This window comes from Lutjanus erythropterus, chromosome 19 (genome assembly GCF_056507025.1).
Source record: "Lutjanus erythropterus isolate fLutEry1 chromosome 19, fLutEry1.hap2, whole genome shotgun sequence".
In the NCBI taxonomy this organism is placed as follows: Eukaryota; Metazoa; Chordata; class Actinopteri; order Lutjaniformes; family Lutjanidae; genus Lutjanus; species Lutjanus erythropterus.
Genome location: NC_139335.1, coordinates 25,330,706 through 25,461,207, shown reverse-complemented (window position 1 = coordinate 25,461,207; position 130,502 = coordinate 25,330,706). Strand labels below are relative to the sequence as shown.

Sequence of the window (130,502 nt, the reverse complement as noted above, 5' to 3'; positions counted from 1 at the left end):
GCCCTGCAGACATCGTTCTTGAAGGTGGCTCTCATGAAATGGTTTTGTACGACCATTGACAGCTGACTTTGCACTCTGTTCACACAAGCCTTCTTGTTCAAATATTGAATAAGCTTGACAGTTACCTGTACAGTAACAATCCAGCTGTTAAGTATAATGAAAATAAACTGTGATGTTTTTTTATTTAAAAATATACAGCATGAAAATTAAAGATAGGAAAAAATGCCTGCAATGGCAGTGCCTTCCTCCATTTCAGTCACGCTGATGCAAATTACAGTAAGCTTGTTGAATAGCAGAAGTTATTTACAGCGCTTGAAGAATGAGTTAACCTTGAAGAAGGTCTTCAGAGACACAACGCAGACCTGCAGGGCCTTCAAAACAATAGATGTGAGCTTACGTTATCTTGCACAGGGTAGAAGGTGCTTTGAGATGGAAAACAGACATCTATGTGGTCAATTCTAAGCAGGTGCCCATGAGATTTATTACTCAACTTTCCCTGAAGTAACAAGTTACATAAGTTGTGAATCGATGACTCTGGTGTGTCATTGACAATGACACACTTCAAAGCACACAGACTTTACAGGATCTTGAGCAGACAGATTAAATGTCTGTGTCGGATCATAAAAATGCCATCTCTAGTCTCCATGGCAATGATCAGCAGTGGGGAGGTAACCATGATAATATTTTTTTAAAACAGGTTTTTGTAGCAGGTGGCCACTATTTTTCCATTCAACAAAAAAGTCTAACTGGTTCAGAGCTTGAGTGGTAAACATAAGACAGGTTAATGAACAAAATATATGATTTTAAACCATTTTTAAGCATAACTTTTGAGATTCACTGTATTTTGAATCCAGTTTCTCATTGTAATATTGATCATACTAATTTAAAAGTTAAGGATTCATTAGTTTTAATATGCACCAAACTAAACAATCTAATTTAATTCTAGATATTTTATTTTTGACAAAACATTACATGTCAGTAGTGACTTTTTTCATAGTGATAGTGTATTTTAACTGGCATTCATTACATTACAGAATTTTAAATGGGATGGACTAAAATTGTATTTATTTCTCCCAAATAGAGGATTAAGTGTTCCCTTTCATTTAGTTTTCTGAAATAACAAACCAAAATCTTTAACTGATTGTGATGTTCCTAAAAAGTAAACCCTTATTTATCCATCTCCTCATCATGCAGCCAAAAGAGAGACAGACACAGGCATACTTCCAATCTTAATAAGATGATGGGCCCAAAAATGCAGACAGGGCAAAGCACAAGCAGTTTAACTGTGCTATAATAAAGAAAAAGAATGAACAAAAAGTTTACATACAAGGCAGGCCAACAAACAAAAACAAAACAAATCCAGATTACAGGAGGATGGCAAAAAAAAGGTGACAAACTGACACCGAAACAGAGAAACACAAGGACTAAATCAACAAAGAATTAATCAGAGACAGACAGAACCAATCAGATGCAAGTGAGCTGATTTTTTGGATGAAACCAACCACCATTCAAGAGCTTAAAAAAGAATGAATGAAACCAGAACAGAACATTTTTTGTGTCCGAAACGAGAAGATTTGTTCTTTCCTCTGATATATTCCATGTTAACATATGTATAGAACTGAATATTCTGTGGGTGTTGAAAAATCAGTGAATTTTGTCAAAAATGCTGATGTTGGCTTGCGACTTTATTAAAAAACACTGTCGGGGAAAGAGTTAATAGGAGGATGTTAGTGAACATCTAAGATTTGCACAATTTGCAGAGAAAAAACATCCAGGTCATTCTTCTCTCTGAGTATTGGTCTGACTGTACTCACCATAAAAAAAAAGGTTACTGTTTTGCTTCTCACTGAATATAGAGCAGATGGAAAATGTTTTTGTGTATGCAATGAAAATAACACCGATATGAGAAAATGACGCAAATGGCGAGAATCACATGACTTTGAGAGAGATGGCCTTGGCATCAAATTCTAACACGCTACATAAAGACGCTTTTAACTTTCGCAAGCATTAGTGTCAGGCAGCGACGCAGCACACTGATAATTACAGCCCTTTCTTTAACAAGTGGTGACCTATATTCAGTAGTCTACTGACCCAGGAAATTAACTTCTGTTATTGTGATTTTCCTGACACAGCTGAAGGTCAGGCGCTTCTTGGCGGATCTTCTTCAAACACCATCAGATCCCTCTGTCATGAGCAGACTGACTCGTGACAAGAATAACATGCATTACAGCTGCCCTACAGGGATATTTTTCTCCTAACAGGAGCGATGTAACTCCTGCGAGATCATATTTAATGCGTGGTTCAGACCTTGCATATCAAGTACTTACACCACTTAAAGCATCTGTATGTGTGACTGATCATATTAAAAAAGAATGCTTAATTAGTCGTGGATGTCAGGTGTAAAAATGTATGTGTGCTGTATGTCATTGATCACATGAATTAAAAAGTGGATGTCTTTCCCTTCTTACAGTTTTAGAAATAAGGGTTCTAAATGGTTCTTTCTGAATGGCTCAGATTCTACCCAGAATCAATTTCTTTTGAAGAACCCTTTTTTGAAGAAGGGGTTCATCGAGTTCTTGGTAAGACTAAGGGTTCAGTTAGAAAGCTTATTCATCAAAAGAACCCTTCCTGCAAGGATTGTTGAAGATATGGGTGTTAAAATGGCTGAGGTTCTACCCAGAACCATTTCCTTCTAAACAACCTTTTTTGATGAAGGATTCATCAATTGGTTCTTTGGGTTGTTAAAGGTATGAGTGTTAAAAGATCCTCATCCTTAAATTTTCACCCAAATGTTTTTTTAATGTAGATGTATGTGGAATACTCTTAATTCATCTTACTGTGTTCTCGTGTTTTTGCCTCATCTGCAGAATACAATATGGTTCTTTGTAGAGCTCTCAGAAGACAAGAGGGTTCTAGGTGAATCCCTGGGAATAAATAAGGGTTCTCAGACAAACCCCCTAGTTAGGTTCTTGTTGGCACCCTGAGAAGGTGGAAAGGATAGAACCTCCAGAGAAGGTTCTGGGTGGAAACACTATAGCATAATGAGCTCTCTGTAGAACTTCTTATTGGGAGGAACCCAAAAAAAAAAATCATCAGCTAATCAGCACTTTTTGTGTAGTGTCAAGCATTTCTGATAGTGTTATGAGCAACAAGGTGGAGGACCCAAAGTGCAGACAACACAGGAGAACCAGTTAAAAAAAAAAGGTTTAATGAAGTAAAACAAATGAAACAAAGGCTTACACTAACACAGGAGGGGAACATCCAGGGTACAAAGAAACAAAAGAATCCACGAGAGGCAAAACTCAAAAAAAAAAAAAAAAAAAAAAAAGGTCCAGGGAAAAATAATACGGTCCAAACACAGGAGATGCAGGATGACAGGCATGTGAAACAAACAAACTAACACAGAGACAGAGAAACACAGGGGCTAAATAGACAGAACTAATGAGACACAGGTGGACAAACAGGTGAAACTAATGACAATCAAAAAAGAGCGGGAAAAGAATAAAGACAGGAAGTAAAGACAAGACACATGAGGGAAGACCAGAACTACCAAAATAAAACAGGAAATTAACAACAAAAACCAAAACCATGACAGGTAGACTAAGAAAAAGAGATGACTGGTTGCTCTATATAGTCATCTGTAGGAGAAAAATGTGACAGGAGCTCTTGGAACACAGGGGAATAAAAAAAGGATAAATTTTATTTTATTTATTTAGTTAGTTTTTTGGGTTTTTTTTGAGTGCATTGATTGTTTACTTCTGGTATGCTGTCTGCAGATAGAACAATTGCAAAGGGCAACCAGTAATTATGGATTATTAAATCATTTATGAAGGTGTGCTTGATAATAGAGTTTTGTACCTGCATGTGTAAGCTTGTAAATTTGACTTTCATCTCTAATTTCAGTTTCAAATGTTTGTATATTCAGGTCATCTCTTGAGGGTATATCTTTTTATTAGCTCCACCAGGCGCATGAAATTGCTTTCATGTGTGTATGTGTAATTAACAGACCTTTAGCTTGTCTGCAGCTAATCTCAAATACTACTAGATCGATTGACCTGTATTTTTTTGTGTGTGTACATTTATGAGTGTACGCCAAAGGACCTCTGTGAATCACATTTTTGAAAAACTTTGAAAAACCTGTTTTATTCCTCGACACTGGCGACAGCCACACAGGTCACAGGTATTATGTTTTTTGGGTTATCCCATTCTGTTTGCAATCGTCTTTCAGCTCAGGATGACTAATGTGCGGGTCATGTTAATGTTTGTGGAACTTTGTGAAATCTCCGCTGGTTGCATTTGGCAGTTGTGGTGGCACTGCAGCAGGTGCTTCATCGTCTGTTGGCAGAGTTCTGCACTCTACTGAGTGCAGTCTTCCGGTTTGGTCTGAATTTTTACGATTTGGCCTGGAAACTGTGCTGTAAAAGTTTCTTCATTCAGATCCACACCTTAAAGCTTAATTCTACAAGCTGCAAGGTGAAAAAATATGCTCCACAAGATGCACACGCTCCATCTGTCTGTGCACACATTTCAGAGGTTATGCTTTGTGTTTTGTATAGAGTGTTGCAAAAGAATAGGATTAGTGAACAAAATGAATGGTGGTGAATTTTCCCAGACCTCCCCAACCATAGGTAAGTCAACAAAATCCATTAACTGCATCATTCTTGTGTCAGGTTTATGCATTTTAAAGAACACCTTTATGAATTATTTATAATTCTACAGTTCATCTATATGTTTTCCTGTTCATTGTTTCAGAGGAAGAAGCTCAGAGAGGAGTACAGGTGCAGAGCTGACATTCCTTTATCCTTGATCACAGTAAGATGAAACAGTAAAGCCATCACACTTATGAAAGGACAGTATCTCCATAGTGATGAGCTAATCGTGTCTGTGTGATATCTACAGTTCTTATTAAAGTGAAGGTTTGTCAGGTGTGTTTAAACATCAACAGCTAATGGGCCTTGCTTGTTAAAAAAAATGTCAATCACAAAAACATATTTTCATTGTGAGCCACATAGATGCTGCTAATCTCTCTTCACTACCTAATGGACATAATTTAATTTTAGTCTGGTGAAGAGTAAAATTTATATTTCTATTAAATTTTATCATAATAATTAACAAGGACATTATTGTTTTGACTGGTGGTGCAAAAAAGTCAGATAAATAAGTATTTGGTATGCCATGCAGCAGTGCTTCCTTTTCACATCATTTTACTTCAGCATAAATCAACATACAAAATAATATCACAAAACATCATGTCATTTTATTTAGTGATGTAGTATGTTGTAGAAGGACCGTGTTTGATAATCTATATCCCTGGGAAAGCCTAGCCCTCTTAGCAGCTGTAATATAAGTGCAGCAATTTTTGGATTATATGCCAAAGGTGTGTATGGGACTGTAGTCAGATCAACACATGGTATATGAAGAGTTTGGTTATTGGTGTAGTTTTCAATCACATTTCCAAAACTAAAAATGGCAACACAAAAGGGTAGGTACCAGATTAAACCATGTGTTTATCTGCTCTGTGTTGCAATGTTAGCAGGCAAGGCTAACTAAACCATCAGTGACCAAGTGTTAGTTGGCAAAGGGCATCAACTACTATCCTCTTATTTCAAGAAATCAGCCTTTTGTTATCTCCAGATAACCAAAAATAAACTTGTGATCTCAAGATAACAGCATTAATAATAAGAAGAATTGCAAGCCCACCATTCTCAGCTTCCATACTGATCCACTCGTGATCCGTCTGAGTCATTTGAGTCTCTGTAACCAGGGCATTGATGACGTTGAGTGACAAAAAACTTATCTGGCATTCTAGCTGATACTTCTCTGTTCAAATGTATGCAGTAGAGTAAGTAACAAATCATATCCCATACTGAATCTGTAAGGGACAGTGCATTTTATCTCTCCATATGCAACAATCCGGTATTATACAGAACAGCCCTGTATTAAACAGGCCGGGTGGACATACCATTAGCTCATGCTAGCTAGCTACAGTATAGCAAAATCTGGTAGCGACAGCCGTCATTTCAGCCAATAAAGTCCACAACTGTCGGCAGGTGTGAGAAGCCTGCTTTTTTTTAAAACTTCAGTGTGAAATTGTAGACTTTCAAAAATTACTGTGAATTTAGAGTGGTAAATCTGCCACCGTTGCCATGTGCTGTGTGGAGTGTTTGATAAGTGTGGCAACAGCCGCTGAGGGACGTCGTTTAGTGCATGGTCAATTTATCATCCCATCATTACCAAATGTGCAGAGGACTAGCTTTCATGCGGATGTTTGCCTGTTTTGTCACATATTAATCTGTCAAAGTGCGGTATATGGACAGTACCCAGAAACCAGGAACCACCAACTACAAAAAGCGTCACCTCACACAACCCCACAACAGTCTGTAGTGAGCACATACACACCAAACCAGCAGTACTGTTGAGCAGTATGAATAACTGGGGGGGGCAAAGAGTTCTGTGTAAACTTCGAGGTGAAAAATGTTGTGTAACAGTTTATGTAAAATTGGTCAGGGAAAAAAACAAAACAACCAATAATAAATATGAGTAGCAACAACTCAACTTCATGCTCCAGGAATGTAATTGCACATCTTCACCCTAGAGACACTCTGATATGGTATTCTGAAAACACAAGTACAATTTTGAGAAATCTAGTTATATTTGCTGCCCTCTGGTTCTCAGTCTCTATCACTCAATAACAGCTTAATAATGTCCACTGGAGGAGGCATAGGAGCGCTTTGCCATACAAGAATAACATTAATTGAAAAAGATAATGACTCAGGAGATGCAAGTGAGGTGCAGAGAAGTAGCCCTCGTCTCGTTTAAAGTTTCTGCATTTAATATAGCAACTCTTCAATACATAACACCTTTCACCAATGAAACGAGCACTGACTCATTGAGCCCGCAGACAGAAACCAGTACACCTGTTCAAATTAAAATGATGCTAGCTGCAGACTGCTCCCCGATGCTTTGGACAACAACTGAAAGCAGGCTTGGGGACTCTTAACTTCACTGTAATGAGCACAGAGGAGCACAGAACGTCTGCAGTGGTCTTTGAGGATTTGAAGGAAGCGCTCTTTTGACCTTTTCCACCAAATTAGCTCTAGTTATCAAACTGGTTTGGTAACTGGTCGTGTCCCCACCCCCACCCCCTCAGTGGCTTCATGTTTGAAAAAAGTGCCCTTTTGCTTGCCCCTAAGGTAGATAAAACATAAGTTCCATCTGGGGTGCCCTTCTACCGGGCAAAGCATGATAACATGCCCTTTAGAGTAACTTTCATTGGGCAAACTGCCCTCTAGAGCACTGATCCAGTTGGTAAAAGATGATAAAGTGCCATCCAATGTGCCTTTCAGTAGAAAAAAATGCTGTAAAGTACCTTCTAGAGTGTCCTTCACTGGACAAAATGTAGTAAACTGCCACCTATGAGCGCATTTCCAGGGGGTTAAAGGTGATAAAATGCATTATGACTTGTTATGACTGCTGGTGCCCCACCATACACAGCTGGTGCCCTTAGTTTTTTTGCCCCTGTAACTCAGACAGCCTTAGTTCACCACTGGATTCCATTCAAGATTATTGGAACCTTGGTGCTATCCAGCAAACCAGCCTGGATTTCCAGTTTTGAGCTAACAACCACCTGAACCAATTTATTTTTGTTGGAAATGCTCAGTTAAAGTTCAAAGTTAGGTGAGCACACTGACGTTCTTAAAGTTCTTTACTGAAAGAATTCTCCCTCCTCTTGGGCAAACCAAAGTGCTGATTGCTTATTTCATAAGATGCTTGCTTGTCCTTCGAGAACTAATTTCTGGAAGCAACAAGCGCTCAGAGAATAAACTGACCTGAAACAGAGTTTAGTTCAACAATGTTCTAAAGTTTAATGAAGTACATAGGAATATATATTCATATACACCTTACATAAAGCTTGAGACGAGAAAGAAATACATGGATACAAGGTTGTCATACAGTGTTAAGACTGGTTACAAAACAGATGAGATGAGTGGGGGCCACTTACAAAGACATAAATCAAGGTAATTCACAATTGCTGTACAACAAAAGCTCTCGATCTTAATGAGATGTGGTTTGTCCATTCTGGGCTACTGTATGGTCCTCTGTGGAAGAGGACCCACGCCTTCTGTAGATAAAAAACAGTTTATTCTAAGATGATGAGTTTGATTTTAAGGTGATTACACACTAATGAAAACATCTTACGCACTGGAACATTAAAGACAAAATGTCATGCTGAGGAGGGTGAACACCACCTAAATTTTTCACAACCTGGCAACCCAAACATTATTGTAATTTTTGAAAATGTCATTTCACTCAAACCAAAGTAAATACCTGCTGCTTTTCGATGATTGTTACCCAGCAGCCCTCCCCCTTCGAGGCCACGGATTGAAGTCCTTGTGCACCCAGTCTAAAATGTTTTTTTGATCTTTTTATGTGTTTTTTTGTGTCTCCCAACTTGCTGGGCTTTCAAGGACCTCTCTTCAATCATCATGAACCCTGACACAGACAACAAGCTGCCGGTGTTGTTTTGTTACACATCCGCTGACCCAGAAAAAGACAGATGAAGGAGGAAGCCTCTCCAGGCTCTATTGATTAGTGCTTACTCAATTCTTACAGCATGAGGAAATATGTCAGGTTAAAAATACATGAAAGGGAATAAAAACTTCAGACACTTCAAATCCGGACACAACGTTAGATAAAGGTGTTCCTAAAGGTTAATCTCCATTGAGAATAAGCTGCACGGATAGGTAGAACCTTTTAACACGTAACAAATAATTCTTCCTCGAACAGAACACCTTCTACTGAAGTGTAATGAGACCAGTCGCCACTAGCTAGCTGCTGCTGTTCCTGCCCCCACCTCCCCACCTCCACACCTCTCATTATCCAGGACGTGATGTTCCAGAGCCAAAGGAAAATATCAGAGGACCTGCAGCCAAAACTTAGGAGGGAGGAGGTTTCAGTACACAGCAGTGAGAGCGAGCGACCTGCATGTGCACTCGCAGTCTGTCCAAAGTCACAAAGCCACTGAATGAAAAGGACAGATTAAGAGAAAGGACAAGAAATTAGTTGACTGGTGTTAGTGGGTTCTGGTGTACTTCTTCTTGACATACATGTGAAGACAAGTCTGTAATAATAAGAAGGAAAATATGAGAATAAATTAAGGCATACACGTCTTTGTGACACTGACAAAACACATCACTATCACCTGTGTCTCGTGTGTGTTGTGGAGCTGTGATTTAAAGTCATTTAAAGCAATAATAAATATGTGTTCTGAGTTTAACACACCACAGACAAACACGCTATTAACCGCCCAGCCAAATTTTAATCATTAATAAAAATCACCAAACATATAAAATTAGTTTCAAAATTGTGAAATGCTGCTCTGACATGCTGGGGACGTGTCCATGCTGTCTCAACCATCAAACACCACTACGACCTGAGAGATGGATGCTTCATGTAGCAGCTTTATTGGACTTGAACAGACATGTTTGAGCCACCAGAGTCAGAGGACAGTGACCACCTGATAATCAACTTGTTTTTCTCAATCTGCAACACTGTAAAAATGAAAGAAAAAGAAAAATTTCAAGGCAAATTACTTCAAACTGATTTTTTTTTTTTTAGCCCAACTGAAACTCTTATCTTTTGACAAAGTTTTACCAACTAATAATATTTTTCAGACTTTTCTTCTTTAAGTAACGTTAAAACTTTAAGTTTTATTATATTGTTAAAAAAGTAATATTTTCAGCTGAAACCAGTGAATTGTCAAGCACCCAAATAATGACAAATAAGGTCCACAGCTCAAGAATTACTGAATTATTGAGGGGGTGGACCTAAAACTCAAAGATTCAGTTTTATCTTAAAAAACAAAAAGAAGTAAATCACCTCAACAAAAAAATTACAGGTCTGCAAAACTCGCTTCTGCCTTTGATTAATTTTTGAAGTCAGTTACCTTGAAAGAGTTGTTTAACCTTTTTTTTTTCAATGTACGGGTACGCTCAGAACTAATGAACATGTGAGTCAGTTTGCTTGTGGTGGGTTAAACCAGGTTAAACAAACGAGTCTTCTCATCAATTGCACTGCTAATACTAAATGCTAATGGCACCACTTTATTATTATATAACTACTATAATTTTTTAAATTTTAAAACATGTATTATATGTTTAGAAAAAATATCTGAATTCCACAGACTTTAAGGCCGAAATCCTGAAACAATGCCAAACCAATTTGTGTCCACGCTTGGCCAAAGCCCATCAACGGCAAACCAGTGGTGGTGAGCTCTGGCTCTTTTCATTTAAAATAAACCACAAAGCTACGGCCATCCACAGGGGGGAGAATCCATCCAAAAATGTGCTGTCAGATCGCTCCCTCGCCCACGCCGTTGTGTATGTGCCACGCTGTTCCTTGTGCGAGACGGATGACAGAGCAGTCCGCATATCCAGACATCTGTGTTACAACTATGTCAGGCAATGTTACTGTAACCGCTCACCCCCGCCAAAATAATGAGACAGTCCATCAAAGTCACAACAATAGAGCCTGAAACCCTCCTGTAGTTCATGGAGGAAACAGTTTGGGCTTCTAAAATGAAGATGTTAGACATGTAAATCTGCTGTGATAATCATCCAATGAAATTCTACTTTTTATTGTGTAAATAAGTAAGAACAAACTGTTCTCTCTTATTCTGCCCAATGCATACACATTTAATGGGATTAATAATGTACTGACTTTACCTTTACTGCATGAGCAAACAAAGTGTGCAGACTGGTAACTGTTCAGACTCAACTGGAGTCCTTAAATTGCCCACTTAGCACAGCTGTAAAGAGCAAATGACTTTACAACATGGTGCCATGTTTCTGGGTCATCCTGTATAACAGCTCATAGTACATCTGTGTTTATTTATGCCACAAGACAGTTCCACACTCATGTGGGACACACCCATATTAGCACTTATTAGGAACTGTTTGTTTTGCAGTCTAAGTCATTGCTGTGCAAACTTCCAAATTCCAAGTATAGACTCATGGCCTTTTCACCTACATATCGGCGGCACCGCAGCCACAAAGTGTGACAAGGCCAACTATTCTCCTCGCCACACATTATGAGCTATGGCATGACTGTTTGACTGACGGGCCGGGCTGCCGCTCAAATCAAACACACCCCACTGAACAAATACACAGAGAAACAAACCACAGTTACATAAAATATACACACACACTTATCCAGCTACTGCATGTCATTATCAGCACTGGACCAACTCTGTTATTGTGCCTGTATCCTGCCTTATCAAACACTGTTGTGTAACTTGAGTAAATGTCATCAGGTTTCATCTCCTGAAAGTGGATCCTTGCTTTTCCTTGGTGTGTTTTTAAGGACACTGGACAAACTCCGGTGGTACAGAACAAATACCCCTTCCTTCTTCAATAAGACGCTGGTAGGCAGTGTTTCACGCCTCTGTGTCCCAGTGAGACACCTCGCGCGCCGAGAACAGATTGTTCTTCCCATTACCACAGACAGTCGTCATCACAGACTGACACCTCCGAGCCTGCGAAGGTGACCAGCAGTTCAATACTGCAACACAGAACTCGCAGCGGATATAATTATACACACATTTCTATAAATAAAAAGTACTCGATGTACAGGAAACTATGACGAAACTCACAGTGATGCTGCACAGCGTTGTATCTTAGTTTGATGGGAGAGCATGATAACATTGGCTCAGGGGCAGATGGAAGTGTCACCAGTTTTGCAGGAATTTGTTCATGTAAGTGTTGGACACATTTAAATTTTGACCTGATGATGAAAAAGTGAAGGAACCACTGAAGGATTTGTCTGAGCTCTTCATGCAAATGCATGAGAAATACAGACGTTTTGGGCTGGTGAGGCATTTCACAAAAATGTTGAATATTATGCCTGTGGATTCTTTTAATCTTTTAATCTTTAACATCTTGTCTTTGTACTGTATTCAGTTGAATACAACTCAAAAGTATTTGCACATCATTGTATTCTGTTTTTATTTATGTTTTACACACATTTTGGGAATTGGGGTGTGTTTTAAAGGTGCTCTGATCAATATTTTCATATAAAATGAACCGATTGTGCAATGTGAAAGGAATAACTAGGTTTCTCTCATTGTTTTGGGTTTTATGGTCCACACATCTAATGTTTTGGTTGAGTCTCACAGCTCATGTCAAACTTGTTTTCAGCCACAGCAGGCAGCTGTCTTCTGGAAAAAAAGCTCTCTAAAAACAGACTGAACCACTCACAGCTGCCCGGCTATGTTCTCTATCTAATGGCCAAAACACATCGGTTATAGCCGCTTTTAAACTGATGTTTCTTTTACACCAAGTCCCACCCCTGCCCTCCTTGTATTTTCATTATATAAAGTTTACATTTTGCCCTTTTAAGCCGTCTTCAAATTTGTAAAACGTCCCGACCTGCAAAAAAACTACACCGACAAGAATGAACGGTTTGAGAAATATGAAATACATGGGCTCCCACATGGGCACTGGCCTGTTCCTGTGTTTAATGAAGTGATGAACCTGAGAGATGGAGTTAAATTGCTTAGGGGCCTTGAGCTTTAGTTTCAGACCAGTTTTTTCTCCAGAGAGTGAAGGAAGCAGAGGTCACAAAGTCCAGAGTCCCTCCCTGAGAGAAATACAGCACATAACAGCAACATTCAGAGATGTGCTAAAATTGTGATTCAAGCAACAGATACAGGCTCTGCTGCATTATTGCAAGAGGGAAAGTAAGATTTAAACACATCTGTAATAGAATAAGGAATACATGCATACACACACACACACACATGTGCATGTAATCATACAATCTTGGCACAGACATGGTCCAATCTAACCTTAATGAGCCAAGAGGGACTCAGGTGTACCTGAGGTATAAGAATAACTTTTGCAAGAGCAACAGCAAATGTGGCCATTATCCTAAATCACATACTCAGGGTGTTAGACCAGTAAAATGTGCACACGAAATGTGCTTTTAATTTGCTTAATTAGCCAATACACCCCATTACAAGCCATTACCAGTCTCCAGTGTGGACAGTTGGACTTAGTAATGAATGACACCACTAATAAGGTGCTCATTTCTACTCATAAATCTCTTTTAGCTCAGGTAATGGATTCGGTGGTATCATAGCAACAAGTGACAAAGTCTGGCCACACAGAACATGTGAGAGATCTGAGTATGATAACGATAACTGAAATATTATATTATTTTTTTCCTTATTCCTAATTGAATGCAGACCACAAAGCTTCCCACACAATTGACATCTGAATCCGAGCAGCGCTGCGAGGGCAATGATATTGAACACAACACTCCCCTTCTGAGTGAGGTTAGCCCATTCTAATGAAAACGCGTCAAACATATTAAAAAACTGTGACGTTCTTATTAAGAGTGCAGCAACAGAACATCTCTCCTCCTCAGCCTGACACGTGAGCAGATTTTCCAACAGCGACAATGAGACGAGTCCCTTTGTGATCATTTGTCATAAAGGCAATTAGGACGAGCAGAGAAACGTCCACGTAAACGACATCCGCTCTGAATTTAAAAAGCCTGCATGTATGCATTTATGAAATAAAGTGACAAATATATCAAATGAGAGGGCATTTACAATCATGCTTTACAGTGACTACACTGAGTCTGTGGAAAGTGAGATTGATTATATTTAATAACACATGCTCATATGGATCAAATGATCTTTCATTTTGGTCGACAATAATGATGACGGCCACAATGACTGCATTTGTGTAATTCAGACAAAATGACTGAACTCATTTGTAAAAGTTTTAAAAAGCAAAGAAACTGGAAAAATCAAAACTTCACCCAAAATTGCTGCACAGCATCTTTGAACATAATGAAGTACTAGTATTTCTATTAAATTTGTATACTGTGCTAATTTTTAGGGTGTTTTGATACCGGGGTGGTACAGTATTAAATTAAAAATCAAACAAGAGGAGTTTCAAGAGTCAAAAAGGAATGGCAGACTGAGCGATTTAGCTGTTACATCATACTTGATACCACACAAGACTTCTTTTTGAAGAATTTTAATATGTAAATGCCATTAGGCCATAAAACCAATCTGTTGATCTTTACAGCTCAAAATTCATTAGTCTAACAATGGCATAGCCATCAGGGCAAAATAAAAGTCTTTACATCGAATTGAATCATGATCTTAAAATTTAAAGTAATAACGAATGGTGGATTTGGAAAATTATGACACCCCTATCTGATACAAATAGCAATATCAGAAATGCGAGTGTATGCGAGTCTACAGTTTATGCACTTTATTAGCTCTGAAACAGGGCAACAGTGTACATACTGGTATCAGATCAGGTCCATTTGAGCTTAAAATTGCAAATGTGTCTGTGATTGTAGAATCAGCTGGACAGATTTCCTGTCATTTGACAAAACCCCACCCAAAAAAATCTATTTATTGTTAAAACTCTTCAAGGGCTTCACCTTCGTTAGCAGACAGATGAAGGTCACATCATGAAGATCATCAGAACAAATATAAATGAACCCAGAGCTGAGATTGTTTGGTTTACAGCTGCCTCCAAGATCAAGAGCTGAATTTCATTCATATGAAGGTAATATTTACCTCATTAATGTTGAATTTTGGCAAAATACTGAATTATGTATTTTATGTTACAAAAAAACAACAACTACTGATTATGTATTAGAATTAGGGATGGCTCGATACCACTTTTTCATGTCCGATACCAATCTGATTTCAACAACTAAACTGTTAATGATGTATTTGTATGGATGCACTTTGCTTAACCTAGCCCTTCAAATCATTATGCTAACACTGAAACAAATGTTCTTTTCACACAGAAAACTTAAAGCAGAGGTTTTAGATTGGTCAGCATCATTCAAACAATCAAAAGTTCACTCAGCTGTTCTGCTGTTTTCTTCCTTGAGCTTAAATTAACTCCACACAGCTGACACGGTGGCAGAGCTGCTAACAGGTCTCACTCACGTTCTGGCTTTACTGTCCACGTGACGCAACACGAATAACATCTTTGACACAATCCTGCTGCTGTTCAGTTCACAAAGTGACATTTCTGGTTATTTTCAGTGCTGACATGAAGATTTAACATTAAAAAAATATTGTGTTGCTTTTTTTTTCTTCTTTTATGATCTGAAAATCAATATTAAGGCATGTGTTGAAACATCTGTACACTGAATCTCAGCTATAACTCAACAGTAATTTGAAAGCAACATACATCATCAATAAAAAAGTGTGAAATGAAAGATTGATCGGTTTGTTGCACAGTCAGTATTGAACACAGACTTACCATGAACACTGTACAATAACATTTATTGTGGAGTTGATCCTCAATGGGAATGTTTTCTGCACACAGAGAACTTTGAGTACAACCATGTCTGTCACCCTCTTACTCTACTTTATTTGCAGGAGGACCTGTGATTGGCTGCTGTAAGTTCAGGGAGAGAGAGGGAAACACTGCCCTCTCCTGATTGGCTGGGAGCAGAAGAGGGTAGGTACTGTGTGTGAAAATAAATACAGAGTGCAGTCTGGCAGGCACACATTCATCTGCCATCACCATCCTCTGCAACACAACTACATCCTTCTCCATCACTGACATCCAGACCAGTTTTAAGACAAGACAAAGAAGAGGAGAATAAAGAAAAAGGACAGAAGAGAGATTCTTTCACAGAGACAGAGCAGCAGAAACACATCATGTCTTTTGAAGTGAAGGAGAAGAAGGAGGTGCGTCTGGTGTTTTTGGGAGCAGCTGGAGTGGGGAAGACAGCCCTCATCCAACGCTTCCTCAAAGACACTTTCGAGCCCAAGCACCGGCGCACGGTGGAGGAGCTGCACAGGAAGGAGTACGAGGTGGGCGGCGTCAAAGTCACCATCAGCATCATGGACACCAGCGGCAGCTACTCCTTCCCTGCCATGCGCAAGCTCTCCATCCAGAACAGCGACGCCTTCGCTCTGGTCTACGCCGTGGACGACCCCGAATCCCTGGAGGCGGTCAAGAGTCTGAGAGAGGAGATCCTGGAGGTCAAGGAGGACAAGTACACGCCTATCGTGGTGATAGGCAACAAGATAGACCGCCACAACGACCGGCAGGTGTCCAGCGAGGACGTGCTGTCCACGGTGGAGATGGACTGGAACCACAGCTTCGTGGAGTCCTCTGCCAAAGACAACGTCAACGTGCTGGAGGCTTTCATGGAGCTGCTCCAGCAGGCCAACCTGCCCAGCTGGCTCAGTCCGGCCCTGTGCCGGAGACGGGAAACTTTCCCCAAGGAGAGCAACAAACGACCCCCTATGAACAAGACCAACAGCTGCCTCATCTCATAATGATGAACACCAAAAGGAAACTAAGAGAAAACTGCCCAAAAGAGACTGAACGGGCTTCGATGGTGGAGAAAAAAAAACAAGAGACAGTGTGAGATGTGTTGAAACTCTAATCAAACCTTGAGGCGGTCGATTGTGTCTCCTCTTCAGATGTAACAGCACTACACAGCGGCACTGGAGACACAGAGATGCTGAAAACAATGATGAAAACAGACACCACTGTAAACACATGCAAGAATGTGGTTGAACAACAGTTTGAACAGCGAACAGACTTTCTGTCAACAGACTGTGAATTTCACAACAAGATGCCGCCGTTGTGACAGAAGCATCATGATGCATCATGAGCTCTGTTTTCACTCAGAATGTACATGTGACGTTTTGTTTTTGTGTTGCTGGTGTTAAAAAGTGCAATAACTGTGAAGTGATGGGTATTTGTATTAAAGTCTGTTTACATGAGATCGTTTAACAATAAAGTGAACAAGATCAGGAGAACTTAACTTAGAATCTGTATATATAAGTTGATAAAACATCAAACATTACGTTTTCTTCACTCTGAAATGCTGTTACAAAACTTCATGCCTTTAACATGTCAATCATTATTTCCCTTTCTCTCTCTTTGAGTAATAAATTCTTTTTTTCTCTGATCAGATAACAACCTTACTAATTAACTTGACAATTTCTTTTTGTCACAACAAAACAAAGACCTAGGTGATGTTCAATGTTTCAGTGTTCTGAGTCAATATAATAAAAACAGTTCTCCTATACATCCATTCCTTTCCTGTTGTGTTTGTATTGTGTTTGTGTTGAAAGCCATATCAACATTAGAAAGTTATGAAGCTATTCAGGTAAGATATCATGACCCAAACTGATATACAATCCAAGTAAAATAAAGCTTATCACTTTTTAAAGTGTCCCTAAATAAAATGTAACAATATTAGATGTGAATGTAATCTATAATGTATATAGCTGGGGAAACTTTGACTTTTTAAACTGTAAACACTTAGGTCATTGCACAAGGAGGCAGTTGTTATTTAAATGGTGTATTAAATTACTGTTCAATTGTGTTGACAAAATGTCAACTTCAGGGCCGGTCTAACCAGACATGTAAGTTTTAAAAAAAAACCAAAACCTCTGAGGCATTTACTGACCTGTTTGTTTTTAAAGTGACTGATTTTCATGTGTGCACAAAAAAAACAAACCCTGGAAAGCTGTATTAGTGGATTATCCTGGTGAAATAAAGTAAATGATGGTTGTACTGCATTGCTTCTAACATAAAATCTCTGTTCTGTGTTGTATTGCCCTCTAGTGGTCATTCTGAAACTCATTTGTTCTCTCTAGGTTACTATGAGGAAGCAAGTGATATCAAATACCATGCCAGGATATTAACAAAAACAAGATTACACATTTGTCTCCAATGACTGCTATACAATGCGTGAGAGAGGCCTAAAGTACAAAAGAAATACAGGCTCTGTAACTCTATACAACATAGTTATACAACAGTTGGTGTAAAAACATGAAGACAAAATGCAGTGATTTGCAAACGTTGTTTTTTGTAAATATACTTTCATTCTATTTTGATGCCAGCAACAAATTTTAAAAAAGTCAGGACCGAAGCAACAAAAGACTGGGAAAGTTGTGGATTCCTCAAAAACACCTGCAATCGGGTTAATGGGTAGGAGGTGGCAGTATGATTATTGGGTATTAAAGGGGCGTCTTGGAAAGGCTCAGTTGTTCATTGATGGGACGAGGTTCACCACTTTATGAAAAACTGTGTGGGCAAACAGTCCAACAATTTAAAAATGTTTCTCAACACACACACCTTCTACATTCGATGGTTTCATTAAAAGATTCAGAAAATCTGGAGAAATCTCTGCACAAAACAAGCAAGTCTGAAAAACAACACTGAAGGCCTGTGACCATTTAAATTGTCTCAGGCCGCACTGCATTAAAAATCCACATGATTGTATCAAGGATACTGTATGGGCTAAGGAATTCTTTGGAAAACCAAAGTGGAAAAGTGTCCTGTGGTCTGATGAGTCCACATTTCAGACAACCTCCTCAAGTATCAAGGGACAACCTCCTCAAGTATCAAGGGAAAAGACCATCCAGATTTTTACCAGCGCTAATGTCAAAAGTCAGCATCTGTGAGGGTATCGAGGTTTGTTAGTGTCCGTGTAACGGCCAACTGTCTTAATGCTGAAAAGTACACAGAGGTTTTGGAGCGACATGTGCTGCCATCCAGATGACGTCTTTTTCAGAGACCCCCCTGCTTATTTCAGCCAGACAATGTCGAGACACATTCTGCCCGTGTTACAACAGCGTGGCCTCATAGTCCAGACCTGTCTCGATAATTAGTGTTTCCAGTTACCGAACACTTACCGAGTGTTGTCAAAAGAATAGGTGACATATCACAGTGGTGCAAACGCCTGTCGCAATTTTTTTAGAAAATGTTTCAGACATCAAATTCAGAACAAGTGCGTTTTTTTATTTACAAAAACAATAAAGTTAATCAGTTGTGATAGTGTTTGTTTTGTACAATGTCCCAACTTTTTTGGAATTGGGGTTTGTTTTTTGTATTATTTACCTCAGATGTGCTTGTTTATTTCAGTGTGTTTCTGTGATGCATGCTGATGTGTGATAGTGCAGTTCCTTGAAAATACATAATTAAACCAGCTTTTCATAAAATGCATAATTTCCATCTGCCATGAAACAAGATGACTGGTTAAATGGATCACCTCATTTGTTCTAAACATTTCAATCTTCTTTAAAATCCTTTCATCTGTAAATTAAACACAATTTCCTGACTGTTAAAAAACCCACATGGGCCCAGAGAGGGAGAGAAAAAGGTATGCTTCCTCTTTACAGAAAAACATTCAATGACAAGGAGCATTGTTTCCCCAGAATCAGACAAGGAAGTGACCTATGCTTATCAGATCTCTGGTTCCTCTTTGTGTCCTGTTTAAACTCACAGCTGTCTTCTGCAGGTTCACACCAGCGCGACGCAAACTCGACTTTATCGGCGCATGGACGGACGCAGAGAATGCAGGATATCCTTTTTAAAGTTCAGGTGCGAACTCGTCTTTCCATTCAGGTTGTAGACAGAATTTAGAAAATGTAAATCATTCATACAAGTCTCTGCTACAACATCTAACATTATGTCCAGACTGAAGCCTTACTTGTCATTTTAAGTGCTTACACTTTCTGCCGTAAGTGAGGAGTGTTTCTGCGTGTGTCTCTGCTCCTAGACTTGGTCAAAGCTCCTCAGTGCTGTATAGATACCTGAGAAGTTATGAACAAGTATAGGATCTCTGACTGTCACTACACCACCATCAACTGCAAAACAATCAACACTTTAAAACAAGATTTACTGTCTGTACATCAAAGTTAAAGGTTAGCTTTCTCACACACCAATACAGTATAGAAATGTTCGTATTTCCCCTTAATGTTCTTATTACCAACTTTTCAGCTACATTCATCAAATATCTGCAGTATTAAAGATATCTTTTAAAAAAAAGAAGCTAATTAGCTGCATTACACAATCTTAATCTATATCTATAATGCAGACTCACTTTTCTGGAACATTTCAACTATGAATCTTTCTGAAATCTTTAAAATTCTGATCAAAAATCAGTGTTTCAATTAATCTATTTAACCAACAGATCTCTTTTACAAGGCTATCATTTTATTTCTCTGTTTTTAATGACTGAGGTAAGTGTCAATATAATGAAACGCAGTACAGGATATCCACTTAAGATGTACAGATGTACATTTCTCTTGTCAAGTTAAGGCAAAATTTCTACACTTAAAGGAAAAAGATCCCTTCTACAGGACAAAAACCTCATAAAATTTGACTTATATTTGACGTGCAAGTCCTTTACTTATAAAGTCATTCATCAAAGCACAATATGATTCTGTATTTGATAAAGACAAGTCAGGACAAGAGGCAAAGAGGCAGCGGCTTGATTTTAATACACATTGACAAATAATGGAGAGCTAGACAGAAGGGGTTTTGGTGTCTAAATTTTGTCCCCAACATCACAGACAAGTCAGGAAAGCAGTAAACACAGAGAAGACATCATGATATACACTAATGACATATACAATTTGAGCTGGTATGCCAAAAGCATTTTGGTACAGACAACTTCCAACTTTGTGCCACCACAGCACCGGCGCGTGCAACTAGCTGCCAAACAACCCATCCATTAGCATGAATAGAGTGTCTATAACACAACGTGACAAAAATGGTAAAAAGCAAAGCTGTATAGTACTGCTGTATGGAAGACTTTCTCAACAAACTTTTTTCAACGTGTGAAACAGAAACAAAGCATCAAGAAGACATTAGAGATACATACATATATATTTATCTACATATTAGGGCTGTACCTGACTCAGGATTTTTTTTAGTCAAGTCAGATTTTACCATAAAATATGAATATTCACCAATTAGTTCTTTTTTTTCAGTTCAGTGCGCCACATTTAATTCCTATATCAGCCTATAAGAGTATGTTTTTAAAGTAAAGCTTTTATTCTGACACGTTTCTAACTCATCTGGGACATGACAGTATCAGATTTTCAGGCAGCAAAAGTGAAAGTATGCATCTTTCTGTAGTTCAGCTATAAAATCAGTGCACCGCAGAGTACGTCATAGTCCAGCACCTGCGTACTCCATGCTCCTTCATGCTGTGAATTTAACCTATTGTTGACTTTATTTTGTTTCTATCGAATTTGAATGAAGTGACAACGATGTTAAAATGACAGTTTTGCAAAGGGAGTCTGGTAAGAGCAATAAAACAGCTGTTTCTGGTTGAACAAAATATATTTTACTCTGAATCTTGAAGTCTCACACTGTGATGATCCTTTCCATAAAGTTGTCAGACACTTGGAAAAATAATCTGAGCCTGTAAGTGGCAAAATCAAGCCCAAGCAAATGTCACCCCTCCTGCACGCTTCACGGTGTGCTGGAGTGAAGCGAATGACAGTGTGCCACCTGCACTCCTGCGGAAGAGTGTTTTTAATCACTCTTCCGCGCTTCAATCACAGTTATTTTTGTGGTCTCTCGTCTCGTTTGTACATTTACAGCCTGTGTGCAATGACGCAGCTAAAGACAGGCAGAAACATGTTTACCAACCACTCATTTCCCCATCTCTCATCAGTTCACTACCAACGCATGTTTTTTAAGTACACCAGCTAAAATAAAAATATATTTATGATTACCCTTACTCCCCTTGAAATGTTACTCCTGTGCATTTTTTAAGCTTCCATCAGTTTTATCCCATAATTGTAAAGGCACACTGACTGACAACTGGAAAAAAAAATGCCTGACTTGAAGAATCCCGGTCGACTGAGGGATCTCCGACTGATGATTTGAATCTTCGAGTTTTGGGGGCAGCCCTAATATATACAATTGTGCATCGGCTTATAAAGTATACTTCACTCAGCAAAGGGCTCAATCAGCATACCGAAATACACTACCAACGTATCACTTTGAAGACCAAAAAAAAAAAAGCATGAATGTTCAAATGATGAATTTTTAATGAGGAAACACCACAGAAATTTGTACACAAACATCAAGACCATACTGGTGTTTTGCATGTTTTTGCCAATTGACTAAACAAGCACATATTTCACATTACTGTTGACCATTTTCAGATTTATATATGAGCCGTACCGTCCCAAATTCAAACTCAAATTCATACTTTTTGTGTGTAAAACAAAATACACTACAGAATTATTTATTTTGGGTATATCATATCCTACTCTATTAATTATCTGTATATATGTTTTATGTGTGTGTATTATGAACGGACCAAACCCTCATTTTGTTGTGTAACCCTGTGTTGTATAATGACAAATAAAGAACCCTGATAAATTAATAGTCTGCTTTTGGAATTTTTTTTTTTTTTACTGAGAACTTGACTGCTGTTTGCATTGAAAAAGGTTGTAGGATTAGTGTTTATTAATGCTGCAACAACAGTTTTCCAGTGCACGTGTACAGCAGCACATGAGCCAACAGGCAACTCTCACTCATATCACCAAATAACAATACTGTGACTGACGACACGGAAAACCAGCAAGAGGTTATCGGTGAAGGCAGATTCTTGCAAGCTGATTTTCATAGCAAACCAAAATTCACAAAACCACTGACTGCTTACAAAACCACTACTCACACAAAATACATAAATGAAATCTTTGCTCTGTTTTGAAAACAGTCAGCAGTAACATTAATATTTGTGGTCTGCAGTTAATTCAATAAAAGAGTCCTTTTAGCTGTAAATGTAAATCATAAAGGGGGTTGCAGCAGTATACCTGTTCCACAGTTTACCATGGTATGAAAATATGACTATTACACTATTTACATTAGGTTTTCTACAGTATTGAACTCAACTGTATTAGCATAATTAAAAAAATATTGAATTCTACCATATTACATGTACACTGAGTCTCTCTGGGGCGACAAGCTGACGTCAGCTTGTTGATAGTAAGGAGCGAGACAGTTTTGTTTTCTTTCCCGACGAATGATACACTGACGTTAGCAGCACCAGTACTGTCACAACATCACACCAAACAGATAAAGATGGAACTTTACACACACACATAAAACATTTTATACATTTGGCAGTTATTTGACATTGTGACATTATATTTATTTAATCCTGTGAAAGAACAAGAAAAGAAATTAAGACCTTTGTAAAAAAAAAAAGGAGGGGGAGTGGAGGAGGGGCTCTGGGAAACAGCTCACTTCACCCTATTTATATATAATATCCCATCTATGGCTCCAGCTCACTATTTGGACTGCAGTATTCTTTTTTTTTTTAATGCAAAAGAGTTAAATATCTCACATGACATGTTTTTTTAACCATTTAAGACCCCACGTGCCCTGCTGATGATAATTGTGTAATACTGTGTACCATGAAACTGTGATCATTTTTGAGGTGGTTATTCAACGGCGAAAATCTCGTACCATTGTGACCCTATGTCACTGTCAGTTAAAGTCACAATCAGGCAGGTAAAATAAGCAAAATATTGGCCTAAGTATCATCAGTCTATTGCTAGAGAGATATAGTATATTAAAGGGTCAGTTCATCCAAATAACAAAATAAATAAATAAAACATTTCCCACTACTGTACATAACCATGCACACTGTTAAATGTCTGCTACAGGCGCAATACAATGGAAATAAATGGAATTTGATTTTTGGTGTTCAGATCTTTTGAATACAGACCTCACTGTGAACACTGTAGAGTTTCTCAAAGATCATCTTTTTTTTTTACCTCTGTGTCACTAAGTGCCATAAATGAAATTACATTAACCTCCAGTGTATTGAGAGAACAGCAGCATCTCTCAAAACCACATCAAACCATTTTGGCTAGATACTAAGGATAAATAGGAAAATATCTTATGCTATAATTTAGTTGAACTGACCTAATATATACAATATAAAATGAAAATCTGCTCAAACTTCTTGTCACATAGGACATTTTATCAAACATTCAAACATTCCCAAAAGTGGTGCAAAAAAGCTGCATAAAAATATAGTTCGGGCACCAATGAGCAGGAGTTTGTCAAGTCTGGTCTCTGTGCTTGTAAACAACACAGCTCATGAAATGCAAAGAAATCACAGTGCTGAGCAGCCGCGATCATGAGCGCCAGGAAGAGTGACTGGAAAATGGTTGGTAAAGCACAAAGTCCTGTTACTGGAGACATTTTTTCTCTTCTCTTTTTGCAATTGAAGCTCAGTCATTAGATATGAGGTACCGCAGTGTCTGACAAAATACATTTTTAAATACAAAGCATCTTTTGTTCAAGTTGGATCAAGTTGAAATCAACAAGAGCAGCAAGACAAGGAAAGGCTTCAAAATATGACTGAGTGCAACACAGCTCAAAGTCACTTGTTTGCTCCTTAATCATCCTTTTTTTCAGCAAGAACAAGATGCATTTCCCAACTTAATTAAAGAAATACATTTTTACAACCTCTGATAAGAAGTTAAATAACTTTGGCTAATTCTTAAAAGTTTAATTTCTTTAAATCAATAAGGATACAAGTAACCCTGGCAAACAGAATACATGGAACATGACATTAGCATGTTTTCTTTTTTCAGTACTGAGAACAAGTTCCCTCAGTCACTGTCAGACCCACCTCAGCTCTCACTCTCCGACTCTCTCTAGTCGTCCACGGTGATGTTGCGGAACAAGTAGGCCATGGACTCCCCGTTGTGGATGCGGCGGATGGCCTCAGCCAATATCATGCTTACGTCCACAGTCTTGATCTTGGGACACTGTAGCTTCTGTACTTCATGGGGGACTGTGTTGGTCACTACCACCTGAATGTCGACAAAGATTGTGATTTGACTTAATGAGATGATTTCATTTTAAATTAAAAACAGCTTACTGTCTTGATGATTTCATAAAAAGGCTTATGTGGATTGATGACAGCTGCAATTTAAGAGATCTGCACTCGAGACACTGCTGTTTTATTACAACTATAGGAACATATTTACAATATATATATATTCTATATCATCATGCATATTTTATACATAATTTCTTATTTCTTTATTTTCTATTTCTTCTACAAGGCACATTCTTTTTGCATTGTCCTTAGTGCATGTATTTTGTTATATTACTGCTGTTTTGAACCTGTTAGATATTGTAGTAGATTGTAAATATTTTCAGTACTTCTTATAATTGTTTTACGCTTACATATTTTTCTTTTCTTGAGTGGGAGCATCTATAACATGACCAGTATTCCCCTGGGGAGATTCTGATTCTTATTAACCCGCACACTCATTTGTGTAACAACAAAAAAGAGATTGATAGATGCTTACAGTAGTTTGAGAATGGTTGGCACATACAGTGTCAATAATGTCTTTGTTTTCTCACTAATGCAAGGATAGTTATGAGGAAGTGAAAACTGAAACTAACATTTTACAGAAATGCAACTGCTGGATATAATGATCATTTCTTTGTTCAAGTTACAACTAATTTCAGTTAAAAAACTTCCCATTTGGAGGAAGTATTGTATTTTACATTGTCTTAATAAAGAATAGTTCCAAATAACTTCTTCAATTTGTTATTTTTTTCTTCCCTTGATACTTCTCTTTCAGCTAACTTGTTAATATTTGACAGGTACGACACAGAAGGTCTTCATTCAAACTTAACAATCACTGATTAAATTTAAAAACAAGAAGAGACGCGCATTATTGACAACAGCATGTTCGGGTGTCCTCACCTCATCGATGGCGGATTCCTCTATGAGGCGTGGAGCATCAGCAGACAGTAAGCCATGTGTGGCCATGATATAAATTTTATAGGCTCCTCTCTCTTTCAGGATCTCTGCAGCTGCAACAAAGTCGCCTACATCATCTATAATGTCATCCTGGAAGAAGAAGGAAAAAAAAGAAAAGAAAAATATAATCTGTGGCTTTAGATTTCATCACAAGTCAAATCTCTTTGGTCATTTCTCTGTCATCGGTTGTCTGCTCTCACAGTATAAACGAGCTGAACATATGACTATGTGGCCACACTAATAATAGGATAACAACAAATTCCAAAACATAATGTACTTGTTATTAAGTCATTAAATTAACTCAATACTATAATCTGTAATCAAATCTAATAGTCTAGTTGCCCAAGTTGTATTTCTAAAATAACACTGTAAGTTAAAGCTACTCAACTTCAATAGCAACTGAGCCAAAGGGAAAACCTTTGAGGGTTTGTGGGTCACAGAATATTTTGCCAATTAATGGCTACAAATAACTCTTACAGTACAGTGTTAGTAGATATATTCCTTCGAGTCCTCACAAAACCTGGCAGAAAACTAGCCATGATTTGACTTGTAGTCCCGTTTCAGGCTGTATTCTTTCATCAGAGCAATGGATTTATTGCACAGTAAACACAAAGGTTTATTACTTGTTGGATTACAGCCATCATAACATGAGCGCTGACTGAGCGAATGCCAGGTGTGGAGCAGGTGTAATCCTGCTGCAGCCAATCACAGCTCACAGGTGTTTTAAAAAGACGTATCCAAAGCCATACTGGCTCAGATCACACAGTCTGTGGTTCAGGTATCTCAGAGTAGCTTGGAGATGTTTTATTGATCATATCATATATATGTCTTATTTGCAAGCAGCCTCTTGTGGGCCATAGAAAAATTCATAAGGACCGTATTTGGCCCGCGAATTCATAGCTGAACAGGCCAGCATACTAATTATAAAATGTCAGAGCTGGTGACAATGACAACTTAAGCATGTAGGCTACAGAGACTGAATTCATAACCTCTTACCACAATGATGGCAATCCTCCCTCCCACATCTCCAACTACAGTAATGGGAGGTTTCTCCTTGGCCATCATTACTGCAAAGGAAAGCAGAACTGGTTACCTGTGAGAGCACTTTACAGAGGCTATATGAATTTCACCTAATCAAAAGTAAGTTCAGTAGATTGGGTAAAATGGGTTGAGAAAATGTGATTTAGGCAAATTTGCACCCCGAATTATGGGGTTGTTCTTGGATTATGTAAATGATTAGCAGAAGTCCTGATAGAGTAATAACATGCTGTATTAAATTCAATATGGGAATTAAAAGTTAAAAAAAAAGTTCCCCCCATTGTACCCCACCTACCCCAAGGAGATTGAACTGAAATGCCAAACTTAGTCCAGCACATGCCATGCAAAATCAAATGACAGGGTTTTCTGCCCAGGATACCCAATCAGAAGGCAACGTATAACCGCCTGAACACACACAACCTCAGGCCCAGGCTGTGGCAGGCATATGGCAGCAGTCTGCATATGAGTCAATATGCACCAGACAATCTTATTTCACACAGGACGACATTGGCTGACAAGCACTGATGAGGGTTTCTTCATATACACTTGCCAATGATCTGGAGTCAGTCCTCAGTCGAACATCACTGCTGCCAGCGACAACTTTTACATGCACACAATAATCAGACCGCATCTTGCATGCCAATCACAGGAGATGCAACAGCTGCATTTTTTAACCAATGTCACACAAGAAACATTGTAGAATTGAATCATTTACATCTAGGCAGCTTCATTTGTGATAGTGAGTATATCTGACTCTGAGCCGTCTGTCATCACAATACACTGTCAGCTATTAATGCAATTCTGTTCACTTCACTGATTACTTTGCTCCTGAGTTCTTTAAACTGTCACACCAAACGTTAAATAGGAGCATTATAAAATACGATGTTGAAGACGAAATGAAAGTGCTCCAACTTTAGACAGACTAAAATAACCCGCTCTGCACAGCAACAGCTGTTAATTAAAAAACTAAAATTACACTGGGATTGGATTCAATGTAGCAATGAAACACAACCCCAACTCCAAAAAAATAAACTGTGATGTTGCATAAAACGTAAATAAAAACAAAATACTATGATATGCAAAAACCTTGACTTATACTCAATTGAATGCAGTACAAAACCATTATATTGAATGTTCAAACTGAGTAACCATAGCTCTTAATAAATATAGACTCATTCTGAATTTGATGCCTGCAGCACATTTCAAAAAGGTTGAGACAGGAGCATGTTTACCACTGTGTTACATCACCTTTTCTTTAAACAACACTGAGAAAGTGTTTGGGAACTTAAGAAACTAACTGTTGAAGTTTTTTCAGTTAAATTCTTGTCTGGACAACAAGAAGGTCAGATTCATCAAATTCAGAATGAGTGTCAAGTTTATCAGTCTGAACATTACATATCTTGTCTTAGTACTGTATTCAGTTGAATACAAGTCATAAAGTATTTGCAAATCATTGCATTCTGGTTTTATTTATGTTTTACACAATGTCCCAACTTTTTGGAAATTGGGGTTGCACATTTTTTTGATATATAACCCATTTTTTAAAAACACAGCTGCATTTTAAGTATTGTTGTGCATGTAAATGTAGTCAAAGGGTATAAGGAAACAATCAACAGGTAAACAATCAGCCAGCCAAGCCGATTGTGAAGGAAAAAGTACAAAGAAGCAGAGAGAGGAGGAGCATGCCTTGCAGAACACTTTGCTGAATACCATGAGTCCCACGGCATCAGAAAACCTGGCAGTGTCACATTCAGACTTTTATCGCTATCAACCAAAAACAGCAAAAGCCATGTTGTTAGCAGTACACACACTCTTCAAAAAATATGTTTTTACAGCTTGCTGAAATACTGCAACAAGCTACCTGAGAAATGTTTGGTCAGATAGCTTGAACTTATGTTGTCAATAAAACCCATTAATCAACATTATGCTCTGATAAATTTAAAGAAAATTTCAACACCAGGCTGGCATCTCATTCCAGAAACTACCATGGAGATAAAAGTGGAAAACTACACTAAATATTAATGTTGATTAAATAAGTTTGGCTTTTAAGCATTGTATTATTGGTGAAGTAGCAAACTAAAACTTTGATGTAGGCTGATTTTAATGCTTTTAACGTACCAACCATTCCTTTTGTAAAGTTTCTTCTTCCCATCATTAGATGTTAGGTTTCAAAAGCATGCTTAATTGTTGTCACATGCAGTTATGACCAAATGTTAATCAGGTTTTTACGAGCGGGTTCAATATGGGTGCACCATGTGTTGATTGGCAAGATGAGTCCAGATATTTAAGTAAAAAGTAAAACAAGAAAAATGTTTGGCATGGTTCTGGTTTGATTTGTGGATTTCAAAATAAAATCAAAACACAACAAAACAGAGAGGGTTTGGCCATCTTGTAGAACTAGCTGTCTGGAATCTTAGAAAGGTGCAGTAAATATGAGAGCTGCTTATTTCAAGTTAAACAGGTCATGCGAGTAGCATATAGTATGAGGCACTGTATGGAGCGGATTAGACTGAAAAGGTTAAATGCAAATTTTCTGTGCAGTAACAATCAAGACTGTTCATTTTTCACTAATTCCCCCTCCTGAATCCAGACTGTATTTTCACAAGATGCAACACAAACCCTTTATCTACACATGCACGAATTGAGGAACCATTTGAAGAGGAATCATTTTATAGTCAGATGTAAGTTAATGTTTACGGTCGTACTTGGGAGCTCTATGCCAGGGAACGGAGCTTGTTGTTTGCCTGCTATTACCAACAAATAAACACCACGTTAACACAAATGCACAAATATTTGACATGACAAACACATGATGCCAAGACTTGGAAAATCCTCTCGCTAGGTTGACAAAAATTTTTTGTTAGTTTCACATCAAGAAATCAGTCACATTGTGAAAATTTAAGTCTTCTTAAGGGTGAAGCAGTTTGTGAATTATTGTTCCTAATGAGGATTTTTTAAGTCAAGGGTGAGAATAGAAACACAAGTAAGAATAGAAATATTTTTACTAAATAATAAAGCAAATACTGGATGCAAATACTTCGGAGTCATTTGCCAATGACACAATCATTTGATATTATTATATAATGGCCTTACCAGGAATTAACACTGTAAATATGTTGAAAACTGTATGCCAGAGTCATGTTAGTATTTCTCACCAAAAATAAATAGTTAAAAATCAAAGTATGTGCCAAGAAACAGGCAGTGACTATGGGTCTATGATTATCAAGCATGTCAATCTTTGTAAGTTAAGAGTTGCAGTTTGCGGAGGATGCAGCATGAGTAGAAGTCATATATCTATGGATTTAAAACATGCAGTAACACAAAAATTTATTTCTTGGAGGTGGTTGATGGTATGAGTGAGAAACAGCAGAATCATCAGCTCAAAACAGGTTAGCACAAATAAGAGCTGTATTAGGTCGTCGGCAGGATTTACAGTGTGAATGAAGTGAAGTTGTTAAACTAGCAGAAATTATAAGCAATTTCTTGCTGAATTTGACCATGGCGTGACAAATAAAAGGCACCTAACTGTGAGAAACAATAAACAGGGACATGTTTTCTGTACAGGTAAATTCTATCAAGTATCGCACCTACAATTCTGCAAAGAAAACCTGAAAAACACACTCTACAAAGGTGAGTGTTCTTACAAGGGAGCTCCAGTCCTGTGTGTCCAGTGGTGTTGCGTACACATGGTGGGGAGTGTCTTCCATCAGCCATGTCAGACTCTGAGCACTGAGCCTCGCCGTGAATCACAGCCAGACCCAAACGCAGGCGTTCTGCGTAGGACTGAGCCCTAGAACACAAAAATGGAGAAAAGTCAGGATGTACCTTTATCATTTTTCCTTTCATGTGTACATGTCATCTCATCCATCTGAATAAACAGATCACAAACACTGACATAAATAACATTTGCTTTTTGGAACAAACCTAATTAAACTGCTCAGTTGTGCAATAGGAATGATGGGAAATGTGGGCTATTCCTGGATTCAATACAATATTTTAACCCGCATTACAAAGACAGCTTTCAGCAAACCTGATGTGAGGTGTCTAGGCTATTAATTGCTCTATATCATCACACTATTGTTAATATAAGTGGGTATAAGTATAAGCCGGTATTTGTATAAATCGAAACATGGTAACCACTGCAGGTGAATGTATAATTTGGGCCAGATGTGTGCTCCACAGAAGAGCCTTCATTAATATAAAATATTGCCCAACAATGAACTGCAATAACCATGAGCTGTGCTTTGATTATGTGCTATCAAATACCACTACCCTCTTTGATTTTATGATGCCTAGTCATTTGAATTACTGCTGTCATTTTGATGAAAGTAATGCAAATATAGTATAATCAGTAGTAATCTGTATTTTTAAAGTAACTTGCCCAGCACTGTTCTGGCATAATGTAGTGTTTTTTTTTATTTTTTGAGCATTAAAATCAATTTTTTTGTAGATAATAAAAATGTTGTTATTCATGTATCAGTTACCTCTTAGCTGCTGATGGGGACTTTGCCACAATGATGGCATTTCTGTAATCAGGAATCTGACAGGATGAATGAAAACAGACAAAATCAGATTGAATGCTTGATTGATTTGGTTTACAGGTGGAGTTACCGGCACCTATGCTCAAACACACACACAGAGCAGACATCAAATAGAATTATCACCTCTTCTTGGATGTACTGAATCAAGAAAGGGGAGGCACGCAAGTTGTCCACTGGAAAGCTGAAAAAGCCCTGGATCTCCTTTTGATGCAAGTCCATGGTGATGATGTGTGTTAATCCTTTGGTGTACAAAGACATGAGAGTAGCTTAACACTTAACAGGTATTTTACTGTTAACAATAAGATACATTTTTCTGTGTGAACATAATGGCGAGGGATCGAGAGACTTAACAAATCAGAGGCTGACATTCCTTACCTGCTTTGGCTAACATTGATGCTAACAGCTTGCTCACTATAGAGCCCCTCTTTCTCATCTTGCACTGTTTGCTGTAAGGAAAGTAAGGAATGACTCCAATGATGTTCTTTGCACAGGAGGTCTTGAGGGCGTAGGCCATAACCAGCAGCTCCATGATGGCTGTGTTGACATCTCTGGTTGCATAAAAAGAAGAGAATAAAAAGAAAAAAATATATTATTTCATTCCTTCATCACATTAAATCAGATGTTGTTGTGCTATAAACAACTACAATTATACTTTATGACAGCACTCTACAGAAGAGTGACAACTTAAAGGAAATACAACAAAGCTTCATGTTTAAAAAAGTGCCACATGTCTGTAAGTAGCCTTTATATCCTATGTAACCTGGCTGAGCCAATATAAAACAATTATTAGACAAATAAATTAAAACAAACTCTTTACTGCTTTACTACTACTACTACTGGCCTACACCAAAATGTGACTAGTAGACTAACAAAAAGATGTCACACATTCTGCTGGCTATGATCACACATTAAAAAAAAACGTGACAGATCACACTAAGCTCAGCCACACAAGCACACAAGAGCATGGCCGTCTTCATTTTGTGCAAACAGCAAAAGAACCTACTATAGTTTCAAGCACTTGTCACATCATCATAACGCCACATTATTCAAGGATTTTCAAGGATTTCCAGCACCCATACACCCTATTTTACTCACCGTGGTATAGTCTGGATGATGAAGATAGTTTGTCCACGAACTGACTCTTTCACATCCACTCTAGTTTCTATAGTGAAGAAAAAATGAGGACACAATCAGTTAATGCAGAAAAGCTGCATCTTCTAATGACTTTTCACACCTTGTTGGTAACTGTACGCCACCACAGTGCACACAGCACTCAGTCATCAACAAATACTGACATGCATAAACAATTCAGTACTTCCTCAAACCAATTATAGTGTTAAAACTCATAATCTCCAAAATATAGTGAAGTGATACGACTGAAGTAAAATAACCAGATTTTTTTGCAAGAGTTGAGTCCTGCTGTGTATAATGCAGTGCATATCTAAATTTTATGGCCTGATAGATTGTTTAATAAATGGACAATAAAAAAAATTCTTACTTCCTCAGATTCTGGGGGAAAATATCCCATTTTGTCACACCTTTATGTGCAACACAAAAGGGTCTCTACATTGCTGTAAATTGTGATGCAACCCAAATCAACCCCTAGTCTAACAAGGGGTGGATTTGGGTTGCATCGCAACCAAAGGGCAAGGTACAGAGTTAACTCAAAGTGAAGTGTTTTGGGTTTTTTTAGCACAAAAATCCTGTCAGTTCAAAGATTGTTGATCAAGTCACACGTGTAGAAATTCACAGATTTAGTTTTTAATTTGAAGACCTCCTCCAGTAAAAATCACATTTTAAACCATGTGGGGTATGGGGTATGTGGAGAGGGCGGGGACTATCTGCATATTCATAATCCTGAAATACTAAATGAAGGCAAGTTGTAGAGCTATAGGTAAGTCAATTTTAACGTGGTATTTGAACTTATTTTGCAAAAGGAACATATCAGGCCCAATTTATTACTTCATGCAGAGCATTTTATATCGTTTACAACGTGACTTGAGGAAGACTTTAAAAACGTTATTAGTCATGTATTAAGCCAGAAATAGACTATTAGCTAAAGATCTACTTAAGTTGATTGCATTAAGGTTAAATGGATCACAGATGGAAATTTAACTTGCATAACATTGTGCTCACCTCTGTTAGACTCTTGAAAGACCACAGACTTTCCCAGTTCGACTCCCAACCGCCTGTGAAACAAGAGTAGAGCTGCACTGATTAACTGATTAAACGATTAGTTGTCAACTATTAAAGTAACCACCAACAATTTTGATAACTGGTTAATCATATTGAGTCATTTTGTCAGAAAAACACATCCAAATGCTCGGATTTCAGCTTCTCAAAGTTGAATATTTTCAAATTTCTTTGTCCTCTAGGACAGTTAACTCAACAGACAAACATGACATTTGAAGACATCATCTTAGGCTTTGGTGAAACAGTGATCAACATGTTTCACAATTTTGTGGACCAGACATCTAATTGATTAATTGAGAAAATGATCGACAATTAATTTAATTATGAAAATACTAATTAACTGCAGTCCCAAACAACATTACACCTAAATGCAGTCAATTCTGAGATATAATGATAACACTATTCTGCCATACGTTGTCTCTCAGACACAAACCACCATGAGACATTTAACACATCATTCATTCATTCATTCATTCATTCATTATCATCATCAGAGAGTGTCTTGTTAGCAGAGACAGCTGGAAGCGTTCCTCTGTGCTCATTGTCATACAAAACACGATTATGTCCCATGTTGCACAATAACCAAAAATCCAATATGCTTTGTCGTAGGGGTCAATGCTACTAAACAAAAAGAGGTTGCTTATCATGGATGCACTGATATCACAACAAATGTACAGCTGGGTGTTATTCACAAGTGAATCTACGTGGCTTGGCCTAGTGTATGAGAACAACACGGCATTTTCCTCAACTGACTAGCAGTCTGGAAATTAAAGAAACTAAACACTGTGCTTACTCTGTTATCTTCTTGGCCAGTTCTGTGCATGCTGCTGAGGAGTTTGCGGAAAAGACACGATAACCACTTTTAGCGACATTCATTGCGGCACTCCTGGTGGGGTTTTTTTTCGCAGACAGACACTGACAGCCGCAGCTGCACCTTTTTTTATTAACGTTAACTCAACACCGTGTTTATTCTTGTGACGCTGTCGTTAGCTGACTAGCTAGCTAACGTTAGCTATCTGTCGCACACTAGCCTGCTGCCAATTGAGCTGACGAATTACACGGAATGACCTTCAGTGTGCTACGTTAGCTTAGCTACAGCATAGCTACAAAACAAACATTAACTACCGTCTTTATTCTACTTAGTTGTCGGACCGGTGACGGACATACGGCTGATACCTGTCACTTAGGTAAGTTAGCGCTGCAGCCTAACAATTGCTGTTTACACTCAGAACTACGGGGTCCGCTTTGGGTCAATCCTGCCGGCTACGCTTTGCGGAACAGGTGTGGGTTTTTTTTACTGAAACGGTTTTGTTCTAGGATACACCCATATCATTGGTGAAGTGTAATTATCTGAGATGGGCAATTGCTTTTGAGAATTTTAAAAATTGTATTTGGCTGGGCAGAAAAAAAATAAGATGTAGAGCCACATGTGGGTCTTTTTCTCCCTTCCAGTGGAGGTGGCATTTTAAGGTCTGTTATTTCTGTATAACAGACTTGCTATAGACACTGTTCTAATCTTAGACTCTAATTGAGCATTAAATTGATTTTTAAATCCATAAAATTATGTCATATAGTTGATTTTTTTTTTTTGTTTATTTGTTTTTTTGTTTGTTTTGGTACCAGGTAATAGGCAGGATAATGCACAGTGGACTGTGGTGGTCCTGTATCACTCTGTCATGGTTTATTTTGCAACAATGACCTGCTCACTGTACATTATGAAATACTTAATTTTCTACTTAATTTTTGTGAGCCTAAAGTGATTCTTACATCTATCAATTATAAAATCAGTCATATCCGGCACCTACGGCTAAGTGCCTCTTTGTAAATTTTACTGGTGGCTAGTCATAAGTCTCCGTAGGCTAGCTATGGATGCCGAACACCCAAAAAAAAAACAAAGTCTCTGAGCGAAATTGAGAATTTAAGAGTTGTGGCTCTTCCTTTTTTCTTTTGGCCAAAAATGTCTCTCGAGCTCAAAGGTCACTTGTGTATTTGAAATATGTAAAATACAGTATTTGATATGTCACTTTATTCTCAAATAAGACAATTTTCATCCCAAGATTTAAAGTATAGAAAAAAGCTCTATAACAATCAGACTACACACATGTAGCTACAGTCTTGTCTTTTGACCCTGTCAGGTCCAATAATGCTCTCATTGTGAACTACAGTATTTCCTTTGTGTTCCTCGTGATCAGTAGCTTGAGGAAAAAAGCTGCTTTAGTGTTTGGTGCAAATTTCCCCTCGAATAAAGATACTGTACGTAATCAGAATATGATCAGATACTGCAGCTAAGGCAAGCTTACTGAATGACACCAAAATACAACTGAAGAAAAGAGCCATTATACATTTGCTCCAGAAGGATTCAAAGGCTTTATTGTCATATGCAAAAATAAACAAGTTAGCAGAGTGAAAGTCTTGGTTCACTATGTCTCCTGGTGCGATTATTCTATTCTATTCTATTCAGAAACTGAAGTTTAAATAAAAGAAGAGAGAAATAAAAGAAGAAACAAGAATGAGATGACTGAGGTAGACAAGGTGATATCATGTGCAGCATAAACCACACAAAAAGGGGGTGTGTAGTATAAAACAGAATAAAATAAAATAAATAAAATAATATGTAGTATAAAAGCCTGTGCAAAAGGTGACTGAGGTACACAAAATGATAAGCAGTTGTGCTAAAGACAGTTAAAACGATGTGTGCGGTAATGAACAGTATGTGCTCATTAAAACAGTATAAATGTCTGTGCAAAGAGTGACTGAGGTTGTCAAAGACATAAGCACTGTATCAACTGTATGTGCAGTGTCAAAAACAGTATGTGCAGAATCAAAAACCATATGTGCAGTGTATGTGCGGTATAAAAACAGTGTGTGTGGTACAAAAAGCAGTATAGAACAGTATGACAATCTGCGCAAAAAGAAAGATAAGGAAGGTGTGTAGTTTCCAGAACTGGCAAATATATTGGGCAGAACACAGTACTTCCTGGTCTTCCACAGCCCTAGTCTGTTAGTTTGTTTGTATTATTGTGTGACTTCAGTGAATCTGAACTATCCTATAAAACAGGAGAACAGTAACTCCCATGTTCTGTGTGATTTGGTTGGTTTGGAGGGAGTAATATTTGGATTATATTATGGCAGTTTCCCATAAGATAAGGCTATCTGACGGCAATGTAAATGTAGTGAAAATATCTAAGCTAATACACTGACTATTGATAAGTACCTCATACGCCTCCACATCAAAAGAAATCAGAACTTTCCCTTTAATATGTGACTTTTTCTATGAATTATTAACATAAACTGCCCACATTTCATTTATCTGGAAATGCATTTGTACCAGCACCTGAAAAACAGTAGGTATTACTCCAACTGTCCACTAGATGTCATTACTCATTAGCCCTGGATCTACTGAGTGGCGTTGTGCCTTTAGATATAACATAATGAGATCATATGATCTTTGTTTGTCTGAGGAGAGTAGGTTAAAGGTGTGACGTGATTCATATGAACCACAGTCTGAATTTGCTTGTGTGGGTGGGCACAGCAGAAATAATCATCAAGCGTTGCAAAATGTATGTGGGTGCCTTTGTAGAAGCATAAGGCAGCAACGAGCAGAGCATGTTGATCTACAATCATTGACCAAGTCTCCTTGTTTGCCTGATGCACCACTACCTAATCTGATCCTATCTGACCAGTTTGATAATCATAAACCTGTGCAATGAGAAGCTTAATACGTTTAACTCTGCTCTTGTTTTTAACTGGGAGTGCATGAGATGAACTTTAATAGTTTCACCTTTAACCAAAGTTAGCAGTTGTGGTAATATAATATAAAGTAGAAACATAGTCAAATCTATGTATTGAGTATTGACTGAAAAGGCTCAAAGAGGAGCAGTTCCTTTAATTTGCCTGTCCAGTCAGTGTATGAGGTATAATTCATCTGCAGTTCACATTGTATCATGAAAAAAAATAAAAGTTTTGATCTGTTTTGAATCATGCTGGCTGCAGCGGTCAATGCAAGGAGAGCTAAAATAAATAAATAAATAAACAAATAGTCTTAATAATGAACATAATTCATAACATGCAGTCATATTTTTGCCCCTTTCCCACAACTGATAATGAATAAAATGCCAAAGGGTTTGAGGAGTGGTTCATGTGTGAGACCCCTGTGGTCATTAATTTTTCTTTAAATCCCCAGTGGGGATACATGTTATCCTGCTTCTGGTCAGACTGAATAAATTAAATGCATTTCCTGCACCCACCAGTAGATGCTGGAAGTTGATAAGTCATACTAGCTATTTTTAATACAAGTTATGGATCCTCCTAATTGGACCGAGTCATAATTGGATCAAACTATACTGAAAGTGAGCACTGCTATGAAACTGCAACAAAGAATTTTTAGTGCTTAAAAATGCACAGAAAGGTCACACAATATCCTTATGATTATATTATAACAATTCAAATTTTCTTCTTCTTCTCCTTCTTCTTCTTCTTCTTTTTGTTTTACAACAGTTGGCATCCAGCTTAATGGTGCATTACCAGGACTTTATTTTAGCCTTATGAATAATATGTATTGCTCGTTTTTGTACAACCAGTGAATTTAGAGTTGTTTAACATATTGTTAAACACCTAACATATTGAAATGTGATTAAAAACTGACTGTAACTGTTTGTGAGATGGCACAGATGCTTGCAAAGGTTATTTTTGTGACATATTTGAGACACAACAATCCCAGAAATGAAATGAAATGAAATGAAATGAGTCTACCAGAGGCCCAGCCTCATTGACAGGACTCTGTCAATGTTTAACATGGGTTTGTACATTGTTGACACTACTGTACATTGCACCTCTTCAGACGGGCAATAAATGTCACCTAAATCTTAACTTTGGCTCAATATCTGATGTCTTTTTATAGCTCCCATGTTTGCTCTCCTTTGTCAGCTTCCTGACTAATTGGCCCTGCTTGTCCTATCCTCTATGAAACTTGAGTGAGAACATTCTTAAGTTTTTAGGTGTGACAACATAAGCATGTACTGAGTGCCCTCTGATAACCTCTGCCACAACACTGTGTACTGTGTGTATATAATGAAAAGCAATGAGAAATGGATTAAAACACGCAGATATGATCTGTATCTTGTTAGATGCAGGTTGCCCTATTTCTGATGGACGTCACGCTGTTTAATTTTCAGTCAGCAAAGTGTTTTTACATTTACACCGGCAGGGCTTTGTGAGAAACTCAATATCATTACAGGTTAATCTCCTGGATGGTCTGGTGGTGGTGGTGGTGACGATGGAGGGAAAAGGTCAGAGTGTGTTCTTTTATCTTTTTTTTTTAACATCATAATCTTACATTGCATCCATGCAACGCCATCCACATATCTGACTCTCTTATTAAGGATTTGTTTCCTCATCTCATCATGTTTTCATCTCTAACACCACCTACAAAGGTGAGGTGAGAGGGAGAAAGAAACAGAGCGAGGGAGAGGGAGGGAAGGGAGAGTGTAAAAGAGAGAGTACAGAGGCTCCTCCTTGTTCGCTGCGTGTGTTTCTTGTGTTTTTTCAGCCTGTTCTTCACTCACACTCTCGCTCAGCGGAGATTCAGAGGTGGAGAGCAAAGATTCTCACTGGGAAAAAGAGGGGGGGAAGGGATTTTCTTCCTCTCTCAAGAAGATAGAGGCATAAACAAGAGGAAAAGGTAGTGTTTGTTTTGAGGGAGGGGGTACTGTCATCAGAGCCCTGCCTTCTGCACGTGCTCAGCTCTGCACAACTGTGTTCCCAGATGGAGAGGATGCAGGGAGACGGAGAGGTGGACCACCTGGAGCGACCGAGCCCCCTGACCGACAAGGAGAGGGTGATGATCCAGGACTCCTGGGCAAAAGTCTACCAGAACTGTGATGACGCTGGAGTGGCCATACTAGTCAGGTATTTCTGTTTCTTAGTTTTATTCTCCTGTTTGATGTTTGACATCGTTAAAGGGACAGTTCACCCTAAAATCAAAAACACATAGTTCTGCCCCTTTTGGAACCTTGGTCCTTTCCTGTTTCCCATATTTAAATATGCTATGCACTTGGCTCGTCTATGTTAAAAAGAAAAGAAAAGAAAGAAAAGAAAAACTTTTTTTTTTATTATGTTTTTTCGATTGGATTTTGCTAGGGGACCTGTAAAAGCAATATAGCGTATAGTCACATCTTAAGTTAGCTTATCCTAGCAAAACAGTAGTTGACTAGCTGGCTGATCAGTCATCAGCTCGCTAATAACATTTGATAGCTAATATTAGTAAAATCCTAGCTCACTAGTCCGAAAATCAACTGCAACCATTATCTGGCTGGTTAGCTAACATTTTGCCAACACTAACTTAATTATGACTTACGATGTGACTCTACTATTATTATATAGCATGCCTAAGTCACGCTCCTTCCAGTGTGCCCCATGGGACCTAAATTCAGGCAAAATTAACAGTAGTCTGTGACAAGAGACAAATTATTTCTTGGTTCCATTTGAACTGTGCCAGAAATTACACATATGCTATTTTATCACTTTAAAAGATGATTTAACCAGACAAGAAAGTTGCAGTTTTTGTTGTAGGTTTGTTATAGTAGCATTTAGTTCTGTGCAAAACTGCTCTGTGAACTACACGTCTTGCACAATACACACCATCAACACTAACATTTCTGTCCTTTGTAACATTGTCTTACCATAATTGTTTGATCCAGTGACTCCTGGTACATTTTTTCAGCCAGAACTTGAAAGAACAAATAAGACACGTTGCTCGTGTGACTTCACAAAAACACACAGGCATCGTAGTTTCTGCGCTAATGACACGACGTCACATATGCAACTTCTGGGTGTGCAGTCTCTCTAATTACGTTTCTTTACAGTCTTATATTTGAATAGTTTTACGACAAACTGCAACTTTCTTGACTTGTAAAATTATCTTTTAAATTCACAAACATCAATTCAAACAGCATAAAAAAAAAATGTCTCTCGCCATTTGATTACAGTTCACATTTTATTTCTGAAATTAGGTCCCATGAGTTGCAGAGTTTTAGAAATTATCTTGAATAACTGGGTCTTGATTTCTGGAAAGAGACTTCGCTGTTTACCTTTTGTTCAGTTATATTCAAGAGAAGGAAGACATCTGTATGGCCGATATCTCCAAAACTCGGCAATTGACCCTTCCTAAGTCTGAAGGGGGTGTGATTTACACATTCTGTTGGTTGACTGAGGTCCCACCAACCTTGTTCAACCGTTATTGGAGCACAGAGCAAAAAGGGTGGGACTTAGGAAGGGTCAATTGCCAAGTTTTGGAGATATCGGCCATACAGATGTCTTCCTTCTCTTGAATATAACTGAACAAAAGGTAAACAGCGAAGTCTCTTTCCAGAAATCAAGACCCAGTTATTCAAGATAATTTCTAAAACTCTGCAACTCACACAAAAACATTCTAGATTGTTAAATAGCGCTACAGCTAAGAGGAAAAATATGTGTTCTGGATTTGGGTGTGAACTGTCCCTTTAACACAGGTTGAGCACATAGTTAAGAATATATTTACATGATTCTGACAGAAAAACAGTGATAGAGGTGACAAATGCTTATGAAAGGAGAAGACGTATTTACTCATCAGCAGTTACATGTCAGACCAAACTCTGCATTGCATCTAAGTCATATTTTGGGACTTTTAATCAATTTTCTCTTAATTTCTGCAACATTAATGAGTTCACTACTGATATGGTCAGATTTGTGTGTTGTCTGATTTTGCCTCCATAACATACCTGCACCTGCTGGAGCCGCAAGGCCCACTGATGCTTCTTTGTGATAGAAAATGAAAAAAGATATCTAAACCAGTTTAAAGGCGAAATATGCAACATTTTCCAAAAACAAAAAAATGTATTGACTTATATGAGTATAATCTCTCTAACTCATCTTTAATGACCCACTAGGCGTGTGTGGTGGTGTTTGTACATGCACAGACCTCCATTATTTTGTTGTGCTTGGGATGCTTTACCAACTCAAACTGCTGGTATTTTTGACATCTGGAAATGAGATTCAACAATGAGCTGTCTTTGTGGTGCATTTACAAATAGCTCAGACAAATCCTACTTACAAATCCCACTACAAACAAACAAGAATATTCATAAAAAGTACCAAATGCAATAACCTTGCTAAACTCGTAAAGATGATTCAGACTGGAGCCATGCCTGTTATTGTTGTCTGCACTGTGCATGTTCTGTTATTATTGCGTGTATTGTAATTTAATGTGATGTATTTTTTTTAAAGCAACTTGTGTAGACGAAAGCAAATTTCCACATTTGTGGACAATAAAGATTATTATTGTTAAAAAAGACTTTGCTTTTGAGTTTTTTAAATGGATTTTTTGGCGCTTTGAGCACCATAAGCCAAGTGCCATTTGGTCCCATTATATTAGAGAGAATGTAAATAGTTCCACCCCTTTTCACTTTGTGCTCCAATAACAGTTGAGCAAGCTTGGTACATCGGTCAGCTTTCTCCTTTTCTGTTTCCTGTGCTTAGACATGCTATGTGCTAGGCTGAAAAGAAAACCACATTTTAAAAAAAAAGTTAAAAGATGTTGCAGGGGGATCTGTAAAAGACACAAATTCACAACTCGAGTTAGCTTTTGTTAGCAAAACACTCGCTAACCAGCAGCCTAATCTACATAAATCATTACTCAGCTAGTTAGGTAGTATTTTGCAAACCTTAGCTACCAAGATGTGAGTCTAAATGTCGCTTTTACATGAAAAGGGGAAAGTTGACTTAGTTGACTGAGTTTGCTCAGCTGTTACGAGAGCACAGAGTGAAAAGGGGTGGGACTAAAGAAGGGTCAGTTACCTACATTCCATAACCCCTCTTTGTTCTTGCACTTTTGTGGTGTTATTGTTTATTTTGTTTATTTATGTAATTTTATTTATGCCTACTTTGACTACTTGTATTATATGAAGTCATGCCAGTAAAGACAAACGATTGATTTGATTTTTTTTATTTAAGAAGGCAGATTTCTGTACAGCTCATACAAAAATAATCCAGATGAATGAATATGTAGTAATACAGACCAGAGAAAAAATATGTTTTATTGATTTTGCCATGAACTGTCCCTTTAAGTCAGAGTTGAGACTGTGAGTTTAACCTCTCTCAGGATGCAGTCGATGCTACATTGTTATTATCTCATTGTCTTTACAAGGTTGCAGTCTGTCCAAAGCAACACAGTCAGTCATATGTTTTTGCATGTGATATTCTCACCTCTCCTCCTTTTTCTTAATCCTATTTATCATAGTAGAAGCAAAGAATAAACACTATAATCCATCAATCAGACATCTTTGGCACTCAAAGGGCTCCCTCCCCTGGAGCAGGTCATGTTTTGAATGCTTGTATAGAGGGCCGGGCAACCTTCAGCAGCATGACTCCGTCACTGGCAGCCAGACCTTTGACAGCCTTTCAAGTGTGACGAGATTCACTGCCTGACACAACACGCCTGTAATCCTTTATGATTGCATGAATTGAAAGTTTAGAGGGAGGTTACTGAAAACTCAGAGCATAATATAATTGTACAGTATCGCTCGTAACATTATTTTATTTTATTTTTCAGATTACTAGCTCCTTCACTTTAACAAGATAATCTGTATCTCACTTCTTTTCTTTCTCCACTCTTATATATAAGGGTTCCAAAAGGGTTTTTCCTGATGGGCTGAGGTTCTACTTCTGAAGAACGCTATTTTTTTTTTTTTTGAAGAAAGGGTTTCTTAAGGGTTCTTTGTAAGACTCAGAGTTCCCTTAAGAATATTTTTTTTATCCAAAGAGCTCTTTTTGGATGACAAAGATTTTCAAAGATTTTTGAAATCCTTCAAAACTCTTTTTGCATTTTTTTTTACCATACAATGAAAGGTTCTCAGAAGAATCCCTAGGTGGGTTCTAGATAAAACCATTGGAATATAAAAAGGTTCTTTGTAGAACCCCCTGAGTGTGTTCTAGATAAAACCTTGAAATATAAAGAGGTTTCTTCGTAGAAACCCCCAGATAAAACCTTTGGAATATAAAAAGCTTCTTGGTAGAACCTCCCAGATGGGTTCGAGATAAAATCCTCTGAATATGAAAAGGTTCTCAGTGGAACACCTGAGTGGCACCCTAAGAAGATGGAGAGGTTATGGACCTCCTAGGAAGGGTTCTGGTTCAGACCGTTGCACCATGAAAGGGTGCTATGTAGAACCCCTGGATGATACCATTCACAGATGGTTCTAGGTATAACCCTTTATGTTTGGTTCTCAGTAGAACGCTCTGAGAGGGTTCCAAGTGGAACCTTTATATTGACTTCTAACAGGAACCAAAAAGAGTTCTCCTATGGGGACAAGCTAAAGAACCCTTGATAATTATTTTAAGAATCTTTATTTCTAAGAGTGTATGAAAAAACATAGACTGAATTTAACTGAATTTCCTCTTTTTGTCTTCCTGCACATTCCTTCACAAAGACCGTAGGACCTGGAGGAATTTGAGGAATGGGCTCTGATCGATAAGCATGACTGTGTGATGAATTCTCCCTTTAGCAGTAAGAGCAGACCCTGCCTCCCCACTGAACCTCAGCATCAACTTGAATCCTTCAGACTTACTGTCTTTAGGGTAACAGATAAGATCCAAAGTAGCAAATTATAGCTCTGAAATGAGAAACTTTCTCTGGATTCAGCTCTTCAGTTAGTCTTGAAGAATAGATAAGGGAGGATTAAGACTCCAATGACCATATAAAATACTAATGAGGCTATTTATATGCAACCACAGGTCATGCAATTACAAGAGAGAAAGATTAAACACCGCGGTTCCTCATTAGTTTGCGGAGAAACTAGGAATACTTTACTCCAGCACTTTCCAAAGCACTCCACCCAAAGCTGAGAGATTAAGATGCCACCGTCTATCCCTCTCCCTTTTCAGACATTTAAATTCACGGGTGAAACTCTAATATCCAGCCATATGCTTCAGAGCTAACAGAAAACTATTTGCTTCCTTTTTGTGTTAGTTAGACAGAGGGAGATGGGACACTGGGATTAGACAGCCAGCAACCAGATGCATTGGCCCTCTTCCCAGATTGTGGGTGGGGGGGGGGGTTTCTAGGTTCCTCTTTGCTAATTCTCTATGAAACCTCCAAGGGTCAAACAGGGATAGAAATCAAAGAAAATGTCTTTTTGTGACTAACTATTTGTTCTCAGAGAGAGAGCGCAGTCAGTGTGTAAAGAAATATGAGAATTGGAACTTAGCAAAAATGTGGATAATATAACATTTATGCCAAATGAAACATGAAATGTTAGCTGTCTTTGCAGTAATAATACTTGCAATTTCAACCATAAAGTAAAAGGTGTGCTCAGGGTAGTCTGAGTAGGCAGTGACTTTCCTTTTCTTCAACTCGTCGCCCTCTCTAATTAGCACATTTCACCTGTCTTAGAGATTGTGACACCGGATCCTGGGCTCCAGGCACGGCAGGAACTGCAGTACAAAACCAGTCAGACACCTGAGCCAGCGGGTTTTCTATTTTTGGTACGACATATTATTTATGCCATGAGTTCAACTCGGGGAGCGATAAAAAACAACAACTAATGGATAAGATTTCAAATTTGACAAAAAAATAGAAATAACGCGTTCTTTATTAGACAGTATTAGGATTTTTTATTAGGTACTTATTAGATTTTCCTAGTGGGCAATTAGGGGCACATCACAACAGAAATGTACTGTAAACTAAAGTGTATTATTTCCCACTGTAAGACCCTTTTTATACTTTGTTAGAGGGTAATTAGGTACACATTACTAACAAACTGTACTGTAAACTTAAGTGAATCATTTCCCACTGTTTTAGTTTACAGTACAGTTGTCATAATGGGTCCCCCATTAAGGGCCGAACAGTGGGAAACTGTTTACAGTGCCCTTCCAGCAGTCTAAAGGTTTAATACTAGAACATATTATGTATAATGTGATATAAATAACAGCTTGTTATGTCTTATTAGTGTACTGTTAGGTTTATGGTGTCTTATTAGGGTATAACTACTGTCTAATAAAGAACATATTTCAAGTGTTTGTCTAATTTGATACAAAGAACAGTTTGTTAAGTCTTATTTGTGTACTGTAAATGTGACCAGTGCTTCTTCACAACCCTAATTCAATCACACTGGGCTACAGGGAAGAATCAATTATAGAAATCCTGTGCTCAGAAGCATATTATTCTTCTATACCTGCTTTATTTACTGAAGGCTTTGACCAACATAAAAACATTGAAATTACACTGACCAAAGTAGTACATGCATTTTTGTAACAACACTTGAGAAATTAGTCCAAAGTATACTGGAGCACAGACGAAAGGCAACACACTTTATTTATAAATGGCCAACGTTTAAACACCAGGTGCATCTTGGGCATCAACACATTAATAATCTAATTGAGTTTGTCACCTTATTTAGTCTGTTTACTCCAGTAAATTTTGGAATCATTTCCCTAGTCTCTGCTGATCTACCCTTGAGAACACTGGAAAGGCCTGCAATTCCTTGTGAGTTGGTTGAAGCACATTTAACCTCTTCCTTCATCTAATACATGCATTTATCAGAATCAGCTTCATGTGTACACATACAAGGAATCTGAATCTGTTTTTTCCTTGTTCTCGATGTGCTTACACAGAAATAGACATAACAGCTAAGAACAAGGACAACAAAGCTGGACAAATAAAGAAATAGATGTATATATACTGTAAATATTTCAGCAAAAATGACCAACAACATAGAATAAATTGTCTATATACAAGTCAAGTGTTTCCCTAAGTTGCAAACAATACAAATAGCAGCATCATTACATAGTATATTAGCTAAAGCTGAAACAGTTATGAAACAGCGTTCCTACCATATATCATCAGAGCAACATCAACCTTAAGGAGAAACATCTGTTACAGACATAAAATGTCTGATTCTGCAAGAATTACGTCGACAGTGTGAAATGTTAAACGATTTAGTATATAAAAGGGAAAATGTGAATTCATTTTTGTCTTATGCAGAAAAATAGCAATACTTAAATATTATATTAAAGAATTAACATATCAGCACAGTGCTTAACATTCTTGCCCTTGCTACTGGATGATCACTTCATGAGCCAAAATATGCAGAAGTGCAGAGTTTATCAGTTCATGGGATGATCTGATAAACTTTTCACAGTTCTGATAAATATGTAGACAGCTTTGATGTCTTCGAGGCATAGTTATTCATCCATTTTCTGCCATGATATATCTGCAGCTGGATGTTTTTCCTTCACTTTTTAAAGTCTTTTCAAATATATGGGATACATACCACGCAGTACCTAGATAATGGTTTCAAGCAAACATTTAAAATATGCAGCACTTTCATGTCAGAGCTGATATTTACTTATGTTATCTTTCCAGCTCAAAAGGAGAAAAATTACTGTGGGTTTGCAGGATCGAGCTGGTTCGGGCTGAAGGGCGATGAGATTAGCGGAGGCTTGCAGCAGCTGCTCATATCTCTCATTTACTCTAACTCTCCTCCTTTGCAGGCTGTTTGTGAACTTTCCCTCATCCAAGCAGTACTTCAGAGACTTCAAGCACATCGAGGAGCCGGAGGAGCTTGAGAGGAGCGTCCAGCTCAGGAAGCATGCTCACAGAGTCATGAATGCCCTCAACACACTGGTGGAGAGCCTTGACAACTCAGAAAAGGTGGCCTCGGTGCTGAAGCTGGTGGGCAAGGCCCACGCACTCCGACACAAGGTGGAGCCTGTGTACTTTAAGGTAAAGTGTATGTGGATAAAAAAAAGACTAACTCTGAAGGTTAGGATGTTTGTGTTCAACAAATTGGCAAAAAAATTAAAACAAGCGTGATTGCAATGTATGTACGTGCATGTATCCATGTGTGCACACACACACAACCGCTTGACCTTGGCTAAAGTATAAGGAGTGGGACTAAGTCACACCAGTGGAAAAAGGAACTCTGCAATGACGCCTGCCACAGGGCTCTTTGAGTTATGAAAAAGGGCGAGTCTAAAGTGTAGACGGTGATTCAAGCTGTCAAGAGTCCCACGAGTGCATAAAACAAACAGTTTGGGGTATACAAAGTGGGTGTAGCTTAAATATATGGGGTGGGACTAACTTGCACTATTTAAATGGGAACTGTCTGCTGAGACCAGCGATGCCTCCAACAGGCGTCTGCAAGAAACGGTTAATGAGTTAGTAAAGCGGGCATGAGTAAAGCGTAGGGGACGAGGTATAAGTAACAAAAGTAAAAGGAATCCTGCTGAGTGCAATGAAGCTGCTCACAAAAGTCTATGGCAAACAGTTTATTAGTTTGGCCATAATACGTGAATCCATTTAGAAATGATGCAGCTTTTTCAGCGATCAGCGTTGTTTGATTACAGTGATGGAAACATGACACCCAGGTGGGCATGCTAATTTTTGCCTCTTCTCCAGCAAAAGCAATAAAGGTTTATTGCCTCCGTCAGTAACTTCTGTGACATGTTTGATCTTTTTTCATGAAAAAAACATGAAAAGGTAAAATAAAGCAGATAATTGCCACACAGCAGAGAAACTAAATTTAACTAAACATAGAGATTCAGTTGGAAGCTACAAAATTCCTGAGAAAGACTTTTTAACACCTTTCACTCTGCACATACATGGCTTTCTGCAACAGATTAGAAAAAAAAACAAGAAAGGCAAATGGGTTTACTGGCAAAGGGAAAGGAGTCAATTGCCTATTGTATCTCACTTGCTTTTTGGTTACTGGTTCCAGTGAGGAGGCCTGTGTGGAGCTGAGGTGAGGGAAACACACATGACACGTCAGGCAAGAAATAACTGGTTTTTGAGCCATAACATCACATTAATATAACAACAATTCTCAAAACTGTGAACCAATGAGATATATCATGTTGATTAGTGAGCTTTAGAGGTTCAGATAGGCAGATCTTGTTACATTTGAGCAGAGATGGACTAGCTGTTTTTCCTTATTTCCAGTTTTTATGCTAAACTAAGCTAACCAACTTCTGGCTATAACTTCATATCTACCACACAGACAAGAGAGTGGAGTCAATCTTCTCTTATCTCTAAGCATGAAAGCAACTTCAAGGTGTCTTAAATACTGCATTTTGTTGTGTCTTGTACAGATCCTTAGCGGTGTGATACTCGAAGTCCTAGGAGAAGCATTTTCAGAGGTTGTGACACCAGAGGTGGCTGCGGCGTGGACCAAACTCCTGGCTACTGTCTACTGTGGTATTACAGCTGTCTATGAGGAAGTGGGCTGGACTAAGCTGTCAACCTCAACTGGGTGAAGCTTGTAGTCTGGGTTTATTGGACCATGAGCACCCAGAGACTTTTCATGTTTGGGTCAGAGGCTCATAAAAGAGGGATGACTTGACTGTAGTGACCTTTAAAGAGAAGCAATGTATCTCTACAGAAATTAGCTGACAAATCAAGAGGAATACAGTTTCATGTAGTCTAAGATAATCATGAGCTATGGGCTTACACTCTAAATAAGAACAGGTATTCTGCCCTTTTCATGGCTAATTATGAGCATGTGACATAAAGTTAAAAATGAAAGCTCTCCTGTTTGTTCTTTATAGTCTTCTAAAGAACCATTTAAAGGAGAGAGCAAAGAGGACGAAAATGCAAACATGAGCCCAAAAGTGGACAAGAGGTCACATTTGACTTGGATGTGCCTTCTACTGAATGTGTATATCTAGAAACTGCCATGTAAATACCATTCTTTCTAAATATCATGTGATGTGTCCTTTTATCAGTCTGTGTCCTCTTGTGTCCCCTTCATGAGATATTAATAATACTTTTTTTTACATTTTTAACAGTTAATTGTGGTGATTTTACATTTTTTCATTATGACTCACCTTTGTATCTGTATTTAGCAAAGTTTGAAATAAAAAAAAATACAAAGAAAAGTCTGTGACATTACTGCCATGATGTCAAATCCTTTTAAACTTGCTCTAATCTCATTCCCATGTACTTCTGCTCACGACTGTGTTAACAAAATTAGACCTTTCCTCGCTCTCACTTGGCCTACTGCTCCCTTATTCTCTGCTTGAGTCAGCAGTGCTAAGTATAAGTGGCTCAGCTGCTGAGCTGCGATCCCCCATTTATCCCACTCAGCTCTCTTTTTTCATTATGAGGTGGGCAGTATTTCAATTGCATGTTTTAAAAATACTATTTAATGACCTTTGAGTATTTTGTAGTTCTCTATTTTGCAGAAAAAATACTTTCAGGACAAATAAATATGTAATTTTACTCTCAAATAAAACACATTCTCCTCCCTAGACTTAAAGAATAGAAAAAAAAACTGTACAGCAATTAGCCTAATCATAGTCTTTGGCTTTTACTGTAGTGTTTGGTGCAAATTTCCCATCAGATAAAGTTATATAATCAAAATATGGTCATTTATTGCAGCTAATAAATGGCTGGCTTATTTAATGACACTAAAATACAACAGAAGAAAAGAGTAATTACACATTTGATCTACTGACAAATACACTTATTAACCAGTAGTGTTAGCGCACCTTGTGAGTTTCTGCATTCTGTTGGTCAGACAGGAAAGACAATGGGACCTCTTTATGGTTGAACTCTGATGGTACTGTTTTTATTGGATGCTACAATGACTGACTCTTGCATCTTTAGGTATAAAGTGACAGGACAGGATGGGGCTAGCTGATTAGCATGCTAATTTCATTGACATTCCTGTAACACAATACACTGACATCTTTGACGCAACATCAAATTTGTTACTTCTGCATATTCTGTTGACAACTTTAGTTAAAGGAGAATAATATATCTTGTGATTTTTCATAAAAATGGCCATGATATGCCATCAGAGGTTAAGGAAACATGCCAAGTTGAAATACTCACTGCCCTGAAAACAATGAAATTACTATTCCAGGCTGGAATAAGTCTTTTACTTTGTCTGTTTCATGTTAATTAGAATTTAAATTAATTCTGCATATTCGCTAAATGGGTCGCCAAATGCACAGTTAAGATCAGACCTGTGTTGGGGCTACTAAATGCCTGAAATGTCATAATAACAGTCTGTAGGGAAGTATGTTTGTATTTTCAAATAACACATTATTTGTATTTTAATGAAATACAGTTATCCTCCCACTGTTTTGTTTTATTTTAGATACATTTGCAACAAGATACTTTTAAATATATTTATTCCCATCTCTGATTGTATGAACTCTGCTCTTGGCCATCGGTGACTTAGCTTTGTCCAGACATGGTCATTTGATTAGTGTGTTATACTGAGAGTAAGCTGACACTGTGAAGTGCCACTCAAAGCCAACTTCAACAGGCCTTCTTACAAAATGCAGTCCTTTCTTGGCAAAAAACAAAGACAATATCGAGGTCGATGTGGTTTGCCGTGTTGACAACATGGTGGCGAGGTGGGTTGCTTTCAGAATAGAAACAAACAGCATGCTCTGTTTACCGCCTAGTCCTATCGGCGAGATCCAGCCCCCTCCTTGATCCTAGCTAATCCTCTAAGCTAATCTCCCCAATCATGAGTGAGAGCCAAGAGGAAAGACAGGAATAGTCAAGATTGTTACAACACAAACTCTGCCTTTTACCATTCAAGCCTTTTCCATGGGAGGAGAAGCCCCAGTGCTCTAAACCACCATCAGTCCCAAAGGCAGGAGGTCCTTGAGGGGGGGTGGTAGGACCATGTGCACCACTATGGTGGTCCTCACCACCATCGCTCTCATCCTGCGGCAGAGATTCTCCAGCAAAATTAAGCCGTGAGTACTGATCATGAGCTCTTGTGACTTTTAGCAGTAGAAAGAAAATAAGAGACTCTTTTATAGTGAAGATTCAGGTTTTTTTTTTTTTTTTACATTTCTGCCTGACAAAAAAAGGACAAATTCAACAGCTTGAATCTTGTGAGAAAAGCTTTAAATACACATAAAACACTTCCACCCATACAACAAATATGAGCACACGTACAAACACAGGAGGTGCATGTGTGTTTCATGTGTGGGAGAGTGAGGGAGGTAGGGTGAGACTTATCTGCACCATTGATTTGAAATCACTCCGGTGATTATTTTAGGGTTTGCCTCAAGCAGCAGCGTGCGGATTAAGTGGCTCGATACATAACAACAGTGTATTCCAGGTTTTTAATGGAGAGATGAATGGAGGGGAGAGCATCAGAGCTCTTGAGTTCATGGCTGCTAATTGACGCAAAGTGCAATCTTCTCAGCCCCCCCAACCCTCCGGCCCTGCTCAGCCACTCACATAGCCACGGCAAACAATACCTTGTGGCTACAGCACCATGGAGCATGGCAACAGCTAGCTTACACAATTATGAGCTAATAAACAGCAAAAGCTCCATATCGTTCACATAACTGTGCCCAGTAAGAGACTGTGATGATTAATATGGAGCATTAACATCGAGTATTACGTTCTGTATCAACCGTCACAGGCAGAAAGAGGCTGTTGAGAAAGACGTGCCATACATGAAGAGCAATGGAGCAGCAGAGACACAAAAATGACAACAGTGAGCATCACAGGGTAAGGACACACAGTCAAGTCAATGAAAACAGACTGACAACATAAGCCTTAAAGGGGTATTCCTGTGATTTTGTGCTGCACTTCTGAGTAGCAGAGAATTAGATATCCTGCCTTGTAGTGCCAAAAGCTGTGCCAGTTTCCAGTTCCTCTGATGCAACTTTATGGCATGTTTCATTAGAGTTCCCTGCCAGGGAACTCACACGTCGGTGTAGGGTTGGGTAACACTTTTTTAAAAATTTCCCAGGAACTGATGTGTAGCTGTAAATTCAGGTCCCTTGAAAGGACGATGTAACTAAATGGGCCCAGTGTTCAACTGCTGCAGTTTCAGTTAATTAACTCCAGTTAGCTGCCATTAACTCAGAGATAATTATGTGCAAAACTGCTCAACCTAACATGCACAACATTGAAAGATATGTGAAGAACTAGAAGAGTGCATGTCCCTTTTTAATCATCTACATTGTGATTAGTAACTGTAATTTAATTACATGCAACTAGTTACATGTAAGTAGTTACCCTCCAGCATTGCTAGTATCCTATGAGAGATTTATGTGAAATCCTGTTTATAATTAGCTTATGAATTCTTGAGTTATGGCCAAAAGGTTTTTGTGAGGTCACAGTGACTGTAGACCACCAGTATCTAACCAGTTCATCTTTGAGTCCCAGTGGACGTCTGTACCAAATTTGAAGAAATTCCTGTCAAGCGTTCCTGAGATATCATGTTCATGAGAGTGGGATGGAAGTGATGTCACAGCGACCTTTGACCACCAAACTCTAACAAGTTCATTCTTGAGTTTCAAGTCGAAGTTGAAGTTTGAAAAATTTCCCTTGAGGCTTTTTTTAAATATTTAGTTCACAAGAATGGGATCACCCAAAAAAATGTGGCGATGGGTTTTCAAACGTTTTCAAAAATCATGAATCGCAGTGGTCTTTCAGCATATGGTGCACAAAAAGATAGGCTGATGGATCCAGGAGTAGCGAGACCCTTATGTCTGGCTGAGATAATAAAGTTTAAATTAATCATTTAATATAGACTTGGTTTTGAAATAAGCAGTTTTAAGGGAAATCAGCTGTTTTTAAACCAGCCCGTTTTCATTCCCAATTTGTCAAATACCAACATTTTTTCAGCAACTCATGCAGACGAGCATGGTACCTTTTCGTGGCTGTATGAGATGCATCAGGCTTTTGACATCACATTAAAGAGGAAGAAGTCTGTGCCTGGAGGAGATGGGATGGATGGATGACTCAAAGAAATACAGGATTTTTACCCAGGAGACTGGGGTTCATGTCTCAGAGTTAACCGCATATTAAACGAGGTTTTCATACAGCCACTAAGGGTACATGATGCGCCTGTATGAGATGCCGAGGGGCAGTAACAAAATGTTTTTGGGATGGGACAAGTTCAGATGAGAACAGGTTGTTTTTGTTGAATAAAACCATCAGATGGGCCAAGAGTCTTAAGGTCTTCCAAAAGATGTATTTCTTAAAGTTAAAAATCTTCTTTTGAAAAATCAAGAAATAACCAGCAGGATTCGGTCTGAAAATAGATTTACTGTCGTCTCAAAATATATAGAGCAAACCAAAGGCTGGTCTGTCCAGAGGGGACCCTAAACAGAACGTCTCAGGAGCCTTCTTTTATAATTAGGCTCCTCCTATTGTGAACCTTACAGTAACTCTCAGCAGTTTCCTTCGTAAATCCAGGAATTTTATACCATTAATTATAGAACATTTCATTCATATGGATTTTTTTCTACCATTATTTCTGTTGTCTAATATGCTGTAGCCTATGGGAATTCAATAATAGCTCCCTTGACCGGATACACTTTTACTATACATTTTGCTCCACCAATATTTCCAGGGTTCCCTTGATAATTGAACACACAATGCTTTTAATACCATATTGATCTTACCAGTGACAAGAAAAATATTACCGCATTGTTTAAACTCAACATAACTAATTCAAACAACAACAGAGTTTCGTCTTCATCTCCATTTTCACTATTTTTATTCACCAATTTCTATAGTTGTTTCCAGAAAACTATCTTTGGAATTATTAGGAAAAAAACTGCAAGCAATATTGGATGATTGTGCAAACCCCGAACTACTGTGGGTTCAGTGACTGTCTCTCCAAGGGGCACACTATTTCCAGCATTAGTTCTGACATTATTGACATTGGACATAAATCTTGGGGTGCAAAATTGTGTAAAATTACTGGGCTGACGTGAGATAACCCTGATGACTCCCAGTCCCGCGAAAGACATCATGCAACTGTTTTCACAGCCTGGTTGTTACGCATGATGACTAGTAAACTAACTAAAACATAAAATCAGTGGAGTACCCCTTTAACAAAACATATTTGAGGCTAGCAGTGTTCATATTTTTCTCAATATTTTAGATTTAATCAAACCAGTTCTCAATAGCATATGAAATGTAATTAAACTGAATATCACAGTGGGTGATAGAGACACAGGAAAATAACCAGAAAGACAAAGAGACGTTTGACAGTTATATGTGGAAGTGGTGTGTGCGCGTGCCTGTGTGTGCGTGTGTGTGAGCGTCAGTGTGTTAGGGAAGGTTTACAGAAGGGGCTCCAGACGAGGGGAGAAAGTGGAGCAGTGGAGCATGTTATCGAGGCACAGATGCATAAAGAGCTAAGATGCCTGCCCCACATTTAGCTTTTAAGTATTCCCTGCTACACGGCTAATGCTAAATGATTCAGAGGCAGAACAACAATCCATCATCTGTCTGGTGGGTTATGATAAATACATCACCTCTCTGCAACCACATACTTTAATGCAGCTGTTAAAGATCTAGATTTAAAGCAATAAACTGTCGTACCTGCAGGTCACAGCCCTTTGATGTGTTATCTTTCGGTTGTTATCTGAGTCATTTTATGGAGGCAAAGTGTGTTTAGTTGAGTCACAGTGATGCATTCTTTGATGAATGATTACTTCCCTATGTGATTCATGACTTTGCATGTTAGCTTTTGCTCCCCTTGTGCTCCTCTCCTGCAGACACGAGCTGAGACCAGAGCAGGCCATCATCTGGAGTCTGGTGAGCACCAGGTGAGTGCTGCCAGTTGCTATATTTCACTTAGAATGAACCAGAAAGCAAACTGTTAAAAAAAAAACCAAAAAAAAACAAACCCTGATTTATTTTGTCTTCTTCTTTCAGTGGCCTCTGCTATCAAGACTTACTGTCCCGGAGAGATTTCCTGTTATCTTTTCGTTGTTTTGATCAGATCCTGATTCATGTGTCACCTGACAGCTTACGCCAAGACTCCCATCAGGACTTTTTAAAAATAGTGGGCCTGAAATACAGTGAGGCCTATTTTGATCGTGGCTTCCCCCTGTCTGTCCTGCAGATGCTTTCATTACTGAGACAGGAAACAGAAACTGAGCGGATTCCAAGAAGATGAAATCTTATGACAAATGCTGTGTAGTATTCATTTTGAAAACGAAATTTACAGTCTTGTCTTCTATTTCAGAACAGATGTGATCAGGGTGATAAAACATGTTTTGTGCCTACACATAAAAACATTTCATGGATTTTATGTTTTGCGTGCTTAAAAAATATATAATTATTTGTGTTTAATGTATGTATGAAGACTGGATGAGAGAGTAGCTTCTCTTACAGGGACAGTTCACCCCAAAATCAAAAATACATGTTTTTCCTCTTAGTGCTATTTATCCCTCTAGATTAGGGCTTTTCAAGGTCTGAGACTTTACAAAGTACCAGCTGAGCTACAGGAGCGCTCCATCTTTGCTCTAAATTTGAAGAAATTCAATCCAAGTGTTCCTGAGATATTGTGAGAGTGGGATGGATGTGAGGTCACAGTAACCTTGATCTTTGACCACTATTTATAATTTAATCAGTTCATCCTTAAATTCAAGAGGAGATTTGTTTCACTTTTTTGGAAATTCCTTCAAGGCGTTCTTGACATGTTGCATTCACAAGACTGGGATGATGCATAAACATAACCATGATACCGTGGAGGCATAAAAAAAAAAAGTTTTTGAAGGTTTTTCAAAAAATTCAGAATCTCAGAGATCTTTCAGCATACAGTCATGAATGTACACAAAAACATTAGGCTGCTGGGGTCGAGTAGTGTGTAAGATCAGCTGTGGAAACCAATAACTGCTTTTAAACCAGCCACCGCCCTTGGTTTACTTGCTTAGTTTGGCTCAATTCCTGGATGTCTTTGGGATCACGATTGTGTTATTTGATCTCCTAGATGCTGAACAATTGAGCTGAGATTGCCCAGTATTGCCTAATATTTCAGATTGCAAGAAAATGATCGGTCCAAAGGTGTTTATTAGTTTCTGACTCTGGAAAAGTGGGAAACACAGTTCAAATTTCCCAATATTGTCCCTCTGAACCATCTCTTTAACCAAATCACACACATTTAGGCTGCTCTATGTGATCTTTTTTTTGATAACAAATGTCACTTCCACTCACTGAGCCTCACCTGAAACTGTTTGGCCTGCCTCCCACTTTGAAAACCTCTGATTTTGATTTTTAGAAAAAATCATTTGTAAAAAATCCTTTCCAGAAATCTTGACCAGGTTACTAAAGATAATCCACAGACCTTGTAGTGAGCAGTTTCATGTAGGAACTATTTTCTTTCCACCGAGCTTACACCCACCAACCCGTATCAACACGCTTTCTAGCTCAGTGTTGTTTTGATTATGGGTTGAACTGATAAGATCTCATAAGTGGCCTACGTTCTCCTTAAATAGGGGCTGAAATCAAGTATTGTCCTGTGTATGGCAGGTAGGGCATTCATTCTGTGAAAGCCCTGAAGGCTTGTTTTCACAGGGTAAACTGACTGATTAAATAAAGCAGTGAAATGGATTTGTGTGCTTCTTATTCTCAATGAAGATTGTATCTTATATGCTTTACGAAGAGCTGTTTTTGATTTGATGATGATTTTAAGGTGTATATTTATCCTCTAACCTACATGAAGTATTTATTTCCCACTTCACTACAGGACACTGTAGTTATAAATAGTCAGTTTAGTTGCTTACAGTTATTATCATCATCCTGTCCTGTTCGCCCCAAGGAGTAAATCGCACATGAAATGATCCACATCATGTAAATAGTGTTCCCCATCAAAGTGTGACGCATCAATTCAGCCTGCGCATTTTCCACAATCAGTTACCTAAAAACAACAATACCTAAAAACATTAATGTTTTCCAGCTATTTTTGCCTCATCAAGTAAGGGGATGAATTTCCTGTTTTACAGTCTGTGGTGCACTCTGGAAAAAAGCCTGAAATATTGATATAGAGCTTGAAACAACAAACCCTCAGTTATCTACAAAACCCCATGGAAAAGATGATCCCATGACATGCATAAGAAATTTTTTCCATGCATACTCCTGCTAAAAGTAGAATTACTACGAATTATGACTTGCATTAATGTTTTAACATCACTGAGCAGATGTAGTCCATCAGACATTGTTTTTGCGCTGTTTGATCCAGGCCCGGTGCGATGAGGGATCTTAAGGAGGTTTAGCCCCCTCAGTTGTATTTTTGCCCCCTCTAATTTAAGCTTAATGTATGTATGTTGCTGTTCCAGAACAATGGACAGTACCATTGCCATATAAACATGGACGCTGTGTGTCTATTTTCTCCCACTGAAGTGAAGCCAAAATATCCCTGATACAAGCGCTGGCATCTTGTGCTGGTGACACCATTTGGAATCAGAGTCTGTGCAGAAGAGATCGGGGTTCTGGCCACACACAATCATAGCTCAGCTGTCAATCATGACATGAAACCCCCTTTTTTATAGCGTCACATGAGATAAACAAACACTTGAACATACATCAGCGAGATAACAACTGTCTAAAATGTCAGAAACCATGTAAAAGAAAAAGTTATTTTGATGTGTACTTTGATGTTTAAGTTTGGCCCATGTCCTATCTGTTAACGTTAGGCCGGCAGGATTTATTGTGGCTGTACTATATTGTCCGTTTTTATATATACCAATGGACAGCGCTGAGAGAGACAAAGATAGTTCAGCTGCAAGCTGCAAACAGCTGTTTCCACAAGCCTCCCTTGCTGTTTTTGACAGAGAATCATTTATAAATTTAAAAAAAAATATTTAGCTCTCTGCTAGTGCTGCATTCTTATGTGAGTGCTCTGATTAATAAATGTATACATTTTGAAACAGCTGCCATACATTTCTGAGGCTATCGGATGGTCAAATCAACAAATTTTAAACAAAACATTTTAAAAAGATGTTGTTTGCTTGTTCACTAAGGGCATGTGAAAAATATCTGATGATAGGAAAAAAGATCAGGTGATGTTGGTATCCCCACTCTGAACCACCTGAAACACTGTGATGATGGAGTTGGAGGAGCAGATGAAGGATTGGAGTTACAAACCAAATTTTGAGCCTTGTGCTTACAGGAGTTACCAGTGATTAAGAGTGCAACATCAGGCCTAGACCTCACAGGATTAAACATAGGCTTCAGAGGGCAAATTATTCAGCTCTACAGTTTTGCTGTAACTGATTTCCTCTGGCGCCACCTGGTGGTACAGACATATTTCACAAAGATTTCATCAAACAAGCAAGCTGGTTAAGATGTCAAATGATGTCCAAAACAAGTAACTCCATAAATTAAAAGCGGTCACAAACAAACACATTTTCGAAAACGCGTCTCCTTAAAGTCCACGCTAAAAACTACTCTACCCACAATGCACCGCGGAATGTAAACAGGAAGTGTCTGTCTCGGGCACCGGTTGGTACGACTATGGTAATGCTACTGCTCCAGTAAATCTCCCAAACACAGATGTTTCTCAATTGCCCTATGCTTTATATGCAGCTCAAAGCTAAAATTCGTTATGAGAGTCATATCATTTGTTTTAGAAGACTGCATTAGAGGAAGTGGTCAGTCTGGCTAATGAACAGCCGTGTCCATGTATGTGTTGTAGTGTGTACCGTTAGCGGAGGTGTGATTTCGTTTCAGTGTTGATTTACCTCGATTAAACTGGCCAATTTTCAAAAGAAGAAGGTCTCGACTAAACAGAGCTGTGTTAAAGAATGAGGTGCTGCAATGTGCGACCATATTAATTAACTACAAGCGTGTTTTGTGCCCTTGAAATGCACGCTGACTGGTTTAACGGTGCGGTTACCAATGGAGACGGGAGACGCCTAATCAGATTTAGCTAGGCTAGCTAGGTAGCTACTCTCAAAGTTAACGCCACTGGGAGTGATCCAATATGGTGAGTCAAAGTTTATCAATATTTTCAAACGGTTTCAACGTGTTCGTGGTTTATCAGTGTAAATGGGATTCTTTAAAAAGTTAAACACGTGTTTTCAATCATTTTGTTTGCACCCAATACAATTGATTTGCTCTTTGCAGTGGACCCAGGAGTATTATGGATGTTAATCTATTCCAAAATAACTGAGTATGTTTCACTGTCACTTACAGGCTGCAAAACTGAAGACCAGATCAACCAAAAGTAAGTTCATAAGTGTTATGCTGTACCCCATAGTTTCACTGACTGTGTATTTTTTTTACCTTTGCAGGAATGAACTTTAAAGGGCTAGTTCACCCAAAAATAAAAAAAATGCACAGTTTGTGCCTCAACTAGTGATATGCAGGTTGCGGTTAAAGGGTCACTGTGCAAAGGAAATTGCACATCTACTAATCAGGCTTTTGCTTGTGATAGCATGGGGATGTAGACATTAATGCTAGCACCACTGAGCTAGCTAGCACAGTGGTACAGTTGTTGGGTGTAGTTCCTTAGAAAGTAAATAGTTCTGCATGAAACATCATGTATACATCCTTACATCAAGGTCTGTGGATTATCTTGAGTTACATGGTCATGATTTCAGGAAAGACACGTTGTTGAATTTTTCTTTTTTTTTTTTGTAGCACCACAACCTGAGTACCTTCTAGTTCCATTATGTTGGAGAGAAAGCATACATTTCTATGGCCGCTAACTCCAAAACTCAACAACTCGCATCAAAACAACAATCTTACAATTTCACTTAGCATATGCTTTTTATCCAAAGCAATATGCATCTGAAAGCTGATACAACACAAGCAAGCATCAGTCAGCAACAACACGAATAAGTGCCATGAAGCAAAGATCAAGTCTAATAGACAGTGCCGGTGGCAATGTTTGTAGAGACCATAAAATGCACTACAGGTAGGAGGCAAAAAATAGGGAGTATATAGCCAATCCATCTCATTGATCGTCTGTTCATAGATCTACAAGTCATCTGGAGGATCCCTCCACTAGAGCAGAGAGACAGTATAGCAGATTAACAGAAATAAAATGACAACCGAGAACTACGTACATACTATTAATACAGAATAACAGAAAAACAATAGCTTCTAAGCTTGAGTAACAGTGTGTCCCTTCATGGTTTTCCTCAGGTTTATTCGGAGATGATGATGTGCTTGACAGTTTATTTGATGATACAAGTAAGTAAGCACTTCTGCAGTTTTAAGCCATACAATATTATCATTATCATTGTGGTATTGTCGCTGTGAAAATTACAAGGAGATTTATTTACATGTGTTGCATAAAGTTATGTGTGTTCAAATATTTTCTCTTAACAATTTACTCACCAGAACACCCAGTAAGGGGGAAAGCAACTCGTGGTGGACCACTGAATCGGTGAGCTGGAGAAATTCAAGAGTTACAAACCATCGATTATAAATTATGACTCTTCCTGTTTGTGAGTTATATATTTTTTTCTTCTCCAGCTCTTCTGCCACTGATAACATCTTCAGTATGCTGGCAGAGGAGGTAAAGAGGGATGGTGGAGACACAGAGGTATGTAGACAGACATGTGAAAAGGTGCACATAGATACATGTATATTGGGCCTAGTCACTTAATTATACCCATCACAAAGTCCCAGTCCTTTTGGAACCTTCAACTTTTTCCTTTCCTGTTTCCTGTGCTTAGTGTTATGTGCTTTCTGTGTCTATGTTGTAAAGAAAATTTGAAGATGATTAAAACATGTTGCTGGGGGACCTATAAAGCTGGCTTATTTGTCACAGCTTTAGTTAGTACATGTCCAAAAATACCAGCTTTTCTCTTTGTTAATACTTTCTTTTCTGTCCAAGGACTCAGATGTCTCAGCAGCAGATCCCAATGACATACTGAAGAACATGAAGGTATGTCATTATAAACAGTGGAAAACCAGACACAAAGTTCAGCTGTACGTGGTCTCAGGTCCACTCACAGCGCATGTTGTTTTTGGGTTTGTCTTTATACAGGACATGGATGACATGGATGCTGACCTTTTTGCATCAAAGAAAAAGCCTAGTTCAGCTCCGGCACAAACAAAGCCATTTGGTAATGAAGGGCCAAAGAAAGCCTCTTCCACATTAGAAAGTGATGTAAAACCAGAGGGAGCAGGTAATTCTGTGCAGCGTGTTCTCGCATAATTTGTTTTCTCATTATTAGCATCATATTATTTCTGGCTTTGAAGTTTACATTCATAGCGGCAATCAGAGAGAGCTGTGTCTCCTCCTCTTCACTCAGATGAACCCACCACAAGAGGGAAGAAGCCAAACTCTGCACCTTCTTCTACTACACTCAACTACAAGAAGTTCACCTTCTCTGGTGAGAGAGTCTCCTTCTTCCATCCATCTCTGACGCTGAGCTGTGTACAACTCAACAGCTGCTTACTGATAGCTTTGCTTTGTGTTTCTCAAACTGCTGCATTGGTTTAGACAGTGGTGGTGATGATGATGAAGGTCTTGGTCAGACACCTCACACTAAAGGTACATAGAGTACAGATATGTGTTTGGCCTGTTTTTGTTTTACTTGTGTTTGAATAATATCAGTTTGTAGTTTCATGGTGTATGTGTGGAGTTTGGACAGGAGAGACGCACACAGTAAAAAGTTTCATATCCCACACAAATATATTGACCTTTCCTGAGTTAGCATCAGCTAATTTAGAGACAGTGAGGGAAGCACAATATATGGTACTCATGGATAGCAATAAGATAAATGATCATTTTAGGTTTTTTGTATTTTAAAAAGACATAGTTTATGCACACCTGAGGGTAAGAAAGGCTGAGAAAGAAATTAAGAAATTTTTAAAAAACTAAGAAATTTCTGCCATTTTGAAAAGACAGGAGATGCTCAGCTGGCTGCACACCCTTGTGTGTTTTACATCTCTGTTAACACCAGGCTGTACTTTTTATGGCAGTGTTCCCTAACTCTGGTCCTCAGGGATCACTGCCCTGCATGTTTTAGATGTTTCTCTGTTCCAACACACCTGATTCAAATGATCAGATCGTCATCAAGCCTCTGCAGAAGCCTGACAACAACCTGATCATTTGAATCAGGTGTGTTGGAGCAGGGAAAAATCAAAAACATGCAGGGCAGTGATCCCTGAGGACCAGGGTTGGGGAACGCTGTTTTATGGGACATCAGGACAAATAGGAAAATCAGAGATTTCATCATTGGAATAATAAAGTAAATTTCCCATTATCAGCCCAGAATTTATTTACGCTGATATTTATTGTGCATCCCTGGCCAACACCCCAAAATCCAGACAGTGTATTACCATACAGTGAGTTACTCACATGAGTTACAGTCTCTATGCTACACCTGTACAGTGTAATGAAACCAGTGCAACACTCCTCCAGCACCATTTGTTGAGCTCACTGCCATATAGTAGAATGTGTTTCTAATATTTTGTCCACCTGTGTTGTGGGAGGGGGACAATATATAAAAATACCTCTCAGTGACTGCAATCTAATGCAACACTACCACTAATTATTGTATTGTAGTGGAACAAACAGGTGTACCTAATTAAACTGGTAACTCAGCATACAAACATACAGTATATGTTCAGTTAAAACTCATAATAAATAATGTTCTTTTTAATTTTTACTGCTTTACAATCTGATGTTCAGAAACAGTATGAAAAGAATCTGTTTTCCGCTGCAGATCTCGATGACCCCCTGGCTGATCTACTTGATGACTTACCTCCAGAAGAAACCAAGCCTGAGTCTAAATCTAACATTCAGCGGGCCAAACCTGGAAAATCTGCACCATCTCCTGCAGCATCTCCTGTCCTAAAGACTGAAACATGTGAGCCTGAAATGATGCTTCTTTGTTTTAAAACTTCGGGCGAACAAACACTGAAGTAATATGTGTGCTAATTCTTTGTTCATCAGCTAAGGCAGCAAAGACCCGAGGTGATCTTACATTTGATGATGATAAGGATGACCTAATGGATGCACTCGGATTTGACAGCGATAAAAACAAACCCAAGAAAAAAGAGACTGCGCTCTGGTCCAACAAGGAAAGGTAGCAGCTTTGTTTTGTTGTCTTTATTTATAGTGCTCAAATGATAAATAATTACTGCGTCAGTGCTTTGGCGTGCAGCTAAAAGCTAAACTTTGACAATGTTTTACAAAGCAACATCTTTCAGCATCAGGGATGTTTGTTCTTTTCCACTTTGTTTTGCCTTCTCTTTCTTGTTTTTACAAAAATGGCTAACCTTCCCTGCCTTTCTTTGTATCTTAACATGGCACGTGGCATATTATGTCTCTGTCCCATATTTTTTTCAGGAGTGAGCCCCCTCAGAGAGCTCGCACAAGGCTAGATGAGATCCTGGAGAGTTTGACATCACCTCGTCTCCTGGAGCGACCTCCGACGGGTGAGAGGAAAGACCAGCCACAGTCTCAAGAGAAGCAGCAAGAGAAGACCTCGGATGTAAAAGGTAATTGAGCGCCGTGGCCTTCTGCTTAGTATGAGTTTTAAAAGAATGAAATATTTGAAAGCTAACTTTGTTTCCCTTCATCAGAATCACTTTTAGAAGATGACCTCACATTTGGCTCCTATCAGCCCACACTGGTATCCACGCCTGAAGGGCGCCAGTCTCGCAGACAATCTGTCAGGTGTGTGTGTGTGTAGTCAAATCTTAGTGCTTTCTGCTGGGTTTTTTTTGCCTTCCATGCTAAACAAAACACTATGCAAGACAAGGCAAGTTCATTTGTATAGCACATTTCAACAGCAAGGCAATTCATAAAACATAAAAGGCATCAAGACAAAATGTAGAGGATACATAAACAAATATAAAGAGACATTTCAGTACAATTAAAAGCATTAAATAAAAAATCAATAACAAAACATAGGAAAGTAAAAGATGTCTGGTAGGTTCATAATGTAGCAGAAGACAGGGCAGTATAAAGACCTCAAAACTGGAGTATTGTGATCCAGTTTTCTGGTCTTAGTGAGGACACGAGCAGCAGCACTCTGAATTAGCTGCAGCTGTCTTTTTTTTTTAGGAGACCTGTAAAGGCACAGTTACACCATTAGTCGAATTGACTGAAAATAAATATATGGACAAGGTTTTTCAAGTCCTGCTGAGACACAAGTTCTTGATGTATTCTTCAGGTTGGACTAGGTTGATCTTGTAATCTTGTGATCTTGTTGTCTTGAGTCCATGGCTGCAGCAAGATTTCCGGCTTGGTTTGTGATTTTAACATTACTGATTGAAGCTGAACCCAGACTTTTCATTCGCCCTTGGCTCCAAAAACAGTTATTTCAGTTTTATCGTTGTTTAACTGAAGAAAATTCTGCCACATCCAATCATTGATCTGTTCAATGCAACTACTGAGCGCTTGTATGGGATCATAGTCCCCTGGTGATATGGTTATGTAAATTTGTCTGTTGTCTAGATAATTATGGTTTATTTTGTTCCTTTTTGTTTGCCAAAATCTGAGCTAGTGCTGCTAGTGCATGTCACTCAAGACCTTAATGAGAGCAGTCTCAGTGCCATGGTGTGGTCACCAGATTTTTTTGCTTATCATCAGATTTTCCACAGAGGATGTCAGTTCCACTACACCAGAGAAGAAACCAAAACCCACCACTCCCAACTCCTCTCGGCACCGCAACTCCGCAGACTGGCTCGGCCTCAAGACAAACGACGACCAGACCTTTCTAGAGGGTGATATTACCGGGACCAAGACTTCAATAGAGTCCCCAAAAGTTCCGTCCTCTCCTTCGCTAGAGAGAAGACCATCCTTAACCGGCGGCCACGCCACATCTGCCGCAAAAACGGCAGCAGACACCCCAGCCCCATCGGACAATATCACCAAACAAACCAAGCTGGAGGTCGCTAAAAGCCAGATGAAAGAAGAGGAGGAGGATGACTGGTTATCAGGAGCACTGAGCAGGAAGAAGGCTTTGTCAGTGTCAAACTCTGAGGCCAAAAAGTCTAAGCAGGAAGACTTTTTAGGTCTGGGAGAAGACGTTGATCTGGAGTCGACTGTTAGGTACTGTGGAAACCACACGCCACAAAGAAAATACAATCACACAAGAAACACTGAATGATAATTCGCTCTTCTTTTCAGTAAACAAGGCACTTCACAAGCTCCCGGGGACAGAGGGGACATTCTTGCATCTGTCAGGGAAACTAGGTAAGATATTTGTTTCATAAATCCATTAAGCTCATGCACTGTCAGTGACAGCACATTGCTATTTTTTTCACCCTCCTGTTGTTTTGTGCAGCAACACTTTTCTTGGACAGCCCAGCCCCACTGCTCACTCCACTCCTGTCAGGGAGAAGGAAACCAAGCAAGGTATTAAGTCAGCTGCAGTGATCACATCCACACAACTGCTCTTCAGTTACATCCACTGATAAACTACTGTATGGCTTTGTTAAAGTACTAGATTCTGATTGGTTAAGGCCATTGCTGTGGATACAATTACGCATATCCTATAGCATGGTATGCACTTACAAGATCCACATCTAACACCTCTGTCTGCCTCAGAACACATCACGCTCACAATCTTAGCGAATCATTAACTCACATTCTACTCTTTCTCTCGTTCAGATATCATTCCCACTTGCCCCTCAGCTCCACCACAGTCCCCTTCTGTAGTTGCAGAGTGTACATACACCACCCAGCCTCACCTCCCTTCCACCTCGACATCCTCCTCATTGACCGATCTCCGTGCTAATCTTGAACAAACTTCCTCTAATCCCTCAGATATCTCTCCTCAAGCTTCCAGCCCCTTACCAGTGTCTGCTCCTAGCATTAGCCACACCCAAGTCCAGCCTCAGTCCCAGCCCCACCCCTTACCATCCGATAAGGGATCCAGGGTGCCACGAGGGCCCAGTCAGGCTTCGGAGGAAGCCCAGCAACAGCTGCCATTGCTCAACTCTGTGTCGGCTATGCTGCCTGGCTCGTTGTGGTGTAAGTCATTGGGAATTCTGGAGTAGGTTTAGATACAGTCGCACTTTACAACATCGCTTTAATATCTAATGTGAGCAGGTCAGTATGGTCGTTACTCATCCTTGTTTTTTTTTTTTCCAGCAGTTCAGCAGCAAAATCAAATGCAAAATACATCAACTGCTGTCCAACAACAGGTATTGTTGCTTTTCTTCCATCAGGTTGTCATGATTTGAAAGATCACATAATACGACTTTTTTTTAAAGATTAAGTTCACGCCAAAAATTGAAAGTTCATATTTTTACTCTAACCTGCAGTTCTATTCCATCCACATGAGTGTTTCTCAAACTTTTTACACCTTGTACCACCTTGGAAAATATTAGTTACCCCAGATAATGTAGATGTTAAAATACAGTAATGTAGGAATAATAACTTATCATTGATGACGTGCGCACACACTGTGTGATTCATGCACAATTTTAGGGTGAATTGTTCTTTTAATGCCTTCCTTGTCTTCTGAAAAGGTGACCCTTTCAGCAGACAGTCTGCAGCAGCTGCTTCTGCAACAACAGGTTAGGAACTTAAACATCTCTACTTGCAGATTTATTCAAAATGTAGGAACACATTTATCAATTGGTTGGTTTTTGACTTTTCTCATAAAGGTGATGCAGTCTCAGCTGCTGGGTCTGGGGAGCGTTGTGGATGCAGGGGTCCTGCAGAGACTCAAAGAGAAAGAGCAACAACCTGTGGACTATCAAGCTTTACAGGCTCGCATCATCCAGCTGGAGGGACAGGTACATGAATGCCGTCATAGGGATGAGGGGTAAACATGGGAAGTTAATGCCTGCTGTTTTTTCAGAAGGAATAATAACTTTCCCTCCATGCACCAGCTCAGTCTGAACCTCCTGTGTTACTGTCCAGGTGAAGACCCTGCAGCTTGAGCGAGACCAAAGTCAGATGTTACTAGAGAATATCCAGCAGCGGCATAAACAGGATATGGAGCTCATGGAAAACGCACACAAGTAGTTAAACCACACACACCCATTCTGTCCTGCATATGTGCAGCTCCTGTCTACATGTTTAACATCCATTATGCATAATTCCCTGCACTTCAAACAGCTTATGTGTGTCTGTGTACTGAGCTCATACTGTAAGTGTCTCTGCGCATGGCCAGGACTCGTGTGAAGCTGCTCGAGGAATCAGCAGCCCAGAGGGAGACACAAGTGCGGCAGGAGTGTGAAGATCTAATGGAGCGCCTGGCCTCGGTAACACGATCGGCTGAGCAGGAACGCTCAGAGCTGCAGGCTCAGTACCAGCGCAAACTGGCCCAGGCACAGCAAGACAGAGACCGCGAGGTGGACAGACTCAGAGAACTCCAGAGGTACACCAGGGAGGCCTTTTCTATAGTGACAGATTGGTTCTGTGACAATGGCAGTAGCAAATTTTCTGAATTCAAAGGTATAAGCAACAGCTATCAAGCACTGATTGGTTGAAAAGTTGTCTTTAAAGTAATATATAAAAACAGGATGAAGCAAAAAATAATAGTTCCATAGGCACCACAAAACATAGCAACATAGTAATCAGTAAAGTTAGTCTACTTTCTTTTATCAAAATGAACATCTTTCAATCTTTCAGCTTAATTTTTACACTATATAATGCAGTTTAATGTACATCAGGGTCTGTTTCAAGAGGCAGGTTAACTAAGAGTTATCTGGTTACTGTTGCTGAGTAATACTGTACCCAGAATCCCCCCTCAAATTAATCTAATTTTTAGATGACTCAATAAATTGTGATAAATAAATGACACTAGAGTTAATCATGTATTTATCCTACTTTGCTGTCAAGGAAATCTATCTTGGAGATGAAGAAGGACCACGAGGACCAAGTTCACAGACTGAAGAAATTAAAGGACGAGGAGATTGATGCTGTTACAAGCGCAACATCTCAGACCAGGTAAGATGTTATCCAAGGAATCCAGTCCCATGTAGAATTCTACTAGTAATTATACACTTGATATGTGCTGATATGTGTTTGTTATATAGCAGGCCTAATATGAAAGAGAAATGCAAACGTACAGCCCCTTGGCACTTCACTTTTTTCATATGTGGACCATCTAAAAACTACCTGAATAAGCCTCATGTACTGTATAGTGTGTAGCAAGAGCAAACAACTGCAGAATGTCTTCCACTTAAACAGTGAGATTGGAAAAATGTATTTTTTATTGCTTATTTTCGGTATCCAGACAGATTTATAACATTGCCCAACCAACCTTGGTCATGATTTCAGAGATTTTTGTCATTTATTGTAACATCTCCGCAATTTTTGTTCAGGTCTCTTGCGGTGGTGATTGAGCAGATGGAGCAATTCACCTCTCGGCTCGGGGAGCTTTCTTCTCGAGTGGAGAGCACACATGAACACACGGCTCATGGCCTGGAGCAGGGGGCACGGCACAGAGACGAGCAGCTTCGAAGTACTTCAGACACACACACTTTGTACAAATAGGTCAAGATGCAAGTTATCTAATGGCATGATGTAGATGGTATCACATTGCAAGTGGGTTAAGGTCGTTCTCTAATGTTTCAGTCATGCAGGACCGTCTGGCCCAGCAGCAGAAGGCCATGGCAGAGGAGAGAGCGTACCTCAAGGAAATCATTTCCAGGATGGACACTCAGCTCAATGAGCAGCAGAGACAGCTTGAGAAGGTCAGGGTGAAATCAGGCTTTAAAAATAGACTTTTTTTTTAGGATGGATGCATTTGCTGTTGGAGAGAGTACTGAAAATCTGTACTCAAGTAGAAGTACTGTCGAGTCTACAAGTGAAACTACAAAATGCCAGCCTGCAGTCCAGACCTGTCTCCCATTGAAAATGTGTGGTGCATTATGAAGTTCAACTCAACTCTTGTATCAAGCATTAAAAAGAAAGAATTTTGCTTTCAAAACTTCAACAATTAGTGTCCTCAGTTCCCAAATGCTTACTGAGTGTTGTTAAAAGTAGAAGGTGATGTATCACAGTGGTAAACATGACCCCATCCCAACTTCTTTGGAACATTTTGCAGGCATCAAATTCAGAATAAGTGTATATTTACAGAACACAATAGATAATCAGTTTTAACATGAAATATCTTGTCTTTGTACTGTATCCAATTGAATATATATTTTTTTGGAATTGTTGTAATTCATTACTTCCACTCCTGAGTATTGCTATACTGCAAATGCATACCTGAAATAAACTGCTGCTTTCCCAGTCAAAGACGGACTTTTTTTTGGATGCCTCAGGAACGCTGGAAAATGACAGCAGAGCAGGCAAAGGCAGAGTCTACACAACGAGGCCTGGAGGAGGAGCGGCGTGGCCTTACCATGCAGATCAACATGGAACGAGAGGAGCTGGAAAGAGCTAAGGTGAGGCTGAAGAACAAATACGTCCGTGCCGGTCGTGGACAAGTGCCCTGTCACGATACCATGCATCTCATTCTTACTTCTCCTGCCCGTCTCTTGTTTCCGTCAGAGTGCATTACTGGAGGAGCAGAAGTCAGTGATGCAGCATTGTGCAGAGGAGAGGAGGAAGCTGGCAGCTGAGTGGACCCACTTCCATGCCCTGGAGAAGCAGAGGCATGAGAGGACTGAGCGGGAAGTCAGCAGCCTCTTGGAGAAGAGAGAGGGCTCCATCATCAGTCTGGCACAGGTGAGTTTCACTAAGGAGAAACAGTATGCTATTCTTTTATTTCAAAAGTCAATTCACTAACTAACTAAGCATTTTAAAAGTCATGCTTAAAGTAGTAGTAGTAATTTTTTTCCTTAATAAAATATTCTGTGTTCTCTGGGGGAAAATATCCTTACCTTTTTTCATGTCGATCTATATAATGAGTAAATGGTGCGCGATTCATGTTTTTTGTATTGATGCTGCCAGGATAACATAGTCATTCACAACAGTTAGAAGTTTGAGGACATTTTTCATGACAGAACCCAACAAGCGAGAACACCAACACACACCAAGAGGAAGAGGAGAGATGGCATCTGGACATTTCATCATAGTTTATAATAATGCAGCACAGTGAGAAAGGTTTCAGAGGACACAAAAAAAAATTATTTTATTTTTCTCCTACATCTCAAGTCCATGCTTTTTTTTAAAAAATTGTTTTAGCTTTCTCCAAGCAGGTGCTGCACAAAAAACCTTTGGCCCTCATTTGGTGCTCCAAAATGGCCAGAGTGGCAACGTCAAGGCAGTTTGACGCACCCTAAAATGCTTTTAGTGTGCGTCCAGCCATTTATAACAATACGTGTACTTCAAAACGTGTGAGTCAAATGCTTTCAGTGTGTTCGGACCTTAATAAATGTGAAACGGGCAAACAAAAACAGCTGTTCCAGTCTGGAATGGAAGTTTCAAAGGAGAACATGCTAGTTTCAGCTTTACTGTCAAATGTTTCCTTAACCTCTTATGATATATCATGGTCATTTTATGATTTAATATAGTAAATATACTGATTGCTCCTTTAAATCATTAGGTATAATGGGATGTATTCATAAAGTCAAGTTTTTTGCGCTCTCTGGAACACACAAGAAACAAAAACAAAATAATAAATATAGTTTCTGTTGTAGGAACAAGCTGACCTAAAGCTTCACACTGCTGAGCTGAAACAAAAGGAGCTGGCTGTGGCACACGAGAGAGAGACTCTGGAAAGACTGAAAGAAGAACTGGACAGAGAGAAAGAGAGAATAAGCAGCATGGCCTTGAGACTCAAGACTCGATCCCAGGAGGTGGAGGCCTTTAGCAAGGTAATTCACACTACAGACTCCTACATGTAAGAGTGGAGTCAAGAATATGTATTTGACCACAGTATGCGCTCTTCGCAGCTCGCTGCAGAGAAGCACGAGGAGGGAGAACGAGCGTTGCAGGAAGCCAAACGCGTGGAGGCTGAGCACGAGGCAAGGCTCACAAATATCCACACACAGACAGAGCGGCTGAGGCAGCAGGAACAACGAATCCTTCAGGTGTGTGTGTCTCACTCAAACAGCTCACTCTTCAGTCTAGAGCTTCTGCTTTACATAAAGTATGAACAGAACATAAACAGTAACTGTGGTTGTGCCTAAACACTTGTTACAGGAGCGAATGCGGTTAAGTCATCTGCAGAAGGAGACACAGGGGCTGAGACAAGACCCTCCAATTTCATCTTTATCACAAATGATTCCACCCATTTTACCAGGTGAGGTACATTCTGGTTATTGGAAGGAAAATAAACCTGTTTAATATTAAGTATATAACAAGGTTTTGTTACTTTTGTCTATAGATGTAAGTTCAGTGCTGCCAAACCCTGAGCTGTCATCGACCCTGAATATTCCCCCTCCCTCTTCATTTGCCAACTCTCAGTCCATGGCTCTTCAGGCGAGTCTGGCTCTGTGGAAGTACACTGCAGAAAAGGTAACTAGTAAATTCACACTTTGTTCTGAAGCCATGGGAAAGACCTATGTGAAACTTAGTGTTTCCATCCTGGTCTTTAAGTGCTCTAAAGAAGTAGTCACATGATCATTTACATTGGTGTATGACACAACACTGAAGGTGCAAAACCACCGCAGGGTCTTGTGTAGATGGTAACCCTAGAATGAAAGAGCGAAACCCTCATGAGATTTTGCAGCTGGTTGGTGCCCATCTCATTCAATACTGCATTAGTTTTGATCATTTTAAAAGGCTCCATCATTAAACTGTTGTGGAAACATTATCCCAAGTGAAAAATCCAAAAACTGAGTTTTATTTATCGGGAGACTTTATAAAATATCCTGCTGATGAAGAAGGTTCATCAGATCAGACACACACTGTACAGAGGGAGAGAAACAGAGAGGCAGTGTGAGCCCCGGTGTGTGTGTGAGTGGGGGGGGGGGGGGTGAACTGAAGGGAAAACTGATGTGAAAAAAATTAAAGTAGTTTATGACTAAACAGTAAAGTCTAAGACAGGGCGCCCAAACTTTCTTCCTTTGTTTGGTTAAAATGCAAACTGTCATTCTGTCTGCTCTTCTCAGGGGCCGACTGGTGTAAGAGAATGTTAAGTGTTTAAAGTGCATTTGTAAAGTACTTTAAAGAAATTCAGATACCAACTTTATTACAATACAGCAACAATATTTATTAAACAAACTACAAGGAGTTTTTAACAGGTTATGAAATTGTCTCAGTTTAATACTGTCGCCTCTACATGGCCTACATAAGCAAACAAGACCAACAGCGAGAACATTGGCCATTTCTATTATTCTATTTATTCTTAATGCCTGCCACCGGCATGCACACCGGAAAAGCCCAGGTTTACATTTTCCCAGTTAAAGTTACAGTGAGTAGTATATTAGGCATTTATAAAGAAGCAGGATTTTTCTTTCTTATTTTTGCCCCCTTGTCCACAGAGGCCACCAAAATAAACAATATCAAAGTTCCTTGTAGTAGCTTGAAGCTATTAATACAAATGTGAAAAAGTTTGTACAAAATAAGAACATCAATCATCTTTGCAAGGTCATAAAGAAACAAGAACACAAAAAGAAAAACAAAAAACGGTGAGACATTATGCTGCAAGATGGCAAGTTTGACTGCTAGCCTTTGGATCCGGTCTTGTCCTGCACGCACAGGAAATGTCATCATACATTAATTGATGTGTGCATCTTTCTAGCCATCTCTGCACGGCGGCCCACTGTGCCAGAGAACTGCATTTTTCTGCGGTTCACCTTTTCCAGGGGCCTGAGGTGCTCGGCAGCATCCGCGCACCTCCTCTTAGATGGGGGCGTATAGGACAGGGTGATAGACCCATCATGTGGAGCTTGCTGTCTGATATCCTCCAGAATGTCCTCCAGTTTGACGATCACCCTGTCCATGGAGCTTTCATCTTGGAGTTGGTAGACCTTGTCTGCCAAATCTTTTAACAGATTACAACACTTCTGACGCTTCCGCGCTTTCGATTGCTGCTTGGAGTCGGGTTTGGCCACTGTAACGCGACGACCTGCGTATGCCACAGAGCTATCTGAGCCGTCAGCGGCGTGCTTCAGGCACTCCTCGTCAAGCAGAAACAGGGGGTTCTCCCTGTATGCGAGGCACAGACTGTCCCAGCTGGAACCAGGTACCAGGTTGAACACTGCACAAAAGTGCTTACATGGGAGCAGGTTTTTCTGCCAGTCTTTACATGAGCATGACGGCATCTGATTCTCTGATCCCAAGAACACACTGTGCTGTTGTGGCTTTGTCTGACTGTACTGTTGCGTCGTTGTCTGACTGCTGACTTTGAAGATGGCCTCCCCTGCAGACGTTACTTGGCCCTTTGTGAACATCAGTGACTCCTGGTGCCTTGTCATGATGTGCTCAGCCACAATTTTTGGTTTGTCACACAGGTATGGCAGCACATTTTGGCTGTATGCCCGGTAGTCACTTGAACATTTGGAGTTCAGTTCAATGTACCTGCGAGCAGATAAAGATTAAATTACTTCTTAATATAGGCCTACAGTCAAAATATTTGGACAATGACATTTTGTCTCTGTCCTCCAGCACACTGGATCTGATATTAAATGACAGTACAGACTAAGTATGATTATTATTTATCAGCCATGAGTACAGAACAGAAATATGTTTGAGTTTATAGGCAGCTGAAGTTATTGTTGGTATTTACTACACAAGGGTCAGAGGATATTTATTTAATTGAACAACAAGGGTGCAGAAAGATGCATAGCAGTTTAGATGCAGTAACAGAAGCCTGACATTGCATTTGTGTTTTAATTTTTTTTTTTATTCTTACCTTTGATAAGATCTTGGCAGAAAATCCTGCACAATAGCAGTGATTGTGTCACTAAGACTGCAGTCCTTGTAGCCCTTCAGGTACGAGTCTTTGAGAGTTTCATTTTGCCTCTCAATGCCGTTGTTTGTGTAGACAGCCACCCTCAGGTCTTCTTTCTTGAATGCATTGACCCATCTCTAGTTCAGGACATACAAAATCATAATTGCAATTATAGTCACATTTATAAGGAGTCCAAGTTGAACGTGTGAAACATTGAATAGGTCTTATTTTAAACCCTTAAATGTGCACTGGCCAAAAATGTTGCACAAACCTCTACTTGGCAGAGCCATTTGGTGGAGAACCATTTTCTCAGCCTCTCGTTTGTCTGCCAGGCAGGGTGCTGTTTGAGGAACAGGGTGCTGTTTTCAAATTCTTCAGCTGTCCCAGAGTCTGCAATGGCCCGAAGCATTTTCAAAACTTCCTCCTTACACGTCACTCCGTGATCCTTCTTTTTGGTCCATGATATCCACGCTTTCTCCCGGTGAAAATCGCAGAGGATCACTTTGGAATCTAAGAACAGAGTGTACAGGATTTTCACTCTTGTTAATTGTGACCTGCAGGCTTTGAGTAGTTATATTTCCCACTATATTTCACAATACCTTAATTTGGTTAAATCTATTTATTAATTGTGCCCCTGTACAACTTAACTTAAATGTGAACACGAAAATCAAGAAAAATGTGTTGCATGTGTCAAATGGTTTGTAATAAACAGAGTGGTGGAGGTAAATCCTAAATAATGGACACAGCAAATGAAGGCAACACAGTAATTTTATGTATTGCATCTTTTGACTTGCTACGCAAAAGTTAATATTTCTTTAAAGCAGATGTAGGAAACAAGACAATTTAAATACTTACCGGCAAACACCTCTTCGAGAGCCCCAATTTCTGCCTTGCAGGAATCGACCATGAAGTTGGACGGGTTCCAGTCTGCATTCCACTTTTTGAACACCTCCAAAGCCTCTCTGATGTCCTCCTTCCTCTCAGACTGTGTGACGAAGACTCCAACCACAATGTAATTTACATTAGTCCTCACATAGATGAAGAAGATGGGTACTGAATACCTAAGAGAGAAATTAAGTGGATTATTATATTACGTATTCTCCAATGCACTAGTAACATTCTGGGTGGATTAAATGTTCACAAATTTCAGCAGAATAGTCAGGCAGATTTTAAAAAGTTTCATTTCAATACCTGCTTGTACGATACGTTGCCTCAAGCAAGCACATTTGTTGCCCATACAGCACCAAAAGCCTCCTCTGCCATGGGGTCTGAAAACAGAGGAGGAACTTCTCAGCAGTGCTGCCAACTCTCTCCTGAGAGGGTCTGTACTCAATATTACATCCATCTTGCTTCCAGGCCTCCACTAGGTCCTGCAACATATGAAGACACAACAGAATTTTAATATATTCTTGCCCCTGAGCCTTGGAAAAACTCACTGACATAGCTGTTGAGATGTCACCTGACCTTCAGCACCTCCTTTGACCCCGCCAGTGTCAGTCTCTTTATGTGATTTTTAATGGGCTCGCGCGCCTTCTGTGCCTGCAAGTTCAAGAAGACCAAATTTGAAGTCACCAGCGATATCTTCAACAAATAAACAGACTGTTGATTAATAAGCACTGATAACCATAGCTTGTGCTGCTTGTAATAAGAGTAACCAGTGCCAAACAACTGCATATACAGAACAGAATTTAGAAAGAAACCAGGAAAGGTCAAACCTTTTCAACAAGAGGGTGGTGTTTATGCTCTGTCACATGTGGGAAATAAGCAGCGAACATCTGCTCTGTTTGCACATTTGACAGGTCTCCACTTATCGCTTTTCTCACAGCTGCCGAGGTCTCTCGCCTCTGATACGGGGTGTCATCATGTATCTAGAAACACAAAACTCAGATCAAGCACTCAATTCTATTTAGTCTTTTACAATAGTTTAGTACAGTGGTTTTCGAACTTTTTTCTGCAATGCCCCGCTTCAGAAGCTGAAAAAATTACACATTTTTTTTAATGAATCATTAGTAATAGAGAACGCAACTAATAAAAAAAAGATTCTAAGTTGAATCTTAGTGAACAAAAGGTCTGTACAATAGCATCAGCAAACTTGTGTTCAATTTTCCCAACATAAGTCATATTTATTCAACTAAGTTTCACTCCATATTTTTCCCCTGGTCATCCATGCCCTATTGGCAGTGGCTCTGTACCCTACAGTTTTAGAACCACTGATTCAATATCATCGTAGATATGACTAAAACAGGAACAGAAAAATAACAGTGACATAGTGAATAATGGAACTCAGACTGCACATGAATATTGGAAACAAAGCAGTCTACATTAGATAACATCTTACCCTGAAATCAGGAAATCTACATATATGCACTGCATATATGGCTGCAGGACAACCAGTCTTTTTTGATGTCCGCATCAACTTCCTGGTCTCCTCAAAAGTACTGTCTTCTTTCTGTTGCTTTGCCTGAAAAAAAAAAAGTTGGATAGAATGCATACAGTGAGTCCACCACCAAAACCATAACCTTCCTATTTGTCCCGAAAGAAAGAAAGTTAACATGTAGGCTAAACCTACTGTGTTCAGAATAATGTGAGGTCTGCTGTATCAGAAGTTTGCAGCTAATGCGAATAATCCTTGATGATGTCGAAACAGCGGATTTAAAAAACAATTTGATAAGCACCCTACGTGATGTGTAGTTTCTAGGAACTCAAACCTGCACACAAACACGCTTGAAAATACAGGAAAAGTTACACTCTTAGTACTAAACTGTAGCATCGTGGACTGTAGTTGCTCAACCGGTGTATTTCAAATCACAAACAGCAACATGGTTATATCAGTGGACTAACTTATGGCTAATCTAGCGCTGTGTTGACTCAGAAGTACTTACCAATTTCTCTTCTTGCTTTCTTCTTTTAACTGCGGCATGTTTATCTCGCCCCTGGTGGCATACGAACGTTTTGGTGCCGAGCAATACGAAGGGTGTACCATCGTATGGGACCGTCTTCAGCTGCCAGTGCACAGCCTTCCCTGTTAAAATTAATTCTGTGGAGAGAGATTAGCGTTACCTCAAGTTTGTGTCCAGATACAACGACCAAAGCACAAGTACAGACTGACATTGGTAGCAACCACAAGCTAATTTAGCTAGCTGGCTAGTTAGCCAACAAACTTACCATTTTTTCCAAAACATTTGTCGCTCTTTAAAACAACAAATGAACTCTTGGTTTTCTCCTTGTACAAACGCATGTGACCTTCAAACTCCGCGAGAGAAGAATATTTTGATGGGGCTCCCAGAGTGATTATAGTAGCCATTGTTAGCGCCTGCAGTCCATGGATACAAGCAAAAGCGCGGTCGTCGTGTCTAGATAGGAACCTTAGATTTGGGAAATCTCGCGAGATGTGCACGCGTTGTTTCTTAAATGAAGAAATGACGTGCTTTTGCAATACTGTAATTATGTTCGATAATTAACTTTAAGACTTGATTGAGTCACTGTTCAAAAACACTCGATTTGGGCTGTATAAAGTTCATGGTTTGGGTTAAAATCATTACTCTCGCGAGGATTCCCTCCTCGATATGGCAGGTAAGCGTTACTATGCTAAATTGAATGCGCATGTGCGAGATTCTTTTTTTTTTTTTAATCTAGGGTTACCACCCAGATAGAGATCTCGCGAGAGCTATAATCTTAACCCAAACCATGAACTTTCCCTGAACCTTCAGGTGTTTTGGTCCCTAAACCTACTGAGATCTCTACAGTTTTATCTAATTATAAAACGTATGTTTGTACAATCTCAAGTTTATCAAATCAAGATTCCTTACTTGACCTCTATTACTTGGCATTTAAAATAAGTCTTAAATACACCATTTAACAAATCACTGAAACAACAGTGAAGGCTGTCAAGACAAAAGATGTACATTTATTAGGCACTTGTGGTTTCAGATTTTGCAAAATATTTAACTCAAACACAAGTTTGTGTAAACGCTTTTATTTTCAATATGAACACAAACAAGCCAACTGCAACATGTTGTGGCTCACTCACAACCACACATCAACACGTACAGCTGGCTGCAATGTTAGCCAGTAGATGGCTGTCATTTCAAGTTTGGTTTGTTCTTAATACTCTCTTTTCGTGCACACAGGACCGTGAATATCTGCAAGAGGAGCAGATTTTCTTGGACAATTTGAAGAAGAAATCTTACAGATCATCTTTCAAAACGGACTGACCGATGCTTACAGGATTCATGTTACTTTTCACATGCTGGATACTTGAATTTTTTACATTTCTTAATTTTATTAAACATGGTTTAATCAAACATGTTTTTTCAGTTGCATAAATCTATATTCATTATACTGTGGTGTCTGACATCTGGATCAGTCACAAGATGATGGAGTGTCCAATTTCCCCTTTGATTTTCACCTGCAAAAAAAAGAACAAATTAGACTTAATATAATTTATAAACACAAAACATTGTGGTCCCGTATTTCTAGTCAAGCCTCAGGTTACCATGACTCCACACTTAAGTTCAGACAGGGATAACTTGTATCATCACTGGCTTGACTTAAATTATCAAGTGTCAGTCATAAACATTTACCTGTTAAATCACGTCAGCACCGGCGTGATGTCTTACAGTCTTGCTTAGCAGATCTTAAGACCTGTAGGGAGACATTTAACATCCAGCTCATCAAAGTATTCAGATTATGCACACTAGAAATAAAAGTAGGAGTATTTCTCAGAACAGCTATTGCCATCGTCAGTTGTCGCATCAGACGGCACTTCCTATGCAGCAGTTTTCATCACTGAATCAGCAACATGGATCACAAGCAGCAGGGTGGTACAAACCTTGTCACCATGTTCTCATCCTCCCCTTGGTCTGCAGCAAGCAGCACAGTTAGAGCCATGAACCTGCAATACCGCATTTCATTAGTGATTGCCAATCAGCAGCAGGTGTTAACACACGTCTTTCTGCTGCAGGTCAGATACCATTGTTTTCCACATTTGTATTTTTCAGACAGGGATAACAAAACTCATCATTATGCACTGCAGAGTCAGCCAAAGCTTGAACAACCTTTCTTCAGTTTTACCTTTCATGATGATGAAGGAACTTCGCTTTTGTTGGCAGGAAGAGGAGCCTCATTCAACGTCAGCAAAAGCTGCTTGTGAAGAAAAAAACAAATTAAGACAATAAATTTATAGTTCAAAGACATAAGCTGGTGACCAGAGGAAGGCCACGTTCTTGATGTTACATGATGCAAATTACCATGTACTTACGCAGTCATGTAACTATGTGGCAGTGTATTTACTGCATGTCCTCTGGTTGTCTAAAATCTCTTTTTAAAAAAAATTGAAACTTGTGACGAACACGGTCTTCCTCCACGTGTTAGCCTCACACAAGGACAGCTAACAGCTAGCCGGCTAACACAGTACACGTGAAACAGCCTCGAGACTTCCTCACACCTTTATCTCAGCAACTACCCGTCACTTAATTACCTGTTCACGGCGGCTCGTCTGCAGCAAACTTCATATTTAGGCATGATCGCATCACAACACGTGAAAACTGCATGCTGGAGTTGGAGCTTCACAGCACCAGACACCAGCACCAACGGAAGAGGACAAGACTGTAAGTCTCGCGTGAAAACGTTTATATAAGCTGTAAGCGTAACATCCCACGTGATTACTGCCTGGGCGTGGTAAAAGTTTTTTCTTTTTTTTTTTTTTATTGATCATACTTAATTTAACATTACATTAGTCAAAGAACTGTGCATCACAATCGACCATATAACCTATAAAAATATCAATTTTAAACCCATCACTAAACAGGTATTGAACATGAAAAAGGAAAGTAAACACAAAACAAAACAACAATAAATGAGTAAATAAATGAATTAATATAAAAAAAATAGATGATTAAACAGTACAAGGGAAATTAAAACTTGAACCTAAATAATCCAACTGTTTTCTTTCTTTTATTTTTTCAAAGAGTAATTTTCCAATTATTTCAAATGTCATGAAGACTTTCTCGGATGCAGGTTCAAAGATGTGCTGCAGTTCAACACAGAATAAAGGTTTTTTTTTCAAGCATTCTAGCTTCATGGATGTGGTATTTGCCAATATGACATAATCATTTGAAAAACATTGTTAATAGACAGTGAACCAGTATTACAATTCAGAATTTACAAAACAAGACCATATCTTGCAGTATAGGTGTTAATCTATTACAGGTGGCAGAAATCAGTAAAGAAACTTCAACTTAACTATGTTCAGAGAATAAGAGAAATAGGTTCAGTTACTTTTTTTTAATTGAAAAAACACAGCAGGAATATCTGCTTTGTGTAAGATCTGTGTAATATCTTAAAGTGAACTTCTTTTATGTATTTGGAATGAGAAACTTAATAGGGTTTTTGAGATATCTGGAAATATTAGTTTCCTTAAAGACCTGATTTGGTAAAATAGTGGTAAAAGTTTAACTTGTATTTAAAATATTTGCTTCCTCAAAAATGTTCATACTAATTTATACCAGATTAATCTAATTTAGCTTTAATTAATTTATTTATTTGTTTGTTCGCTAGTTAGCTACAGTACAACAAACTATGTTTTAGCCATGAAAATATCAAAATCAAACTGCCAGATGGACTGACCAGCATGCTGAATGAAAAACATCTGCTGAACAAAACAGAATATTGTCATTCAAAAGAATAACAAAATGTCATATAGACCAGTGTTTCTCAATCCTGGTCCTCAGGGACCACTGCCCTACATGTTTTAGATGTTTCCCTGCTCCATCACACCTGATTCAAATGATCAGGCTGCTATCAGGCTTCTGCAGAGGCTTGATGACGAGCTGATCATTTGAATCAGGTGTGGTGGAGCAGGGAAAGGACAGGGGTCCCTGAGGACCAGGATTGAGAAACACTGATATAGACTTTAATATGTGAGTTGAGATTAAGGTGGAATAATAAAACGTTTAAACAACATCAATATGATAATAGTTTTGTGTAGGCTATCAAAAAAAGTAATAGCTGCTATAGCTAATACATAATCCAGTGCTTCAGCATGTGACAGTCAAAATTAAGGAATTACAATCAAGCATTTTGGTGCAGAGATGTGTGATGTCCAGCAGTCTCTAATCTGGTTCACAAGGAACTGTGTTATAAAACTGGTTCTTATCATTTGGATCACATTCAATAAATAATTTGAAAATCTCTGATCTCCTCTGGAGAACATTTAGGGGGCGTAGACTGTCAGTGTACCTAAATATTTAATAGACTAGGTGATGGAACAATTGAAAGAGATTGCACAAAGCCTGGGTGTAATTACACTAGACCAATAAGGTAAGGAAATTCATTTATTTTATAAATTAGAGATGCCAATCCAAAAGCATTTGTGGACATACAGTTATTCAGTTATTTGAAAAGAGCTCTGGTACCATGTCTGCTGTCCACATGACATACAGATGTATAGCAGGGATTTCATGCTACATTCTAGATGAGTTTTGTTTTGTGGCATCCTGTTTGTCAAAATAAGAGTCTAGAGTCTATGTGTTATAGCAGAAATAGAGAAACAATTCCATAACAGATCAAATAATTATAAAAAAAAACCAGTCTTAACTCAAGGTCCACTTACAAGCTTTTTGCAGGGCTTTCACCCACACCCACGTTTCCAAAGTCAAGAACAGTCTTTCAAACTCATAATGCGTTTCAAAAATATTAGTGTTATCAGAAATTAAATTCTCACAAATATCACGTAAATTGGCTTATTGAATCTGTAGCAGAAAGGAACTTATCAACACAAGAAGAAGGAAGGGTCATGAATGTGGATTTTAAGACAATGCAGACAATCCTGTGCAATTCTGAGATGATCAGTTAAAGTTGGGGGAGTGGGAAGTGTTGTAACACCAGGTTAGTTGTAACCCTGACAGTTTGACCAATAAGAAAAACGTGCTGTGATGATGTCGTCAATATTGTACTCTCCTATTTCCTATCAAGTGGAGAAGCTGCATGTTTCTATGACCAGCACAGTCAGAAAATTACTTTCAGATAGGAAAATAAAATTTTATCAAGATTATTTTTTGCTTAGCGTTCAGTGCATTGCACATAAAGTGGTTTGACTTGCATAACCTAAAGTGGCAGTTTCTCTTGTTTAATTTGATGCTTTGCATTCATGCTATATCTTTAAGCCCACATGCTAAAACAGTTAGCTATGTAATGTCTACTTGAGGTGGGGACAGTTGTAACACTTCATTAAAATTATGAGAATTTCTGCAGTGTTTGAATGGAACACTTTGTAAACTCGAGGCCAAAAGGAGTGTGGGTCAGGTGTGTACGTTATCAGTTCTGGGCGCTCAAAGCCTGCACCCCAGGGGCAGCCATCTACATTTGCCACAGCCCTGACAGTGATTGAACCTCAATGTGACACATGCACGTCCAGGAATACAGTCCACACACACAAAGTCTTTTTGTGTCACTTTAAATTGTTTACCTTATTCAAAATTGTTTATTTAAGTTATTTGGTTCTTTTTTGTTGTTGCTGCTGAATTAAGAATTTTTTAATTCAACAAATTATCCTTCGTTCTTACACCTATCCCAAGCTAATGTTCCAATTTACCCCAGTAGTGGGGTAGGTTGTAACATCAACTACTTTTTATTTGACCTTAAAGCTATAATATGCATTACTTTTCTGCATTAAAATGTCTAAAAACATTAGACTTATGTTATACTTTTTATTGAGTAAACTTATTCAGAGTAACAAAGCATTACTAGTTGTTGTTAACTATAACTTCTGGGAAAACACAGGATACAGAACTTGTGCATTTAACTATGATGGTGTAATGGACGTCCAAGTGAGTTTAGTTGACAAATATGGGGTGTATCAAAATTCTAGAGATCTAGCATGATCAGCCACTGAGTTACTGAAACAAAATTGTTACTATCATCACTGGTCTCCCCTATATTTGGTGATTATTCTCTACATTTTAAAAAGCTGCCTAAGCCTGGGCTTTAAATTAACAAACTAGTTAAGTATAGTTAAAATATTGTAGATTAAGTGGTTTCACAGTCTACAGCCTAAGTGTTTCCGCAGGAGGAGCGGGTGGAGAGGGGACAGTCGGCTGCGCTCTCCTCCGGCTCCATCACTGCCGTTCCCTCTTTCAGTCACTAGGGAGAGACTCTGAACTAGGAAAGGTGCTGTTATCGCACTCAAAGGGTCCCACAGCAGGCTCATAGGATCAGAGTCTGCACCGCACCGCACCGCCATCCGCACACCGGCCTGCGGGACGCGTCGCACTCTCCGTGCGGGATGGAGAAAGACGCCTCTGAACCGGACCCATCCCGCCAGCGGAACGGGGTCGTGGGCGTGCTGTACGGGGAGTTCACCGACACGCTCAACGACAGGCTCCGGTACTCGGTGAGCCTGACCGAGAGCGCCCTGACCATCCAGAGGATCTCCGCGTCCCCCGGCCGCACGAAGATGGTTTTCAACTTGACCGACTGTGTGGGCTGCCGGGCGTTCAGAGGGCCGGACAGCGCGGACGTCGGAGCCTACTTCACAGCATATTTCTACCCGTTCAAGAGGCGCTGGATGAGCGCCGGAGTGGCCCGGCAGAGGGTGGAGCAGTGCTTTCGGGTCGCCCTGGTCCAGGACCCGCTCGCCAACCTCCAGGAGGCTGAGAGGTGGGCTCGTGCCATCAGAGACGCCTCTGTGCTGCACGCGCCCCGGAGAGACGGTGAGCACCATGGAGAAAATAAGCATGCAACTTTATATTATTAGAATAAAAACTACAGGCCTGTAGGTAACAAAAGTGGCGGTCAAGTATTATTTTAATGTGAAGATGATAAAATAGCATAAAGTGTACAACAGCAATACTCAACTTGTCCCGGGGTCACTTTTGGAAAATAGGAACAGGTCAGCGAACAGCAACATTAGTAACGATAGTTACCAGATAAAATGCATTTGAAGGGTATACTATCTCTTTGAAATTCTTTATTTTCACATTAACTGACTTGTTAACTACTTATCCAGCTTGGTGCAACACATAAATCACATATTTTACTGCATTTAAAGACGAATAAGCAGATTTAGACCGAGCTGTTCCTAAACGCACCAGAAAGAGTTTATTATGTTTCATTCACAAGACGTCAAATAACGAGGTTTGGGGTTGGTAAAGCGTTAAACACAGCAGTATAATGAAAAGTACAGGTAGAGGGAAGCTGCTGGTATACAACCACCACCTCACACTTCTGCTGGATCATAAGTAATGATTGAAAGGGATTCTGTTTATCAGTCCATACATTTTTTAGGAAAATGTTGCACTTTATACCTCTACATTTTAGTTGTAATTAGGAAACATTTGAAAGAGTTTGTGCAACAGTAAATATTCTGGAACCTCTTCCATCATGCAGACACTGATATGTTGGAAGGCTTTATAAACATAAACCACAAACATACATTAAACTGTTCCCACCAGAGACATAATAAACAGTATATTTATGATATGAAATACACAGTGCAGGATCAGAATTATCCAGAATATATTATTTCTGCATCACCTTTGCTGCTCTTCAGCTAATAGTTGTCTTCTTATGCATAGCTCACCTTCTGATCGAGGCCATCATGCAAACATCGAGGGCATTTATTATCATTATACAGCACAGGGGCACACAGCGAAATTAGAGTTGTAGTTCTTTCATAATATACACAAAATAGATAAAGGATGATGAATTAAATTCAGAATTGAATATGGTGATTCGGTGTATTTTCAGTATGAATTAGAACATGGTCAGAGGCTCACCTGGACACCCAGGTTTTGCCTGTGGGCTGCAAGTTGAGTCTCCCTGGTGTATAACAAGTCTGACATCCCTTTGGCTTTCATATGATAAAAGTCCTGTAAAGTGAGCCAGCTGAACGTAGGCTGACCTGACAGTCAAAAAGCCCCACATGACACCTGAACCACAGCACACCTATTACCAAAAACAGGTTTGGCAGAGAGGGTGCACACATTCCTCTCAGTAACCTGCTCTACCTGACGCGAAAGGTGATCCACCTGCCAGCAGCAATTACAGCTGCCTCGTTCATTCAAACCGTCCGCATGAGAGTGATGATTCTGGATCAGGAGCCTGCTGTAAACCCTCAACACACACACAAACACACACACACACACACACACACACACACACACACACAAACTCACAAAACTGATCACTTAAGTAGTTAGATTTTCTCCTGATCCTCTGTCGGCAGAGAGTGTAGCCGCTGCTCAGGCTTCATTATTCCTGCTCAGTGAATTCCCACTGAGAATTTATTGTTGATGGGTGGAAAAATCACATCACATCAAAACAAAGCCTGTTTTTCATCCTGCTTTGCAGCAGCTACGTCTAATTAGGTCTCACCATGTCTCGCTCTGTTTAAAATGCAGACTGTCCTCAGGTTCCTTTGTCTTCCAATCTCATTAGCTTCTCTGTGCTCCATTCTGGTATACAATGAGACAGTAATTAACATGAATACAATACGAGAAGTGTTTATGTAGCTAATTACCCCTATCATTCATCTGGGAGGAAGTGGTGATACTTGCTGCTGATGAGACAAAGCTGTTTGGGTCCCAAAATGATGGCTCTGTTTATCGTTGGGTGTGAATTCTAAATGGGCTTTGTCAGGTCATGTAATGTTCTCAAAGAAAAATTTAAATGTTTAAAGGGATAGTTCACCCCAAAATCAAAAATAGACATTTTCTCCTGATCCGTAGTGCTCTTTATCCATCTAGATTGTTTTGGTGTGAGTTGTACAGTTTTGGAGATACCGACTCTACAAAAACAACACTGATTTTTTTTTTTTTCAAATGTATTCTGTTGGTGCTTGGAGCAACACAAGACTTGTGTCATTTAGTCCTGTTATATTTGAGAGAAGGCAGAAATCTCTACGGCCAGTATCTCCAAAACTACACCAAAAAGTAGAAATGGATAAATAGCACTATAGGCAAGAGGAAAATATGTGTTTGATTTGAGGTGAACTTTCCCTTTAAAGTTTCCATGAAGTCAAAAGTGATATTTAACTGTTTTTTGATTCATATATTGAGTGAGCCAGACTGTCACTCCAACAGTGAGCTCCACCAATCAGAGACGTCGCTGTTACACTTTAGGATTGTGGGTAGTGTAATGCTTCTCCAGGACATCACAAATAAAATGTTTTTCTAAAAACAAGGTTGATATCATACCGACTTGTGGCTTCTACAGGAGAATATAATTTCACAAATTTCATAGCTCTTTGGATGGTTATGACCTTATCATTAATAATATAAATCCTATATTCAGAATATATATTGAATTTTTACTTCCGGAACTTCACTGTTGAGATCTATAGGACCACTCTCCCTCCTAACATTACATCCACAGACCACTTTAGCTGCAGGGTGGAAGAGTGTAGTGTTATTTCCTGCTTTAAATGCCAATCAATGTCTGCAACAAGTCCCTCCCTAGGTGCCTGTTTTACAGGAAACACGTAAGCAGCAAGCAGTCCACTTGCCCTTTCATGGGAACTTTAAAATTTGAAGCAGGCATGCAGTCCCTGGCAGGCGAGGAAGAAGCGGATATTTGACTTGACAGTGACGAATTAGGAATGTTGGATGCCATGTTGGATGGAGGCAAGCGCTGGTGTTACAGAATAAGGAATGAGGTCGCCCTCCTGGTGGCAGCCTCCAGGTGTACACTGCAAAACACAGAGAGGCTGGGCTCTGTGTGATGATGAGGAACATCCATCCAGCCTCCCTCTGGTCTGCAGCCAGCAGGAGTTTGGGTTTCAGCCCTGAATGCCAGGCAGGCAGGCAGATGGTAACCTGAGAGGTAACTGGGCAGTAGCCCCCCGCCCTTCCCTGTCGCTGTCCTCTTGCTGGACTCATCAAAGAGCTCCAGCTTGGGAGGTTTTCAAGCTACACATACTAATGAACCAGATCAGCCATCTAACAGCCTCGCATGGTCTCTCATCCCAGATCTTTTCATTTTTGCCTCTTCACTTCTTTTGAACACAGCGTCTCAGTGATGATGCGATCATATCATTAATTTATAAGCTTGTTTTAGCATTCCAGATCCAGGCCAGCCAATAATACAGTATTTAACAGAATATATTATGTGATTTAAATGAGTAATGTTGTGGTAATAGATGCTGCAGAATACCGCCTTGTCGTAGAGGGTGTATGAAAGTCAGTGGCATTCACTAATCCCTTATAGTGTATTTACCCCCTAAGTTAATTGCATGCCATCTCATCTGGCATTGCAGATGGAAAGGTTGGGTTAAAAGTGCAATTGCACCGCAAGATTGGTATTTAGTCAGAGTGCTATCACTGTGATGCACTTTCACTGAAGTATAAAACAACTAAACACTAAATATGTGAAGGTGTAGTTTACAAAGAGGTTGTAACTCTGCTAATTTACTGCAATTTAACCCATAGCACAGATAGTCTCAGAGGGTTTTTATTCTCACTGCAGGTTCATTGAAATGAATGAGCCGTAAATAATGAAGTGCGTACGCTATGATACAGTCCTGCACACGCTAATGGTCTCTGCTCAGAAGAACCACAGTGCAATAGCATGCAAAGGAATGAGATGATGCTTATTTGCTGTGACTGTTTCAACCAGTGGCTGCCTTTATAGCTACTGGCTGTATCCTTTTCTTCTTTTCAAACAGCTGCTATGAGGCCGGTTATAGATTTAAAGAAACTTTGCTGAATTTTCTTAAAAATCCTTGTTTTTAATTTCAGCGGAGGCTGTAAAGTGAACTGCAATCAGCATCCTGTTGCTCATGCTTGCACTTTGTATATCTGTGCCAGTCTAACAGTAAGAAAACAGTTAAATTGAGCACAATTAATATAACTGATCATGTTAAACTTTGTCCCAAAAAATACTGTGTTTGTGTATTAAGAGTCATTTGAAGCCATTAATCACATTCTACAATATTTTAATCATAGTTTAAACGACACAGTCTACATTCATCCTTATTTTCATTTTCTACATCAAAAAGCTATAGGCTGGTTTTACAATCTGTCATCTCTCCCACTATGCTGATGACAACATCTGGCGCGTTTGCGCTGAGCAAGAGGGGACTGCAGCTCCACCCAGTGGAAGGCAGCTACATAACATCTTAGAGGCAACAGTTAACTGGCTTTGTACATTAATGAAATATTGATAAATAATTTACCCGACTAGTATTTTTTTTTTTTTTTTATGCCTTTATTGGATTGGACAGCTGAACAGCAGACAGGAAACAGAGTGGGGGGGGGGGGGACGCAGCAAAGGACTGCAGACGGGAGTCGAGCCAGCGGTCGCTGCAGAGGACTAACAGCCTCAGTCTTTTTTTTCACAATAAAAACTTAAGTTCCACCATCACTAATGGCTGGTTCACACTACACTCTTGAGCAGTGCGTGTGCATGGCGTTGCCTGCTGGTTTTCATTTTGGCGCCCATATTAACTGCTTTGAGCGTCCACACAGCCCACTTGAGCTGCGCGACTTGCATGCATGTCAAGCACTGCTCTCGCCATGCTTCATTTAGAGATTCAGAGGCTCACCTTGCAGTTCTGAGCTCAGTTCTGTTGATAGTCATATCAACATTATATCAGCAACAACATACCTCTAACTACAGTTTCATTGTCTACATCTGTCTGTCTGTCACAGACATGAAAAAAATTGGGTGCAAGGTAGTGTTTTTTTTTCTTTCTCTCTTTTCTCCTCTCCCTCTATCCATTTATCCCTCCCTCCTTCTCTGAACAAGGGGAAAATCACTGATTGCATTCAGATAACAGTTCTTTTCTTCTCTTCTCAAACTCTTCTGCAAACTCTGTATAGAAAGATAGAACTTACAGCAGCTGCCTCACAGCAGAAACGCAGCCTGTGTGAACAAAACAGCGTGCAGCAGTTCGGCGAAGGTGCAGTGTAGTGTGAACCAGCTGTAAGACTCTTTCCTGATTCACTTTGATCTACAGGCACAATCAGCACACATCATTTACTCAGTAGCATCATTAACTAACCAGTGATGACGTGTTGGTCACAGACAAGCATACTGACTGGCCGCTTTCACAGTGCTTCATGGGGGGACATCTCAGATTTTAGGTTATGTTACGATCCGTTCACATACTGGCAATACATAATGATTAATACGTGTAGATTCCTTCAAATATTACCTTTAGCATTTCTACACTTTACATTTTTACATTCTTTTATAATAGTATTGTGGATTGGGGATTTTCCATCTGTGTCTGACCCTTAAAATGTGCAAATTCCTTCAAGCTATTCCAGTGCAAATGTGAGCACTATTGCACTGACTGTCTGTGTCGGGGGTCACAAGTTAGAGTAGGCAAAAGAAAGGGAATGGAGGAAAGCTCTGCGGTCTGTTCAGCTCCCATAAAAGCGACAGTTTTTCACCAGCCACAGGGTCAGGTGTGTGTCTGTCAGCGTGTGATCTCCCCTCCCTGAGGCCGTCGTGGCTTCCTTGGTGAAGAGGAACTAAAATGCGTCACCGGACGACCTCTCACCCCATCCAGCATCTGGGTCCCCCCGGAGCCTTTGTCCTCCGCTCCGTGACACACGGCTGTGATGGCCTGTCAACACCCCCTCCCCTCCACCTCCTCTTCCTCCTCCCCAGCCTGGTGATGCCTCAGTGGGCAGTTGTGTTTCTACCCTTTGGACCTCTTCCGCTCCTCTCCAGCAAACACTCACCCAACCTTGGAATGCAGCTTGTTTGCAGACATGTCAGTCTAGTCTGGATATAGAGTTATTCCTGAACAAGACGGCTTTCAGTAAATAACCCACATATTTGTTTCTGCTCCAGGAATTCTTAAAATGGTGTCATGGTTGAACAAATCCCACCTGTGCTGGAGTATGAGATACTGAAGTTATGCTGTGTCTTTATTTAATCTTTTGTAAAAAAAAAATCAGGACACACTTGTGGCAGCGAGATGATAACTGTTCCCCGTCAGCTCGGCGCTTGTTAGCACTGACACATCGTCTCACCCAGTCTGCCTGTCGTCTGGCTGCCTGTGCGTGTGTTTACACATTCGTAACTGTGAAATGCACACACCGCACTTGAAAGTTTGCTTGCCGGCGTGACGGGCAGGATCTGCCTGCAGGTATCTGACTTCACATCACAGACAGATTTCGCACACACCCTCATTCCCCCTGCTTCTGTCTTCCTGTCACACGCACACAGACACAGCTCAGGAGGAAAGTCTGAGGAAAAGTTATTTTCAGAGCCGGAACTTTGGAGCCCTGCATTGAAAAATGATCATGAATTAGTCAATGTAGTATTGACCTGCCTTTCTGGTTAGGTTATAAATTTAAAGGCTTCAACAGCTTTAAACTTGTGGCTTTTTGACTTTTCATGAAGTTCATGAATATGCAGATAATCTCCTTCCTCTCCATACATCTCACACCCCCAATCCTTACCCCTACCTCTACGTAGTTGCATGTGGCTTCTCCTCTGTTTTGTCAGCAAATCACAGTAACTAGCTACAATACATCTGGCTTCTCCTCGGGCTGGGCATCAGCACTAATGATATGTATAGCCCCACCCCCTCAATCAACGGGATTGGTTCCTTAGGTTTATGACGTCATATACCCAGTCTGACTGAATCAACAGACCACGATGTGAGCAGTTTCATGAAAGCAACATGAAACTGCTCACAACTACATCTGTGCATTATCTTGATTACATGGGTTATGATTTCTGGAAAGAGACAGTTTTTAATTTTTTGACTTTGGGTTCTTTGTGTGTGTGTGTGTGTGTGTGTGTGTGTGTGTGTGTGTGTGTGTGTGTGTGTGTGCTTTAAGCACCACAAGACATCCATTTACATCCATTACATTGGATAGAAGGCAGAAAGCTCTGTGGTCAATACCTCCAAAACTATGGAATTCACACCAAAAACATCTGGATGTATGTAGAAATAACACTGCAAGTCGGAGGAAAAATTTAGAGTTGTGCTTTTGGGGGGAACTGTCCCTTTAAATAATTTATCAGTTATCAAAATAGATGACAGTATGTATTGTCTTAAATTGTGATCATGGTTCTTTCTTACAATGCAAAGTGTAAGGGGGATCTAACAGAATTCCCACCTTCTAAGTTAAGAGAGTTAATAGACTCCTTGCATGGCAAGTGATTTGAGTGCAGGCTGTCAGAGAGAAGCAGCATGGCTCTAAAGCTGTAGCAGGATAATCAGACTAAATTGCCATTTCTCTTCACTTTATTATTCATTATTCTGTTTGAATCCCAGAAAAAAATTCTGAAATGTGCGCAGTGATTCGGAAGTCTGAAGCCATGCATGTTCTGAAGGTGCTGGACAAGACATAGAAACATTTCTCTACCTTATCAACGCTTTACGCTGCATGAATTCTAGTGTCAAAGTCACAACAGGAAGCTAATTTTGACCTTTGCAAGGGTGTCTGTGAGGTTATTAAGGCTGTCCTTTCAGCTCAGCACACTTGAGTGCAAAAATCCGAATCTAAAGCTCTTTCATTGTCAAAAGCCAGTTTCCACTATATTCTGGAAGTGTAGAGAGGAGCTTTTGTGTCTGAAAGCCACATTGTGCTCTGATACAAGTAAAACAACAATGGTAACCCTGTGTGGGTGAATGGAGGCAGAGTTTGGCATGTGCCTGTGTGTTTTCGCACTCTCTCCTCACTCTTCCTGGTTGGTTCGCACCTCTTTCTCTGAGATATTTTTGTACCTCTGCCGTGTCCTATCGTCCCCGGCCAAATGAGGTAGAGCAGCGGTGCATCACAGGTCACAGTGCTGGAAATGAAGGCGATGACCTGCCACTCAGCTCAGACAGATGTTAGTGAGTCAAAGCAAGGTATCTCTCATTCTCCTGTATCTCGCTTGATTAATTTACATTATGAACAAAATGTGTTCACATCTTGTGCTTTTGGGGCCATATTACAGCAGCTTTCTGTCTTACATTAAGATAGGATTTTTGCCAATTTGGTATTACAGATGCAAACACTAACTAGGAATCCTATCTTACTTCATCCAATCTTAGGCTTTTAATCATTGAAAGATACAAAAAATGGACTTCAAGACAGGTGAGCTCCACTATCCTAAAGTTAGTTAGGAGATTTTATAGAAGATTTTTGGAAGTAAAGATGTTTGTGCAATACTCTTTTCCTATCCTCAGATGATAGGAACACTGGGCCTCATGCAAGAACCACTCGTATGAATGGATTTGTTCTTAACTGGTGCATGATTGATTGAGTGATTTAGGAGAACTTGTCTTATTTTATCAGTTTTCTCTTATTTTGAATTTTCTTTCAGACACAAACAGAATTTAATCCACAATTTTGTCTTAATTTTAATTTGGTCCAGTCATACGAGTCATGTGCAGTCATCCAAACTGAAAAATGTCACTAATTACTGTTTATTTCATTAGCTTTTGAATTTGAATAATTCATTACTTTTCATAATTATGTTGATATTATCTTGTTTGACTGCATTTCAAATTATGATATAATTGTAAAGCCTATCATCATTAACTATAACCTCCTGCCAGGTGTATTGGCTGTGCATCTTTACATGCAGGTTTATGAAATTGCTGTTCATCCTCACACAACATCCTCACTCTGTCCTCTGTCCCTGTGATGGAAACTTCCCCTCGAACCCCTCCTCCTGTTGCAGTCATCGATTGCCTTGCTGTGGCGAGTCTTTTTTTTTCTTTGAAGCCATTTTCATATTGAGACTTTTCTTCTTTATTTTGGTGGAAATTCGACCCTCAGTTAACACAGAATTAACACTTTTGCCTTTTCTTTTCTACTGCTGATGCTGTTAAAAGGACAGATTTTCCTTTATGGACCTCTAAAGCCAACACATCAAACTCTGAACTTGTAAAGTTCTTCTTTTTACTCTTTGATATCATTTTCATGAATGAACACTTCCTGACATATGGGGCAGGAAGCCCAGTCTTATATGGTATTATTGGGGTGTTAACTATACTAATTTACAAGTCTCATGCATGTGCACTCAGATATTCACAGGTGAATAATTTATACAGGTATCGTAAGTTAAGAGCTTTTTTTGAATCTGATATGTTTGTATGAGCCCACTGTACGATCAACAGTAAGAGAAATTTAAGATAAGAATAAAAAATGTTCTTACATTAGAACTATCTATCTGTAATGTCTTTTTTCCTAAATCAGGTCCTAACCCTAATTACCATCGTTACCAAACAGTTACGATAGGATCTGCAAGTTAGGATGTTTCTGTAATAGAACCCCTGGCACTTTTGTTTGCCTGATGCAGAAATTGATAGTGAAGTTCTTGTCCTCCCCAAACCCCAAAATGGATTTTATTTTTTGTCCTCTCTGGTTCATTCGATACAATCTATTCTCTGGTGAGTCTGTGTCTGCTTTAAAGGTCAAGGGCGTCTGCAGAAAAATCCACCTCTAGATGAAGCTTCTCTCCGAAGTCACTTTAAAAAGCTATAAACCCTTATAATGGCAGCCTGTATTACAATGAACCTGATCCCCCCACATAAATATGGATTCAAAATGAATGGGAATTTTATGAGGTGGTACAAATAACTCGTTACTCAGTAGGGCTGGGAATCATTTAAAATTATGGTACCAGTACCAATACCAGTACCCTTAAAGTGCTACCAATACCAATGGAGTACTTCATTCAGTACCTTTTTCTGTTTTTTCTTAATGATGAAAGCTTGCGGTATTGTCTGTGAGCAAAGCTATTAAATCTGGGTATCAAAAGGATTGAATGCAGTGAAGATTCAACAATCAACTATCTTTCTGGTTCATTTTACAAACAGAAACCGACAAATCCTGCTTATTCAACCTGTAACTTGACAGACATTTTTTAATCAATACAGCTTCCTCCTCTTTTCTCTTAAAGCAATAGTTTGACATTTGGGAAATGCACTCACTCGCTTTCTTGCTGAGATCTAGATGAGGAGATCGATATCATTCTCTTGTTTGTACACTGAATATGTAACTACAGAGAGCGTCTGGCCGGTATCACAGACTTGGCCTGAAGACTTAAGCCGACTCCCAAAGTGACTTGCACAGACTTAATATGATTTAGCTTGTTTTGGATCAAACTAAGCCAACTGCACAACAGAGGGTTAGAGCTACACCGTAAAATTAATCCTTCAAAGAGGCTGGTTTAACTTCTGCTTACTACTGTTTGTGAGGGAGCATGGACTATTTGGAATATCTAAATCTGCAAATCAGAGGGCCATGGGCTGGGATCAAACCAGGGCCACTGCGAAATGGATCATACCCTGTGTTCACACAATCGGCAACATAGCTATAAAACAGCTAAACGTGGCTAGCTACATTGTCACAGAGTTGACAGTGAAGTGCTGCTTCAGCGCTCATCGACATAAATGAGCACTTGTGTGTAGAATCAGCGAACATGGATCGTTTTCATTTGTTGATGTTGCATTAAGAAAAAGGGGGTAGGGTTAAATGAAACTAGAAAGTGACTAACAGCAAATCCATTGCTGACACGCAACAGGAAGTGATGAGTAAAAACATATGATTGGTAGACGTGCCACTATGTCACTGACAAAAGGTTGAGGCCGGCATAACTTGACTGGCTTCATGTTACCAGTTTACATTGAAAGTAACTGGATTTTTTTGTCGCTGGTAGTTTTTTTAGCTAGAGACATCTGGTGGGCCAAATTGAACTTAATGGTAGGCCACCTTGTTGCTTGCAGACCCCAATTTGGGGAAGAGCAAAATGCACTCCAGAAATTTTTTTTTTTTTTAATGTTGATAACTGGATGCCTTGACACAATCTGTTTTATTAGTTTTTTTTTCCATACTCATTCAAGGTTTATGAACCAGTTGCTTTTGCCTCTTCTGTTTTGTCTCAATATTCACACCAGTCATGGTGTTTTCTGATCAGTTCTAGGTTTTTCTAAGCAATTTTCCAGCTACCTAAGTGTCTTAGTAGCACAGATTAAGGCCTACTCCTGGCTTAATCAAAACTCTGTGTCAAACTGGCCCAGTATCTTTTTTTAGTCCGTACAAAAACCAAAGTCTAAAAATGGGAATATTCTGTTTTATGTGCTGAACTAATTGTTGGCCGAAAGTAGTAACCTCTTGTGCTGTTCTGGATTAGACAAATGAGTTATAACATGTTAATTAGTGATCTTTAGAGATGCCGGCAGGTGGATTTTGTTACCTTAGAACAGAGCCAGGCTAGCTGCTTCCTTGTTTCCAGTCTTTATGCTAAGCTAAAATCACAGACTGCTGAGTATAGCCACCTATAGCATACAGACCTGAGAGTCATATAAAAATATAATCCTCTTAAAGGCAGTTGGGTAATAGAGCATTCGATCTGCAAAAGTGCCCTTAAGCAAGATGCTGAATGCCTGAGGTAATGAAATTTTGTCACTCCATTACTCTGTCTTCCCTTGGGCGATACAGGAGGATTTACTCATGGGGATTAATTAAATGTCACAGAATTGCTATTAATTATCAGTATGATCCTGACAGAGAAGCATGTTAGACCTCTTTCCTTGAAGAAGGCAGCATGTCACATTAACATTCAGCATGGTCTATCTGTATGCTGTCACAGGCTATGACTTTACTGTCTCACTGTCTCATGCTTTTTTCTTCCCTCGAGGGATGAGCCTGGCCTTATACGTTCTTTGGAATATTTGATCATGCATAACAAGACCTCCTCTCGCGCTCTTTTTTTATCCAGTGTATTTATTGCCATTTTGCATTTTAACACATTAAGACACCTCCCACACCAACTCATCCAATTTTCTTTTTTGTTTTTGGTTGTCCGTTTCATATTTATTACTTAAAATAAATGCAGAATCCTCACCGAATGAGTAAACGTCTGCTCATGAGTCATAAGAAATAATCTTTTAGAAGCAGTAGATGCTTATAACCATTAAATTGAGCAATCTGTTAATTCAGTCTGGCAGGCAGTCACTGACCTCAGACTGTTCAGTGTATTTTCAGAGCAGTGGGCTTTTCTTTTCAGGATAACAGACTTAGCTTTACATTGACGGACAACTGACAGTTATAAACAGCTGATCAACTTACAGTGTAGGAATCATAGCCACCTTTCAGAGTTAAAATATAATGTTGCGCTCGTCTTGTACTCATGCTGGTTCAGTTTCCCTGCAGCCTCCAGGCAAACTGCCGAGGGCTGAGCATTGTTTAAAAAATTATGATACCAGTACCAATACCAGAACCCTTAAAATGATACAGAGAAAGTGCTTCATTCAATGCCTGTTTGTTGAAGGTACTTCGTTTTGCAGAATGTGTGCCATGATTGGCTCTGAGCGCAAACATATAATTAGTCATTTTTTGTCTAGATGTGGGTACAAAAAGGATTGAATGCAGGTATTATTTGACTGGAGAAGTTGAAACTGGAATTAAAGCAGCAGGGGTGAGTAGATATTGAGTGAAATTGCATTTTTGGGTGAACTATCACTTTAAGTTTGGAAAGCTTGTGTAGTTTGTGTAATGTAACTTGCATAATGGTGTGCTTCAACTATTGCGGGGCACTGAGAATTCTGACTTGTGACATACACGTGCGGCCGATAAGCTGAGAGACGGCCCTCATTTTCATCATTTCCCATGATGCATTGCTGAGAATTTAAGTTTGCTATTTTATTTTCGAAAATGCAAATGTTCCTGTTTGTCAGTGTTTGTTATGCATTTGTCACATGTCTGTAATGTGTTTGTTCAGGACATGGTGGTTTATGTTGATGACTGTTATTTTTTGTGCTGGTTTGTCTGGAATGCAAACCTGTTTCATGAGTCTGATACTCAAATGTCAGTATCAGGCCCTGCTACACACACACACACACACACACACACACACACACACACACACACACACACACACACACACACACATATCATTTTCATTACATGAAAAAGGTTATTATGTCTTAACAGTGAGTTACAATGCTGGTATACAAAAGAAGCTTTATATTATCTTGTCATATTCTTCATACTTATTTGTCAAGGTCACACCTAGTTATTTTCCAGAGAATGTATGATGTTTAGCTAGCTTCATCTCTATCCCTGCCTCCACTCACATCCACCTCTCTCTGTGTGCCTCAGGTGTGGTGTACACAGAGGTGCGTCGGCCTTGCAGAGTCATGATACTGGTGAACCCTCACAGTGGTCGGGGCCAGGCTCTCCAGCTCTTTACCGGCCACGTACAGGGGATGCTCACTGAGGCCGCTGTTCCCTACACACTCGTCATCACAGGTTAGTAACGTTCATACACATGCAGACCCTTGTTGTTGGACCAAGGTCACCACATGACATGAAATCAGTTTGAAGGGATTAAACCCCTCACAGAATAAACTGCAGTAATTGTTCTCTGTATCATTATGATGCATTATTTGTGTCATAATCACACATTCGAAAACCACACGTGCCCACACACACATGCTCATCTGCAGGCACTGGAGCACATGTACACTGATACTCATTAAATTCTCGTTTCAGTCTCCCCAGCTGCTCCACATTCTGTATGAGATGCTAGGGGCTTTTTGTGACCTTAAACAGTGTCATGTGTTGGTTACTGTCATCAGAGGATCTGAACTCCCAGTGACCCCTCTCTGAATGCCAACAAGCTGCTGGGAAACAGGGAAAGGCTTTAATGCCAAAAGGGAAAACATGCACGATGCATCATTTAGCCTTTGAGCTTTAACTTTCACTCACCCTCCAGTCCGACGACTGGCCCTGTCTGACAGGTAAGAATTAACCGTCTCTTCCAGCATCAGTGTGGCCGTGCGTCAGCTGAACGTCTGATACAGCTCAAAGTGAGACAGCATAGGAACAGAGGAAAAGGAGGGAGAAACTGTGTTTGTTTATTTGAGAAAGAGTGCAGATGTGCATGCAGCCTCCTGGGGCTTAAAGAAAGATCAGCAGCTGGATGGTGATGAAGAAAAAAAGAATTACACAAGTAATTAAGAGTAATTGCACCAGTCTGGACTGCAGGAAGGCTATAGTAACCGCACTCTTTTAGGGCTTGTCAGGCCACAGCACACTTTTCCTATTTCTATCAGTCCATTTTAGATGAGTTTCGTCTGCAGCATTTCTGTCTGTTATTGATATACGGCTTTCACTATGCATAGTAGAGTCATGCATTTGAATATGACAGCAAAGGAACAGAGGAAAATGAGGGAGAAACTGTGTTTGTTTATTTGAGAAAGTGTGCTGATGTGCATGCAGCCTCTTTGTATAGACTCCTGGGGCTTAAAGAAAGATCAGCAGCTGGATGGAGTGAAAAAGACAGAGATTACACAGATCTGGACTGCAGGAAGGCCAGTCTAGTACCTGCACTCTTTTACTACAAAGCCACATGCAGACCATGTCTTGGCATTGTCTTGCAAGGAAATAAGCAGGGACGTTCCTGAAAAAGACGTCATCTGGATGGCAGCATATGTTGCTCCAAAACCTGTATCTTTCAGCATTAATGTGGGCCTCACAGATGTGACAGTCACCCATGATATCATGGGCACTAAAACACCTCCATACCACCACAGATCCACTTCATTTTTAGCTTGGAGGTCATGACGTCAATGATTTCCAAAAACAAAAATCTAAAATGTGGCCCCAACACACTTTCCCACTTATCATCAGTCCATTTCAGAGAAACTCAGGCCCCAGAGAAGTCTGCATCGTTCGTGCATGATGTTGATATATGGCTTTTACTTTTGCATGGTACAGTCTTAATTTGAACATGGCAGCGAGGGACAGAGGAAAAGGAGGGAGAAACTGTTTGTTTGTTTATTTGAGAAAGCGTGCTGATGCGAGTGGAGCCTCTTTGTGAGGACCGCTGGGGCTTAAGGGAAGATCAGCAGCTGGATGGTGATGAAAAAAGACAGAGTAATTACCGACGTCGAGCCAGGCCGAGGAGGAACGGAGCAGGACAGGGAGGAGGGATGGAGAATATGGGTCGCTGAGGGCCTTTGGTGGTCGGATACGGTATCCAGTCAGAAATGACTATGAGCGGATTAACTGGCACAACGCATTTAGTCAGCAAGCAGCTCCTTGATGAATGTATCACACAGCCTTGGCCCGAGGAAGGACAAGTTCCAATGGAGGCGCCTCTTGTGTCAGCATGTACCTTTTACATACTGTATGAAGCATCCAGTGTACCAAGCTTTATCTTTACCCTAGTTAACCTCAGAAGAAGGCAGAAGAGTGTCACACGAGCAGGAAAATGCTGCATTTAAAGTGAAAAAAACAACAAGAATTTAACTGTGTGTTTGTGCGCCGCCTTAACAGTGTAATTATCAACTCTAATCTGTCCGGCTGAAAGAAGAATGGAGAGTTGGCTTATATTCTTCAGGTTTACATCATGTGTTTGGCAGTGACCCCTTAAATAAGGAAGTAGCTGGGAAGTGAAGCATCAGCCGGAGCCCCGGCAGGTTTGAAGTGCTGAGTCAGCTGTGCAGTGCAGCTACTCCCTCTGCCTCTGTCTGTCAACACAGCACTGCATCACTGCCTCCAGCCTCCACAGCACACAGAAAATAAACAGCAACCACATGGGGAGGCCCAGGGGAGTGTAGCAGAGGGGAGGCAGGTAGAGGTTGAGCAAAGTGAAAGGAAAGGAGAGGATAGTTGTTTTTTTATTTCACTTCTGTTCTCGATCGATACTTTAAGCCCAAGCGGTAAAATATTTCCTTTATGATGGCTGTGCATCAATACTCGCTAACTTCTCTGCTGTCTGCCTCTCTCTCTCTTCCTGTCTCTTACACACACACAGCGCTACACTGGGGAGTCTCGGCTGGTAGGACTGTAGACTTTAATGCTGGCGGGATGAGCCTACAGAGACCCCCTGCAGAGGGACCCACTCAAGGACGCTGCCAATAAAACTAGGCTGAACAAATAGCTCAGTCCTCCGCCAGCCGCATTAACCAACACTCACACACACACAGACGACACTCACATGCATCCAGCGATTGCACATACAGTACACACATGCAGATATTTGTCAGTCACAGATGTTTGCAGGGAGGCTAAGCTGCCTTAGAGCTGTTGAGTAGCCACTGGACGGGCTAATGTGATGTGGGGGATATTGAATCTCTTTTCTGCCTAATCTCCCTGATCCTGCCCCAGAGCCTGGCAATGAAGGCAGCATGTCTCTTTCCCTGCTCTCTCCCTTGTTTTTTATTTTGCCAGTTTGTCCTACACTTTGCCACATTTTCCGTCTCGTCTCGCTTATTCTCCTCTCTCGTCTCGTCTTTTCCTTCAGAGCACCAGAACCACGCGCGGGAGCTGGTGAAGAAGGCGGACCTGTCACAATGGGACGCCCTGGTCATCATGTCAGGAGATGGGCTGCTGTTTGAGGTGCTTTGACTTTACGCGGCCTATTTTTGTTTTTTTTAGTCATATGACAATCAAAGTAAAGAATTGTAAATGCCTAGATAAAACAAATCAAACAAAGAAATAAATTGAAATACTATATGCTGTATGTATTTTCTTTTATGTATGTGCTGACTGTGTCATAAGTGAGCACATAAAAACATGTTAAAATAACAATTATTTAGTTTCTTATAGCTGCTGCCAGTCAATCATAAATATAACTAAATGTAAATAGAAGCTGCGCACATCTCACTGAATTAATGTGAAAGGGTTGCCATCAGCTTTGTAAGCGATTATAAGCTCTGCCTCCAAGCTGTGATTGGACAATTGTTTTTTTTTATTATTATTATTTTGATATCCATTATGTGACTCCTCATGAAAACTAATAACAGTACTTTGCATTTGGCAGATCTATGATGCTCTCTGCTGGACAACACAGAAATGTAACACCTCTTTACAATTACCAGTAAACATGTATTTTTAATTATGACAGTTAATACATACATGAAAAGAAAATGCATATAACAGTGTCTGTTATATGTCACTTTATTTGTGTTTTTGATTTGTTTTTATTTGGGGATTTTTTAAATCTTCCATAATTAAATCACAGATTGAAATGATATAAACTTTCTTACCCCATTTCTATTGTTAGCACATCAGAATAGGCCTGTAAAAATTTAATTATCTCCGTCAGGCATAAGCCTGGAGGGGATCATGCAATCACTTGCACATGCATGAGTGACCTACAGACTGGGAGCTTGTCCATAGCTAATCTGGAATACTACTGGAACCATCAGCCTAATTTTTTGTGCACATTCATGTCTGTATATGTGCTGAAGCACCTCTGTGATTCACCATTTTTGAAAAAACTCATTCTTGTGAAGGCTGTATCTCAAGAACGCCTTGAGGGAATTTCTTCAAACTAGGCACAAATGACCACTTGGACTCAGTGATGAGCTAATGAAATTCTTGTGTTCAACGATCAAAAATCAATGTCATTGTGACCTTGTGGCTGATATATGAACCAATTAAATTTGGGTGGTCAAAGGTTATAGGGTCACTGTGACCTCACAAAACACATTTTGGCCATAAGTCAAGAATTCAGTTGCTAATTATGGCAAAATTTTACGCAAATATTTACTAGAATACTAGCTGCACTGGAGAGTTACTACTTACATATAACTAGTTTCATGCAGGTGTGCATTTTTCATTGGCTCAGGGACTCACTGAACCCCAGAGTGGAACACTGATTCTGGTCTAATTATGTGGTATATAGCCTGTAGTGACGCACAGGTCGACAGACCTGCAGGTTTGATTGACAACCAGCACATCCAGTGTACTCTCTGCTCTGTTGCATCTAAACAGGTTAAATCCTGGAACGGTGGCATTCTTTTTCTACACAGTGCAGCCAAACATGAGGCTAAAAAGACACTATAGGCGTCTACTACTATTCTAGTAAAATTCATTGGTAAGATATTAAGGATGATTAACAGTGCGTGCATGTGTGTGTGTGTGTGCATGTGAGAGAGAGAAAAATGAAGGGTTACCTGTTTTACTACTATCAGTGAACCTGCAGGCTCGTCTTTTGATAGACACAAATAGCTGGAGTCTGTTTGTGGTTCACTTTCAAGTTATGAAATTACAGAATGTAAAAATGCTCCTGCTGGTATCCTGATTATCAATTTTTTTATAAACAAAACTTCACATTACAAACTCTGGATTTGTTTTGCCAGCAATGAATCTTCAAACTGCACCTGTGGTTACATACAAAGAAATTATAAAATAAATGTAATTGTAATCTGTTACAGTTACTGAGAAACATATGCAATTCAATTATACTTACTAATCAAATTATTGGTGTTTACAAAGGCGTTACATCCAAATATTCTTTTCAGGTCACCTTGTGTAGATCCTCTTCTAGTTTGTACACTGTACCTGTGTTTTTAGACATCTTTATCTCTATTTATCTAAAATTTCTGCATTCATTGATTAATAGCCTTTTTTTTTTCAAATGATCAGAATCAGCTTTATTGGTAAAGCATAGGACTGGATACTGAACTGCTATACTTTTATGGCACTGACTGCATTGCTTTAGTACTATTAAGCATCAAAAAATGTGTTGACATTCAGTGCCAAATTTCCATGCCTAAAGAGTTTTAACAGTTACTTATATTTTATATGTAGTCCAATAATACTATAAATATTTCCATCAGCTTCTTCATTTTGGTCCAGTTATCCAGGTTTAGTGTGCAGAGTAAAGTTTCTTCAGCTGCTCCCAGGTCTTTGAACTGCTTCTTCCCTTAAAGTGAGTAATTGAACTATAATGTGTAGTCTTCTTCTCTTTTTTGTTAAAATAGATCTAGTAGGTATCAAAACCAAGGTATTGGTACAATTTCATATTATATTTCTGTTGGACTTATGGTGGAAATATAATAATACCAGCACATTCTTGTGAGGATGCCTGTCAGATATATATTAATGTATCAGATGTCATATATAAATCTTCAGCTGGGGTGGCCAGACACAGAACAGCTGCAGCTACCAAAGAAACACATTTTATCCTAACTTTTGCTCATCCACAGACACTACTTTCTATTTAGGATCGTGATCTGATTCTGTTTTTGTATCTGTTCTTGTTCGTTCAGGTGATAAATGGTCTGATGGAGCGAGAGGACTGGCAAGAGGCCATCCAGCTCCCTCTGGGTATTCTACCAGGTGGCTCAGGCAACGCCCTGGCTGCCTCTGTCCACCACTACTCACAGTGAGTCTGTCCATTAATGAGTCATTTAAATGCATGGACCAACAGTACAAAAGAGGAGCAAAGAAGAACCTTCCTCAGCCTAAAAAAAGAACGATTTATCTCCTTTCTGTGTAATTATGCCAAAGGCTGACTGGGCACATCATTCCTCAGGAGGGAGGAGAGACAGAGCAGCCTGGAACTGCTTCCCTGCGCAGCAGAGGTCATTTCGGGCTGCTGATAACTCTCATAGGAGTGATGTAATGGGTTTAGAAACTTGCACATTATGAGTGATTATAGTCCAGAGTGCAGCTGTGGAACCAGTCGACCCAGCACATGCCCGGGGTGTCATCTCCATCTGCTGGCTAGCTGTGGGCACGACATCAAAGAGAAAAACAGAAATATATTGTCACCCCAGGGTTTTTACATGTGTTCACCAACCCAGAACCTGCAGGTGTGGATAGGGACATAGCTAGGATTTCAAGAACACTAGTGCCCCCCTTCAACCCTTAATTGTTGCTTTCCTTCGCCAATACATTGTCAAATGTGAAATCCCTCCCTCAAAACGAAGAAAGCATGGAAAATATTCCTTTAAAAAGTAATAAGATAACTTTATTTACAACTTGGTATGAAAAGCAATTAGTTACATTACTAGTTATATTACTATATTACTTTTGTTCCAAACTGAACTGCCGATTCAGTGAACTGTTACACTCAGAAAGATTTTTTTGTTAGCTGTCCACACGTCAGCTGTGGTGGAAGCATGAATGTGGCCTTCAAATTAGATTCCATCACCACATATTCACTCTTGAAGAGCCAAACAAACTCAGGATAATAATACTTCCACCTGATGAAAGTTCCTCTCTCCCTCACCCACTGATGATTGGTATGGTTTTCAGTACCTTCAGAAATATGGACCCTCCTCTTTCTGTTAAACTGATGCGGAGAAGCTGTATTGAAGTGGTGTATCGTAGAGTGCAGCTCCTGTTTGGGGATTAGTTCAGATGATAAAGGTGAGCCAGGAAACACTGGAAACCACTGACTGATAGTCTAGTAGTGTTGTTTAGCAGTTTAGTCAAGTGAGCATGAGAGAGTGAGTTGTGATGGTGAATGCACTCCGTGTGGAGGGAAAGGTGGGCAGTGAAGCTTGCAATTTGGCAACAAATATAGAGTTTAGGTTTGAGTTTGTCAGTGAATAAAGGCTGCAGCAACACCAAAGCAAAGGTCTGCAGTGCGTGTTGTTTCCCAACGGCGATAATAGCATCACTATGGCGATCGTCTCAGCCTGTGATGAGGGATCTGCGCTGGTCGAGTTGAGCCATAATACTGTGCAATTGGTAAAATGTCAAGAAAGGTCATGAAAAAAAATAGAGAGATTAGCCCACAGCACTGTTGTCCCTCAGTACAGCCTCACAGAGCCACTAGCATAGGGCTGTAGAGTCTTATTTTTTGGTGAGACCAATTATACTCAGGAAATGTGCTTTTTCTCATATTTATATATTCAGTAATTAAGCTATGGAAATTATGGCGCAACCAGAGTCTTCTATCTATCTTATTTATAGTTCAAGGCTTATGCAGTGCTGCTAGAAAGCTTGTGAACTCTCTTCTGTCTGTATCTCTGCATAAATACAATGATCATATTTTCATCTAAGTCCTAAAATACATGAAGAGGGCACAGATAAACTAAAAAAAAAATCCATTTTATTATCTTTGTTGAAACAAGTATGCAAGCTCTCCTTGCTGAGCAGTCCCACACACTCCCATTGAGGCATTTTGGCCTATTGCTCTTCACAAAACTGCTCTAACTCGGTGATGCTGGTGGGCTTCAATGCATGAATTGTACACTTCAGGTCTTCCCACAACATTTCTATTGTATTAAGGTTTGACTTTGCTCTTCCAATTTTTTTCTTCTATGTCTTCACTATACTAATTTGTCTTTATGGTCATTCTGCAACACCCACCTTTTGTTGAGCTTCAGTTTACGAACAGATAGCTAGGTTTATATTCTGTCAGCAGAGCGGGGACTGCTAAGCTCAGACATGATTGTCATTGAAACACCTGACTCCAATTATCCCTTTCGATAAATTCATAATCCTCTTTATCTAGTTTTAAGGTTTTAATGAAGATCTGATCACGTTTTAGGTCATGTTTATGCAGAAGGGTTCATAAACCATCTAGCAATGCTGTACATTCAGAGAAATAAAAATACATAAATCGATAAACAGACTTTTTATTGTACAGTGACAGTCATCTATAACACTGTGATGTGTCATGCTGTGGTTGTTTCTAACTCTTGATGTGTGTAACCATCTCTCAGGTCTCCTCCAGCGTGGAATGAGGAGCTACTACTGAGCTGTGGTTTCATGCTGTGCAAAGGTCTGGTTGGCTCCATGGACCTGGTGTCGATCCACCTGGCCTCTCGGCAGCGCCTCTTCTCTTTCCTCTCCCTGGCCTGGGGCTTCGTGGCTGACGTCGACATCGAGAGCGAGAAATACCGGCACGTCGGAGCAATCCGCTTCCTGATGGGCACCTTGGTGCGTCTGGCCACCCTCAGAGTCTATCAGGGCAGGCTGGCGTATCTGCCTGTCAAGGAGGTGCCAAAACTTCCAAAAGGGAGCATCAAGGCCAACCAGCCTCCCTCCACACCTCAGCACCCCTCACTCTGCTCCTCCCTCCCCTGTCGGCTCATCCCCAACACCTCTCCCAACCAGAACTCTCGCCACAATCACAACAGCACAAACTCCAATCGCAACACCATCACCAACTCCTCCAACAATGCCATCACCACCAAGAGACCTGAGACCCAGAGTGATGGCAAGACCAGAGCACCGGCGGACTCTCTGCTTCCAGGCCTGGACCAGCCAGTCCCAGACAGCTGGACAGTGGTTAAGGAGGAGGACTTTGTCTTAGTGCTGGCAATTTACCAGTCCCACCTGGCTGAGGACCTGTGGACAGTCCCTGGTGCGATGGCAGACGACGGGGTGATTCATCTGTTCTATGTGACAGCGGGAATCTCCCGTCCTGCCCTCCTGCGCCTTTTCCTCGCCATGGAGAAGGGCGCCCACTTGGCGTGCGGCTGCCCCCACCTAGTGTATGAGAAGGTGAAGGCCCTGCGGCTGGAGCCCATGTCGCCACAAGGCATGATCACTGTGGACGGGGAGATGGTGGAGTACGGGCCTGTTCAGGCTCAAATCCACCCAGGACTGGCCAGACTCATATGTGGATGAACTTGGATTATCTTAATCTTTTTTTCTGGCTGTAGAGCTTTCTAGTTTGGCCTTTTATACTCACTGTTGATTTCTTTATGTATGCTGTGTTTTCAGAAGTGCCAAAGACGTTTTATCAGCCTCTGGAAATTCCTCTATTTTTCTACAGAAACAACTCGTCCTATTTTTATGGACTCCCCCCCACCCCCCCACCGTCCCCTCTTTCTCTCAATGTTTGATTCAGGGTCAAAGCCATGGATGGTTGTTCTTGCTGCTGGCTGGTCCCAGCTTAGAGAAATGGGGAGGGATTGTGTGTGTGTGTGTGTGTGTGTGTGTGTGTGTGTGTGTGTGTGTGTGTGTGTGTGTGTGTGTGTGTGTGTGTGTGTGTGTGCATAAGATAGATCTTTATGTACGTTTGTGTGCACTCAAGTGTGTGTATATGTGTGAGACTGTGCATGAGGAGCTTTGGCACGTAGCGGCGCGGTGCAGTGGCTGAGGAGTGCATTGTGCACTCTCCTGTCTGACCTCATAAGCGTGACACACGTGAAGAGAAGCACATTTTCCCGTCCTGGGAGTCTCGTGGACAAACCACGCCCCTTGTCCCACTGTACTACACCGGGCCGGCAATCTCGTCTCCTGGGCAGCAGCTCTGACAGCATCGCCTCCCCCTCAGCGTGGCAAAGAGGAGCTTTTCTTACTGAGGAGATATAAATCCTCTGGGGATTTGATGTTGAAAAATCTAATCTTTGCATAGCTTATGTAAAAAAAAAAACAACTCGAACAATACCAGATCCAAACAGTGAGTTTAACCCTCCTTTCTCCTTTTTGTGTGCGTGAAAACTTCCTCCAGCTGATGATGCATGAAGCGCTGGTGGAATTTACACCTCCACCACTGGCCGATCCATTTCCTGTCCTGTCTGCTCTCTGCAACCATCATCAAACTGTAGGAACCGCCTCCACTCACACATAAACACACACACTCTCACTTTCTCCTACCCATCCCCCCTCCTCCTATGCACATACACTCATACACACACATTCCCTCGCATCTCTGCAGCACTTAGCGAGGGGGAGGGGCACGGTCTGCTACTGTGCATATGATCCCCTCTCCTCTTGCCATCTTAAGATTGTACTCTTCCTCCCTCCTTTGGTTAATGAGCCATCAGCACCTAATGTGTCCTTAATATTGAGCTTTACATCTGCAGAAGCGTGCAAAACAGAGTGGGAGAAGATTTCTTTTTAATCATAACGAAAGCTTTTAAGTGAGCTCTGGCGCTTAACACTTCTCAGACTGGTTGCAGCTCCGCTAAAGTGCAGGAGAGCAGGGTTTCACACCGGATCAGTCAGTGCTGCATATTGAGAGGCGTGCGATCAATGTGAGCTGCAGGGAGTCAAGTGCTCTGCTCCACTGTGTGGCCTTTTTTTTTTTTTTTGCTGGTTTGCTGGTGCTGTGGTGATGAGCATTAGTGCACCGGAGCAGAGGAGAGTGCAAATGTTAGCATTATCATCAGTGCCCCCGTCCACTCTCTCTCTCTTTTTCACACACACACACACACACACACTCACACACTAGTTTATTTCAGGTCACGATGGCCGCACCAGAACTGTTACACCCACAGGTATGCAGCAGCTGAATATCATCACTTAAAGACATTCAGCTGACTTTCCTGAACTTAAAAACAGATCATGTTCTTCGAGTATAAAACAAAAAACAGAATGTCAACAGGGTAATAGAGATCATACTGTATGAATGCTGACGCATTTGCTAAAAACAAAATCACCTCTTATGCTGAAAGTCAAAACCAGAATGTTGACGGGCTAATGGGGTTCAAAGAAATGCTGATTATAAGTGTTTCAGTGTTTTGATGAATACATCACTGTCATGCTGACTACAGTACAGTCGATGCAATGAGCTCATAGCGCACATTATTTTCCTGCTGCTTTTTGTGGAGCTTGTGAAAGAGGAAAAGTTTTTCTGGCTTCCACTGAAGGGAGCGTAAATATTAAAATACCTTCATATAATGAAAAGAGAAGGAAGGTCTCCTTTGGGACTGTGCGAAAATTATTAGTGTGTGGAGGGGGGCTGAGTCTTATGTGTCTTCTAGGCTTTGCCTAGAATTATTAATATTTGGATGCACCTTTTTACTAAAGCCGGGTACACACTGAGATCCTAAGATGACTAAACGTGGTGATATCTTTGGTCCTTGCTACAAAACGGCAGTCCTGCGTTGCACTGTAAGAGAGGTTCAAAGACATCACGGTCTTGTGACCAAAGATAACCTGGGATAAAAGTGTGACAGAGTCAGAAATTTAGGAAAACCATCATACAATGTGACTGCTGCTGTAACCTATGGCTACTGACCAACCTATAGAAAAGCAGCATGACAGGACACAATAATCAACGCAACACTGGCGAGAGAAAAAGTCGTTGCTTGCGCTAAAAACAAACTCCAGACACATAAATGCAACTTGATTACTGCTGAGCGTCATTTTGTTGTATCTCTACCAGCAGCATAGATTGATAACACGCTGATGTGATGTGATTCTATTGACTTGTGTTGTAGACTGCGATTCAGTAGGTGTTATCATCATACGGTGTCCATACCTCAAACTTGATGACCCAAGTTTATTAGATCCATGTCATACAGTGTGGCTTGCAATGAACTTAAAAGTTTGCTAAAGTCTGTATTGCTGGTTTTGTTAGGCCATGACTGATCTGGGAACAAATTCACGTAAATGGGAGAGCTGTGCTCTATAACATGTATTTCTCAAGCGATCTCAGTGACTGGTGTTATATTTAAGGGTTTATGATCGACGTTGTGTAAGTTAGACAATAAACAAACCTTTTTTTTTAGGTCATAAACCACTGCACATAACAACACTCACTGAGATCAGTCGAGACATAAATGTTACAGCACTTTTTAGCCAGGAAAGATGCAGCTCCTCCCCATGAATTTATTCATTGTTCAGTCTTGACCTTACAAAAATGGCGGCAATGTTGACATACAATCCAAAGGCCAATCTAGTGTCTATGGTTCGCCTGTCACATGTAGCACCTTGGGATATGATAGACTGTTTATGGATGTATTTGTTCGTATGTGCTTTTATGATGGTTTGCATTTAATGCATTCAAGTGAAACTATCGAACATTTTATCAAACCACTTACGTATTGCTATTGATAACATGTCTTTTATCATCGTCCAGACCTACTGTTATGCACGTTCAAAAAATACAGATTATCCCAAACAGCCATGGACCATCAGTACCAGATGCTACAGCTAAGCAGAGAGCCTTACTTCATGCACATAACAAAAACCTGTTAAAACCCAATGAATCTGAGGGAGGGAACTGCGATTTCCATATTAGCACAACCACAGATTTTTTTGTAAATTTATTGCTATAATTATTATTCCTATGATAAACCTCACAACAGATGAATGGTGTAACATATAAACCAAGAATAAGAATTTACATGTACTTTTTTAGCTCAAAAGAAAAATGTCACAACCCTCTCGTTTTCTGACCCCCCCTCCAATGATTTTTGTACAGTCCCTTAATATATTGTAATGTACTTGAAGTTGACCTCTTCCATCTTCCATCTTCACTGCAGTGCCGATTTTTTGCCTCTAACTTGATTTTACATATTTCCACATTTACATTAACAGTATGACAGTCGTAGCCAGAACTCGTGTCCAACATACTGTATCCTCTACGATAACTGTATCCTCAGTGAAGCTACCCGGGTGCTTTGAATGCATTATCATGTTCTGCAGGCTGCACTCCTGAAACCGCAGCTGCCCACTACATGCACTGTTCATTACTAAATGTATAAAGTACATCTCATAAGCGTAGGGATAAGCTATGCAAATGCCTTGTCATGGCTGCAGATATCTGGAGTGAGGGGTCCCCCTGCTGGACCCTCTCATATACTGTACTGGTCATTGACTGACATGGAGGGAACATTTTATCCTGAAATATATAGTTACATCATACAAGCCCCGATTCCAATAAAGCTGGGATGCTTTATAAAACATAATAAACACAATTTAATGAGCTTGTATCCAATTGAATACAATACACAGACAAGATATTTAATGCTCACATTGATTAATCTGTTTTTTGTAAATATGCACTCATTCTGAAATCGATGCCTGCAACATGTTCCAAAAAAGATGAGACAGGGGCGTGTTTACCACTGTGTTACATCATCTTTTCTTTTAGCAACACTCGTTTGGGATCTGAGGAGAATAGTTTAAAATTTTGAAAGTAAACTTTCTTCCCTTTCTTGCTTGATATGGATGTATGTGCTTTGCATTGTAAAGTCTTCACTTGCATTTGTAGAAGTAGTGTGTTTTACAAAGTGTCCCTGACCCCATGCAGTAATAACCTTTATACGATCATGACCGTTTAATGCTGTGCCGCCTGAGAGGTCAAAGGTCACAGGCATCTAGTATTGGATCTCAGCCTTGCCCCTTACATGCAGAGATTTCTCTGGATTCTCTGAATATTTTAATGATATTTTAATGACTATAGTTGGCAAAATCGCTAAATTCATTGTAATTTCGTGCTGAGAAAAGTTGTAAAAGTTGCCGATGTAGAAGTTGCCTTTCAGTGATGTCCCTTTCATACTCAGTAACGATACTGTCACCTTTTATCAGTTAACCTGTTTACCTGTGGAAAGTTCCAAACATGTTGCAGGCATCAAATTCAGAATAAGTGCGTCTTTACAGAAAACAACAAAGTTCATCAGTCTGAATATTAAACATCTTGCTTTTGCACCGTGTTCAACTGAATACAAGTTGAAAATGATTTGCAGATCATTCACTGGATTCTGTTTTTATTTACGTTTTACACAGCATCCCAGTTTTTTTTTATGAAAATGGGGTTTGTGCAATGCAATCTCCTCTGACTGCTGCCTCTTTCCTGCTTCTCATATCTACAGTCATGTATGGATTAGTCTTAAAAAAAACATTACGCTCAGCTGCAGGGGACTTTGCATTCTTCATACAAATCTTCATCAACTGAAGCCAACATCCAGCTTATTGTAATTTATCTAAAGAGAAATGTACTTGATACTTGCATAGAAACACAGCTGCAAATAATAATCAATGTCAACATCTTGGTGTAGGGTGTTGTTACACTACTGTTAACTTATGGTACTATACTGTTAAATTGTTTATTCCACTGGCTGCTTTAATGTAACAGCAGCTTTTAAAAAAAAAAAAAAACACGCAAATGTTAGTATTTGTCTTTGTAGTATGAAGTGAAATGAGACAATGATTCTTATTGGTCTGGGTAGCCCAATAATGTTTTTATGAAGGAGGACTTTGCGTCTTGCTGTCGTATTCACACTTATCAGAAGCTGAAACAATGGCATGATTTACAGATGGGTGATGAATGTTTTATTCATTGTTTTGTTGTTTAATGTGCTGGCTTTTAGTGCAGTAGATCAGATGATCCACGTGGTATGGTTGAATGTTTTAATGTTAGGCAGAAAAAAAAAATGATATAACCGTTTTGTATATTGTGTGCCACGTATTTGCAGCTGTTCACTTTGAAGTAAGTGCAAATAGGGGGGGGGGGGAAAGTTTCTCCAGAAAGTGCCTTAGCCATTACCCAAGACAGCTGGAAGGTGCACAAAAAAAATCCTTACCAAGTGAAATCCTCACATTTTAGCACAGTGAGGGACAGCGTCAGTGTTACACTGCAGGCTCTGACCTGTACAGGGTACAATGCAAACACAAAGAGGATACACTGATTCTATATTTTAGGCACGAGTCTGTGTGATCTGTGAAGCTTTCTGGAAGAGGAGCTGACTGGAAGTTTTAACATCTATATCATGTTGTTATTGCATTGATTGAACTGGCTGTTGACAACCAGGTTTCCATCATCTCCTTTTATTTTCTTGTAAGAATTCTTTTTTTAAAGACCAATAAACATATTCATATAGTAAAAAAGCTTCTTTTGTGCTTCATTGGACTTAATTCTTGTGCTGTTTAGGAATAAACCTATCCGATAAAATACTGAAGGTAAACAGTGTTGGGATCTCTTGGGAGGAGAATTTACTGTGTGGAGTTCCTGCCACCCAGTGTCTCATTTGGCTTTTGCACTAACAGACAAGAAAACCATCCCATTTAATGTTGCTCATGTAAACTGAGGGCCAAAACCAATCAGTAAAGTGCGGAAAAAGGAAGTGCTAAACTACAAGACTGTGAGGGGGATAATACCACATTGTAAGGCCTTTTCATCATTTTTGTTTCGTATTATCACGGACAAACCTCAGCTGGTGGATCAGTGCTGTTCATTAAGGCATCATCACACTGTCCCTGGCTCAGATGTCAATCATTGTTAAGTCCAGCCTGTGAGAGCTTCATGGCATGTCCCCCATGGAGCTTGTAGATCATCATTAATAAACTGAGGTAAGTCACATGCTCAACATTTTAATGGATTTCAACTAATTAAACAACTTTTTTATTATGTTTAACTTTCTTGTGTTTTGGAAATTCTTAATCCTATTTGAGATCAAGTCAATGTATATATTATCTCTTCCTCCAGAGGGAAAGTTTTTTTTCTCTTAAGAACAGAACATGCTGTGTGAGAGTATCATACCATCCCCAACACCGCTTTTGGCCGTAGATCCTCAATTTGTAAAAACTCCCTAAATGTTTGTATTTTATTTGCGTTTAAAATGTTTTAGAGACACACAGCAAGTTTTCGTCACGTTTTCTTCAAAGTAGAAAAAAAAATAAAGGTCTCAGGAGAGTTTTAATTCTCAAATAATGCATGCTGGGAAGTTTGCTAATATGCTGATCAGGTTGATATGAGTTGATTGAACTCTATGCAGTACATTCATCCAACTCATCATTTTAAGTCAAAAGACTTCAAGTTAGAAGAACTAATAAGTCATTCATAAGTTCTGAAAATGAATACTAGACTACATTTAATTAACTTGGATAAATAACTAGCTTCCTATGTGATTTTTTTACAGCACTGTAGTTAAGCAGGGAGTGGATCCTGGAGCAGGTCGAGGTCTCTGTGGTGCACCTCATCTTTTCCTCCACCAGAGGGAGACAGAGGTCTGATCTGAGCTCACACCTGGGTCACTACCTCGTGTTCTGTGTTCACTGCCTGACTTCGTCTGCAGGTGTTAACACTGATACTAATTAGGCTCCTCTTGCACAATAGCAGCATGAATGGAACTTAATTAGTATCATTAGTAACAGCTGTGTTTACCATACAACAGTTTGAACTAGAGCTGAACTTTCTAAGTTTCATGAAGGGAGGATTTGTTGCAGGACTCTTGTATCAGACTCTGCATCAGTTTCACTAAATGGACTTTCTTAAACTGGTCTAAAATTCAATCAAACTCAGCGGCCTGCAGATGGCAATATAGGCAAGCAGTAATGATGTTTCACGTGAGTGCGGCAGAATAAGAACCTGTTTGTGTGTGTGTATATAATGTAGTGGCTGCAAGCAGTTGTTAGAAAAGGTGCACACCTTGTTCCACCGGAAACCACAGATCACAGTTGTGTGTCCTGTCTTTGTCTTGTCTGCTGATGCGCTCACTGTCACCGACCACTGACAGCCACGAACACGAAGGTCACCTCTGAGCTGCTTCTGAATTAAACGTTCACACATTTGAGTTTAGGAAACTTGGTCGCACTTTATTTCACAGTACACTTATAGTGTGCAAGCTGGGCTTTTTGTCACCCACAGCAGTCACCCACGACAAAATATTCCTCTACCTTTATCACTTTTAGAATATTTCTAGTTTTGACTACTTAAGCATACTGTAAAATAAAGTACAACTTAAACTTTAGCCCAAGTTGAGTCATTTATTACCTTTATTAACCTCTGGCCCTATCCTACACATCTTATCCCACTTGATGACAGTGGAACTGACTTAAACAATGAAGTCGCTTTCTGGTGACAGGGAGGAGCTGGATAATTAGAGCACAGATGGGTCCAAAGAGGTAATAATATAGCACAGTCAATTAAGCTACTGTCTTGACGCCCAGGCTCAAATGTCTTCAGATGCAGCCCTCCATGAATGAGACGCTGAAAATTCAGAGAATCAATTAACTCCACAGGGTGAGGAGTTTCTGGAAAAACACTTTTAAATGACAGAAAGTCCAGATCCTGATGAGATAATTTGGGTAGACCGGGGACGGTCGTCTTACTTCACACCCACCAGAAAGACATGAGACACATTCAACATCCAGTGGTGCATTTTTTTCATGAGATGTGTTTTTGACATCCTGTCCTGACCTTTTGTGTGAACTAAAAGTCACTTTGTTTTGTTGATTTCTAAGTGACATGGCCAGCATGTATCAAGGTCAGTGTGTCTTGCTCACACACACTAGTTTTTATGGTGTGGTCAGTTGGAACAACTAGTTGCAACCCTCCTCAAGCTACGCAGCCACAGACCACACAACAGTATTTTTCAACATAAACTAGTCTTTGTGGGGTACATAAAGGGATAGTTCGCGCAAATAAAGTTGTGTAAGGACCCATGTCCACATAGCTCTTTATTCTGAGCACTGTCTTTTTTTTGTGGCCATTATGAGTTGAAAATCTTTGAACTTTTCAGAAAGGCACTGGTGATGCCTTTTTCCAGGCAACCAATTATACATTAGATAGGGACTCATCACCTCGGTAACCTGGAAATGGAGGACAGTTTACGTTTCTGTGTGCGCCAGAGAACGTCAACTCATGTCTGTGCAGGAGACCAGAGAGAAAGATGTTTTTCAAAGTCACTGTGTGTTCAGCTCTGACTAGTTTTGTAGCATCCAAAGCCCTGACTCTGAATCTCTGTGGTTTGAAGCTTAGGTTATCTCCTGTGTTGCTGTTTGTACGCTGAGCTATCTGCTTTATTTTACTTTCATGTTTGCTTTCACTTTGAGATAACAAAACATCGGGTGACCCTTTATTGTGAAGCAATTTCTAGGAAATGGCATGTGGTTAACCAGCGTTTTATAGCCACTTGGCTCAAGACGAGCCCATATCAAGACACACCAGATGCAGATCTCCGCCGTGCTGGGCTGATGAGCCGAGTCAAACCGAGGCAGCATATCTTCCGGTTGGTGCTCACAGTGGAAAAAATACGAATGGAAAATAAAGACCAAAATGGTCATGCTTGTGGCTAAGTTTGCACAACAATGGTGCTATCATAAGAATTTTTAACATATTGTTGTCCACATGCAGTGTTGTTTTTTGGACCGACACAGATGTTTCATCCCAGTGCTCTGTAGCACCCTGCTAGTGCCATTCTGCCAAAAAAAAAAAAAAAAAAAAAAAAAGCTACCGGCCCTACAGATAGTTCACACACTGGAGTGAGACCAAAAATTTTTTTTAAATCAACTGTAGTTTTGTCCACTAAATACATGTTTGATAAAAGTTTGTTGCATTTCATATCGTTCTATTCTTGCTGTCTCACTGAAATATAGACAGAGTTTGAATAGCATCTGTAACCTGCAATAACCCCACTGACTCAATGAAATTCAATGAATTTTTTAACATGTTGCAACCATTCCTTGATCATGTTGCAACTGTCCCCAGGGTTAAGGTCAATTGCAACATCTGATGTTATCTTTATCATCTTTAAATGACATGGGTAATTAGCAGACACATGTTAGTTCAGTATATTGAGATTTAGTTGGTCTAGTCCAAATAGTCTCTGAGTAACTGAGAGAAAATCAAAAAGGGTTGTACCCATCCCCAGTCTCCCCTACTAACCAAATCATCAGCTGTGGTGTTATTGTCATTTTGTGGTACAGAGCAATAAAAACCTCGGCATGGAACAGCTTGTGATGTTAACATTCACACCTGCACAAGTCTGCTCCTGCATGGGTTGAAAACTTTGCTCGAGGGCTTGATTATCGCAGCAAAGGGAGGGGGTTTACCTTTACTTTCACCACCTGAATTTGATTTGAAGCACAAACCTATCATGAGAGATCCAGGACATGGATGCTGTAAATTACATGCTACAGATTTATAGCATATCTGAATGCTTAAAACACCTCCAGCATTTACCCCACCCTAGCCTTTGTCTTGGAAACTCAGTTTAAATTTGTCCAAATAAGTGTTCAGGTTTGCTAAATTCAGTTGTCTGTAGACTGAAGCTTAACTAAATTGCTTCTAGTGAGATTCATTGTTTTTCAGTTGACAAATAAAGCACCTCACAGAGTGTCTCCCTCTGTCAATGTCTTTAATTTTGTTCCCTCCCTTCCGTCTTCTTTTTCCTAACCTTTTCTGACAGGATTAATTAAATGCCACTCCAACAATCAGCTGCATGCCAGAAGAGGGAGTGGGCCACAGAATAGTGTGTGTCTGTGTGTGTGTGACCTTAAGCGCTTTCTTTTTTTTCTTTTCCAGGACTCTCCCTGCTGCTCTGCCTCAACAGATCCGAAATCATAGTCCTCTGTCTGTCTGTCTGTCTGTCTGCAGGGCAAACTCTACCAGCTGAGTGTGCCTGACTCCACCTGCAGGTGGATCACAGACTTCATGTCTGACAGGAGGCATCACAACCACTTTGTGAAGTCCGTCCTCACCTCCTCCATCACCATGCCTATGCTGCTGCCAGTGCCAAAGACACACTGGGCTTTCAAATGACTTCATTGTAAACCCATCCATGGCCATATGAGATGTACTGGGCATTCAACAAAGTATAAAGAGAGAGAAGTCTGTGTTTGGAGGAGATGGAGTGGATAGATGGCTCCAACACAGGACCTCCAGCTGAGACTGGGGTTTATTTCCCATGTGAAGCCAAAATATTTTTAAAAGTTGTATGGTACTTAATGTTATGTGTGCCATGTTACTTTTGTCCTTCTGAGTCCCTTCAGTAACACAATGTAACGTAACAAGCTCAAAGCACCAAAAAAAAAAATACATTTGAAAAATTCAACAGTAGTGTCTCTTTCCAGAAATCATTACCCAGTTACTCAAGAATACTCTCTTTTGGCAGTAGAAAAAAAAATAACCTGACATGCCAGATGGTTTGAATGTGGGAAGTCCTTCTTAGAAACTGTTTGGAAAAGGGCAGGCACCTTCAAGACACACTTGGCAGGTGATTGGATGAACAATCTATCACGTCTTACTTGGACTAACTTCAACCAATCAGATTAGTGCTTCCATGGGCACTTCGCTGTGGTCACACCTGAAACCACGCCCCTAGCTGCCAGTGGTCCCTGCCAGGATGCTGATTGGCTGCACCACGGATAACTTGAGGCCTAGCAAGATGATCTGGTGATCTTGTGAATCCAGCTGACTCACAAGGTGATAAAGAAAATAGTTCCTACATGAAACTGCTCACAACAAGGACTGTGGATTATTGTGGTCATGATTTCTAGAAAAAACATTGCCGTTCTGAACCTAGAGCTTGGATTTCCCATCTGCTGTTAGATCAGGATTGTAGTATCATTTTAAAACATCACACATTTAATACAAAAGCAATAAAGAAAATCCCAAGTGCCTTTCAAAATGTGCCCTGAGCTGGTCTCTAGATGTCAGGCTTACTCTCCATCCTATAAAACCAGGTGTGGCCCTCTAAAAAAACTGATATGTGAGTCACCCTCTGGCTTTGTTGTAAATCACAAATGCTGGGCTTCACTAGAAACTTTTAGGTTGTAATAAATCATCTTTCAATCATACATTTTGTTGCACCAAATTTACACCATGACTTAGGTTTTTCCTTTTATACAACCTCATTTTTTTTATTTTACTGGATTCAAAAAGCCCCCTTTTGCAGGATAGAAGACTGAGTATCTCATAGACAATGCAATTTTACATATTTCTGAATTACCAGCTGTCATGCTCCTTCAGTCTTCCCCCTTCAAAGTGGATCAGTGAGCCAACACAGTGACTGGACACTACTAACACTGAATTACCAAGTATCATTACGCTTGACGTTGTCTGTTAATAACAAAACCTGTTGATAGACAACTGTTCTTATCTGAGATAACTCAAACTTCGTTGGAGACAACAGTCTGACGTTGTTGTACTGCAACATTATGATAAAACTCCAGCAGCCTCACACTCAGGCTAATGTTAGCTCTGCATCAGTAGTAAATATTACCCTTCTCTGGAGGCTCAGACATTCTTCCTGTTCTCTGTGATGGATCTGTATATGTATTTGTTTTACAACCTGCTACAGAGCAGGTTTTTGGCATTTTCCCTATCAGCCTCCTATTACATGAAACTGTGAGTTTTCCCCCAGAAGGGGCCGACACTTTGCCTGCAAGATGATGTATCCCACCATTTCCCACCATTCCTCCCATCAACATTCCTCCAAACCTGCCCACAAAAAGTTTTCAAGGGGTTTCCAAATGATATTTGTCTGGTGTTATCATTTCATTTTAATGCTTTTTAATGTTGCATCCATTATTTTGAAAATCCAAAATGATTGTCACCCAGAATTCATGTCTAATCTACTGTCTAATCTATAACAGAAGAAGAGGAAGAAAAAACATTACGTCTCATGTCTAAACTGAGCTGATTCTTTTTGCTGTTTCTGTGTCTGACTTCCTGCCTGCTCAGTCTGCTCTGTGCAGCTTGTTGCAGCGTCCGTCATAGAATCTGTGCGTATTGTCCGTGGATCAGACCCAAGAGACGCGTCTGGGATGCGCTGCGGTGCTTCTGGTGGAGCCACAGTCATTGTGTTGGAGAGCCGCAAACCAGCTCTGGTGGGCGTGTCGCAGTTGGAATGCGACGCAGCCATGCCTAGTGGAATCGAGCCATGAGCTGGAGAAGAAGGAGAGATAAATTTTAAATATTTATGCCTTTACTTAAAAGGACAGCTGAAGTGAGGACAGGAAAGGAAGAGAGAGAATGGGGGGAGTGACATGCAGCAAAGGGCTGCAGACAGAAGTCAAACTTTCAAACTTTTGTTTTTTCTCATGTGTCATGCACATCCAGTCACATCTTTTAAAAAAATCACCAGTGGGCTTTTTGCATGGGGGCAGAACTTGAAGGGGTATCAGAGGAGGCTGGGGGTGAAAGTCCTGTCAAAAGTCTCTGAGGTCCAGAAAGGTTCCAGGAAAAACCAATGCAATGAGACACCTTTGTCCTAGTTTACTATAAAATATATAGTTATAATAATTTCAATAAATGTAATAATTAAATAAATAATATAAAAATGATGTGGTAGTGCTAATATGCTACCCAGTAAGTTTATTTTAGTTCTGCTTTCTCTTGCCAGATTTTTTTAATTACAAGTGATCAAATAGTTGCTTTAAAAATAATCTTTCATGTGAACTACAGGTGATACAGATGAATTTCACACGCAGAGGATCAAACCTGTCTGTGTGTCAGGGGTTTTATCTTTGTCATCACATTAGTCCAGACCGATCTCCACAGCACTCAGATCACCATCAAACAGGCAGCTAACATTCATGTTGAAAAAAAACAGAACACGTACTGATCTTAGTTACTGATGACTGACTGTCTCTTTTTCTTATCTTAAAATGTCCTGTGGCGACTGTTTTCTGTTGGCTGAGATTTCTTTCCTCTGAATTCAGACCGTATAGACCAGACTGTGAACATATCTCCAGTACTAGTTTAATGGAAATTTCCTCCTGCCATAAAATAACAATCGAACAAAGGAATTATCATGCATTAGATATGACATTTAAAGCCAAACAACCAAAGTTGGCACCAAACTCTGACCTTTAAAGCCTTTGAACAAGCCCATGCACCTGACTGCTCTGTGAAATATGTAAACTGCCTCTCACGCTCTTCCTCCCTGCAGATCCAGACACATAAATCACCTGGGTGAGGTGCAGCTCGCTGTGGTCCTGTTTTTAAAACCTAAACAGGGAGTCTTATTCTGTGCCACGTATGTAGTCTTTCTCTGAGTCAATCTGACACCCTGTCAGCTGATATTATAACCTGTATGGCCTCCACAGTATGTGAGACTATGAGAGAGTTGTTTTTCACGAAGTCTGTGCTGTCAGCGTCTGAATTTATGCTCCCTGCTTTGTGGTTGTTGCTCCCCAAGGAGAGCAAACAAACTGTATACAGCAAGGTGATGAAACTGTTACACAGCAATAACAATTGTGTAACAGGGCAGGGCTACCCTGCGGCTTTTTATACAATTTGCTACCACAATTTTTTTTATTGTCTTGGTTTTAACGCTGCTTCAGTGGCCTCTCTGCTGTCCCACCTTTCCTCCCACTAGATCGCAACAACCACCGACCAGCTCACACCCTGAAAGTACCAATTTTATGTAAAATTCAAAGCTTTTCTGTTACTGTCTGTAATCAGCATTTTCCTCTGATTATTGCTCACTGCAAGCTCCCTGTATGTGGATTATTTTAAATTGTACATCTTTATCTTGGTTTGAGAAGTGACTTCACATAAAGTGTGTAATCAGTGCCACATACATTAATATGTACAGCTATATTTTTGCACCTAGTGACATATTTTGAACATTTTCCAAAACTATGACCCCCAGATCGTAAAATCAAAGAAAACCTTACAATGTGGAATCTCGTCCCTCATTTAAAGTTTAAATTCAAGAATTTAAATAATTAAAATCAGTGTTCTACCTAGATTTTTATATCCCCTCCAATCCGATAAAAACTTGCAGGGATACATAGATAGAAAGCCCACGGGTGAAATTAGTTTTGAGGGTATGGAGAACAGTAATAAAAGAACATAAACTGGAGGTATTAAAATCTTAATGATTGGATTTTACACCAACTAAATTTGATGATAGATATAAATTATAGATTTAAAAAAACGTATAACATCCCTATGTGGTGTTGTACAGGAAAATTAAATTGTGTTTTCAAACTTTCAGTGTATCAGTGATTTTATTCTTTTTTTAAAGATGGCTGACCAAGGAGGGTGGAGTGTGTGGCAGGTGCTGCTCCTCCAAAGTCTAAGGTCATTCTGCAGCCACGGCAGGGAGAATCTTGCTGTGGATGGGTGTGTGGTTCTGCATGTTGCAGCAGTCGTCAAGCCATGCTGGGATCTGGCACCTACAGCAGCCTCAGGGATCGCCAGCCACCCTACAAAGCATGTCTGCTTGCCGTTTTTAGGTAGGATATGGAGCATATCATAATGTCTTAAATGACAGTAACAAACTCATCCAAGAGTCGTAACAACAACAGACACCACACATGGAAACTTCTCAGCTACCTGTTGACAACAACCCTCGTACTTTCTGGAAATGGCTGGCGAGTTGGGCAAAAGTTGACACGAACCTTCGAGAAGTGTCCACTTTGATCCCAGTGTCTTTTGGTATTAAACTGGTTATGATCACTTAGCAACTACCAGCAGCAGCCAATCAAAATAATGTGACACAACAGCTGATCAAAAGGAAGCATGAACTCATAAATCAATTAATCAGTGTGATAATAAACTAGAATGTATTGGACTTTACATTATCTCCTCAAATGTCCTTCACCCTTGTTGGCTTGTATAGACCACCCTGTTTCAAAATCACCTTTTTTGACCAGTTAAGCAGTACACTAAAAGAATTTAATTTAGACGAAGAGGTTATTTTAATGGGGGATTTTAAATTTTAATAAAAATTGGGAACATAAATATAACAGAAGTGCTCTTGAACGAATTACAAAAACTTTGACCTGATGCAGCTAATTATGGGACCAACAAGATTAAGATGGTCTTCAAAAAGACAAATAGACTTAATATTCAGTAATTAACCAGAGAGAAATGTCAAAACATTTAATATGTTCACTGGGTTATCTGATCAAAACATAATGGCAGTATAATGGCAGTGTTACACAGGATGAAGCTCAAATAGCAGCAACTTTTATATCATCATTTGTGGAATCAGGAAGGACGCCGAAACTGAGGCTCTACATTAATCCACAGAGTAGGATGCCTGTAAATTGTAATCAAACCTGTGTGTGAGATTCCTGAAATGAAACTAAGAATGATTATAAAGTCCCTGAAGTCAAAGATGTGTGCGGACTGGACGCAATGTTCCTGAAGAGGTATTTGTCAGGTCCAGTAACAAATTCTATCAGTAGATCCATTCATGAAGGACTCTTTCCAAGAGCATGGAAGACAGCTATAATTACACCTATTTATAAAACAGGTGATCACTCAGAGGTATGCAATTACATCCCAATTAGCACAGTACTTATTGTGTCAAAGGTAATTAAAACTGCTTTTTCCTGGAGAACATGAAATCAAAACTAGACAAGGGAGGAGCTGTTGGAGCCATATTTTTAGATCTAAAGAAAGCCTTTGACAAGGTTGATCATGGTGTTCTGCTTGCAAAGCTTTCAGTGTTTGACCTGTCCCCTAATACAATTAAATGGGTGCAATCGTATCTGGAAGGTCGACAAGATTAATGATGAGCTATAAACGGCGTTTAGTTGTGACATTGGTGCACCTCAGGGATCAATTCTGGGGCCTCTGTTGCTGAGCCTTTACATAAATGATCTTCCTGTTGTGTGCCAAGAGACTGAGATATAAAAGTATGCTGATGATACTGTTATTTATATACATGTATGAACAAAACAGCAAGCTGCATGTAAGCTTTTGGCTGTGATGACCCGTGTCGCATAGTGTTATAACTACTGTCTTCACTGAAACATAAAGAAAACAGTTTGTATGTTCTTTACTCAGAGGACAGCAAACAGTGTTGCACCTAGTGTTTAAGTTACAGGGGGAAAGCTTACAATGGTGTCCAATTTCAAATTGACATCAATCTAACAAAATAACATGTTAACAAATACAGTGAAGCTCACCTTCATATCAGATACACATATATTTCAGTGCCATGATCATGTCACACTTGTCTGTCTGACTAGGTGGGCACAAGCCTCCTGTGCAACACTGAAACCTGTGCAGTCTGCACACCTCCAGACTGTCAAGGTGTTTGACAGGAAACTGAACAGAAATCATAACTCACTGAGCTAGGAACATTTATCAGATTCAAAGATGCTCACCTCATGTATAAGATTCTGCATGACTTGGCTCCTTGTCCACTTAGTGCTTTCATAAAGCAGAAGACAACTAAAGGCAGACACACTAGATCTGTGACAAGAGGGGATTGTATAATACGTATGAGGAGGAGCAGCTCACACATAGAACAGTCTGCCAACACTGTGACACATATCATTCATTTAAAATCATGGTTAAAAGAAAATCAAGTGTGTGGCCATACTGTTTTTCTGTTTTATGTTCTGCTGTCCTGATGTTCTTGTTTTAAGCACCATATGTGTTCTTGTGTCTTGTGCTCTGCATCTGTATTACTGTTCCTATTTTAATGTGTTTTATGTGTGTTTTTGTAGCTGTCATCACTGTTTTAGTGTATTTCACATGTTTTTCACTGTCATTACACCTGCTGAAGGACTACAGTTGAAAATTATCCATGGTGGCTGAACTGGCGCATTTACAAAAATGTGTAAAACACATTCAATAATGATGCATGATGTGAGACTTTAGTTTGCAATCCTTCCTACTGAAGTCTGTATTCTTCTTTCTGTAAGACAACCGAAAGAGCAAATCCAGCAGATAAATTCTGGTTGTATTGACTCCATGGGGAAAATATGTTAGTGAACACAGTCCCTGCTCAGAAAAATTTGATTTTACTTTATTCTCAGTACTTGAAAGATCACTTATCACCAGCAGTTTGTGACAACAGCACTTTCTTCCTCTTCTGTCACATGAATGATGCTTCTGCAATTAAGCAAGGAGACCAGGAAGAAGTGAACATGAAACTAAACATCTTCGTCTTCCTTCATAGTGAACGTGTTTGTTTTAAATCAAGTCCGAAAAGGGTAATAGGACACTTCATTAGCCAACAGACCAAGTGAGCATGAAAACACGCTAATTAAAGAGTGACTCATGTCATGCGTCGAAAATTGTTGACATCAGAGGATGTCTTGACTAAATCCCCAGTCCACCGCTACCTTGCAACACACACACACACACGCACACACACACATACACACACCTCTAATATCTGTGCATCTGCATGTAAACCAGTGTCTATATACGTGTGTGTGTGTTGTGTGCTGCAAATGTGTGTGTGTGTGGCAGTTGAAGGACCCAAGGGGCCATCCACAGAGCAAGAGACCCAAAAGAGGGCTGAGTCACCACTTTGTGTGTGTGTGTGTGTGTGCGTGTGTGTGTGTGTGTGTGTGTGTGTGTGTGTGTGTGTGTGCGAACCCATTGTGTCATTTTTGTCTGTATTGTGAACCTTGAGGCTGAGTGGAAGTCTGGCATTATCATTTATGATGAGCTTGGAGGGCTCAGCTGAATGGAAGATGTTACGATGAGCCCTACGTGCCACTTTGCGTGTGTGTGTGTGTGTGTGTGTGTGTGTGTGTGTGTGTGTGTGTGTGTGTGTGTGTGTGTGTTTTCGCCTAGTAACCAAGTCTCTCATCTCCATATAAATGGCCTGAGGGAGAGGGGATGGTTTCTATTTAAATGTGAGTGTTTGAATGTGTATGGTGAGCTATTCTGGGACTGAGCCACCACTATCATACAGTCCAGTCGTCCACAAAAACAAAACCATCATCGCAAGACTCTCATGAAAACTTGTGCATGTGTGTGTGTGTGTGTGTGTGCGTGGGTGCGTGCGTGTGTATGTTTCACTGGCAAAGACATTTGCATGACGTTTGAGATGAGTGGTGAAGTATGAAGCCTGCCACTGTGTTCCTGTTGTCTTCCAGTAAAGCTGCATGGCACACTGACTTACGTGTTTCACAGAACAGGTTACCTAGGTCTTTTTTTTTTTTTCCTTTTTGGGTTGCCACATACCTGTCCCACCTAAATACCATCCAGGCTCCACCCTCTCACTACAGACAAGATAACAGCAAGCAGTAAACACAAACTCCAGACAAGAAGATGGGTGATATGATTGGTTACATGTGTCTTTCTTAACAGTTAATTTTATTAATGTTAATATTAATCAATTAATTAATCATCTTGATAGTCGATGAATCGAATCATTAGTCCCCATAGTCGACTGAATTTCTTACAGTTGAGCATTAATTTTTTTAACAAACCACAAAACTAATTGCAGCGGCAGACAAGCAGAGCAGCGTGACGCGCTGTCTGCCACTTCATTCAGACACGCCTGCAGAATGCACAGGCGACGCTTGGCTGTTCGTCTGTTGTTTGTGCTTGTTTTTTTGCCACTGACAAGCTCAGGTTGTTAGTGTTAGCGTCTTGCAACATTATGCAAAGGATCATGACAATGAGAGACCTTTTAAAAAGTAAGATACATTCTGTTTCACCAGCTATTTAATTGCTCATGCCAAACTCACCAGACTCCTTTTGCATCATCATCAACTTCACTAAAACTTCACAGAAACTAAATAAAGCTCACTAAGAAGGTCTTGGTTCATATTTCCACTGTCCCAACAATTACCAACCCTGGTTCGGTCCAAATAAATCCTTAATTCATGGCAAAACGGAGTGCGGAGCGTGCAGCTCAGGTGCAGGAGGATGCACACTTTTACTTTCTCTCTCTGTGTGAAAATCTGATATTTTCACAGCACAGATAACAGAGGCATTAAAATGCGAGTCTGAACTGGCAAAACATACTCATGTAGGTCCATACAGGAATTTAGTGCAGCGCAGTGCAGTGGAAGAAAAGGACAAATAATCCAATATTTGTATCGGATGCTCAAACCTTGTTCAACTGAAGAAAATCAGTCCTAATATTAATGTTAAAAAATTTAGATGCAGCCACTGAAACATGAAACCAAACCCAAACCAAGTCAGCTAATTGCAATTACAATTGAAAAAATTTTGGAAGCAGTGCTTATCACAATATGGCAAGCTTTATTTACTAACTGGTAACACACTCCTCACAGTAAATATTAGTTTTTCACACAGAAATAAGACATACATACAACATACATCTTCAGTAGGAGCCAATGGACAGAAGGGGGTAGGTAAGTACTGTAAGAAGGCAGTCTGCACCGTGAAGCTGAAGTCAACAAGCTGAAGTCTATATGTCTCTGTGTCTCCGTCTTTCACTGCCTCCTGCTTTATTCACAGTTTTCTCACCGCTTGCCTCTGAGTCACTCCAGATAAAAAAAAAGGATGGATCTGGGGTTTCTCTTTCTCTGTCTCTCTGCTTTCTGCATCTCAATCACTGCTCCGAATCCTCCTTGTGTAATATGTGTGCATATTTTGTGTGTGTGTGTGTGTGTGTGTGTGTGTGTGTGTGTGTGTGTATTTGGCTGTGTCTGACGAATTCTAAATCTGGATGTGTGACCCAGAAAACTGTTCATAAATTATACTTCATCTCATGTCTATATGACTATATGGATTTTCTGTTCCACCATCTGTGATTTTTTTGTCTTTAGTAGATAGTTACAAAGTAGATAAAATCACACTTTACTTATTTGTTTATAAAAAAAAATGCATTAAGCACATGCAGGTGTTAATTTTTTGACAAACATGAACTTTGGCTTTTTTGTCTCAGTTTTTGAAGCACTGTTTCATGTGTTTTAAAATCCCCTCTTAATATCAAATTCTGATTCTCAGACCTTTTTTATAGTTAACAAATGTTGCCAAGTAGCATTTAAAGCTATAGGCTAATATGTAAGAGCGAAATCCATACGTTATTCAAGGTAACAGGTTGTTTCCTGCTAGCTGTTGCTAGTATTCAGATCTACTGAAGTACAGTACTTGAGAAAATACTTAGTCAAAGTATTTAGGTACTTTCCACCACTGCTGACGTGTGAGGGCTTATTATTTCTTCACTCTGGGAACACAGTGAATCCAGGAAGTCACTGTTTCTGGCCAAGACATAGTCCAGCACAACCCATCCCATAAAAATGTCATTTTCATTTTTTGTTTTTTTGTATACATATGAGATGTACCATGTTAACTAGAGAGTTTTATGGGTCTTGTTGGTAGATTTTGACAGGGCCATGAGGAAATTTCCTCAAATTTGGTACAAATGTCCACTTGGACTCAAGAATGGATTTTGGTGGTCAAAGGTCACTGTCACCTTACAAAACATAACTCAAGAATTCATATGCCAATAACGACAAAAGCATATTAGCAGTGCTGGAGAGTAATTTAAAATATACATTTATAATTTAAATATACATTTTGGGATTTACTGTACTGAGCGGCATCGTCTGGTTTGAGAGGGGAAAAATGAAAAATAGTTCTTAAATATTTGGAGACAGGCCATTCAGATGTTCTCACAGAGCTGACATCAGGAATAATTAGTAGTGTGTGAGAGCATGTAAAGTATGTGTGATTGCACACCAGCCAACCTTGCAATAAAGAGTTATCACTTTTCATTTCTCTTCCTCTTCTTACCTAAGCATGCAAATCCAGGTGAGTCAATCAGGCGTCTGACGCATCATTTGTTTCTGCTGGCTTTTACAGCACACAGAGACAACCTTTAACAAACCAAGTCTGCAGTTTCACATGTTACACTGAAACTCTGAACTCTTCTGCTGTGAAAATAAACTATAAATGATCACACCTCGGCTGCAGATTTTCATGCACCTCACCTCACACAACCTCACCTTCTTTCCAGGAGCTCGTCTGCTCCATGTCTGAATATTATCTGATAAAAAATGTCCTTTGGGATCATTTTGTTTGCACTATTCATTATTAGAAATTTGCTCTCTACTCACACAACCTCGACTGACATGGATTACAAGTGATATTTGCAGAATTGCAACGTGCTGTGATGGATGACAGATGCCTCTGAAACCACAGAGGCATCGTGGGACTGTACAGTACCTCTGCTGGCTTATTTCCGACTTTTCTGACAGGACCGGATCCACAAGAAATATGCTGAGATAAATCACGTTTAGAACATCTTCTGCTCTCCTGCTTCGGTGATGTCAAGTTCAAAATACCTCAGTCGGCATGCAGAGCAGCCTTTCACAGCTCCAAAGGGCGGCCATCCGTGATTCATAATCTATATTTTATAATAAAAATGATTCAATCCTAGTTTGTACTAGGAGAAAATCTGAATACTTCCCTTCTATCCCCAAACAAAACGAACACAAGCACTCTCAGAACAGAGATATGGGGATTCACTGCAGTCAAATAAAGCTGATTTAGAAGTAAAGACATAGACAAACATTCAGCAAGTGCATAAATTCCTCGCCTGACTCCATAACAAGATGACAGAGTAGAGCTTTTCTCATTTGTAGCTATGTGAGACCATCATTTTTTTTCTAACAACATGATTTATATGAACCATGAATTTCATTGATGACATCGATGCGTTTACTTGTCCTGCACATTTCCACTTTCCTTCTGTGAGACTCAAGGACACCATCTTGAACACTGTTGCTGTAATCTGCAGGACATCTGTATCTGTCTGCAGAGTAACAAGTCTGTCCTGCTTAGTGTTTATTGCGCTCGTCTCTGAAGATAACTTACGCTTTGTTTGGGCACAGTCACTGTGACTTTGTCTTCCAGGCAAAAAAGCATTTTGAATGTAAATGGGATTTGGTGTAAACAAAGAATAAATCAATAACCGCACTGCTTTAGTCTTTCGATGTACAGCCCACAATGGAAGAATAACCTAAATTAGAGTCTGAGGCATCAAGAAACAATAAGATAAAATTCTGCATCAACAGTTTCAGCTGGCAAATTTGTGTTGTAAGCACTTTTTGAAAGCGCGGAAGAGGAAATACTTTTTATAATACAGACGTGGGAACAGATGAGGGACAAAACACAATATAAGCAGTATTATTTTTAATTTGTGTTCACCAGTCATGAGGTCGGCCACTTGATCATTTATTTATTTGTCTGTTCACAGGATGTAAAGTGGTGGTGGATCTGTGCAACACCATGTCGGAAGACGCTGGCTGTGATCGCACAAAACACAGGACATCTGTAAATACAGTGTGTGTGAACATTCATTCATGTAAAAAAACTTAAAATAGTACCTATTTTAAACTATAATGTGCAATCCCAGTCATTAATACAGTTTAATTGGAAACACAGACTGATTATCCTGAATTCACATTCATATGGCACCACCCTGTGATACCACACTACTATAAGCAAACAAGAAGTTATATTCTCTTCCTGAGTGAAATGACAAAAAAAGAGAGTGAAAACAAACTTTGGCAGAGTAAAAACTGAGGTAATTCCCAGCACTGTGAAAAAAATGTCATAGGAAGTGGCTGATTTGCTGATGTGTGTTGATAACACAGTTAGGAGCAGCTTGTTTTTGCTCTGTGCACAGAATATGTACAGTTAATCCTGGTTTAAAGCAGACTTCCTACTGTCACGTACACTAAGTCAGAAAAATTACCCAGGGAATTAATGGCATACTATGCAGGGTTCTCCTAGTAACATATTCCCTAGAGCTCCTTTTAAACTGGACAAAAACCCACCAACAGCAGCGAACATCTGGCTTTGTCTTCAGTGGGACAGGGTACAATTGACTTTGGGCTCAAATTGACTCACAAGTAATTATATATTTATACAGTTTTTTTTTTTCGTCCGAGGCAATGAAGGCTTGTTGCCTCTGTCTGTAACTTCTGTTGCTCTTTTGCTGCTTTTTCATACATGTACTGCCTTGGCTTGCATCAGCCCAGCAGCACAGCAGAGTTTGCACTCACTTAAATGTGTGTACTTAACTGACACACACTTTTCTAGTCGGATAGTCAAGCGTAAGTCAAGTCAAGTGTAAAATGGTAGATGCTACCCCATTATTTCATCATCTAAAAGCTTTTATTGTAAAGCTAAAAAAAATCAGGAAATGTTGTGGTTTCATCAGCGGTAACTTAACATGAGTCCTATACAGCTGAATATGAACATGAAACTGTGAAATAAAGCAGAGTATAAACAGCGACGTAGTAAAGAAACTTAAATTCAACCCACAGAGATTCAGTTAGAAAACTGAGAGCTTAACACAGATAATTTAAAAAAAAAACTCATTTTCTTTTTCTCCAGCTCACAGCAAAAAAAGCAGAGGCACACTTGTCTACTGGGAATGGAAAAAAAGGTCAATTGCCTATTTTTAGTTGCCTGAATAAATGCACTAATTTTGGTGTAAAATGGTATAGATCACCACTTATGGCCTAATCAAAGTGTGTGATGGTGTCTGTATCTGCAGAGGCTCTGCCCTCTGACTGTGTTTATATATTTTCTCTTCATTTTTCTGTGTTCTGGATGTTTCTCTACATCAGCCTTTGGGTGTGTAGCCCCTAACACATGAGGTCAGGACACAATATTTACATCACTGTCTCTGTCTTTCTCCTCTGCTGTCCGACTCTGAGAGCTGCAGATTGAAGACACTTCAGTTGCATTCACATAAAAAATGGCGCTGCACAGAGATGTGGGCATGTTTATTTGTGCTTTAGAACATAACCGCTATGAAACAATCAGAAAATACGATTTTATTTCTCTGATTAACAGCTTTGCTCCGGCTTATGTCACTCCCTCATCTCATAG

General features: G+C 39.7%; 6 protein-coding genes, 1 long non-coding RNA gene, 2 other non-coding genes and 1 pseudogene across 11 annotated transcripts; 5 read left to right on the top strand and 5 right to left on the bottom strand.

The window, feature by feature from the left end:
- Window positions 1-15,633: 15,633 nt before the first annotated feature.
- On the top strand, window positions 15,634-17,507 carry LOC146309935 (ras-related protein Rap-2a pseudogene; annotated as a pseudogene).
- A 6,328-nt stretch (window positions 17,508-23,835) lies between these two features.
- On the bottom strand, window positions 23,836-34,336 carry LOC146309934 (phosphoribosyl pyrophosphate synthase-associated protein 1). 2 transcript variants are annotated; one of them, XM_084743708.1, is made up of 11 exons: window positions 34,180-34,313; window positions 33,330-33,382; window positions 32,289-32,355; window positions 31,569-31,741; window positions 31,317-31,432; window positions 31,137-31,192; window positions 30,297-30,442; window positions 29,358-29,399; window positions 26,611-26,681; window positions 25,558-25,704; window positions 23,836-24,649 (listed from the first exon to the last, which is right to left on the bottom strand). In XM_084743708.1, the coding sequence occupies exons 1-11, from the start codon at window positions 34,260-34,262 to the stop codon at window positions 24,491-24,493; spliced, it is 1,113 nt and encodes a 370-aa protein (XP_084599834.1). In that variant the 5' UTR covers window positions 34,263-34,313; the 3' UTR covers window positions 23,836-24,490. The 2 variants fall into 2 exon arrangements, with proteins under 2 accessions (XP_084599834.1, XP_084599835.1); XM_084743709.1 differs by lacking the exon at window positions 29,358-29,399 and having other exon boundaries at window positions 34,180-34,336.
- Window positions 34,337-34,434: 98 nt separating this feature from the next.
- On the top strand, window positions 34,435-49,289 carry LOC146309933 (cytoglobin-1-like). 2 transcript variants are annotated; one of them, XM_084743710.1, is made up of 5 exons: window positions 34,435-34,573; window positions 38,623-39,066; window positions 39,151-39,293; window positions 46,911-47,142; window positions 48,507-49,289. In XM_084743710.1, exons 3-5 carry the CDS (start codon window positions 39,151-39,153, stop codon window positions 48,669-48,671), a joined length of 540 nt encoding a protein of 179 aa, XP_084599836.1. In that variant the 5' UTR covers window positions 34,435-34,573; window positions 38,623-39,066; the 3' UTR covers window positions 48,672-49,289. The 2 variants fall into 2 exon arrangements, with proteins under 2 accessions (XP_084599836.1, XP_084599837.1); XM_084743711.1 differs by lacking the exon at window positions 38,623-39,066.
- Window positions 49,290-50,912: 1,623 nt separating this feature from the next.
- Window positions 50,913-56,127, top strand: LOC146309932 (uncharacterized). Its single transcript, XM_084744331.1, has 4 exons — window positions 50,913-51,131; window positions 51,812-51,900; window positions 54,912-54,962; window positions 55,072-56,127. Exons 2-4 carry the CDS (start codon window positions 51,878-51,880, stop codon window positions 55,313-55,315), a joined length of 318 nt encoding a protein of 105 aa, XP_084600457.1. The 5' UTR covers window positions 50,913-51,131; window positions 51,812-51,877; the 3' UTR covers window positions 55,316-56,127.
- A 3,860-nt stretch (window positions 56,128-59,987) lies between these two features.
- Window positions 59,988-78,084, top strand: fbf1 (Fas binding factor 1). Its single transcript, XM_084744212.1, has 31 exons — window positions 59,988-60,029; window positions 60,264-60,336; window positions 60,487-60,532; window positions 60,622-60,691; window positions 60,986-61,036; window positions 61,139-61,280; window positions 61,407-61,487; window positions 61,598-61,648; window positions 62,826-62,969; window positions 63,056-63,188; window positions 63,452-63,603; window positions 63,688-63,781; window positions 64,700-65,161; window positions 65,240-65,305; window positions 65,397-65,467; window positions 65,723-66,085; window positions 66,206-66,258; window positions 66,586-66,633; window positions 66,724-66,855; window positions 66,983-67,083; window positions 67,236-67,442; window positions 67,907-68,014; window positions 68,392-68,531; window positions 68,645-68,763; window positions 69,337-69,459; window positions 69,566-69,742; window positions 70,657-70,833; window positions 70,912-71,049; window positions 71,162-71,261; window positions 71,346-71,476; window positions 77,987-78,084. Exons 1-31 carry the CDS (start codon window positions 59,988-59,990, stop codon window positions 78,068-78,070), a joined length of 3,879 nt encoding a protein of 1,292 aa, XP_084600338.1. The 3' UTR covers window positions 78,071-78,084.
- On the bottom strand, window positions 72,136-77,361 carry LOC146309931 (uncharacterized). The gene is made up of 10 exons (XM_084743926.1): window positions 77,022-77,361; window positions 76,739-76,893; window positions 76,195-76,317; window positions 75,572-75,724; window positions 75,321-75,395; window positions 75,048-75,226; window positions 74,712-74,917; window positions 74,128-74,366; window positions 73,818-73,993; window positions 72,136-73,483 (listed from the first exon to the last, which is right to left on the bottom strand). The coding sequence occupies exons 1-10, from the start codon at window positions 77,158-77,160 to the stop codon at window positions 72,673-72,675; spliced, it is 2,256 nt and encodes a 751-aa protein (XP_084600052.1). The 5' UTR covers window positions 77,161-77,361; the 3' UTR covers window positions 72,136-72,672.
- Window positions 78,085-78,118: 34 nt separating the features above from the next.
- Window positions 78,119-79,482, bottom strand: LOC146309927 (uncharacterized). The gene is made up of 4 exons (XR_014772421.1): window positions 79,336-79,482; window positions 78,930-78,998; window positions 78,440-78,750; window positions 78,119-78,264 (listed from the first exon to the last, which is right to left on the bottom strand). It is a non-coding gene; the product is annotated as an uncharacterized LOC146309927 (long non-coding RNA).
- On the bottom strand, window positions 78,336-78,405 carry LOC146309929 (small nucleolar RNA R38). The gene has a single exon (XR_014772537.1). It is a non-coding gene; the product is annotated as a small nucleolar RNA R38 (small nucleolar RNA).
- On the bottom strand, window positions 78,576-78,649 carry LOC146309928 (small nucleolar RNA SNORD49). The gene has a single exon (XR_014772538.1). It is a non-coding gene; the product is annotated as a small nucleolar RNA SNORD49 (small nucleolar RNA).
- Window positions 79,483-83,094: 3,612 nt separating the features above from the next.
- Window positions 83,095-106,451, top strand: sphk1 (sphingosine kinase 1). The gene is made up of 5 exons (XM_084744310.1): window positions 83,095-83,566; window positions 96,917-97,066; window positions 100,068-100,162; window positions 102,823-102,938; window positions 105,232-106,451. Exons 1-5 carry the CDS (start codon window positions 83,140-83,142, stop codon window positions 106,139-106,141), a joined length of 1,698 nt encoding a protein of 565 aa, XP_084600436.1. The 5' UTR covers window positions 83,095-83,139; the 3' UTR covers window positions 106,142-106,451.
- The last annotated feature ends 24,051 nt before the right edge of the window (window positions 106,452-130,502 follow it).

Coding starts and splice junctions, on each gene's coding strand:
- LOC146309934 (XM_084743708.1), bottom strand. CDS start 34,262: ATGAATGTCGCTAAAAGTGGTTATCGTGTCTTTTCCGCAAACTCCTCA. Junction 31,742..32,288: donor ATCATCCAGACTATACCACG/GTGAGTAAAATA, acceptor TTATGCAACCAG/AGATGTCAACACAGCCATCA. Junction 29,400..30,296: donor CACAGGACTGGAGCTCCCTT/GTAAGAACACTC, acceptor TGTTGGTAATAG/CAGGCAAACAACAAGCTCCG.
- LOC146309933 (XM_084743711.1), top strand. CDS start 39,151: ATGGAGAGGATGCAGGGAGACGGAGAGGTGGACCACCTGGAGCGACCG. Junction 39,294..46,910: donor GGAGTGGCCATACTAGTCAG/GTATTTCTGTTT, acceptor CCTCCTTTGCAG/GCTGTTTGTGAACTTTCCCT. Junction 47,143..48,506: donor TGGAGCCTGTGTACTTTAAG/GTAAAGTGTATG, acceptor TGTCTTGTACAG/ATCCTTAGCGGTGTGATACT.
- LOC146309932 (XM_084744331.1), top strand. CDS start 51,878: ATGACAACAGTGAGCATCACAGG. Junction 51,901..54,911: donor ACAACAGTGAGCATCACAGG/GTAAGGACACAC, acceptor CCTCTCCTGCAG/ACACGAGCTGAGACCAGAGC. Junction 54,963..55,071: donor TGGAGTCTGGTGAGCACCAG/GTGAGTGCTGCC, acceptor TTCTTCTTTCAG/TGGCCTCTGCTATCAAGACT.
- fbf1 (XM_084744212.1), top strand. CDS start 59,988: ATGAAGCAAAGATCAAGTCTAATAGACAGTGCCGGTGGCAAT. Junction 65,306..65,396: donor GCATCTGTCAGGGAAACTAG/GTAAGATATTTG, acceptor TGTTTTGTGCAG/CAACACTTTTCTTGGACAGC. Junction 71,262..71,345: donor GATTCCACCCATTTTACCAG/GTGAGGTACATT, acceptor TTTTGTCTATAG/ATGTAAGTTCAGTGCTGCCA.
- LOC146309931 (XM_084743926.1), bottom strand. CDS start 77,160: ATGGCTACTATAATCACTCTGGGAGCCCCATCAAAATATTCTTCTCTC. Junction 75,396..75,571: donor ACCACCCTCTTGTTGAAAAG/GTTTGACCTTTC, acceptor TTGAACTTGCAG/GCACAGAAGGCGCGCGAGCC. Junction 74,367..74,711: donor TCTCGAAGAGGTGTTTGCCG/GTAAGTATTTAA, acceptor CTCTGTTCTTAG/ATTCCAAAGTGATCCTCTGC.
- sphk1 (XM_084744310.1), top strand. CDS start 83,140: ATGGAGAAAGACGCCTCTGAACCGGACCCATCCCGCCAGCGGAACGGG. Junction 100,163..102,822: donor GAGATGGGCTGCTGTTTGAG/GTGCTTTGACTT, acceptor TTGTTCGTTCAG/GTGATAAATGGTCTGATGGA. Junction 102,939..105,231: donor TCTGTCCACCACTACTCACA/GTGAGTCTGTCC, acceptor ACCATCTCTCAG/GTCTCCTCCAGCGTGGAATG.